The sequence below is a fragment of the Strix uralensis genome, chromosome 4 (assembly GCF_047716275.1).
Source record: "Strix uralensis isolate ZFMK-TIS-50842 chromosome 4, bStrUra1, whole genome shotgun sequence".
Lineage (NCBI taxonomy): Eukaryota > Metazoa > Chordata > Aves > Strigiformes > Strigidae > Strix > Strix uralensis.
In genome coordinates, this window is record NC_133975.1 from 48,785,711 (window position 1) to 48,907,606 (window position 121,896).

General features: G+C 38.9%; 3 protein-coding genes across 8 annotated transcripts; all 3 read right to left on the reverse strand.

The window, feature by feature from the left end:
- Positions 1–16,829: 16,829 nt before the first annotated feature.
- Positions 16,830–31,753, reverse strand: RBM46 (RNA binding motif protein 46). Its single transcript, XM_074865087.1, has 4 exons — positions 31,603–31,753; positions 24,826–25,293; positions 22,653–23,435; positions 16,830–16,876 (listed from the first exon to the last, which is right to left on the reverse strand). The coding sequence occupies exons 1-4, from the start codon at positions 31,751–31,753 to the stop codon at positions 16,830–16,832; spliced, it is 1,449 nt and encodes a 482-aa protein (XP_074721188.1).
- Positions 31,754–47,416: 15,663 nt separating this feature from the next.
- On the reverse strand, positions 47,417–52,261 carry LRAT (lecithin retinol acyltransferase). The gene is made up of 2 exons (XM_074866619.1): positions 51,667–52,261; positions 47,417–51,139 (listed from the first exon to the last, which is right to left on the reverse strand). The coding sequence occupies exons 1-2, from the start codon at positions 52,210–52,212 to the stop codon at positions 50,987–50,989; spliced, it is 699 nt and encodes a 232-aa protein (XP_074722720.1). The 5' UTR covers positions 52,213–52,261; the 3' UTR covers positions 47,417–50,986.
- Positions 52,262–56,350: 4,089 nt separating this feature from the next.
- Positions 56,351–121,499, reverse strand: LOC141942737 (uncharacterized). 6 transcript variants are annotated; one of them, XR_012628734.1, is made up of 20 exons: positions 120,958–121,493; positions 120,562–120,662; positions 120,129–120,198; positions 119,110–119,240; positions 117,350–117,438; positions 114,815–114,914; positions 113,448–113,491; positions 112,188–112,265; positions 102,371–102,567; positions 100,040–100,104; positions 97,030–97,136; positions 93,765–93,876; positions 88,077–88,179; positions 76,223–76,262; positions 75,112–75,163; positions 71,333–71,444; positions 66,177–66,260; positions 64,536–64,659; positions 59,423–59,527; positions 56,351–58,301 (listed from the first exon to the last, which is right to left on the reverse strand). XR_012628734.1 is itself a non-coding variant. In XM_074866621.1 (20 exons), the coding sequence occupies exons 1-20, from the start codon at positions 121,445–121,447 to the stop codon at positions 58,227–58,229; spliced, it is 2,262 nt and encodes a 753-aa protein (XP_074722722.1). In that variant the 5' UTR covers positions 121,448–121,491; the 3' UTR covers positions 56,351–58,226. The 6 variants fall into 6 exon arrangements, 4 of the variants coding, with proteins under 4 accessions (XP_074722722.1, XP_074722721.1, XP_074722723.1 ...); XM_074866621.1 differs by having other exon boundaries at positions 59,423–59,513; positions 88,077–88,176; positions 120,958–121,491; XM_074866620.1 differs by having other exon boundaries at positions 59,423–59,513; positions 120,958–121,491.
- Positions 121,500–121,896: the final 397 nt, after the last annotated feature.

Below are 121,896 nucleotides of genomic sequence, written 5' to 3' on the forward strand. Positions count from 1 at the left end.
AGGTGTGCTCAGATGGGGGGCGGGGGGATGCCTGATAGTTTCCCATCCTTTTGATTCATGGCTTGATGTGAGAGAGGGGTGTAAGGGTGTCCTTCAATCTCAGGCCTTTCTGCTCTTACAGATGTTGTATTTCCTGAACTAGTTACCCCTCTGGAAGTGCTGGTGACACTGGTCATGGCCAGCCATTACCATCTCCCACCCGGGCAACTAGTGGATTTTGTTTGGCTTACCCCATGTGCTTTCTAGTTTCATGGCTTCATTCGAGATGGATGGGACCTCTGGAGGTCTCTAGTCCAACCCTTGCTCCAGCAAGATGCAACATCTAAGTCAAATGTTGCATCTGGGGGATCTTGTCTAGGGGAGTTTTGAGTATCTGTGAGGACAGAGATTTGACATCCTCTCCAGGCATCCTTTTGCAGTGCTTAACCACCTTTGGGGGCAGGGGGAGAAAAAAAAATTGGTTGGAATTTCCCTTGCTCCAACCTATGACCATTGCTTCTTGTGCTTTCACTGTGCACCTCCGAGAAGGATCTGTCTGTCTTCTGTCCAGCCCTCCCCGCCCTAGCAACAGTGGCAGCCAGCCATCAGATCCTCTCTCAGCTTGCACTTCTGCAGCCTGAGCATGCTCGGCTCCCTCTGCAGCTCCTCATGCATCGTGTGCTCCAGCTCTCAACCATCACAGTAGCTCTCCACTGAGCAACCTCTCTTCTGTGCTGGGGAAAACATAGCCAGACACTGTTCCAGGTGTGCCTTTCAGTGATGGGTAGCGGAGGAAAAACACCTCCCTTGACCTGTTGGCTAATTCTTACCTAAGCCCATACGTAGCTAGCCTTCCTCACCACAAGGATGTACCGCTGACCTGTCTGCCTGCCTGTGCTCTTCCGCAGAGCTGGTCCCCAGCAAATCCTGTATTGAAAGCACAGCCAGCATGCTGCAGCTACCCAGCAGGGCAGAGTTTGCCTTCCAGTTTGCCACATAATCCTTCTCCCCACATGCTGAATTCCATTTTGCATGAACCACATTTCCAGTCACGTACTACATCACTGTGTAGATAAGATTAGTGCCTACCTCTTGCTAAGGATGACACTTGACAGTAAAGAAATACTCCAGAGTGATACTGGGTGATTTAGGATGACTGAGCTCTTCCATCCTCTTGCTGGCATGCTATGTGTGAATAATATGCATTTGACATAGTATTTTTGTATACACTGGTTTGATAACATTCCCTCAGTAGATCAAAAAGCTATGACTTAATCCTTTTCCTAATGTAGCGAACGTTTGACATGTTATTGCTGAAGCTGAGTACTATTTATAGGTTGTTTTACTATTTAGTTCTGAACTCATGGTGAATAACGATAACAAAAAATGATACTGTACAAACCATCAAGTATTTTTCAATACTCTCTGGTAGGTCTCTCCTAATGCTTTACTTTGATTATTTTTTTTCATGAAAAAAGGAGTGGGGGAAAGTTTGAAATTGTTCCTTTCCCTTTTGGGGGGGTGGGGGGGGAAACACCAAAGAACATATTTCTGATCCAATGTATCTAAAAAATAATGCATAATAAAATTTCAACATTGAAGTATCAGCTCACTGAAGTCAATGGGACTGTTGCCAGCAATTTTCTTGCTGAGCTTCCTTTAGACCTTTTTTCCTCTGAGGGAAGAAGGTTGAATCAGTCAGAAATGTGAGCATGTTGCCTGTGGGGAATTCAGTTTATTATAATTCAGTGAAATTCTTCCCTGAGCCAGAACAAGCCTCTGTCTGTCTTGCCTCCTCTTTTCAATGCTATTTTTAGCCTATTTTAATTGCATAAATAAATTGAAGTCGTGTAGGTGTGATACCAGGGAATGCCTCCACACTGGCGGTATTACTTAAGACTATAAGATGTTTCAACCATTAAACATGGTTGTTGCCGCTGGGATGCAGCCATCAGGCTGGAAGAACCTTTTCTAATTTCCTTAACAAGTTAGTGGAGGGCAGGAGGTAGAGAAATACCACAGGATGGACTGTGCCCCAGAATGCAATGTTACCCTGTTTCGTTGTCGCTTGTATCTCTGAGTAAACTCCTCTGTGCTACGGTGGCAGCTGTCCTCTTCCGCAGCTGGAGAAGTGGGCAAAGGAAAAGAAGTAGGGATAGGCTTTACATCTCAGGGTGCAACAGCTTGGCTAGGTCTCCAGTAACCCATTTATGGCAGGCTGAACATGTAGGAGGGGAGTTACTAAGAGCACAGAGCTAGGACTCACCAAGATTACTTGCCTCAAAAGGCTGAAATTGGAGTACCAATATGCTAAAAACCTATCGGTCAAAACTTCTGGGCTTGTGTAAGCATTCAGGCTGAAATCTGAGAAGCAAGAGATGGTGCCACTGCTGTAGGGCTGCCCCTTGGGAGCTGCTTCCTTCACCCTGCCCGGCACAAGCCGGCACTCTGAGCTCAAGTGTGCCCTGCGGCACTCACGCCTGCCTTGCTTTTCACATCACAGGCTACTGCAGGATTATAGTTCATCTGTCTGGGCCGATTAAGTCAGATAATTAAAATGGCTTTTTTTTCCTCTGTCAGATTAATCTCTTAGCCATAGTGTTAGAATTATGACTTCTTTTATTCATCTTTTGAAAACTCATTTTCTGTGCCTGTGTGTTGAGACCCCAGTTCAAAATAACAGTAGTGTAACAAAAAAAAAGCCAAGCTGTTCCTGCGGGAGAGGAGCCAGGGGAGTTATTCAAAACATAGTAAGAACTGATAGGATCTGGCTGCCTTAGTGACTTGAAAGGCAGTCTTAATTTCTTTTAAAACTGTCAGATAGACAAATCCCTACATTTTGAGTCTGCTGAAATTCATTGTATGGCTAGAAGGGGAGGTTTTGCATATTTACAGCCCTTTGTTTGCCCTTGGCTGCCTCAGGGACCTGGCAATGGCAGCACCCAGTCCCTGGTCAGGAGGGCAGCACCCTTCTCTGTGCCCTGGTTTTCACCTGTGTAGGTTAGGATTGGCACTGTCCTGTCCCTCAGCTTTCTGCACTGTCTTCAACAGCAGCAAAAAAAGATAAACTCTTCAGGCCAAGCCTTGCTTCTTTCCCCTTTGCCTCTTCTCTAGCCTGCCTGGGTATTTCAGGAATTAAAATATAAGCATATGTCTGAGGTTTATTAGCTGTGCACACCTTTCAACACCAGCTGTTATTTCAAACGTTTGATACTGAGTTTTGGCTGTGGAGGTGTTATACTGAATGTAGGCTCTGGTCCATCACAGCTGAACAAAGCCAAGGCAGACTCGAGACTGATCTTGTCACCCTTCTGTTACACACATTCACTTGTAAAAACTGATAAATTAGTTGCAGTACTGAGCCTTCATTCAGTGAAATTCTGAAAAGTTGTTATCGCAGTGTCTTTGATTATGATAGCATGAATAAGTGCTTTGGGGGCAAAAAAAAAAGGAATATTAAGTAAGAAGTTCATATTCACAAAAGAATCTGTTTCTTGAAAGCCTCTAAAATTCTTCACTTATTATCAGGTATTGAGAAGTTGGAGATAAAAGTAACCAACATTAAAAACATTAGAATATCTTTCATAAAGCTGTAAGTTAATTTAATAATCAGAGCCTTCATTGCCTCGGTAATTTAAATTACCATTATTTGTCTTGTCATCATAGGCTGATGTGAATAATGGCTCTTACACACTGCTCTCGGCCTGGTACCTTGCATGTACAAGGATTCATTGTGATACCACGATTCATCTTTCACGTAACTGGAGCTATTACTGAGCTTAGCTGCCTTCAAAGCCTAACTTGAGCTACTGACTTTATTCTCCTTAATTCCATCAGGATCTAGTCCAATAGCGCAGTCATATCAGAAATTCAATTTAATGATAACATTTTGAAAGCAGTGTTGGTTGAGAAGATGGGTTTTTCCCTTGTCAGGCTTGTGCTCACATTCTTCCCAGCTGACGTGTAACGTGCCTTTCCAGAGCAGGTCAGCATGTGGTGTGAAACTTCTAGTACCAAAAAAAAACCAGGAGTAGAAATTTCTAGAAGTACCTAACACAGAAATCACAAGCAAGCGTGCGCTTCCCCCCACCATGCTGTAGTGTAATTGCAACAAGACTTTAAGATTTGATTCAGATAGGATTTGATTAAGAACTGGCTTTAACATTTTGATGGGATGTTTAAGGAATCAGTATCTTCATTTTACTCTCCAAAATTTTGATGTGTATCTACTGGAAAATAAACTTGTCAGTGCTTTTAAAAAAAAGTCTACTTCACCAATAACATTAACATTCTGTGAATTAAACAGTTGTAGATTTATCTCTTGATCCCTTATTAAATTAGTGCTTAGCCAAATATACGCATTTAGCTTTCATGATCTTTCCTCACACATTTGTCCCTCCAGAACTGCAGTCCCTTTGATGTTTTTCTGAGCTCAATGTGAATGTCTTTGTTCTGGATTATTTTTCCCCAGAGGTAATAGTTTTCATATTTTCAAGTCAAAAAATCATGTTACTGTCTGTACTGGAACTGTACATTTTTTTTCTCATTGATGACTGGAACACTTCCAGGTTGAGGATGCTTCGTAACTCTAATAATGCATTTATTTTCTCATATAAGTTAGGACTTTAGATGTGTGTTGGCAAATACATGCACCAAATATTCATTTCTGGTTTGTGTTGGTGCTTGCTTTAAATATTACTTGTTTACAGCCCTTTTGGTTCTCCACTCCTAACTTACTTAGCAGAACAATTACAGAGGCTGATCTACCTTGAGGGCTGGTAAGGGCTTTGCAGGCCCCCTGTTATCTCCTTCAGCAGGGGATCTGGGATAATCCCAGATCCTCAGCACCCTGCCTTTCCTGCAGTCAGATGTTTGAAACATCTCTCTTCCCTTCTTTGAACTCGGTGCATCAGGGACTGTGTCTAACCAGGTCCGGGTAGCCTAACCTAATGCCTCTGGGTGTCACGGAACATCAGACAAGTCCAAAAAGATTAGACGCTAAAGATGAGTGAAAACGTTGAGACAAATAAATGCATGTCTTAATGCATACTGACTTGTTAATTTGTACATTAAAAATAAAAATCCAACTCTGACTAATTGGACATCATGCAGGAATGTACATGAAATAATGTGGAGATAGTGCTGCTCTTGTCCAGGCTAAGCAAGAGACTGGCAGAGGCATTTAGGATGTGGTGGGGACAGCTCAGGCAGCTGAAACACTGCAGGATGGAAGGGAAATCTGCAGGGAAGGAAGAGAAATCACCGTTAAGCTTTCCCTCTTCCATAAACAAGAAAGATCATGCCCTGCTGTCATAACCCTGTGTCTACTTTTGAAAAACTTCAACTGAATGCCACTTAGACACTGATTATACAGGAACAAAGTTTACAATCGCAAAACTAAATAGCCATTTCTTTCTGTTATAAAATCTGTTAGGATGAACGGTCCTTCATAAAAATAATTCTCTGGAGAAAGGATTCCCAAGGTGCTGCAAGGAGCTTTTTAATAAGAGCAGCTAACACAGATGTTGTGGAAATCTGGGTGCATCCTGGGTTAGGGAATGCAGCCTGGGAGCATTAGCATTGACCTGGGCTTGCATAGTCTGCATCTTTCTGCATCCCTAGTTTAAAATCTCATTTCAGAAAGCTGTTCTTCACTTTGGGGATTTTTACCCCATATACCTGTATCACCTGGAGACCAACTTAACTATGAACTTTTTGTATACTTCCTCTGTACTTCGTTTCTAACTTCCTCTTGCAATCCCCTAGTTTCAGTAGAGATTTTGGCTGCCATGGCCTGAGTTTGTTTTATACATCCTCCACTCCCTGTGTCTCCCAGAACTGACCAGATAATGAACACTGCAAGTTCATCAGGTGCTTAGTGAACTGTGTTGGCACACTTGAAATGATTCCTCAAAGATACTGTACTACCACAGTACCTGTTTATTAGACATATTAACATAAAATATATGCAATGATCATGTGGAAACATTTTTTCACTGAGTAGGTATCTTCTTTCCAAAGAATTAGATATGGAGGGTGCATCAAACCCTCCTTTTGTAAAACAACATCTGTAAAAGATTACTTATCATGAAAAGAACTGAGATTATATTTGATACTTAGCAGAAGTCTGTAATGTAAGCTTCCAACAGCACTCTGTTGCAGGCTCTGTTAAGGATATGAGAAAACATAACCAGTGACAGACGCAGCTGAGCTGGCAGGAGCCTGTGTGCTAGTGATGCTGAATCCATACTCATTGTGATATTCTGGTACCTTATCTCAAAAGCACCCTTGAAGATGGACATAGTCTATTTGGAAATAGTCTGGAAACACACAAGAAGAGAATATTTTGATACCAAACAGTCAGCATTGTTTTAAGTAAAATAATCAGAATAGATATGCTTGAGGAGTGTGCTGGGTTCTGGATTTCTTTTTAAAGAAAAATCAATGTGAGCTGACAAGGAAAATGCAGCAAATAGTTTTCACTTAAATATGGTAGTAGACTGAAGCCTACTGTGGAAGAATAACCAATGACCGAGGCCAGGTTGGATGGGGCTTTGAGCAACCTGATCTAGTTGAAGGTGTCCCTGCTCATTGCAGGGGGGCTGGACTAGATGACCTTTAAAGGTCCCTTCCAACCCAAACTATTCTACGATTCTATGACATAGAAAACTATTTGAGGGGGTAAAATGCCAAGCAAGGTCCACAAAATGATGAAGTAGCAATGAAGCAAAGAGAACCTAAAGAGAGTTGATGAGAAAGCAGTACAGTTTGAGATACAGCTTGCTGAACCGTCTTGGAAATTAGACCAAAAAGAGCAAACATACAGTGAAAATGTTGATCGTAGTTCACTTTCAGGAGCTGTAATACATCTGAGTCTTATCTACACTGACTAAGATTGTTTGAGGTACAATACTCTCATTTATAGTCAAACATCTGCTTATTCTAGCATTACAAATTCTAATAATCTAACAAGTTTTTAAAAAGTTATGAAACAGTTATTCATGTAATGCAATTAAAAATGTCTACTGGTACTTAGATCTTTATCCCTACTTTTCCCATCATCTCTGCAACTTCCTCCCATGCAACAGTAATTAAATTGCTTCTTTTTTTAAAATGAACTGTTAAACTGCCAAGAATATGAGTATATTTAAAGTGAAATTTTAAAAATGTTTCCTAAAAATCCTTCATAAACTGTTTCATAAACTTTCAAACAAGATAGAGACATGGATCTTCCTTGAGTTATGTTGGCTCTCCTCTTCAGGCTGGTAGTACGTTCTTCCCTGGTTAGATGCCTCTGTTATCTCTGCTGGCTCCTGTTTTGACAAACAGTACACTAGGATGTGAGCACATAAAATAGGAATCTCTCTACCCTGGCTGGCAAAAAGGAAAAAAAAAAAAAAAAAGAGGCTTTTAAATTACTGCTGGCTAGCTTGTAATAATAAGGCTGTTGAAACCCTGGGGGAGTGTTTGATCAGGTTGTCCTCTGCACTGAAGGCTATCACTATCCAGAATTTTCTAGTATCTTGAAAGTTCAACATGTATTCACTTCTTCCTGAAGGAGAAAATCTGCAGTACTAGCATAGAGCAAGGAAGGGATGTGAAAGGCTTAGCACCAAAGTAAGAACCCTCAAAATATGCAAAAATTTTTTTTTTTCAGTTTTCTTCCTGTAATACAGTATTCTCCCTATCCCAGTGAGTTGCTGAAAATTTAAGGAAGAATAGCTTAGAAAAAGTCAAGTCATACCTATAAAGGAGAGCAGCTTCCTTCCATTATGAAATACTGATATATCATGCAATTTAAATGGATTTAACAAGCACAAATCCAGTATGAAATCAAAAAATGGCTTTTCTGTAAAATTTTATCAGGGTTTGAAATATGGGGGAGGAAAACTGGAAGCTGAGCTTCCAAAAGACCGTAGCATTAATCCATTAGCTAGCTTTGTACAGAAGCATTTGAGAGTTCACTAAACGCCTGCCCTAACTGGTGCAAGTATGCACTATACACCCCTTACCCCTAGCATTAGAAGAGCCTAAATAAGCATTAGTAGAATTGTTTACAAAAATGACAAGATCTGCTGCTCTTAAAGAATTCCTGTTCTACTTTAGGATGAAAATATTTCACGTTGTTAGATTTTTAAATACATTTGTTTAGATGATCTCTGACTTTGACAGATAGACATACTGTCCTTCTGTGAATACTCGCATCCACATTTGCCCCCGAAACTCTCCAGTGAGAACACCTAGCTCCAGCTTCTGTCAAGAACCGGAGACCTGCGGTTCACCAGCAGCTCAGCTCCAGGGGCCCTGTGAATTGGAGGCCCTGTCCTTCCTCCAGGTCTGATAAACCAAAACCAGGGGAGTGAGCTCTGCCAACACACAGCTCTCACCACTTCAGCTGTGGAACAGGACCAGCTTGTGAGCTCTTTGGTGCAGGTTCACCAGAGCTAAACAGAGTTGAAGTCCACATGCTTCACAGGTCGCTGGAGTCCTCCTGTAGTGTTATTCAGTAGTTACTGAAATATTAGACAAGCTTCATATGAGGTTGTGAAAGAGAAGTAGGAAAATATAGCTGATAGCTATTAAAAAACAAGCTGTTACCAGTATGTAGAGATGGTAGGTAGCTTTGAAAACTTGAGCTCAAAGCGAGATACCAAGAGCTTAGGAAATACCCTCTCTGTGTGGGAGAAATCAAGTATTTTTGCAGTAAAGTACCACGTCTGTTTAAAGTCAGGAAACCCTGATCCAATTTATGTTGCAAGATTTGGCATCTTGTGGACTTTGATGCCTTTCTGGAAGATGTGCTTTCATCAGCCGTTACTGGGCTTGCTCCAGGGGCGTGTAATGAAATTCAGTGATGTGTTTGGACTGCTAGACAAACTGGGTGATATGACTGTTTCTTCTAGTCTTAATCTTCCAATTTCATAGCTTAAATCCTTGACTAGGATGAATGGATGAAATAAATATGATTTCATGGTAGCTGAAAACCATACGCTTTTTTTTAAGGAAAAATATGTAGTGAAAGTTTCATCAAAACATATGCCTTACTGCTAAAGAAAGTCCAGGTAGCTTTCTCTCATGAAGTGGTTTTGGGGAGGCGGTCGGGAGTTGCCTTTTTTACATTTTTGTCTAGTTTAAAAAAACCCAAACAAAACAAAAACAAACCTTTAATCAGTGTTCCCATGATCAAAGCTGTCACCATAAGATTTCAAGTGTAAAAGCTGCTCACTACCCCTCCTTAGAAAGCTAGTGCTACAAATGAGCTGTCATCCATTTTCTGACATACCTCTATCTGGGTATAAAAATAATATATTGAAACCCAAACATCTCCCTGGATTCTATGAAGAATTTGAGCTTTAGTTGTAGTGGTCTACAAAAGAGAACTAAAATTGGGCACTTAGACCTTGTTGTTGTCTTTAAAATCTGTGTCACCCTGTAAGCACCTTGAGGTTTTGAGGGATTTTTTGCATGCACCCAAGCTGTCCTTTGCTATTTAAGTTTCTGAGGCATCTCCTCCTCAGCCAGAACTTAATTCCTGAAAGATTGTGACAGCTTCCTGCCCTGAGCCCAGACAGACCTTCCCAATAGATGTTATTCTGCCTCATCTTCCTGAGACTGTTTAACTATGCCAAAGGTGAATATGTTAAAGTACATACCTACAAACACCACAATGATCCTTGTCACTTTTTTTTTTTTTAAAGAGGGGGGAGGAGTAGGGGAGGACCAAAGGTCTCCTACCTCATCAGTCTGAATCCAACCTACTACTTTCTCTTCTCTAGGAGTGTGTTGCAAATACTAAGTTCTGCCTGTGAAAAGCTACTGGGAAACGGGAAGAACCACTCTTCCCCTCCCTTGCTGTTGAATCTGTAGAGCAGAGCAAGGGAGACATCAGGATTTGGGACATAAGGGCCCTGTTGCTGCAAGGACCAGCGGAGGCACTCAGCAGAGGTAGGGAAGGTCCCACATGCTGCTTCAGGAACGCTTACCCATCTCGGGATAGCCTAGGATCCAGGAGTTATGTCCTCTCCTCAAACACGACAGACAGAGATCAGTTTTGGCAGAAAGGAATACAGGGCTGAGATGGAAGCACACATCCAGGGAAACACAAGAACCTCCAGGGCCATTCTCTTTTAAATCATACTTTTTTTTTTCTTCTTCATTAGAGTAACAACATCAGTATTGCAGCCCAGAGGTAGGCTCCTAAATCATAAAGGGGTAAGATTTAAGATGCCCCTTCTGTATTTCCTGTTGATTTGATAAGCTTCCTTTGCTCAGAGAGCTATTTTATCACTTGAAATGTTATGACTTCTCCTAAACAACTGTGTAACTCTGTGAATACTGTTCTTGACATTCTTGTCTTTTGCTCTTTGCTTATGCATACATATTTCTAGCTTTGACAAAGATGATTTGACTCAATATTTGGTTTTCATCCACTAGTGAATACCTCCCTCTGCAGGAAACTGTACGTCAATAGCAACCATAGCCTCTGGCAGTGTAGAAAAAAATGTCTGAGGCCTGAAGTGGTAATTCATATAGTCAAATTTACTGAAATGGGTGGTACTTTCTTGGTAAAATGCCCTAGTGGTATGTTCATGTTTTACATGAAGTTTTCTATCAAGGTATTTCATAATGACTTGTTTTTCTTTTTCCCCAGTGGATTTTGACAGCATAAATAATCTGCTGTTATCCATGCAGAATATTCTAACACTGGTGCTTACAAATATTACCCTCCTTGGACTGTCAGAGGAGAGAGGGTCATCTTTCATGTCAGTCATACTCTGCCATAGCTTTCTAAAGGAACTTGACTTCCTACCTAAACTGAACTGTAGCAAACAGACCAGCCTCCCTGAGCTACAATCTGCCTCTGTAGATGCTTCTGGTTCCTGCGCTGCTTAATTTCAATTTCTGATTGTGTCAATTATTTTGACCGTCCAACTCCTGTACCCCACTGCTTTCCTCTCCCCATCTAAAAATCACAATATTGCGCCTTCTTTCTAAAGCACCACAGGTTTCAAAATGCAGAGTACGATCACTACTGTTTAATTGACAAGCCAGTACTGCACTCCTTGGTTATTACCCTGGATTATTCAACTCTTTCAAGTCTAAAACTTTTGTTTATTGACTTAGTTAAAAGCCTTCCTCCTGCATTCTCACAATGTAATATTGTGGAACAATCTTGGTTTTGCAGGCTTCTTTTTGAAGATACTGAAGTGTCCTTATACTTCCTGAAATTTCACCCACCTTCAAGCAGTATGTAAGGTTTTCTTTCAATTCCCATGAGCAGGTATTTGCATTTCAAGAGTCCTAAAAATTCCACCTGGTTTGACAGTGGTTGCATCACTTAGTTGTTGTATAGCTGTTATTTACATTTTTGGAGACAGAAAAGCTCCTTTTCATGAAAAGGACCAGCCCTACAGAAATGAAGCCCTTCTGCAGTAAGGCCAAAGCCATGTCAATGGGATGGAAGACCATTTAAACAAAAATTAAGCTATTTTTGAGGTATACTTAGGTAACTTCCATCACTTAATGCTTCTCCATAGTAGTTTTGCAGTGTCTGTACCTTTGGAAAAGGCCTGCCCTCATCCCAGTCGTTATTTTATTACTGATGCAGCCTGCAATGCAGTAAGGAGGGCAAGCCTTTTTACTCCTTCCAACTCTTGAAGCTGAGTAGTTCAGCCACAGACAATGTGAAACAACTATTTCAAGTTATGGCAGATCACAGCAGCTTTGTTAGCATAGTGAAAAGCTATGAGGGGTCAAGGACGGAGCTCTGAATGACTGTTTTCAACCTTTTCTTGGATGTTTTGGGGGCCTATTAGGGCTCTTTCTAGCTGCAGGGAAGTTATATTTAAGACTGCTGGATCACCACCTGTTTTCCTGTCTCTGGTTGTCCATTAAGTTGAACACTAAATACTGTGAAGAGATGCTAAACTGGTCATTCTTTGTTATGCACAGCAACTGTGCTAAGAAATTCACTGAAAGAGAAGACAGCTGACTTCCTGGGCATTGCTTTTACCTCAAGAGTGTGTGTTAACCTAGTAACTCCCAGCTGACTTGCTTTTTAATACTGTTTCCTATTCACAAAAAATTCCCATTAATTTAGTAACTCCTCTCTTATTATAGAGGACCCTAGCTCTTGGTGACAAGCAGCCTTAGTTCTCCCCACATCATCTACTGTTTTTTTTTTCCCCATGAAAAAACAGGAATTGGAAGATAGAGGCTGCTGCCCACAACATGCTTGCTCCAGAACATTGGCTTTACCATCTGTCACCAACCACAAGGTAGTAATATTAAAAAAAAAAAAAGGCAAGCAAGCAGTTACCTTTTTCATCTAAGAACAAAGATCACATTTTCTTATTTAGGGCAAGTTTTTAATGCAGTGACCTCTACTTTGGAGAGGGACTTCTAGTTTCTACACCAATTATAGAAGAGGATGGTATATGAATTCACTTTTACCAGTTACACAACAGTCCTGTAAAAAAATATGCAACACCATGTTCTCTTTTTGTCACAACATTTTTAGAAGAAATACACGGGGTTTTTTTTCCAAAGGTTAATAAGCTCCAGTGAGACTTTTAAAAATATGAAAAATATGCTTGCAATTTTGTACACTGATTAGAGATTTTTAATGATGTGTTCTAAATAAACTTCAAAAACCCTGAATTACAGCTACTGCTGCTTCAGCTGCTTATTCCTTCCACCTTTGTTCTTATCTGCAAAACAAAGACCAAACTCTGTCTGAGGGTTGTATTTGACTTACATCTACCCAGTATTCATTACACTCAAACATTTCATCAAGGTTTTGTACACTCACACTTGTTGGGAGTACTGAAAATAATTGCCAAGGTACATGCTAATGTTAATAATGGGAGTTGCTACTTTGTAGCAAAAATGCTTTTTGCACAAGACTGCTTCAAATATGGGAGCACAGTTAGAAATCTGAACAAGAAGGATGTTACATGCCTGAAAAATACAATCCCACGGCTTTCTACAGTACTGGTCAGTACCCCCTTGTTCACTGGGTAAATCAGTTCTCCTACAGGTATTCATTTTAACGCTATGCACTCTTTCTGCAGCTCATCAGAGTTTCTTTAAGTATCTAACAATACCAGTTCTACCTACGTTTGGTTGGCCTGGAATTCCATTAGAAGTATTACAGAATATTTTTTTATCGAACCTTTCTTGCACATGCAAGAAGTCCACCATATTTTCAAGGTGTCATTAAAGATGTCTACATAAAAAAAAAACTTGTAATAAAAAAGCAAGTCTTAAGACACCTGGAAAATAAAAATAAAGCTCATTTCAGCAGTCTGTCAACTAGAATTCTCCGGCTGCCAAGTACAAATACTTCTAAATTAGTTCCCCCATATCTTATCAGTATTATACTGTATTATTCTGTCTCAAACACTGATTTTTGTCTTGACCTCAGGGACCACTTTGTTAAACATGAAGTAAAGCAAGCCCCCTCTTCTTTCTTCCCAACAGAGTTTCTTAGGAAATCATAACAGCTTAATAACTTTCAAATGTGATTGAAGCTACTAAGCAAACTTACTTTTTAAAGATGACTTTTTTCTTTTTTCAAGGTTTCACTAAGCCACTTAACTATCCTTCCTCTTGTTCAGCAAAGCACCTGCACTGGAGCCTCTGGCCAAAGCCTGCTACTAGAGAAAGCTAAGTGAATCCTGCAAAGTAAGTTTGTGAAGGTATCATGTGTAAAATAATTGTTTCTTTTTTTTTTTAAACACACACCAAATACTAACAGCATAAATTTAATGTAAATGTTAATTTAAGTATAGAAGTCAAACACATGATTTCAACATCAAAAATTACAACACTCAGAACTACTATGTAGCTAATATCAAATGGAAATAAAATCAAACTGTTGTAACTACACCTAAACTAACACCAAAAAAGACAATTTAATATAGTGATGAAACACATTGAACTAAAAGATGTAATGGACCACAATAGTTGACTGCTTTTAAGAAAAATTATTCAACTTTAAATCTTCCATTGCATCATTTTCTGTCTACATAATACTCCTTTTTGACAAACATTTTTTAGACAAAACAGCTTACAACCAATACTTGCATAGATGAGGCCCTCAGACTCTTTAACATATGCCACTTGGCCCATTCCTTGACCAGGAACTGAAACTATTTACCAAATTCAAAAAGAAGGATGACCTACTGTATTTGTTTCAGATTTTAAAAACAAAAAAAGCCTTTTTTTTCATTCAATAAATAAAGCACTTTACTGAGAAATGCTAAATACAATAAAAATAACAATGGCTTACTCAAAATGAATTACATACACCCGATTTAAAAAATTTAAAACTATTTTCAGTTTAATGCTAAATGATGTATTTTAATAAGAACATGGCCTGATTAGAAAGTGAACAAGCTGCTGTTCAACATGGCTACCATGGGCAAGCAGAAGTGCTGGTTACAAGGGATAGCCTGGATAGGAGTAAGGCCTCTGCACACAGAAGCACGTGTGTCCCCCCAGCAGAGAGGTGCTAACAGGAAATGCAACTTAGCAAGCTGTAGGTAAAGAACATGTAGTTTGTATGTGTCAAGATTTCTTTTCCCATTTTTGTCTCAAAGAATTATCTGAGGTATTGAACCTCAATGTTATGACTACAGCTGTATCTTGTGTAGCCTGATGGTATGTTGACATAAAACCTTGCAAAATACCACTCCTGCAGTGATGTAGTGCTATACCAGAAGCAAAGATTTTACTGGACATGTTCTTCCTATAAATTTTTGTATCAAGTTCCAGAAACAAATCTGAGTGTGGTATTTAAGTTTCATATTATGTATGTTTATGTATGAAAAGGCAAGGTTGCCAGGGTAGTATGTTTTCTTTTTTTTTTTTTTTTAATGTTTGCTTAAGATGTATAGCTTCTGTTGTAAGTAATAAAAATTCTGCTTGAAACTCAAAATGCAAGAGTAGGAAGTGTAGCAAATTTATTTCAACACTAAAAATAAGTTACTGTTGTACAAACTATTACAGGTAACAAAACTTTTAAACAAATTATCTTTTCAAAACAAATCTAATCAAGCTAATCAAAACGATTTAACGTTCAATTTCACTAATCTTTAAAATTTAATGTTTAATACACACAACATGCTTTGAAGAATTATCAATAAACACATAATGTGAATTTCCAGTAGTTATGTATCCATGTGGTGTTCTTTTTTTCTTTTGTGACAAAATCCAAAGCATTAAATTCCAATGTTTTCTTCTTCAGGGTAATTCAAGCCAAATAGGGCATATAGCTGGCTGCAGAAAAAGAGGGGGAATGGGAGAGGAAAGATACTTTTGATTTCAGCAAGCATACTGCATTATCTATTCCAAGATGGACTTAACTATTAAGGAACTTAAGATAATGTTGTAGTGAAAGCAGTCTTATGCCAATGCTGCATTCTTCCCTTTCCTCTGCACCCCTAATACTAACTCAAATCATTAAGAAATTTAGTCAACAGTTCAAGCAATATCAGAAAGGACCTAGTAAAAAAAAAAAATACAAATAACTTAATCTCAGGGTTTTTTTCCTAAAAGCCTTATGCTTTTAAAAAACATTCTTCAGTACTGAACCTAAGTATTTTCTCAGCTTCTATCTACTTTTAACCAAACTTTACACTAATGACCCTTTGCTTCACCTCCACTGAACACAAAATATTAAAGGCAACAACTTGAATGTGCATATTAGACCACTGTTCCGAGTTACATAAAACAACTTAATACATCATACGTATCATAGCAGCAGTCTTTCATATTGCATATTTAACACTTTAGATCCAAATGCACTATTAACTAAGTACCAAGTTCTGCCACACACACTGCATAAACAAAACCCAACTTTATTGTTGGAAGTTCATTGTCATTCATCAATGGACTAGAAAATGGCACTGAACTCAGTCCTGTTTTGAAGTGACTGACTCTACTGAAGTTATTTCATGGATAAAGATAGTCCAACATTTCTTTTTCTCCACGTTCTCCTACACAGGTCCAGATTTACAAATTTATATACCCTGTCTGTAAGCAGCAGCAACTGAAAAATAACTGAATCTTCAGGACAAACCCTGGGTGACTCAGATTAGAAGTTTCCAGCAGTAAAGTTAACACTGAGCATGTATTTAATGCTATTTTCAAACTGTCTTATAAACTTTTAAGAACCAATCTCACAACACTCAGAGAAGATGATAATCTCTATTTTAAAAAAATTAAAGAGGCCTCAGAAGTGACAGACATTCACACAGAAATTCATCAACAATAGCATATTTGAAAAAAAAGGTAGCATAAAATTGTAGTTAAAAGTAACACTTTTTGCAAATTGGAGGAGACATCAGTCTCTCTTTTTTACATAAAACCAACTACCCAAAGAAATATTCCAGGTCACTAGTGTAGTAACTACTCCATTTCTCAACATAAATTTAAACCCAAGCTGGAAATGCAAGTAATTCAGAAATGACTGAATGACTGAAATATGCCTCGGTCATTTTAGGAGTAAAAACCATAACCTTCCTTTGTGCTGCACAATCCACATGAACATCAGCCTGAGTGATCCATCAGCAGGTCTACAGCAGTATAGCTATGGTGGTCTTTGGGAAAGAAAAAAAAAAAACCCACACACACAAAAAACCCACCAAAACACAAAAATACCAAAAAAACAACCAAAACCAGACAGAGTATTTTTACAACCCTTCTCATAGGTGTGTATGTGGGGAAATAACCTTGAGACCAACTTCTCTAATGAACAGCCCAAACAGTGCAGCTAAGACAATGCCTTTGAGGGGGTAAAAACCTGCACCAAACACAATCCCAGGAGGTTTACTCACCCTATCCCACTATGGTGCATTCAGGGACAGCAAAGTTATATATGCTTGCTTGGGGGCTGTGATAAAAACCATCATCTGATAAACATTTAAGACTTCTAAATTCATACTATTAAAGGAACATCTTATACTACATTCTGAGTCTTTCTAAAAATCACTTAAAAAGACAAAACACACCAATCACCAGTTATCATCTGTATTTGCTAAACAAAGCCAGCAATTTCTGTATTTTTTTAAACATCTTACATTTTGTACCAGGCTGTTGCTTGTTCCAACAGCAATACAGTTAATTTTGATAAAGCAAACCAAGGCAGTGTTGAAGTGAAGAAAAACCCTACAATAAAACAGTAAAATAAAAGCATTTTGCTTGAACTTCAAGTTTAATGTCCAAAATCTAAGACAGCAGTCTACTGATAAATTTCTTCCAAGATGCTGAGTACAGACTCTTGAACTAGTTTATAGAAGTTTTATCCTTGACTTGTAAATTGCTACTGTATGCAGTATTTAAGAAGCTTAAATGAGTGAATTCATAATAGTAAGAGATAATGCTTGCTCCATCTGCTTCAGTACTGTTTACTATATACATCCTATGTGGTGAACTGGAATTAAACTGTAACTTAGATGCTACAGTTAGTTATTAAAATGTTTTTCCTTGATTCAGAGATTTATCAGCCTACTTTCTTTTAAATACTTTCTGTTAAATACTTTTAAATACTCTCTTCTACCTAAAAATTAATTTCTTAAATTGTGTCTTAGTGAGATGCCACATGGAATAGCATGTGTGAGTGAACAAAGAATACCCTATTGTGGTATACATGTTTAAAACCGGGCAGATCCCCAAAACTGAGGAAACTTTACCGAAACTTCTTCCTTTCCTCCCCATCACCCTTAAGTCACGCTCAGTAGGGAGAGAACTCCCCAGGACTCAGCCTTTGCTACAGAGGGTGTTATCTTAAGGACTAGAAAGAGGTTCTGACATCTTCTGGTATTTCCTTAAACCAGTGGAATTCCACCAGCAGTAACTGAAAACAAAACAAACAAAACAAAAAAAGCCCAAACCCAAACATTCTCAGAAGAATGTTCTGCTTTTCCAAGCTTCAGATGTTTACTCTTACTAAAGAAAGGGAGGTAGAAGTTCTCCAATTCAGCACACATCTATGCAACTTCGAGTTCTCTTCTGCCTGCACTCTGAAGTCATCTGAATGAGCCAGCTTGATTCCATAAGCTATAAAGCTACGTTACTGATGCAAAGGACCTGAATTATAAATAATGCCTCCTATTTTGGGATTGACTCTGCACTAACACTGCCTCTGGACCAGAGGTGGAATATAGAGTCTGTGCTAATTAGCCCAGCTATACAGTCCAAATTGGAGCTGCATCACATCTAGTCAGCCTCCAGGACAGGCAAGAGTAGGAAGTCTTACATGTTCTTCTAACCGGATACCACATTTAACAGCCGAGCGCCATTTTGCAAACAACACTAAGGTGTTGTGTAACTTCTAAAGACACAGACTTATTTGTGTTGACATGAGATTCAAACTAAATGAAGAAGGTATTATTTTCTTCTATGGGGCATTCAGGTTTTTCCTAGTCTGGATCCCACCCCCACAACCATTCCTCTTCTGGAACATCAACGTGTAGCTCTGCTCCCCTTCTCACAAATGGGCATCTAGACATGCAATTTCCATATATTTAAACAAATCTGACTTTTTTTCACTCCCTTGATATGTTTTAAGATTACTAGATAAATCATGAACCTATCTTATCTTTTAGTAAATCATAGCTTTCTGTATTTTCTCCATGCATCATTTTCAAAATATTCAGGTGACACCAAGTGGTTAATTGTTGTACTGCTGTCCAGGACTACTATATGCAGTAATAACCAAGTATTCTGTTATGTGAAAGTAAACACATATCACCAAAAAAAAGCCAGAGTGCTTTGAGATTATTAATCATAACAGTGCAATTTTAAAATTCTGTCAAAGCAGCCCCTTCTCAGTCACTTACCTTAGTCTGCTATCTGCTTTAAAAAGAAAAATACCTATACACATCATCAAAAATTAAGTGGACCAAAAAATTAAGTTACTTACCAGAAGGAATTATTCCCTGTGTCATCTTTGTACATTCATGCTTATAGTAAGTTGCTTCCAAGAAGAAACACAGACTTTTCTCAAAATCACTGCTGCTTATTAAAAAACCAAAACAAACCAGCAAAAAAACCCACAAACCACACAACACCTGCATCCATGCAGCATCATTCAACATGCGAAACCATACAACAGACACTTCAGTGAGGAGGGATTCTCCGTCACATCTAGCAACTCTTCTTCAGTTGCAGACATTTCTTTCAACATTGTGTTGGAATAAAAACAACTTCTGTAGATTAGATAGGGAAAAGAAATACTGTTTCTAGGCTCCTTACAACTATGTTTCACTATCATGACAATGCCAACATCAAAAAGAGGGTGTTTATCAACATGGAAGGTATATCTTTCAAAAGTCAGCCATGCATGTTTGCTTTGAAATAGGGTTCTGCACACTCTGTGTGAGGCCAAATCCTCAGAAACAAGAAACCAAAGAGGCCATCAAAAGAAAAAAGTTTTATAGTTCAAAGATAATGAGACAGCATTACTAGCACTAGGCCATTAGGTAGACAGCTTTTAAAAACAAACCTGGGATTTGGGAATTCTAAGTAAGAATTCACATGAATTGTAATCATATGGTACACTGAAGTGCTAGAAAGGTTTAAAATAGTTAATTTAAATTCACCGTAAAATGTTTTCCCTATAGCACTTGTAACTATAATTGAAGAGATAAAAATCTCAACACATACTTCCTTAATTTTTCTACAACTTATCTGCATTCTGGATTTGACCACAGCTGTGAATAATCATTCTCAGTCTAATTTTTTTTTTTAATTGTTCTGGTGATTCTTTCCCAAAAACGTATAGGAAAGAAAATATTTTTAGATAATGCTATCTTTAAGCCACAAAAGGGGTAGGTATGCATGGTCAAGTATAGAACCTGAAGCTGTCTTCATTCTTCTTTAAAGAAGGAGAGTCTCACACCATTATTTCAAGTTTAGCATCCTTTTTATCTTTTGTGTTCAGGATTACACAGGTTATAAAGGTACGGCCCTAATTTTCGTAACTAGAAAAAAATGGGAACAGACACTCAACCAGTAAAATGCCACCCACAGTGTGTACAAAACCAGGCACAGATACTTTATTATTAAAAATAAGTAATTCTCATCACTTTGACCATCTGAAAGTATCACCTTCTGCAGGCGACCTACTAATGCAAAACCAAACATCACTGCTGAAGCGGAGACAATGTATAAGGCTTTGCATTTTGGAGATTCTCCTTCCTGTAAGACCTTTTGGGCACGCAAAATCAAAACAAAGTAGAAGCAAGATTCTAAGCAAGAAGAAAATCTTGTTTACATTTCAGTCATGCATTGCCAAAAAAAGGCATCATAGTTAAGCCTGAAATAAGTCTGCTACAAACTCATCCAAAAGAAAAATCTCACCAGAGACCTTCAGAGCAAGCGCTAAATAGCAGTATGAGGAAGAGAAGGATGGCAACGCTATTTTAACAGTTTTCTATCAGCAGCAACTTTTACAATCCACCAAAACTAGAATAGGTGAGAGAAAAAAAACAAGGAAGGAAAAAAAAAAGGGGGGGCGGGGGGGGAGACGGCAATAGAGGGGAACAGAAAAGTCTTTCTTAAAGCATTTCTCAGGAACAGAAAGTCTCATCACTAACACAGGACTCCACTTAACCTTTCAGTTACTATTTCAGTTTCCATATCTCTGAAAATTTAGTTTCACTGGGCCAAAATTTTATGAAGTAAAAGCATTTTAAGAAACACTTCTTTATCTGTTCTGATTTCTCCTCCTTACATTCCTAAAGCAGAATCAAGCTTTAAATCATGTGGATACAGTCCTGGGCCCTGTATGCATGCACAGCTAATCAGAAAAGGATTATTTACTGTAGTGTATGATCTCATTGTGCTTCTATCCAGAGCTGACTATACAGGATCATCAAGTCTGATGCCTCAGACACTGTCCGCCCCACATGCAGTAGCCACTATCCACAGAGAATGCCACTTCTTTCAAACCTGGAAATCCATGGCTTAAGAAGGCTGATATTCTAAATTAGAATGTGAAAAAACACAGCAGTCTTAATACATGGAAACAAGAGTAATTGAAGCACAACGTGCTTGAACTTCCTAGGTATTATAAGAAACTTGGAAAGAACTTGCCTGCCACCACTCCAGAACCCAAAACACTCCCTCCCAAACAACTTTGGCATTGCTCCAGTTCTGAATAAAACAAAAAACCCCAGAAACCAAACGACAAGAAAACTCACAACCCAAAAAACCCCCAGCTTTCTACACACAATTAGACAAGAAATTAGTTTGTATTATCTGAACAAGCCTATCATCTCCAATGTAATTCTTCACAGACAGAATTCTACACCAAAAGAAGAAAAAAAGAAAATAACCAAACCTCTGTCTCTAGGACTCATTAGAAACATTTGTTTGTAATGACAGAAAAATATTTATGTTGTCCTACAAAAGACTACTAAGAATTCATTTAATGATACAGCATCTACTGATCTAGTCTTGCTGAAAGAAACCATGCAACAAATACACAAGAACATTACTCTAGCAGATCAGAGAAATTATGGGATGGTTCGTAATACTTGCAAAATTATAAAAATCAGTCCTTTCTGATCTTCAAATATACCAGGATGTAAAGGCCAGAAAAAGAAAAAGAACTAAGCAGAAGAGAAACTGTTCAAAAGAACAAGTGGAATAAATTATACGAAGCTCTCCCAGGAGGTATGAGGAGTTTTCAAACCATTATGGTACGGCTCTGTAACAGCCTTCAAATCCAAGTCCCAAAGAGTCAAAATTCTTATTTCTTTGAGGATGAAGTTTGATCAGATGATGACTATAATTACTAATGAAAAATTGGCACTAGAAATCAGTTGTGTGCTGAATGCTGTGTGCTGAATGTTCTGAAAAACGCTGGGCCGGGAACTAGATGGCTGAAGTGTTACGTTTTTTATTATTTATGTATTTCACGTTATAGAGCAACAGGGATAACACTGTCAGAACTGCAGTGATCTGTACTCTTACTTATGAAAAGAATAGATTTTACTGTAGCTTTTTATAATATAAAAACCTTCATTTTCTAGTAGTTGCATTCTAATTTTAAGAAATTGAATATATAAAAATGAAGATCTAAACTTAGAAAGTAATTATGAATAACTGTATCTTTTCTCCCATTTTCTGGTTAAAAAAAATGACAGCACTCTTTACCCAAAGATAGTACATGTAGAGCCATGTAATGATACTCTGCTATAGCCTTAAGAACATCTATAAAGTGAATTAAAAAAATCTTCCCAAACCTATTTATTTATCTGAATATGGATCCACCACTTCTGTTTTCCCCATTGATAATAAATCAAGAACATAGACAGCCTTTCAAATAAATTTTCAGCACTATAATCAACACACAGATGACTTTATACCTAAGTCAATTAAACATGTCATCTAGTTCTTCCTTATAAATCATTATGGTAGATAAACGTAAGCAAAAATAACCCTAGCACTGCACTGTAGAGATGCTTACACAGTGTTTCTTCAGTGCTCTCACCTGATGGTTCAGACTCAGCTGACTATACAAGAAACAATTCTTCTGTAGACTAACTTACACTTTATACAAAGGTATCACACACATGCCGAGAAATATACACAAAGAACAATTTTAAAGTAACTTTTCTAGCTTCAGTTCTTCAGAACTAATTGAAAGCGTTTATACTTACCTAGATGTAGAAGCGTGAACTGTGCTGCCAGTTCCTTTGCACCTTCTACTGTTGTGCAGAGTTTGTCTGGCATGAAATAACTCTGGGAACCATCTGCAATACTAGGAATAAGCACCTTGAACACCAGGAGTATTTTCCCATTCCGATTTGTGGTTGAATACAAGTAGTATTCTGGTGGTGTCCAGTTATTTTTATTGCAGAAATAATCCAGATGCATCACTGCAGAACTGAAGTGACTGGATTTTAAAGAATACACGCTAGTTGGAGTAAGCTTTATGCCTGGGAAAAAAGGGTACGTGCATCTTTCAACTTCAGAGAGGCCTGGACTATGCTGACCACTAAGACAAACTGAAAGACGTGCTGGTTTCCCTAAGGATTTTTGATGGCCATCTACTTTGTTAGAAAACCCTAAGAGATTTTCAGAACCAGGATTTAGCTGCCCATTAAAATGTTGCTTCCAAGCACTTTCTTTGTTAACTGGCTTTGCCAGTGTTACCTCAATACTAGCTCCATCGATGCACTTTCCATTCATTACAGACATAGCAGCAACGGCATCTTCACGATGGAAAAAATGAACAAAAGCATAGTCTCTCAGCTTCTTTACACGTTCAACTACTCCCGGCTTGAACTTGTTGAATTCAGCTTTAATTGTGTCCTCTGTAGTAGATATCATTAAATTTCTTACATATAATACTTTAACTCTCTGCATTGTTTCTTCATCAACTTCTTTCTCAGGGTCTGCCCAGTCTACCTGAATGGTATGACCCCAGAGCTGGAACGTTCCTACAGCAAAGAAGCATTACATCAATAAGAAATATGCAATGGAACACAAAATCATTCTTATCAACTACCTCTATAAAAAGCAAACATGATGCATGTCACATGAAACTGGGTTTTGTTGCCTGCATCTACTTAAGCAAAATATGCGAAATATTGCTACTTGAAATTATTAAAGAAAATAAGACTCCAAAAAAATTCAAAGATTCAAAATCTCTACCCTTTGGGTTCACCCTAAGCTGTCAAAACACAGACTTTGTGATTTTGTGACATGCATATACATGCATATATAAAGCAACCATAAGCAACATATTATTTTACTACTTAGTAAACACAGTCTTTTTAATAATATTACCACTTTAAAAAGTAAGGTCAACAACTGGAAAAAGTCATCTAAATATATACGCACTAGCGCAAGCCTTACTCTATGTTGCAGCAGACACCAAAACCATAAACTGAAAAAAAAATCCCACCTTGTTACTCATTTCAAGCCAACATTTTGCATATCACACAACTAGTTTATTTTATATTCAGTGATCTGGCCGTATTTCTCCCTTTACTTTACAAAGCCTGTGTAAGTCTTACGTAACACTCCTTCCTAACACTCTTATCAGCAGTTAATGCAAGACTTGCCTACATCTTAGCCTTAATAAATACAGGGAGTTTTGTCATTCATTTCAGCAACACCAATGCTATATTATCCATTTTAATGACTTTGCTTCTCCAACTATGTTGTTTTATTTCTTCCCTATTTAACTTCTCTTCTAGAATTCCCTTTTTTAACTGTACCTTTACCTATTCCCTCCTCTTTGTCTATTTTATCCCTTTTACTTTCCCACCCTCAAAATGTATAAAATGAGGTGCAAAGAAAAAGTCATCTTCTACTTGTTAAACTCGTAAAATTATTTTCTAGTAAAAGATTAAAGACCTACTTTCAAACATTTTTAAAATATGAAACATCAATAACATCATTCATGACACTCAAAAGAAATAAGGGACACATTCCAAGCATGATATTTTTTAAGTTCAGCTTTAAGAGAATTCATGTGCAGGGACTAGTGCATGCTAATGAAAACTGGATGTGTGCCCAAGCAAACAGATATCCTGGTGTAAATTACAGTAACTTGTGTTTATAAAAAGAGATGTGTGCTCTTTCATTCTCAGAACTGCTTGAATTTCAGCTTCTTTAAAAAAAACCAAACAAAAACCAACAAAAAAAACCCCAAACACAAAAACCCTGATTCATGAACCAAAAAAGTTTACCTGAAAGGCATTACTGCAGTTTTGTAACTCTCAAAATACCTTAAGGAAAATAGTGATGATCCACCACACCACGCCCCCACATAAGAGAGAGACACTCCCCCAAAAACTCAAATTTATTTACGAACAGGTTTACCTGGGATTAGCCTTCTTCTAGCCATTGCAGCTGCTCTGTGAGATTCATATTCCACAAAAGCAAAGCCACGATTTTTAGTTTTGTCAGTGGCATTTGGATAAACAATGACATCTACCACTCCTTCTGTAACTTTTTTCATTTCATTCAGTATTTCTTCTTTCTTCTTTTCTTTTGGAATTGCTCCAATAAATAGCCTGCAGTTATCCAAGCTTACGCAGACACCAATAAATTTCCCTGGACGGATTTCGTAATTATTAAGAATCTTGATGGCTAGCTGGGCTTCCTCTTTAGCAGTGTACATCACAAAAGCATAGCCTCGATTCTCACCACTGAATTCCATCATCAGCCTGAACTCATAGATCTTCCCAGCTCTCTCAAAAACAGGAACTAATTCATCTTCATACATATCACGAGGAATCTTACCCACAAAAACTTCACATCCACGAGGTGGTGGAGGACCTTCCCAACCTTAAAATAAATTATCCAACAACAATCTTAGTACAAATGCCAGATAGGTACTCCCCCACTCCACCCCCCAATTTGGAGGTGGGAGTTACTTATTTTAGTCTTAAAACTAGCATATTATTATCTGTTATTTAATTCTAATTTTTGTTATGTTTAGATAAAAAAATGCCATGAGCCCACAATTTGTATTTCTTTTAATTCCATCTTCTGTTTTTTTCAGGGGAATCTGTATGACAACCCACTGAACCTAACATTATTTAAAGCACTGACAGGTTTGCTGTAAGAGTCTACACTTCGATCACTTTTCACCCCTTAAAATTATATGACAGTTATTAATACAACTGATAGGTGATAACTGAGAAAGAACTTAAGTGGTATTTTCTATTGTAACATTTTAAAGTTGCAAATGTTTCTCTGCACTTCTTGACCATATTTTAAGAAATTTTGGTCAGGGTGCCTGTGCAGATTTATTTTCTTCCTGGACATCATTCAAAAGGTCCAAACATTTTGCTTCCACGTTCTTCATTCATCTACTAAAACAGGACTCCCTAAGGAAGGTAGGATATGGAGCCATCCTTTCTTCAATAGCCAAAAAGACTGAACACTTTTCCTCTAAAAACAGACCACAGTTTTCACAGGCTGGAGCTGGATGGTAGGAAAAAAGAAATTAAAAAAAAAAAAAATCCACAGAACAAGTAAGTCCCTAGTTCCCATCTGAAAGTTACAGGAAGATCCATGCTTCTGTCCTTAAGCCAAGGACATTCACACACTCTTTTGTATCTCTGCCACATACGCTGAAAGGTATGTTCAACAGATAATGTAAAAATGCATACGTATATTTAAAAATGTGGAGCTATGATCTGCAAATATGGCACTGCATTTTTCCAAAATATGCATTATTTTTAAAAAAAGTTTGGTTGGTTTTTGGGTTTTTTTAAACAAATTAGACAAATCAGGCAGAAGTTTCAAAGGCAGACAAACAGTTACATCATAACTAACAGCTTTTTCTAAAGTTTTGACAAGAAAGGTTCTCTGCAGGAGAGAGAGCAAGGAACACAAAGCTGGTAGAAAAAAACCACAAAATTTGGTAAGTACTAGTATGACAAAGCATAAGGAGGCAAGGTGAAAAAAAATTACTATTGACAAGTTAAAAAAAGAACATAATTAAATATTTTACTTGGCTTGAAGTTCAGAATAAATTATATCTAGGTGATTTTGTAATTAACTTCAAACTTTTTCCTTCATGGAAGTATCATCAAAGGGCACGTAATTTACTTGTGAGAAAAATTTAACGGAATTGGGAAATTTTTGCCTTCTCAGAGAACAAATTTTCATCTATAAGCTGTACGCTAAGAACTACATGGTACGCAGGGAAGCTACATGCATTTGGAGCCACACTGCCATGGCTTATCTAGGAAAAAGTCCAGCTCTGTTTCATAAAGCATTCAACATCTTTATAAACATTTGTAACTACTTCAGCTGAGGTTTGACAGGACATGGCAAGTAACACAGTTTGCAAGCTAGTACTGCCATCACTCACATCATGCCAGTAGGTTGCCCACACAAAAAAACATAAACCAACAGTACACCATTTAGGGGCTCCAAAGACAAAAGCAACTGCACACCTTAATTAGGACAAAATGGGGAAGAAGCTATGCTTGGCAGTGTAGGGAAGTCATGAAATTAAGTAACAATGCTCATTTATTAACTAGGCAAACTTTTACCATCATCCTCAGTCTAGTAAATGATTCAACAGTGACTCTCACTAAGTAAATGCCATCTACCATTCAAAAAGCTCCCCCTTCTAATTTTAAAGCTGCCTACTAAATTAGCATTACAGCACATCACTGCCAGCTGGGATTAAGTTATGACTCCTGACTTCAAACAAACCTGGTCTGTGTCACATTTGCCAATGAGCAACATGTATTTAACAGAGCAAACATGGAACAGTTAACCAAAAGCAGCATTCGTCAAGTAGTTACCAACTGACCAGAGAGTTTCCTTGACTGGGTACTTGAGTCATCATCTACAGTCCATAGAGAAGTGGTCTGTACGGTGGGTGGGGAACTGGCTGACAGGCCACACCCAGAGGGTGGTGGTAAATAGCTCCTTTTCAAACTGGCAACCTGTCACAAGAGGGGTCCCCCAGGGATCGATGTCGGGCTCAACGCTGTTTAATATCTTCAGAAGTGATCTGGATGATGGGATCCAGTGTGTCCTGATGCAGTTTCTTGACAATACCAAACTGAGTGGGGAAGTGGACACTTGGGAAGGGAGAGCCATCCTGCAGGAAAAACAGGATAGGCTGGAAGAGTGGGCTAGCAAGAACGCTATGAAGTTCAGCAAGGACAAGCGTAAGGTCTTGCACCTGGGAAAACATAATCCAGGAGTGCAGCACAGGCTGGGATCTCCCTGACTGGGGACCAGCATTGTGGAAAGGGTCCTGGGGATCCTAGTGGACATCAAGCTCGACACGAGTGACCAGTGAGCTGCAGCAGCAAAGAAAGCCAATGGGATGCTGGGTTGCATCAACAAGGGCATCACCAGCAGAGATAAAGAAGTCATCATCCCACTCTACTCAGCGCTTGTCAGGCCACACCTGGAATATTGTGTTCACTTTTGGTCCCCACTATACAAAAAAGACGTGGACAGGCTGGAGAGGGTCCAGAGGAGGGCTACAAAGGTGATCAAAGGACTGGGAAGCCTGACATGCGAGGAAAGGCTGAGAGAATTGGGTTTGTTCAGCCTTGAGAAAAGAAGGCTTAGGGGAGACCTTATCACCATGTTCCTGTATTTAAAGGGTGGCTACAAAGAAGATGAAGCTCCCTTTTTACAAGGAGTCACGTGGAAAAGATGAGGGGTAATGGGTACAAGTTACCTGGGGAGATTATGACTGGACATAAGAGGAAAATTTTTCACAACAAGAACAATCAGCCATTGGAATAATCTCCCCAGGGAAGTGGTGGATTCCCCACATCGGACACTTCTAAGATTCGGCTGGACAGGGTGCTGGGCCGTCTTGTCTAGACCGTGCGTTTGCCAAGAAAGGTTGGACCACATGATCCTTGAGGTCCTTTCCAACCTGATGTTCTATGATAGATTCTATGATCACTGGAGGACAGATTAAAGGATTATTTTTTTGCAGCAGCAGCTCAAGTAATCAAACTTCAATTAACATTACAGTTATAATCCTCCCACTGTTAGCGAGATCTATGCCATCTCAGACTTTCTTCCATGTAATTCTAATGACTTACATACCTAATGACATCATTATGTTTGCAGCAATCTAAGCAGAGGACCCAAAGCAACGAAAATTCATTTTCTTAACCTTTTTGTTTTTTTACACTACACTCTTCAGATACATTTTCCACAAGTGGCATAAACTGAAAAAGAACTGTGATGCTGCCAATTGAAGTGGAAAAAAAAAATATAATTTTTTAGGGCAATTTTGAAGACAGATCAGCTGCTTGCTCTGGATAGCATGCCAGTCAGAAAAACAAGATAGTAACAGGAAAACAGAACTGACAGTGAGACTGTCTCCTTTGGCAGCAACACAAGCTTATAGAAACCACATCTTAAGCAAAATTCACACTGAAACTCTTGATTTACAAACAGTCATTGTAATTTCTTACAAGCCATCTCAAACATGCAAGTCTCATCTGGCCTAGAAAACCATTTATAGTATAATACATGAAGATTTAAAGGAGAGGTGTACATATATAACTATGTCAATGAACAGATTTATGAAATCTATGGAATTTTATGGGATTTATGAAATACCTTGCCAAACATATTTAGTTTCAGAGAAATTATCAAATTAATAAAAGTAACTTCACCAAACAAATAGACTTAATACTGCCTCATGTTCTAATTAAAAATCATAATTATAATGTAAAAAAAAATAAATAAATAATTTAAGAACAGGCTGAGCCCTCAGGAAGTAGTTAGTGATACCCTGCAGTTCTTTTTCCAGCGCCACTTTCCAAATAATTTCACGGGGCTTCCCTATTTTATATAGGGTAGTAAAAGTATGTATGTAATTTTAGACAGTAAAAACTTCCTAAGAAAAATAACTTTGATGCAGCTGTATCTTAAACTACATATACCAATGAACAATACAGTTCCTGCTCACAAGCATGGTTAAAAAGATATGGGATCACAGGCCACAAGTGAGAATGAACTGAAACAGCAGCACCAAGAACTCTCCTTCTTTCTGCTTGTGTAAGTGCATAATCAGACTCAAAAAGAAGAGTTACTGTACTCCATGTGATACAACTAGGACTAATGGCAAAACTCTTCTACACTGCTGATGTCAACAACACTAGAAAAATTATTCAAAATAAAAGAAATGCTTCCTAAAGATTTAAGGCATTTGATGCATTTCATCAGAATAACAAGAAATGTTAAGATAGAGGTAACTGACACAGCATTATTGCAGACAATTAAAAGTATTAGGTATTTCCGCAAGAAAATTCTAAAAAAAACTCCTTCAGACTAGAAATAAAGCCCAAATTCAGCAGGAAAGATGCTAACCATATTAACAAGCTAAGTGTAGGAGTAGATAATCCTACCTGTCAGAGTTCTCAAAATCAAACCCAGATACTTTTCTGAAAATGTGTCTTAGTCAAAAAAAGCCATCAGGCTTAACACAGTAACAACCGAGCAGAAAGTAAACATATAAGATACACAGAAGTTCAAACTAAATGATCTAGAAGCCACTTATTTTCTTAACATACTGAGAAAAACAAAATGACATTTTGGTAGGGAAAAACCCCCCAGCATAAAATTTAACTCTTGAATGGGGGAATAATTACAAGGTAATTAGGAAAAAAATACACATCTACTGAAGATACTCCTCCTCTGTTCAAGTGTCTTCACTCAGAACAATATAAAATTCAATCATTTGGGTTTTATCTATTTATTTCACAAACTTCTGGCCTCTGCAGCACAAGATAAACCCACTAGTTTCCAGCATTTGTATAAGCATGGATTAAAGTTGAACAATCTTGCAACATCAGTCCTACTTAAAACTGAGAGTAATTTAAATTTATTTTGGAAAGCAAACTTAAAGTGCTGAACAAATGCTGATCCTTGTACTACCTGTGAGCATTACTCGTTTTCTATCAACTACATCTGCAGCAGTTTCAGCAGAAGTATTTTAGCAGGGGATAGGGCTATTTCAAGAGATTTATTACTGCTAAGTTACTTAATCACAGTATCAGACATGTTTTTGAAATAGCATTTAATACACAAGAAAAAATCAAGTCTTACAATGCAGTAACATCCTGAAAAATATTTACTAAATCAAATAGTCACTGTTTCCAAATGGCAATGTACATATTCCATATGCTGCAGGAGTTAATTCTACTTTTTTTTTTTTGTCATTGACTTTAGTGGAAATATAATCGGGCATATAGAAAAACATTTCAGTGACAAAGTTTATTTTCACTGCAGCAATAACTTTCTAGTTCAAGTGTGCAAGTCTCCCATTTGCACCGTGACTATAAACCCCAAACCACCATAAATTAACCAAGATGATGACTGTAGTTTTTATAGCATCAATACAGTCTCTGTTATTCTCTGGGATTTTTATTAACAGTTATTTTCTGTTTGCACATGGATACATACTCAACAATTTCAGTTTTCCAGTGTATTAAGTGAAAGAACAGTAACACATGAATAACACACTCTTGACTGTTGTACTTCACTGTTAAAAACACATCCAGTGAATGCTAAAAGCTCCAGAAGCTCAGCATTTATCATTTTTTCTTCTCTGAATGAAGGTTGGGGGGCAGGGGGATATGTTAGATATGAAGAACAGATTAGCCAACTCTGAAAACAAAATGGGTTAGATTACTTTTACTGGTGCTATCTCAGAGACCAGAGGTTTGTAAAAAAATGGTTAGGCCAATGCAAGTGGTAAGACAAGAAATAAAGTGGGTTATGCCTGCTATTACCAACCTGGTTTTCCCTTTTCAAGCGTGTTCTCAGTCATACAGTACATACTCAGTATTTTCAGCTCCGCATTTGTTTTGCTGTCAACTTTTGCTGCTTTTAAAGCTGTGACTTCTTAAATCTACCAAGAGCAAATGTTCAATGTAGTCTAGCACAAGAGATCTTAAACTGCTGGAAACCGCAAAGCATATTAGGACCCTATATGTGTTGTGTTTCTTACACGCTTTCCCTAAGCATCTACTACTGGTCACTGTCAAGATACTGGACACAAGACTACACAAATTTTCAGTTTGATTCAATAGAGCTCTCCTTACATAAAATAAACTCCAACTTCATAATCTCAAAAGAAATGCTTACCTGGTGGAGGACCACCAAATTTTCTTTGCCCATTTTCTTGAACCATGCTGTATCCAGTCTTCTCCATCAGAGCCAGTAGAGCAGCCTCACTCTGAGCGCCACTTCGCATTTTGCCACATCCACTTGCTGCAGCTTTATCTTCCTCATGCATATCTGCAATACTTTCAACAAAACATTGCAGATATTTCAATTCAGATAGTTCTAAGCTGTTATATGTATACAGAAGCTACCAAAGCACAGAAAAACAACTTATGCTACATTTGCCTATTTACTGTGACTTTGTTTAGCGTAAGGCTTCAATCCTACATCCAACTATTACTATCTGTATATCTGCTTTCAAAACATTGTTCTGTAGCTGTGATAATCTTGAACTTTAACCAGCAGCTATATATTCTATATTCAAACTTTCATAAGTGGTACCACAACTATTTTCTAAGTATGCTGCCCTCCAAGTAGAATAATGAATTCTTTCATAAACCGAGTTATCAGTTGTGTAGAGACCTGTATGTTACCTGAAGTGACAAGTTCCACTTTCTTACAACATTTTATAGAAATATCATTTTAAAACTGTATTTTAGTACAAAAATACTTAAGAAATACACTAATTTCACACCTAATTAATACAAATAATTCAAATAATTAATGAACAAAATTAACTTAATTAAAACCAATATATAATAAAACTACGCAGGTCTGGCAAAACTAAGGGGTTGAAATAATCCCACCTCTGGGGTCCTTATTTTCCTGACCTTCACAAGTTCCAAAACTGAAAAAGTTTCTCAGTATGGCTGTTGCTACTCTATTCACTACTTCCCTGGCATGCCAAGATCTCGTACAACAGCTTTAGGTTTCTGTCATCCAGGTGATGGGAAACAACCACACCAAAGAACCCATCTGGTAATTACCAACTTTACTAGTCAAGCCCCTAAAAAAATAATTAGCTTTCAAGTTAGATTTCTTTTTTCCACTGCCTCTTTTTCTTTCCCCTATTTATGTCTTCTTTTATCAAGATTTTCTGCCTTAAGGTCTGCAACACTTAGACAAGCAATCCTCTTCTTCAATCCTTTGTCCAAATGGTACATCCAAGTGCTGTAACACTCATTCTCCAGAAGAAACGGTGCCAAAAAAATACCACCAGAAAAATAAGCTGCAACTCCTGTTTGTTCTTTAATGTCCCTTATATTTTTCAGCTTGGTCTGTCTTCAGGATCACGCTCCAATAAATAATGTCCTGAGACATCAGCAGTTTCTTTTTTTCAAGAAAAACAGTTAAAACCAGCTTAAATTTCACACAAATGTTTCTTGTCAACCCACTATTATTTGCTGAACAAAGTCTTCATAGTTAAGGCCTCAATTAATAAAGTATCTGGAAAGCAGAAAATAAAGGAAACTAAATCAAGGACAGTAAAGAGTGCATGAGCATTCACATGATCTGTCTCTTCATTAGACCTCCACTACTCAAGGTCCCAAGAAACCAATTATCTCAAGTGCTGCAGAAAATTCAAACCTGTTGCACTGAACCGAACACTGCCAAAAGGGACGGAAGAATTCAAAACCAGTTACAATTCCACCCTTCTTCTACAGTCTGAAGCTGAAGCCACCTTCTCCTCTTCAGCTTGTCACTTCTGGTGCTTCTGTACTAACTAAACTATCGCTTTGAGCTTGATTATCCAAATGAGCACCATTTTTTACACATTATTTTACCTGACAGCTAACTCCTTACCATTAGCAGAAACAAGAATTAGTAAAAATAAAGCCATACATACTAGTTAACGTACCAAATGTTGTCCCACCCTTCTCTATATATAAAGGTTTTCAGATGATCGCCGGTCACACTAAAGTTTTTGCCTCCATGCTCAAAACATTAACCATTCCCATGGTTGCTAGTCCTTTTATTCCTCACTTACACATGCCACTGAACACCACACCAGTATCACAAATTAAAAGTGACTTTGCATAAATTGAAGTTTTTCAAAAGATTATACACTGTATTTATGGGGTGATTAAGCCTCTTACAGTACCACATTTAGGCATGTTACGCAATATTACTATCCAGAGGTGGACTTATCCCCTCCCCTACCAGCTTAATCATTTCAAATGTGCTTTGAATCAAGTAAACAGACTCTACACATCCCTTAATTAGATTTGTGATAGAATACAGTTTTTTCCATTCTAGAAAAAGACATTTGGTGGGGATACATATATATTTTGTCTCTTCTACCAAGCTGGCACTCATTTTGGGGCAGGAATCCATGAAAGCAACTGCTCTGGTCGTTAAAAAAGCCAAACCTCAGACAATTCCTGGCTTCATCAAAATGAGATTCCAGAAAGTAAACAGGGTAAAGCACAAAAAAATCCCCGACAGGCAACAGCAGAAACAGCATGACTCTTATCTGCTACAAATGATGTCCCATCTCCTTTCAGCAAGGTTTCACAGCCTACAAACTGCACGAAGATTACGTTATCAGGAATTCTCTCCGCAATTACAGGCATAAGAAGGTATGGAAACAGGCCACAACAAAGTTGGGGCAAGGGAGAGATAAATTAACTTTCCCTTTGTCTCAGTGAGTTCAAACATCCAGCCAAGACAAATGTTACCTGTAAGAGCAGCAAGGGGACACCAGACTAAAATTGTGGGAGTTGATGAGGGTGTCCACAGCGCTCCCAGAGGTGAAAAAACACTGAGGAGTTAGGATAAGAGACCAGTAGAGGAAGCAAGCGAACCAGGGACAAGCCCCAGGGGAAAAAACGCCACCTGAGGAGGCCAGCCGGCATGTAGGACAGGAAGAGAAAAAAGAGAGGAACAGCAGTCGTGGAAATACCCTGCGCTCTTCTCGCCGACTTGCACGCTGAGGGTGGCTGCCGCGGCCCCGTCTCCTCACAGCCCCTTCTCCTCGCAGTCCCGTCTCCACACGCCCTCGTCCCCGACACCGCCTCCGACCTTCCCCACAGCACAGCAAGGACCCGAAGCCACCTCTATCCCCAGAGAGGCGAAGCCGCGGCACAGTCCCCTGCTCTCCCGTTAAGCGCCCTACGCCAACAGCGGCAGTGAAGGCCAACGTACCAACTCCGCCGACACCTCCACCACCCGCCACACTCGCCTCACCCCACCCCGCAGCCACCGCTTTCCCTCGCTCTGCCCCACCTAGCCAATCACCAGGCGGCTAGGGCGGGCACGGGTATAGTTGACAGGCGATACCAGCCAGTCATAGCAAGGCAAAGGGCGGCACGCGAGCTCTTTTAAAACGGGCGACGGTTGGGCGAAAGGATACCGTTAGGGCGCGTGCAGCAACTGCGCTGTGGATGTGCCGCGTGAGCGCCTTGAGGGCGGGGGGGAAGCGCCGCCAGCTCAGAGCTTCCCCCCTGAGGGCGGGTCTGCTGGCTGCCCGCCGCCGCGCCCCCCCCCCTCCTTTCCAGAAGGAGGGCCCCTTGTTCTGCTCACCGTTAGCTTTTCAGAATTTGACTGGTGGTTTTTCTATCTTTTGGCTTCTTACAAGGTGTATTTGGGCCTTTAGGATATGCTCTAGTGTGCACTTGTGCTTTAGAGAGCATTTGGTGTTGCGTTGGTCCGTGTTGATCAGTAATACCTAAGTGGAATAGGTCTGTTTTCAATACCTATTGTTTTGTTAATATCTTAATCTCTTAAAAATGAACCATGTTAGCTGAACAACAGCTACAGGCACTTTGCAAGGCAGTTGGGCTGGAGGCCTTGCAGTTTTAGCACTGCTCCTGAACTACCAGAACTCCTTAGGGGTCACAGCCGTGCGGCTGCAGCACAGGACATTGGCAGGCACACATCAAATAGACCAGGGCCAATGAAGAGCAGGGCATTAGTTTGTAAGTTCTTCGTTGTTCTGAAAGTGTTGTGGCCCATTCTCCCCATCTAGCAAATGAAAGTCCCTCAAAGCCAAAATACTTTCACCAAAGACTTCTTCCCTTTTCCTAAGATTTAAACGCTCAATTGTACTTACTAATAAGGCAGAGAATCACAGAAATTTTAACTTTGGGACATGCAAATTCATCTTTATTATGAGTATGTTTCAGAGCTTTTAGCCATCTAGTTTTAAATGTGTATTGCCATAAAATTGTCACATTATATTAGACATTTACCTATTCAAATTTGCTTATTTTTCAATGAGAAGGCTTATTATCCTTTCATTAATAATGGCATGATAGACTAATCATGTATTTTACAAATTACATGCCTCCATTTAAAAGTTCTGAATGGCCAAGGTACCAGAAATACTGTCTTCAAGATTAAATTTCACCACGTTTTCATTTCAGGTGTCCACTTGTTTTTGACCACATGTAAATCAGCCACAAAGCCTCTTAATAGGAATGAATTTGGGGTATATCAAGTTAAATAAAGTTTGGGGCATTTTGACTACGGCTAGGTATCTGTGTTACCTTGGAAACTGCTCACTCCCTGGCAGCAAACTCCATGTGTCTCAGCTGTTACTGCTGGTGGGAGGCACTGAAAGAATGTGGACAATCTCTTCTAAGTGAAAAAAACCCCAGCAAACCAACACAACTCAGCAGTTTCTTTGTATTTCGTGCGAGTGACATCTTACTGACTGGGTTACCCTGTACAGCCATTTCTGGAGTACAAATGACTGTTTGCTGCTCTAGGATAGTGGGGCTGAACAGCCACCAGCTGGAAATGTTAACCTGTTCCAGCACTTAACAGCTGAAGGTCTCAAGGAAAACACAAATTTGCCATCAGGTTTTTCACTTTATGACATGACATGAATAAAAGAGAAAATCAAAATAACCAAAAAGTATTCAATGTCCACATTATTATCTCTTATTCAACACCAAAGTCACACATAGGAACTAAAACCTCATTTTTCTCACTGACCCCCTGCCTCTCCAAAAGAAATTAATGATCCTTTTCCCCCTTTGTTCCCCACATGCTAATTGGGTATCAGAGTTCTCACTAGCCCCTTGCCCACAGCCGCTAGCTGCTTTTTCCTCTCTGACAGTCTAATTGTTCAGTATTACTACATTTTACTAAGAACAACTGTTTCTAACCTGTATTTGTCTTGGATTTTGCTGTGACTCGTGATAAAGTCTGAGCTGAATATTTTGATTTTTTCTGATAAGGCAAGATTTACAGGGGAATACAATATTTTTATTAAATCAAGCAGTATATCTGATAACTTCAGGTCTTCAAAAAAGAGTTTGCACCTGAAAGCTTCTCAGAGTTAAATCAAAACTAGTTACCTCAGTGCTCTCTGAAACATTGCTTTTCTTGTATTACAACAAACAGAATCCTCACTGAGCAAACCCTTCAGTCAATCTCCCGTTTTAAAAAGTTAGGTTTAGCTACTTTTAACCTTTAACACAATGCATAATTCCATCAAGTCAGAACAGTTGTAGGGGGTAAGCTGCCTCTCTCCTCCTCGAAGTAGGCACTGCCTTCAGTGAATTCCACCTTGTTTTAATTTCTTCCCCTTTCTCTCACATAGTACTTGATTGTATTGTGCATTCAAAAGACATATCTCACTCATCTATCAGTAGCCATTGTTTGGGTAAGTGTGGTAGAAGGAGAAGGACGATGAACATTTTAATTCCCATTTCTAGGAGTGACAACTGTTTGCAACGAAGGGACAGTTTCTCACTGTTGTGATTTCTTTTTCTCTCCCCATACATATATAAACACCACTCATCCAAACTGATGCCATATTTTAATACACTTATTTTTAATGAAGATTTACTAAAGGATGGGAAAGAAGACCAGGCCCAGAACAATGTTATTTACCAGAGTATTTAATTTTTTACTGCTTTATTGAATCAGTACCATAGTATATAGCTGTTTGACTTCTAAACCTGATGTTTAAAAATTTATTTCAGGATTATTTTACAAGAGGTACAGCATAATTTACAAAAAGCATTTGGCACAAATTCTGCTTAGAAAATTACTTTAAATTGCAAATAATATGCTATCTGCCCTAAAGCTTTATACAGTTCCTATTAACACTGAGTTAGTTTCCTCACGAATGTCTTTTTGAAACTGTCACAAATCTGACAGATGAGGAACGAGGGCAGAGTCCTGCCAAGATTATGCCATTTATTCCTTTGGCTAAATTTGAAAATGTGAAAGAGGTCTTTTTTTCCACGTTTTATTTTATAGCACTGCACCAGGCAGTTGCTTTTCTTTTCCTTCTAACTTATTTTAGGTAGCTGTAACACAGAAGCCCTTAATGTTTTTTAACTTCTGTTTCATTGGAATGCTAGCAAGCCCCAGCATATATAATCCTGTAGTGGGCTATTACTGCAGTTGTAATACACTTTAATAGAAGCATAAGCTTTTTTGGTCAGTGTAAATTTTACTATAGCCTGGAGCAGGAAAAGAGGGTATGTAGTATTTCTGCACTCTTGACAGGTTGATATGTAGGTAGTGGAAAGACTTTAAAAGGAAGCAGACGTCCTTTGAAGTTTAGACAAAAGTCTCTGTAGAAAACCTAGACATAATATGATTGTAAATCTAATTATAGTAAGCTGTCTAGAAAGACTTCATTTCAGTCAATCAGTCCATTTTATTTTGGGGTTCATTTTATCAAGTAGCTGCAATGCCTGTTCAGTAGGATCCTCCAAACAAGGCATTCTAGTGCCTAAAATGCCTTTTTTCTTGAAAGGTGCTGTTTGTTCCCATTCAGCTTTCTGCCTTAAAAAAGTTGGACTATTACTTAAATCTAAAATTACAATATCTGATACTGCAGGAATAAGCATTTGGGAAAACAGAATATTAATTGTAGAGAAAACATACGCAATTGCTTTCTTTTTTTTTTTGTAAACCACTTTGAGACACACATGCCACAAGATTTTAACATGTAGATATGCAATGAATATGAAAAAATGGATCCTGAAGCATGTTCTGTCTTCACTTAGATGAATAAGAATATCAGCAATTTCACTGATGTAAACTGAATTAAATCAACTTTAAGCCAATATTGCTGAGTGCAGAGTGATGTAAAATGTGCATAATGGATTGTATCTCTTTGCTTGTTTTTCCCCTCATTACCTCCAGAACTATTGCTTTCTGCTCCCGCTTTATCTCTAAAAACCTGGTCCCTGTGGGACAAAGCCATACCTTTAATGACTACACGAAACCACAGTTTTCGGCAATACAGCCAACCTCCAGAGGGAAGAAGCAGATGGGAATTGCTGAAAAAAGTAATGCCACAAACAGTTGGTGGGAGAAGAGATGAATGTCAGGAAAACAAAAGGGAAGAAAGGATGGGAAGGAGGGAAGGGCCAAGGGAGATGGAGGGTCCCGTCCTGCAGTACTGCTCCGTTGTTACAGAATGCTTTCCCGTCTGCTTTTTAGGCAGACGTTTCAAATGAATTCTGAAATGGCAGAATATCCTCCGCACATCTGTACAATAGCAATTAAAGAGGTTTGACATTTTTAGTGCTTCTGAACGTGGCTAGTGCCCCAACAACGCTGAAACCAAAGTTTTCTTTCCACAAGGATGTGAAACACAGACCTACAGAGCGGGTTTCCTTCTGTCACACCACCGGTGTCTCAGTACTCACCAGAGGGCTCAGAAAGATGGGAGACAGTCCCCTCTCAGTCACTGCTCAGATTTTTATTTCTCTGCAAATATTGTCGGAAAATACTTGAATTTATGGTAGCTTCTGTGAAAGTGCTAGAGCATTTTTCAGTATTGGAACCAAACAGGCATCAGACATCAAACTGTAAAGTCTTTGGTCATACCTGAACTGACCTAGACATTAACTGGAAACTTACCAGGGAGGCTGAAGATTTTTATATCACGTTACCTTTTGAATATTTAATCATTCTGGAAATAAATTACATTGAGTGCAACAGTGTAGAACAAGATTTAATTTTTGTTTTTTCTAGATTTAAATATTTAAAATACCTTAACTGTAGTTTGAAAAGTGGTAAGAGTCCACTCTTTCTTTAGGCTGTTCATGCTTGGCTTTGAATTCCAGCTTATTCTGAGACTCCTAAAAGGCATTGATTTATCAAGCTCACATCCTTTTAATTTATAATCCAGCTGCTGTGAGCTGCTAACTAGCTTTTAAGTCAGGAAACTCTGGACTATCAATGCCAATTATAGTTAAACAACTTACGATACTTCTGTGTAGTTTTCTTTATAGTTTTCCTGAGGCTTTAAGGATGTAGTGCTATGCTTGGAGACACAATTAAGAAAGTCTGAAGCAATATAACCTCTGGGTTTTATGTGGGTTTTTTTCATTTATATATATACACATTTACATATATTTGTATATTATACACACATAGAATCTTATGATGTATCTTTGGGTTTTTTTATGGTATTCATTAAGTACAGCTAACAGAATGATTTTTAAATGCCTTTCTGTATCTAGCTATTGTCTTTCCTACAAAGCCTAGTCACACAACCAAAACTGTGATGAAAAAACTGTGGGCAACTATAAACAAAATCAGTGTTACGCAGTTTAACTGTTCCTGATTTCTGGTTAAATGTTACAATAGTGAAACAAGAATTCAAAATCCTCGTTTCTAAACCTACTGAGCAGTTACGTCAACTTAGTAAATATCTGATTTACCCTCTTTAAATGCGAGTTTCATAGTCAACTCCCCCATTTGCTGGAGACGCTGCATTTTCCTGAATGTAAGAGAGCCACTAGGTGGGAGTATGTTATCTTAAAAGAAAGTTTGTCAACCCCAGCTGGTTTTATTTTGAAGTAGGTCTGCAGTTCCCTTTTCCCAGCATCCGGGAGATGCTGCAACACTGTCCGCACCATGTCGAGTGATCGATTTGGGGTTTTTCGATGCTCATGTCCACGCTGGGGCAAGCAAAGTCAAAGGCTTACTTAGAAGTGGCACCCTTCAAAAAGTGCATCTCTTACCTAAACAAGGAGCACAAGAACTCTGCATAAGTTAGTTACATAGAAAGCCCCAAGGACCCAGGCTAAAATAGATTCAGAGGATTACCTTGCTAACATAAAAGCTAATTTTTTTTTTTTAAAACAAAAAAAGCCTTTAAAATATATCTTTAAAAGCCAGGCATTTGCCAGCAAGAGAACTGACGGATTATACAGAAAGGGCCTGTTGAGGAATTAGGCTGTGGGGGGGGGGAAAGTTGGTTATAGCAATATTCAACACAAAAGTGATAAAGACGTTTTCAAAGTAAGCTGGTTCTTTTTTACAGGCAATAGAGCCTCATATTAGTCCTAACCTGAGGGGTCAATAAAAGGCATTTTAGGACAGATGAGTAAAAGTAACAAACTGACAAGGCTGGGTGTATTCAAGTCTAAAGAAACTCCAGGATGATATTGTTGGACTGAGAGGTGTAATGTGTAATAAATTTCTGAGGGCAGCATGGTACTAGAAGGATGGTGCCAAATAAGCCGCTTTCCAAAGAATTTCAGGACAAATTTGTGGAAACTGCAAAAACTCTGACTTCCACATCAGGAATATCTGAGTTGTAAGACTCTAAGTGGAAAAAATGAACACAAAATGATTATTCATTGTTCCTCATCGTACCAGAAGGGGAGGGACAGCTAATGTAATCATCAGGCAGACAATTTAAAATAAAGTGCTTTTTCATATGTCATAATTAGTCTTGCCATCGAACCTTTTGGAGGCCAGACAGATAAGCTAAAAAAAAAGGAGTAAGACAAGTTGACATAGGGTAAGGGTATTAAATGTGATTAAATGAATGCAAGCTTTAAAGCTAGAAGTTTGTGAATTGTTGCTTATGACAATTTTTCAGAATGTAAGAAGACTCTGTCTGTACCCGTACCCTGTCCCCAAGTGTTCACTATTGCTCAGTGGTGGAGAATGATACAGGGCTAAACTGACCTTCAGATATTGCCAAGTTCATTCCTGTGGTCCTGTGATGCTGAAAAATTTGGACCTCATCTGCAAGCTCAAGTCTCTCAAAGGTAGTTAAGTTGTTAATGGTGTCTGGTTGTCTTGCTGCAGCTCTGGATTGAGAGTCCAGTTTTCCTAAAGATTAATGGGAGTAGTTGTGTTCAGAGAAAAAGGAGCCAGCTGAAAAGTGCATTGCCTAGACCAGCAAAAAAACTAGGCAGAAGTGCTGGTGGCAGTGCAGAAGCAACCATCTGTAGGCAGCTGTCTGAATAGATTTGAAAAACTACAAAAAAATAAAAAAGCTGCACCATTTATGACCTGTAAGATTCTTCAGATCATAAGTCAGTGTAAAGTTCATAGTCATTGGGGGCTCATTTTTGAACATTGTTATTAAATTTCCACAGGTACAAGATTTTGAGGAGGTCAGGGAATGAGTGGGAATACTTCATATTAATCTTGCTCTCTGTGAGGACAGTGACAAAGCTCCTGTTGATTTTAGCTGGAAGAAACATAACCCAGTGATGTGGTTGTAATAAAGAAGCCTGGAGTACTATGTACTCAGTGGTAGATCTGGTGCATTACTGAGAACCTGTCCTAATGGGGTAATTTTTAAATAGCAGTGCTAGTAAAGTGATTTTTTTTTTTTTTTCAGTAACTTCTCTTACTTTTTTTTTTATAAGGATCAAATGTTTTTTGTATAAACAGATGTCTTTCTCACATCCCATGTTCCCTTCCTGCTCAATTATATGGTGAGCTCACAATTTATGTCACAAATCCAGTGTCTTTCCCATAAGAACTGACTTGTTGCAAGCACAGATTTGTACTTAACTGGAGGATTGAGTACTGTCTGTAAGGGAGCTTTTAACACAAACATTCCCCCAAACTGAAGAATGCAAACTAGAAAGTTACTGAGGGAAAGTAATTTCTATAACTGGTTTGGGTGGATATTTTCAGTTTGCTTGTAAAAAGACTCTTTGCAAGTCATAAAAACCTCATTATAATTTTGAAACACATTTCATGACTATGCATCAGGTCTACTGCCTGGGCAATTCTCAGTGCTTTAACAGTATTAGAGTTACTGGAATTGCTCAGAGTCATCAGAAATAGAAACGCTCCATTCCTCACTGGAATTTCAGTTCATTGGCCAAGCAGAATTACTGCTTTCTCCAGGCAAGTTTTTGAAAAAACATTATTCCTAGTCTACACCCTGTCTGTCAATACATGATCAAATTGACATTCTAAAATAGTTACCTGTACAACGGTGTGGTTCTTTCTTACATACAGTGTGACCAAACCTAGTTGCTGTCAGAAATTGGGAGTAATAACTAAAGGAAAATGAAAAGCTCTCTTTACCATGCAATTGTCAGTGCTAAATGGTTGATGTACTGAATGAAGAGATGTTAGTTTTGCCTCTATTTGTCAAGGCCATGTCCTATTTTACTACACATTCGGATTTCCAGAGGAGCTGAGTTCTGCGCACATCCTGAGTTTGATGAAGGACTGAGGAATGGGACATGGCAACATGCCTGTGGATATCACAGGCTACATCTTCACCTATACTTTAGGCATTGCAGTCTTACACACTTGCCAATCTGAGATGATTCTCAGCCCTGAGTGAGGCCTTCAGGGTCCTCTTCTAAAGCTTGGGAAGAGTTAGATACTTTGGGAAGGATTCAGGAACCAGCAGAGCTGGAACCTGTGTAAAGTAACCCATAAATAAAACAAGGCTTGGGATGGAATTTAAACAGTCTGGGGCATGTCTGCATGACTTGGAGCCCTTACTTCAGGTGAGCTGGTATGACTGCAAAGCAGGACAGGATCACGAGGTGCTATCTGTTCAGGCTCCAAAAGTGACAGAGCTGTGACAGCATGATGCTGAACCAGTCTCCTTCCCCTAGGGCTAAATGCAGTTCTGTATTTTCCACAGGTATGCTGTTTCTGGTTCTGGAGGCAACCAAGTCGTTGTTGGCTCCAGGCTACTTACACAGTGCACTACTACATCGTTTAGACAGACTCTGAATGAATGTGGTTGAAACCAGGTGCCTCCCTCCTCCTGAGCATTCACTCAGAGCTATGTACAATCTTGTTTAAAGGACTTTTACCATCATTCACAGAATCATCTAGGTTGGAAAAGACCTTGTAGATCATCCAGTCCAACCATTAACCTAACACTGACAGTTCTCAACCACACCATATCCCTAAGCGCTATGTCAACCCGACTCTTAAACACCTCCAGGGATGGGGACTCCACCACCTCCCTGGGCAGCCCATTCCAACGCCTAATGACCTGTTCTGTAAAGAAATGCTTCCTAATATCCAGTCTAAACCTTCCTGAGTGCAACTTGAGGCCACTACCTCTTGTCCTATCGCTTGTTACTTGGTTAAAGAGACTCATCCCCAGTTCTCTGCAACCTCCTTTCAGGTAGTTGTAGAGGGCGATGAGGTCTCCCCTCTGCCTCCTCTTCTCCAGACTAAACAACCCCAGTTCCCTCAGCCGCTCCTCGTACAATATGTGCTCCAGACCCTTCACCAGCTTTGTTGCCCTTCTCTGGACACACTTGAGTAATTCAATGTCCTTTTTGTAGTGAGGGGCCCAAAACTGAACACAGTCATCGAGGTGCGGCCTCACCAGTGCCGAGTACAGGGGTAAGATCATTTCCCTGCTATTTCTGATACAAGCCAGGATGCCATTGGCCTTCTTGGCCACGTGGGCACACTGCTGGCTCATGTTCAGCCGGCTCTCAACCAGCACCCCCAGGTCCCTCTCTGACTGGCAGCTCTCCAGCCACTCCTCCCCAAGCCTGTAGCGCTGCTGGGGGTTGTTGTGGCCCAAGTGCAGCACCCGGCATTTGGCCTTATTGAAGCTCATACAGTTGGCCTTAGCCCATCGCTCCAGCCTGTCCAGATCTCTCTGCAGAGCCTCCCTACCCTCAAGCAGATCAACACTCCCACCCAACTTGGTGTCATCTGCAAATTCACTGAGGGTGCACTCGATCCCCTCATCTAGATCATCAATAAAGATGTTAAACAGGAGTGGCCCCAAAACCGAGCCCTGGGGGACACCACTCATGACTGGCCGCCAACTGGATTTAACTCCATTCACCACAACTCTTTGGGACCGGCCATCCAGCCAGTTTTTTACCCAGCAAAGCGTGTGCCCATCCAAGCCACGAGCAGCCAGTTTCGCCAAGAGAATGCTGTGGGAAACAGTGTCAAAAGCCTTACGAAAGTCAAGGTAAACAACATCCACAGCCTTTCCTTCAGCCAATAAGCAGGTCGCCCTGTCGTAGAAGGAGATCAGGTTTGTCAAGCAGGACCTGCCTTTCATAAACCCATGCTAACTGGGCCAGATCATCTGGTTGTCCCACATGTGTTGTATGATGGTACTCAGGATGAGCTGCTCCATCAGCTTCCTGGGCACCGAAGTCAAGCTGACAGGCCTGAAATTCCCTGGATCATCCTTCCAACCCTTCTTATATATGGGCGTCACGTTGACCAATTTCCAATCTGTCAGGACCTCCCTGGTCAGCCAGGTCTGCAAACAGAAATAGCATAAGTTACTCTGTTTAGTATCTAACTCTAATCTTTCTGCCAGGGGCAGGAGACCTCTCATTATCTTCACACCCACATTTCTTCACTTTTGATTAGAATTAATTACTACCTGTTTACCTACTCTGTGGCAGTAGCAGACCCTCCCCTCCCTGTGTTTCTGTGCAGTACTAAATGGAAACATGCAGGTGCAAAATTGCAAGGAACACAGGTGCAAATCTGAGTCAGGTCTAAGACTACGCAGAAGCAGAAAATGAGGTGGCTTGGCAAGTTTAGCAGACCTTCATTTGCATGTATTCTTAATTATGTAAAATAGTATACCTCCTTAGCCTCACGAAAACTCTGGTTTCACAGGCAGGAAAGTTTCCTTCTTGGTAAGGAACCATGTGTTTTATTTATTTGGGATGTCCAATGCAAGGAACCCACAACTTTATGCAAATATTAACCAAGTCTTGCAGCTGGCCAGAAAACAGATGACTATTGTCCCAGTTATAGAAACGGGAATTAAAAAAGAGAAACTGTAAGCAATAGTTAGAGAGGTACAGTGGGTACCTGCTTTAACTAAAAGTGCTTGCTTTAGCTAAAACCGTATCGCAGCAAAGCAGCAAACCTTTGATCTAGCCTGATAGTCTCTCCCTTTTACCTAAAAGTTTTCTGAATGGCTGCAGTTCATGTTGTGTCAAAGTCAGGTATGTCCCAATCTTAGCATTTCTAGCTCCTGGCTGCATCTAGGGATCTGGTTCCCACTCAGAACCTCACTGCGACCCACAGACCATGAGAAGCGACACCCCCCTTGAAGGGGGCAAATACGCAAAGCCCAAACAGAGCCTGTTCCAACACAGAGTGGCCAGAGAGCCATTTTCTCCTCCTAACTCAAAGCCACAGGTGTTGCCTGACTTGATAAAAAAAAAATTCAGTAATCACTGTCCTACTCATGAGATAGAATTAGAAAAGGTGAAGGGTAGCCAGCTCATAACCTTATCCAAAGTCTGGTGAGTCTTCTGCAGGATGGACTGAGAAGGTCCTAGGAACAGGTCTCCCAAATCCCCAGAAATGCTGTAGCCATCATGTTTTTGTACTCTTTGTAAAATGGTATTGCTGTTTCCATTCCAAGTGCTGCTCAGTCAGAAAGGGACTCAAGGTTTTGGGTAACAAATAGGGATGTCTACCTTAAAATTCTGGCCAGGTTAATCAGCTAAACAAGGTCACAATATTGGTTTGCGCATTTGTACACAGTCATCCATGTTCACATGGTGCCAGTTGCAGCTTCTGGTAACTAGTGCTCTCTTGGGAGCGTGCCCTGGGACAAGGCAGGCTGGGGAGCGTGAGGGATAGCCACTAGAGGTGAGGCTATGCTGTAGCGGTGAGGGATTTTAGCTATACGGACACGAGTCACAGCCTACCACCACATAGCCCATTTTATTTACTAGGATAGATTACAGCCTGTGGCATTAATGGCATACCTCTCAATTTAAGGGACAGCAAGTTACTCCATTTAATCTTGGCCCTAACATGCAACCCCATCTCAAGACCCTTAAAATCCAGCTGGGGACTGGAGAGCAGACACATCCCTGTGCCCAGTGTGCCCAACCAAGCAGCATCTGAGTCTTCACAGGCACACACACCTCTGCGTTCACGGGCTGGTCCTTCAGCACACTTAATATGCGCTGCCCTTGCAAGTCAAATAAACCTACATTATCTGCCTCCTGCACTTTCACTGCCTCATTCAGACCAAGCACCTAAAGTGTAGGTGTCGTGATGTAGTTGTAGGGAACTATGCAGCTGATTTGCTCCAAATCGCAGTATCACAGAGCACCCACCAACTGTTTTCCAATTCACAGATCTGGGATAGAGAAGAGGCAATTACTAGAACAAGGTCACAGGGTTAAAGTTCCCTAATAAACGGGGAAGACACTAAAAAGCTAGAGAACATTTTAGAGAAAGTTTTCTACCCTATGAGACACAGAAACAGTAAACATAAATCATGAGTTTTGTCACAGGCAGAACTGCGGTACTGCAATCAATGTAATTCTGATTTAAGTCTCCTAAAGATCACCCCTCTTTCCCTCCTTTCCCAGTTTCTGAGCACTCAGGACCATATCCTGAATGCTCCCTTGACTTCAGAAGTGAAGCTAAGCCACAAAACACAGCACAGCATCGATTTTTAAGAAATTATGCCAAAAATAGCCCTCAGATACTCTTAGTGATCTGTTCCTACAGCAGAGGAGTTTATTTTACCAGCACAGAGTTCTGAAAGATTTCTGTAAGGCTTACAAGGAGAGTGCAATGCACTGCAGCAAAGACCCTCAAAACTACTAAGCTTTTGTATGTTTACTTCCCATCATTAAGCCCATTTGTAACAGTTAAGTGCTGAGAGGAATCAGGTCCTAAGCTCTTACAAAGCATAAGAAGCAAACAGCTCCTAGAGTCACCTGAGAACTTTTCAATTATTTTTTTATTTCAGTGGATAAAGGAGATGCTAACTAGTGACTGTCTAACACAGTTCTGTATCATTCAGTGGTGTGTGACACTATTTAATGTGAGAACATGCAATAAATAATATAACACCATATCATTTCTAGAGATCACAGTTCTAATGTTTCTTGTTGCTGCAACTTGCTTTCTAAAACCTGTCTGGACGATGTCAAGTCACACACAAGTTTAATTCACTCTTCCCCACCCCCTCAGACTTTAACAAGTATAGCTATGATTTTGTTTTCATTAAAAGCCTGTATGGTATTTATATGTAGCATTCTCCTTCAGTACTGGAAGACCCAAAGGTGAAATCAAGCAGCAGATGACTGTTCACCACAAAATGAGTAATCATTTATGTTCCAAGCTAAAATAAATACAAACAGAAAGCTCACTGTTCTAATGTCTTCATTTAGCAAGTTGGGTTTTTTTTTCCTTTTAAAACACAGGTTTTGTAAAAACATTTCAAGCCTTGTGAACGCTCATTTTAGTTTTCTTTGGAAAGCCTGAAGTGAAACATCTATCCTTTTAACTTGATGTCTTCACTACTTGCCTTTCCCAGTGGCACAGGGGTGATGGTTATACTCCTCCATTACATATTCTGGTTTAACCACACGTCTTTTCAAAACAGCCCCACCACTAAAATGAGCTGCAGCTCTGGATTTACACTCCCCATCACCATCACTTACAGTTACCGATGAACAATTTCACTTCTAAGCACATACATTTCCGAACAGCTGAACTGCTCCAGTTTTCTGTGTTTTTCTTATTATAACTAGCTCCTTCAATTCAATGGCATCACAGTTGAGCTGAAGTCTGAAATGCAATGCTCCACCTAAGGCAAGTGCTTATTTTTACTCAAGTAATTACATAAAAAAGGTGGACACTGACATTTACCAAAATATTTCAGAGCACAACCACCACCCGCTGAGCTGAGCATGAGAATTCATGCCTGCTAGTCTTGTTTTTCCCCTCAGAGTATGACTGATCTGACTCATGCTTGACTTCAACAAAATTTGCAGATCTCTGCTGGAATTATAGTTGGTAGGAAAAACTCCTAAACATGCAGCTGAGTTTCTGTTCCTATGCCCACATTATTACTTGTCTTTCATGAAAGGATACAGCAAGGCATCCTAGACCGTTTCACAGTATTTCATAAGCTTAAAACTTTACACGTTGAAGGAAAATTCTATACTAATGCAGATGGAAGTCCGCAAGGAACTGCTTTCATTTCTTTCATAGACACCTATGAAAATCCCAGTTTAGTCCCCCGGTCTAATCTGGATGCTTCTTGCTCAACAGCATTAGCAAAGCAGGAGCACTGGTCCTTTGATATTGAAGCTAGAGCAGGAACACTTCTCTGCCTTCCAACAATCTCACTTACGATTTGGTTACTGGTCATGACCCCGCTGTTTATTGTATAAGTGAATCATAAGAATTACTGGAATTTTTATAAATCCCCAGTAAATAAAGGGGAAAAGAAAAGCCCACCTGTAATCAGACACCATGTAACTGCATGTTAATGGCCTGTTCAGTGCCCTACTGGGATATGTTAGAGAAATGCTATAGCATTATACTCAATTTCAAGAGGCCAGTAGATGTTTTTAAATGAATAAATTCTATTTATATAATTACAGTAATGACTACAGTTCATACCATACACACAGCAAGTAAAAAAACCCACACTGGAATTTATGTAAATATTAATAATGCATACACTATGAAAAAGAAATTCATGTTAATTAAAAACCACCTTAATTTTAAAAGTTTACCAGAAACAGTTACACTGAACCTTGCAATCTTTGAAAGCAGAACAGAAGTTGTTTACAAGGATCCAACAGTAATTGATATCCAGCTGCTTGGAGCTGCGCTGCAGACTGAACATGTACTGAAAGCTGGGCTGAAGTCCCCTCTCAGTTGATGGCAGCATCAGTCATGCTGCTGTTTCCTACGAGCCTGGAATTTCACCCCAGTCTTTACATTCTTCATCGGTTATAGTGGAGCAGCCAGAAGAAGAAAGATGATTAGAGAGCAGCCAAGTAGAATCATAGTACAAGAATCCAATCTTGGAGCAGCTGTAGGGTCGAGGGGAAGGAGAAGGGGGTTTATAGCATAGTTAAAATGAGTCTCTCTAAAAATGGGGAAAGTGGCCACTTCAGTAGCAGAGCAGATGACAGGATACTGAACACCACTGATAAAAAGTAGTAGATCTGAGGTTCAGTCTTTGGTGAAGACCCCATCGTATTCACCTTTGACTAGAAAGGAAAGCAAGCATAGCGTGTGAACCTGTAAGTGCATGTATCACATGCAAGGCATTCCAGGAGCTGAACAATTTCTCTGAATACATCAAAACATTGCTAAGAAAAAAAATGGCAAAGGTTTTTAGTACTCAAACAATTGGCTAGGTGATTTCAAATCCAACTTTACACATTCTTGATAAACAGAAAGACCTAAACATTGAAGACGAAACATTTTTAGCACCAACTGCTGGCTTGCAAGTGAATAATTATTCACAAGAGGTGAGTATAAAAAGTCTTTCACTGAGAGGCATCTTGTTTTAAGGCAATATCCAAAATGACAGTATAGCCACCACAGAAACTGGTCCAGTGATCCCTGATGCTGTATAGCACCCACACAGGTCCTGTCACTGAGGGAAGGTAGGAGCTAAATTGGTGTCTGTCCTCCTCCTCCTCCCTGTGTGCTCTGGAACGGTGGAAATTTCTGACGTTTGTATGTCACTAGTTGTCATAAAGCAGGCTAGTTTCTTCCTGTGTCCCCTGAAACCCTCTGTAGCCATTTATATTAGCCATACTAACCACTATCAGTAGCAAGGAAAACGCTGAGGAATTGCTGTCTTTCCTTACCACTAACCCAACTAAAAAGTTGTTCAATACAGTAGCAAGTGTTTATGCAATTAATACAAGTGAGAGATTTGTGAACATTTCCCAGAAGGGAAATGACTGTAGCCAATCCTGCCAGATGTGCTCCTGCAGTACACAGCACTCAGCCTGGGGTTGGTTTTTATTCTTTGCTATCAGAAAGAGTCAATTTACTTACTTGTATCTCCACTAAAGAGTAATTTAGGAATGGAAACAATAACTTCTGAATATAGACTATATTTATCAAAGGCAGAGGTAAGTAGTTTGTTCTCATATCCATCACTTCGTGGAACTCTGTCATCCATTTTTATTAGTAGTTACAGCAGCTGGGTATGCAGCTAAGAAATTGAAGAACATGAAGGATATTACCGGAATCACTTACAGTTAAGGGCAAGGAGCAGAACTGCATCACAACCCTACTTTTTCATGATTTAAAGGTGTGTTAAGATGTACCAACTGAGATTTTCAGGAAATCTATTATTTGGCTTACACAGTAAGCTATGCCTTGTGCACTGTGTTCTAGACAGAGTTGTATTTAAAAATGGCACACAAGGTTAAGAAACTTTACATGATGCCAAGGAGTAATCTGTGCTTTCATAAATACAGTAGTATACAACGTATATACAGATGCTGGCCACGAGCCTCTGGGAAGGCTGTTAGCCAGCCATCCACAGAAAGAAGGGAATAAAGATAGTGGGGAGCGTGGTGGAGGGTGCCAAACCTAGGCAGACTATTGATGCTAATCCCACAAGCACTGAAGCAAGAACACTCCTCTGGTCCCGAATAATCATCTTCAGAGTCTCACAGAACTGGAAAAGAAAAAAAAAAAAAAAAGGAAAAGATGCGGGTTAAAGAGGAAAGCTCTAACGGGTCAGCTGGGAATGTCCACGCTCTCTCTCGGTTACAGGGCAACGGGGGCCACCCCAGCCCTCACGCCAAGCCCAGCGCAGGTGACAAGTCTGGCCCGTAGCCCCAAGTGCCGCCTGCGGCTCCGGCGGGAGCGAGCGGCCCCGGAGCGTTTTCAAGGCCTATTCCCTGCCCCAGGAATTGAGCTGCACCTTCCTCGCCCCTCGAAGCCAAGCCGCGGGCCAGGCCGCCCGCCTCTCCGAGCCCGCTGCGGGCCGCAGGGCCGCCCGCTCCGGCCGGGGGCGGCGGCACCGGGCGGCACCTCCCGGGGGCCTGCGGCGGCGGCTGACCTAGTTTCGGGGAGCGGAGCGCCCGGCGGGGCCGGGGCCGCGGCCGCCGCCAGGAAGGGCAGCACCGCCCCCGGAGCCAGCCACCGCCTCTCCCGGCGGAGCGGCGGCCCGCGGGGCTCCCCGGCCGCGCCCGGCCGTACCTTGTCGGTCTGGAAGCTGACCGGGGCTCCGTATCGGCAGTAGGTGACGAAGTGCTCGCAGTTGTTCCAGAGCAGGCTGTAGGCCGTGGCGCCCACCAGCTTCTCCGCCCGGCGGGCCGCCTCCTCGCTGCCCAGCACCTGGTCCTCGAAGAGCCGGTCCATGTGGTTGACCAGGATGCTGCCGCCGTAGGCGAAGTCCTCCACCGTGTCCACGCGGATGCTGGCCGTCCTGGCGATGACGCCCAGGATGAGCCGCTTGTTGGTCACCACCCGCTGGATCTGCCGGCGGTCGCCGGTGAGGGCGGGCAGGATGTCGGGCATCAGGTGGGCGACGCGGTTCTCGCCCAGGTAGATCCCGAAGTGGATGAAGAGGGTGCGGGGCACCTCCAGCAGGTCACCCCGCTGGAAGCAGCTGGTGTCGTGGTAGTCGGGGGCCGGCGGCGGCGGCTGTTCCCCGCCGGAGCCGGCGGGCAGCGGCCGGACGTGGACGAGGAGCAGCAGCTTCTCCAGCAGCAGCGAGGCCGCCTGCGGCACCGAGTTCTTCATAGTCGGCGGGGGGAGCCCTCGCTGCCGCCGAGCAGCGCCCGCCGCCCGGCCCCGCTTTTCAAGGCTACCGGGCGGGGCGGGGCGGGGCGGGCACCCGGTCCAGCCCACCGGGTGAGAGGCGTGCGGGGAGCGCCCGCCCCGACCAGCGGCCGGGCTTTATTGGGGGGCGCGGGGAGCCGACACGGCGGCCCCCGGCCCGGCCCCAGCGCCCGCGGGCCGGCCCCTGGGGCCGGGTGCCCCCCGCGGCTCTCCCCCGCCTCCGCCCAGGTGGAAGGGCGAGGAAAATCGCGCTCCGTTCGCCCCGGGGAGCGCAGCCGGGGGCGCCCCGGGCCGCAGCCGCTCCGTTCGCCTTCCCCCGCTCATGGGCGCTGAGGGGCTCCGGGCGCCCCCCCCCGGCCGCCGCCCCGCGGTGAGGGGGGCGAGGGGCGCCCGGCCCGGGGGTGCCGGGGTGCTCGCTCGGTGGCGGGAGCCCGAGGGGAGCGGAGCGGTGGCGCCTGAGAGCGCCTTTCTTCCGCGGGGGAAAACAGGTCTGCGAGGGAGAGAACCTAAACTAACGCGTCCGCAAGGTCCGCCGGCTAAGAAAGAGTGGGAAAAGGCGGCGAGCCGTTCCCGTGCGTTTTCTCTCATGCTAATCCATTATGTAAATGACTAAATCCTGGCAACAGCGCCCACAAAAGAGCAGCCCTGTCAGGTCAACAAAGCCGCCCCGTCTGAGGCTAGTAATTTTCAGCAGCCGAGCAAATGCCCGCCCCCTCAGGAACTGCGGGATGATGGATGGGACAGACATTCATCTTACCTGGAAGATGACAGGGCCCGGAGAGTGGCAGGGCAGGGGGCTGCAGCCTTTCCCCGAGTCCCCGCCGCCTCGCCCCGACTTTTGTTCGCGCCGCTGCCGCTCCGGCTGCGGGGGGGAGGTGGGAAGCTTTCGCCTCTGTGAGAAACTCGGAGTGGGCCGGGGCGGGGGGGAGCAATGCTGGAGAAGCATTAGTTTGTTAGAGCATCTTCCCCCGAACCCAGGCTCTAAAGCTGCCAACGTGCCTGATCCATCCTCCTGCAGGGTGTGGACACTCAGGGAAACGTCGCAACATAAACGATGCCAAGTACAAAAAAAGGGAAGCAAGCAGAGGAGCGCTAGCATGTAACAGCTTGGCGCCCTGCCGCAGGCAAACGCTGTTGAAACAGCAAGTTATTTTTCCCTCCTCAGTCACTTTAAACCTGAGAGCCTGTGGATCAAGAATGAAATCCCTAGTAGACCACCCTCAAGCTGTAGAACCCCTCTGGTCACACCAGCAAAAGAGAGAAAAGGTTCATCATCCCTTTTCTTTCCATCAAGGAACAACAGCTCTGGTATGAATAGAAAGGCAAAGGGGATGTGAAGGACGCAGCAGGTGAGAGCCTCCTACCACCATGGATACTAAGTTCAGGCAGGATTTTGTTCACAGGAAACATCGATGAGGCTTATCAATGACCCAAAGCAAATTTTCCACTCCTCAGTGAAGAAAATATTTCAGGAGAGCAGTTTACGTCACTGCTTGCCAACAAAAAATGATGGCTGGTACTGCCCTCCTGCCGCTTCCTGCTCAGAGCGGAGAGCAGCTTCCTGGGGAACTGAAGATTATCCTCACCTCGCTTGGTTGCTGATTCCAGGCCAGAGCCCCAGCTCTTCCTACCAGAGTGTTCAGGCATTTGGGATTTTTCTCTGGAGAGTCTCAGCCAAATTTTTATGCAACAGAGGCTTAGCCCTGTCAAGCCCCCTACTTCAAATTGTGTCACTTACAAAAGAGAAAATACCTTATAGATGTGGCTTATGATGCTAGTAGGAACCTCATGGATTAGGCAGCAGCTGCACAATTATGTAATTTTCAAATCCAGGTGTTTAAATACATTTAGAAAGTTTGAAGCTTTTGCTACTAGTAAGTAAAAATGGGGGGAGGAGGGGCAGCTTTTCTCATTTTTAAGTAGTGTATTTTTAAGGAACAGTGGAAAAAGAACATATTAAAGCCTCTCATCGTGATAAAGGGTCTCACCCATTTGGTGATGGTCACAATGGCTGGTCCAGAGCTGGAGCATCGTGCCACAGCCAGATGACTTGACTCCACAGAAAGTCCTGGCACAGAAAGGTTCCCATCTCCCTCCTGCAAGGGTAGAGGATAAGCACCAGTCCTGCCCTGTGCTGCCATCTTAAGCCCCCCCCCCCTTCCCCAGAGCTGTCAAGGGGGTGTCTGGATGGTCTTTGTTGAAATAGGTGTTAGATGCTTCAGTCCTACAGTTCAGATCCCTGCCCAAAGGAAGGGAGAGGAATTCAACTGAACTCCCTGGCAGAAACAGACATTTCCCAATGGGATCTTTTACTTGGAGGCATCCTTTGTTTGCTTCCTTAATGCCAGTTAGCTTTAATCCCCAAATCGCCAGGGTCCATTTCAAGTAAATCCGGACAGGAAACCAGGATGAAACCTAAGACGATGACTCAAAGTCTTACTGCATGGGAGAGTTTCAAAGAAATAAGGTGAGAGGTGTGACATTGCTGCAGTGTAATTTCCTCATTCCCGAGGCACTAACGAGCCTCCCCTCACCCTGCCCCCCAAAACCACTCACTCTCAGGACCCCAACCCCAACACAACAAGCACAAAAGACATGACACAGCAGAGGTCTGTGAAACGGCTTCGCTCCTCCAGCCAGCACAGGTACCAAGCTCCAGCAAGTGACTCCACCCTGGCAATGATTCGCCACTACCTTGCAACTGTTGTGAGCAGCGCTGTGTGCAAAGTGCTTCATACCAAAGTCGTTTCTGAATGGAACCATTCAGATTCTTGAATGGCAAGCTGCAAGCTAACATTTTCTGCTTTCAGACCTTAAAGGCTGCACTCCTGTTAGTTTCAAACTGCCGTGATGCAAAACCAAACTTAAAAGGTACACTTACAATTATTTTTCCTCTGCTCTCAATGGGAAAAAAACCACCCTGTATTTTTAGTGGAAAAATGGCTTCATTGGAGATGGCGAAACTGAAAATATACTTTGTGCCTCAGTCTGGCACATCCTTTATCTTGGGTCACTTTTGTAGAACAACTTTTGTACCTTTAGTACACAAATTGCAGTGGGAAAATCACTTTGAAATATTAAACCAGCAAACACTGACAAAGTACCTGGACCATTAGCTGCTATAATTTCGTGACAAAACCCATGATTTATTTACCATGAGTTAGGTGAGATGCAGTAAGAAATCTGTAAGAGGTAAGAGAATGCAGCCTTTGTTTTATAGTGGAGATGAGCCACAGCACAAAAACTTCTCAGGTAAGAGGTGTGAACCAGTTTCCATTACATTGAAACTCGTGTATTAGATGGAACCTTATTTTATATGCTAAGATTTACTATTTCCATCCTGCTCTCACAGCTAACGCAGCAGGGAAAAAGCAGGAAAGGAAGAGTAAGTTCTTGCCTGTATAAGGAACAGCCCTGGTTTAACAAGCAGGCAAGATGCATTTAACTGACTGAAGTTAAACATACTGACTGCACACATGCTCATATTCAAGTACAATTTACATTTTATCAAACCTTTCTCAATTACCGTTGATGAAGAAACAAATGCAGCTTTAACAAGCTTTCGGGTCAGCTGGGACTGCAAGAACAAGTACAGGTTCATGAATTCGAAACATGTTAAGGAGGTCAAGGAGAATAAAATATTTGGATAGGGATTTTTGGAGGCTATAATACATAAGAAAAGTATCTGAAAAGCTTGATTTGAGCTGGTGCACTGAAAGAAATAACAGACAGAGAACATGTTTGTGAAAGATGGTTTCACAGCATCCAAAAGCGCAATTCCAGAGATAAAAAAATAACGCCTTTGTATTCCCATATCCAATCCATTTGAACAGTGTACCACTCTTTTCAGCAAATTACAGCTTCCATTGTAGAGCTGTAAATGGCCAGCTCTCTAGAAAACTGTATCATTTACTTTTTCAGTTTTTGTATTTAACAAAGACTAGGGACAGAACAGACAAAATCTGAAGGAAGAAGGGAACCAGCAAGACAATGCATGAAATTGCAGGCAAGTGAAACAACCCTAAAACAAAGAACCTTTGAACTAAGTATCACTCTCTTCCAGTAGAAAAAAATAACATAAACGACTAAAACAAATGTATACTTTATAAATGTCCACTTTTATTCAAAAATTATTGCATATGCATTTACAGTTACTTAAGCAGCATACTGAGTGAACTGCAAGTATTTACTGTAGCCTTTTTATCCTTTTTAGGTTTGCTACTGGGGTCTATCACTTTTGCTTTATTTCCTTTCAATACCTTTGTCTGTTTTGCTAAACTAATAGGCTTCCCAATTATTAACAGGAGTTTTCTAACAAACAATGACTGTAAACATAGTAAAACCAGCATGACATTTTCCCTTTGAAGTTATTAAGTTGGGTATTTTTCTGCAATGAAGTAATGACTCATTTTTTACAACTAGACTAATCACGCTGTATACACAGATAGTACTTATGACTCGCTAAGAGAATAGTATGTTTAGATGGATAAAGCATTCACTTATGATACCTTCAATTCAAATGAACAATACCACAGAAAAGGTGGGAACAATTCGTTGTATAGTCCTTATTAGCAAGCAAGAGACTAGGAAATTAATAACAGTGGTAGCACAGATTGAGATTTAGGAACAACTAACATAGTTTTGGTGGCAATTAAAAAATACGTATTTTCATTTTATCTGGTATTAGTAATGTCTCATTTTGGCAGCACTAAACAATTAATACAGTCTCCCCAAGATAAAAGAAAAGATTAATTTCTGAATATAAAATGCCTGAACATGCAGAATAGTATTTCTATGGCTTCTGCAAAGGAAATACAGTTACTGTGCCAGACTTTCCACCTTGATACTGTCCCAGGAAGTATGATACGATTTTAAGTCTCTGCTTAATCAGGTGAAGAAGTTTAGGAGCATCATAATTTGAACATGCTAGTCATATTGTGCAGGAAGGGAGATGGGGAGGTGATAAATGGGAGTCAGAAGACAGATGGAGCACACTGCATGCAACATGGTATTCCTTCACAGCAGGAGACAGACCCTTCTGTGAAAAGTTTGTGGACCTTTCTGTGGGACGGGCAATGCAAACAACAGTCAAATGAACTTAATCCAGGCTGCACAAAATGAGGACTTAACAGCCCTGAAACAAAACCAGGTATCCCTCCACCACCTGGCCCTGCTTCCTTCCTGCCAGGATTGCGCCATCACAAGAAAGCGCGAGCAGGCAGACTAGCTCACAGCAATCTCCTTTCCTCATCTTCAAATTTATTCCCATGTCAAGATCTGCGATTTACTATTAGTCAGTACTTTGAACTGATGGATTAATTAGTAAGAGATGTTGGAAACTGTAATAATAAAGTCTGTCATTAACTGGACAAAGTGCTGGAGGTTTGGTGGACCACCACCAAAGGTCAGCATTTACGACCAGTCACTCTATAACGGTAACAATTATTACTTTTCTTTATTACCCAGTGGGGGAAGGTGTTCCCCAGTACCAGACAGCGCTGACTTCATAGCAGTGCACAACAGGTTACCCAGCCTCAGTCTATGCACAGGACAAACACAGCTCACAGAAGCTCAACTGTATCGGTCCATTTAATTTTCAGATAAAGACTGAGAGAAGGAAAAGAGAGATGGACTGAGCAGGAGGTGACTTCCATCTTGGAACAAAGATTATCTTGTTTCATAATTAAATGTTATGTTGCAATTTGATTAATTCTATTTTACAGGAAATAAATTAATTCTTCATCCAATGTATTATCTAAACAGGAAATGTTATCAGTCACAGACAAAGCTATTAGTCTGGTATTACTCAAAACATTTGCTAATCTGTGCCATATAGCTAAATCTCTGAGAGATAACTGTCACTAATTTCTAGTCTTTGACTTTAAAAAAAAAAAAATATCACTCAAGAAGCCAGTTCTTGTTTATAGCATGTTTTTATACCACTCAGTGTTAAAAGCATATATATTAGACACCTGTTACTCTATCAGCGATTTTAAATCAGGAACATTTTTTATCTGGAAATCCAGCAGCATCTGTCCAAGTGCTTTGCCCTGTAAGAAAAAAAAATCCAAACCAACATTTTATTTTACTATCTGAATATACCACCTTTGTAAATTAAGTTCTTAAAAATGGTTTAATAGGATATTTTTCCTATAATCAGTGTAAGAATTCAGTATGTTTTGTGAATTTTTTAAGTAAGTATATGTAGACATAAATACTCAACAAATTTTGGGTGAATTTTATCAAGCCTTGGATTGCAGGTTATCCCAAGATGTATTTACCTTTTCCATTTATTTGATTTACTCACTCCTGAATCAATATAATTAAGTAAAACTACACAGTTGAGTTTTCAAGCTAAACCTGAACAGATTGAATAGGTTCTTCAATTTGGTACCTAGTGCTAAAATAAATTTATTTTTGGTTCAATTCTGCTGATTAATACATAGCATCATCTTATTTTGTCAACAGTCTTCTTGACTATGCTGAGATTATTTGTACACTTAAGCATTTCTCAGCCTATGGTGACAGAACTGTGCTTTTCTGTAGCCATAGGATTGCCACATTAAGGAATCTCATCTCCAGGTTTAGATGTTTCAAACATTTAATACTCAAACTGTACACCTGCAAAAAAATGTTACTTTCAGATTCACATAATGTCATCAACACGAAAGATCTCCTATCCATCTATTTTTCAGATTTGCATTAATCATCAGTATTTTAACTACCAGAGTCACAGGCTAAGCTAGAGGAGTTGTCATACAGTTAGTGGTTCCTGTACATACTAGGAAACACTTAATCGGAATTGTCTAGTAAAACTGCATTCTCCAAAACAATGACAGCCTTTTTTAAAGGCAATTTTGCTGGTGCATCTAAAAACACAGGTAGCACATCGCAAAGAGCATAACTGATTTGCAGACTCTCTTAATAGTTCCTTGTACACATCTTTTTCACCAAATATTCTAAATCAACTTTCTATGTTGATTTAATCAACCCTATGTTGTTTTCAAACCTTAGAACAATTAAGTAGCTAATGTATATTAACAGGAAATTAAAAGGAACTAAGAAGTTAAAACCAAACGCTTACAGTTCCAGCCCAAAAGTTGGTTATAGAGACTGTGTAATACATAGTTATAAGAGATAACTACATTAAAATCAATGCTTTGATACATGCCTGTGGGTCACTTCTTAGGGATGCTATGCCACCACCACCAAGGGAATTCTTCAGAACAAAATTTAATCCATGGATTCCTGGCAACTCATATCTGTAAAATAAAATCTACACATTGTGTCTCAGGAGATTTTGTAAGAAACACTTGTACAGAACATCAAGCAAAAGACAGCATGCAAAAATTTCATGCTTCTGATGCCATCCCACTGCTAAGTCAAGCCTAAAAGTTAACTGGAGATTAACGCATGGCCTTTCCTGACTTCTTGTTCCTTCCCCTTACTCCAAATCAACAGCCCTTAGTAGTTTTAAAGTAGGACCATGAAGTAATCATTCTCCTCTTACTCAACTTCAAAAGTCATTCATTTCTAATGAGGTTGTTTTCTACTTTTTTTTTTTTTTTCCTAAGAGTTAAAGCCCCTATAGAAAGCTCCGTAGGCAAGAGGTTCAAGATCCAATATGAACTCAGAGAACCCAGTGGGCAGAAGGAAGCATTTTTATTATTTCCTAGTTCTGATACTGAAAAATATAATCACTTAATTCCTGGAACTCACTTTTGCTAACAAAGGCTGCCAGCTAATTGGGAAGTCATCCTCTTTATTACTGAGAAATAACTGAGCCACTAGGTCAAACTCTTATGTACAATTTTATAACAAATGAAAAGTAAAGCTACATTTCAATGCTTTCTTGGAGTCATGTACTTTGTTCAGGTAAAATTTTATTTTAGTGTGACAGACCTATGTTTCTGTTCCATTGCACTATAAGCATTTTTCCATCCTTGCTTTTGACTGGTGCAGTTCCAATTTGGAAACTTTTGTAGAAGTTTGGCAAATGGCTCTGTGGTTTCCTAACAAAGTTGTTTCAAATTCCATAAATAGGTCTACCGTATATTTCCATTTGCCTCTCCTTGCACAGTTTTTCAGTGTTTTGTCATCTTCCTTGTATTCTTCTTGTTTTTCTTTGTTTTTGCCTTCCTCCAATATTTTCTTTGTCTAAGGACTCAATAGCTTTCCTTTTTTCCATAGGAAAAGAACTTAATCAGAACATCAGCAAGACATGAGGAATAATGGAAGAAGATGATACCCAGTTCTTGCTCTGTTTCCAGATGTTTGACTACTGCAATTTAAATCACGCTTCCTCCAACACCACCTATTTTTCTGCAGTCACCTATCTGATCTTCATCTGTTTGGGACAGATTCTTCAAATCTGTCCTCTGAAATAGCTGGAACTTCTTGTAGTGCTCTTGTACTGCTGATTTTGTCACTCTGAGGTTTATCTTTTTCAGCTCCTTTTTAGTATCGTGAAAGTTACAGCTGTTGCTGATATTCACAGCTCTGTATGCCCTTGTAGCTTGGGCATACGACCCAAACCTTTCATGGAAAGAGATGATTCTGCTGAGTGGCCTGGCAAACATTTCAGTTCTCGTTATACTCTTGCAAGCACCAGTCATGGAGTGTCTGCACCTGTTTCCCAGGCAAGGAGTTTTCACTGTTCCTTCTATTCTTTCATTACCACACTCTATTTTAGTATTAACAGTTGTTAAGAAGAAAACTGGTGTTAGCATTCTGTTGACCTCCCTCGAAAACTAGCTGCTTGGCAATGTTATCACGCTTCAAGGCAAATTCATTGGGAAGGCAGGAAAGTTCAGTTGATCCAACAGTGCTCTACTAGACAACAGGAATATGAAGAATAAAGCAATTTCCACAGTAACTCATCTACATAATTTACTAAATTTAATATCATAATCAACTACATAGTAGGATCAGAGGACCCCACAAAATTTTCAACTAAAAAACTCAATAAAAATTACCAGTAACCACATACCATGAAAGCTAGAGGTCACCCAAAATACTGCACTGTAAGTTTTATTCTGAAAAACTGGCAAAGACTTCAGGCAGCAAGCAATTTCACAATTGGCAGATCTCTCCACAAGAACTAGACTAATGGAATATGTATTCCAGAAGCTAATACCTCAGCTCTCAAAAGAAGTTTCATGAAAATCAATCATTTAAACAAATCAGGAGAGAAATTGAAGACCATACTAAAGCAGAAGCAAATGACAAAAAGGGTGGAAGAATTTAATTTCACTTTCTGCAGTAATTCTGGCACAGAGAGCATGTAATATAAGCAACAGATCTTAATTTGGAACATTGCTGAATGGCACATTCACTTCAAGTACTTTGAAGAAATATTTACAGTGAGATACTCTAACTAAAAGAAGGATTAAAAAATAATATATAAAGGTCAGCATTTTCAATATTTTAAGGCCTGTCAGAAGCATCTGAGCATCCAGAGTATTTCCACACAAAAAATACACTCCCACAATTAAAAGAAAAACCACTATAACTATCATAATAGTTTTATATTTTATAATGTTAAGCAGTAACAATACATTAACCAAAATGTTGGCATGCACTTACCCAGCATAATTAAACAATTGTGTTTAATTAACTGAGATCTAAAGGAAGAAAATATCTAATTGTACAATTCAATCTAAAGCTTTAAGAGCTGCTTTTAAAAAGCACAGAAAACAAACAAACCCTTCAAAGAATATTAAGTCTGTGATAGAAACAAGTAAAACAAGGAAAATTCACTGTTCTAGCTGAACTCATATGCTTATGCACAATGGGGTGCCTGCTTAACTGCTTCCTTTAAAGTGCTATCCGTACATATTCAAAGTAGTCAGGTTTCCCTGTGAATTTCCCGCTAAAATGCATGGAAATAATAATGGTACAAAAATATTTAAGGCATTTAAATCAAGGAAAAATATAGGATTCCTCCTATCAGAGGAAAGCAGGAACTGAATCAATAGTCTTGAAGAGGTGTTTGCACATGAGATACATTATAGAGAAGTATTTTTTCTTCCCCTATAATAAATATATGTACAAAGAAAGCAATCTAGAAGCATCAGTATCCATGTTGCTTGTTCTTCAGCTCTTAGTAAAAATATCCCATAAGAAGAAATCAATTGTCACTGTTTTATTTCTGAACATTGGAATGCTCTCAGAACATAAAGATAACCGTATTTCAGAAGATGAAACAAGCAAATTCTCACAGGATAATTTTACTATCCTTCTTAAATGACTGATCTAATACCACTAACTGAAAAGTTTCTTATTCTGTATTTTAAGATTATCAGATGTGTTAAGAATGTACTCTGCATAAGGGGGGAAGCAATCACGTAAGCTTGGCGGTTTGGGGCATGGGGGGTGAGTTTGAAAGACCATCTTTTGTTATTATGTTACCTGAAAATCTGGAAGTTTTCAAGTTTTCAGTGTTCTCTATCAGGATAATCCCAAATTTTCTGTGTTTAGTACACCTGTTTATTAGCTTTAATGAAAATGGAAGGCAACCAGCTGACAATCTCTGTTCTGTAGTGAGGCAGAGCTATATGGTTGGTATGATTTTTGTAGCAAATCTAATACAGATTTTTTTAATCACTCATAATTTAAATAGAGAAAATTAAGGAAAATGAAAGAGTAAGCTAGCTGTTTTTATGACAGTTAAAACTAAAAAATAAACAAGTAATTTAAAAAGAAACTATACAATCTGAAGCACATGAGCATAATCCTTATAATCCTAAATACTTCCACAAAAGGATTTATTCTTTTTACCCAGTAGTTTTTCAATTCACTCACAGAGCTCCATTATCACATCATTAAAGGAAGCCAAGCCCAGGAACAGATAATCTAATTAATCAAAATAAATTGGCTTCATCCAGACACAGCAAATTTCAACTTTTATTTTTGAACATAAACAGCATTAAAGAACAACAATCAATCAGTTTCCAGAAGTATCATTAAGAGGCATGACATTTTTGATTTCTTCCCTTCTCTGCTGTTTCAGAGGAAATTCAATTACATTTCTTGGTATGACAATTTATTAGATACATGTATTTGTTAGCACTTATGAAACAGTGGGTGAGATCTGCACTGAGCTGCTTAGGAAGACAAAGAACAGCACTTGCAACTCAAAGATCAGGGGTTAAAATAACTCCAAGCTCTCTGAGTTCTGAGCTGCACCTTTCTGACTCAAGCTCTTTGAATAAGCAAAAAGACACTTAACAGTTTATCCATTACTCATGGAAATACATAATGATTTTGACAGAATCTCCATATTTGCAGAATAATTGACTTTGTAACAAAGCAGGTTTTAGAAGACTGAATGGTATGTTGCAATATTAAGCTTTTGTTTGTTTTTAAAGAGAGAAAAAGGTTTAAAATCTGTTGACTGTTTTATTGGACATCCTTAAGAGAACAAGCCATTTTACCTCATGCTACAACAGTATGTGTCTCATTTGCCAGTCCCCAGGAAACACCCTAAGCATCAGCTGAAGATACCATGAAAACAAAAAATGTTACGTATGCTGTCTGCTGGCAGAGCATGTTCTTTTGCAGATGAATACCAGGCAGAAGTGTCCTGTTTAGGATGTATTCTCTTCCATATTTTAAAAAGGGAAATTAGCTGTGTTTTTTTCTTTAAATTCTGGCTTGGAATAGTGGCAAAAAGTGGGTGAGAGTGGGGTACTCAAAAGAAATACTTTCTCTAAAGTGAATGAACTTCCTGAAGATTAAAATGTTTTGCAGAGATAGGGATAGATTTGTGATGCACAATCAGGTAAGTCTGGGCTCCAGTCTATCTATATTGGCTGTGTGAATGTCTTTCAGGTGGCATTTTAAGGATTTCAAACTCCCAGTTCTGTAGTGGCTCTGAGGCCTGGGAAGCTTCAGTTACGAAGGCTCCTGCAGTCTCCAAATGGTTCAAAAACAATGGAAAGATACATTTCTCAAAGGACATTAGAAGTTACTTCTATTTCTACAGACATTCTGTACTGGAGCAAAACAAAGAAACAGCCCCAACACTAATATGCTAATTCTGGGAATTTAAATGCCTTCACTAAATGGATTCACTGCCTTTGTCCAGCTTCAGGAGAAGCCCAAGTTCATGTTTTTTTTCAATGACTATTGCTCATGTTGTTATTTAAAAAGATAGATATATAAAAAAATACTGAAGACAATACACACAGGTTTGCAATATTTATGTTAACATACTTTAAGATAACTTCTGATACCATCATGTGTATCCACTGTACAACTGGACCAAGCAGCAAGCTACTCACCTTCTTACTAGTTCTTCTTCAGGTTTTTCTTGCTCTAAAAGGTGTTGGAAGTACTTCTCCAGGGCTTGAGCAGTTAAAGTCTTCTTTAGGTATGGATAGTAGAGGGGATGCCGTGCTATCACACCTGTTAGGTGTAATGGGTGTTAGTTGGAATAGAAGCTGTTAAAACCAATTTGTATTTATCCTTTCAAAACTGATTTGAGATCCTCCTCTTAACTGAAACTGTACATATGGATCCTCTTTAATGAGCTCTTGAATAAAAAACAATAGTAGAACAGCTTTCCCTCTGTCAGTAGGGAGGTAGTAAGGAGCATGACATGAAAGAACGCTCCCAGACTAAGCGATTATTGGACTTTTTCTGGCTGCAAACAGTCCCCGAAAGACACCTAAAGAACAACAACATCACAACAAGCAACCCACAGGAAGTTCTCTTCCCCCTAAATGGTTTGCAAGGCTTAGACAAGTAATTGCAATTAACGATAACAAGGCATGCTCAGTGACCAAAGGTTTGGTCCTTGCCCTACTCCTTGCATGAGATCCTGACGTGTGAGAAATCACAATTACATTTTTATTGCTGTAAATACGCTTTCATAAACTTCAGATAACTTTATGCTGAAGCTGAGGTTCCACAGCAGGATCAAGAGAGCAGATTTGTGTCACAGGGATCTTTTTATCTGTGGACTTCAAAGCTAAATTAATCTTAGAGGTCAAGTTTGTTGCTGTTATTGTTGTTCCTTAATAAAGCAGTAGTGCCTTTGTATCTAAGGAAGTCCATTAGCTATGCATCATCATGATTTGGCAATGCTGCATTGCAAGAGTGGTCAACCATAGGGAAAGAAAAAAAAAAAAGAAAAAAATCAACATTCCTTCATTCTTCAACCCAAAAACCAGTTTCACAAATAAGAACAAGAAAACTATATTCCTAAATATAAATGAACAAAATTAACCAGTTTTAGCATGACAGCTAATAGCAAATCAAATCCCAAACGCACCTTTAATTCATACTGAGCTTTGAACACCACACGCTCTCATCTTCCAACAAGTAAGAGAGCCAATTGTTGCATGCAGAAGTAAGGAATAGAAGGAATTATTAAACAATGCAAGAAGCAGCACAATCAATGTAAAGAGACTGCACACTGAAATACACCATTTGGATTAACAATACAATAAAAATGTTCTATTACATGCAAGAACACTTTGGTATTTCTTAACACTGTCAACGTTTTAGCCATATACATGTTACAAAATTCATGTATAGAAATATTATGATCAGACAACTAAGAGATTATATTACATAACACATACACATGAAGGAGCAGCAACTAATGTGTAAAGGAAAGCTTAAAAAAGCATTTCTTAACTTTGGGAAGCTTGACTTTGCAACCCTTTTTTTGTAGTATGACATGCAAGTGTTTTTTCTTAGTACCTCAGATTTCAACAGCTGCTAAACAGAAAAGTACAGATGTTTCACTAGTAAAGATCCTTGGTTTATGTGCATTATTTTTTGTTTCAGCATAGAGACAATTAAAAAAAAAATCAAGTGATATGAGAGATTTCAAAAAAATTAAGAAGAGCACTTGATACGTAAGTCTTTATATAAAAATCTTACATCACTTCAGAAAGCAAGAAAAAGAACAATACCTATGTTTGCAGAGTTGCCTTTGTCTCCACTTCTAGTATAGGCAAGATCTTCTAAGCGGTAAGTATGTGGACCACTTGGCAGATCTATACAATATAAAAATGAATACATTTTAATGATAACTACAAATAATAGTACATTTTGAAGAAGTAAATGTCATTTTAAGTGCATACTTTCTGAATTGTTTGTAGTACTCCTGAAAAATATTTCCAAAGCTTTCTTCCCACAGGAACACCTAGAGAACAAGAGATGAGGCTGGGGGCCAAATTACAAAACTGATCCTTCCTGCTCTGTCTCCCAAATCCCTTTTACAGCCAAATGCTGTGCCAGGCATCCCCTCTTCCACCACCCTTGAATATGAAAATTCATCTTGGTCTTCACAACGTGGTATCTCTGAAGGAGGCATAGCAGCTACTTGTCATTTCTTGACTAGCTGACAGTTTTTGTCCCCTTAACCCACAGATCTCTCTGCTTCCAGTGCAGGTGAAAAATACATGTAGTTGCTACTGTCCTGAGAATTCTCTAATGTCTGTTTATTCTGATAATGTCTGTATAAAACAGTCACAGTTTAAAATTCCTTTTCAAGACAACACATGTGTCTTGCTTTCATACACACTGTTACAACAGGTACTTGCTCAGCTGCATAGAAGAAACCCCAGATTTCTTTTTCAAATTACTAATTTTGTAAATATCTTAGTATTATATAAGAAAAGGTCATAAATAGTCATAAAACCACACTCTATAGGAAGCCAATCTTAATTTTTTAACTTGTCAATGTCTGAGTATTAGACTTGCAAGCAACATAAAGGTTGTTGCGCTTCACTGAACAAAGTTCATATTAAGTATTATTTTTATCCATTTACATATCAAAAAAAGCAAACCCACTTCTGCCCAAGTCCAGAAATGCAATCTTCTGGGATCCACACAGTTTGTACGTGAGGTCTGATGGTTGTTACATAGCACAGACCTCTTGCAATAGTTGATTACTAAGGGTAGTATGCCGTCACCACCTAGTTTCTGTTCCCCAAAGCGAGAGATGAAGCGCTCACTTTGCCTCTGAGTTTCAGTTATTCGCTGACAGCAGCGTAATACTGAACTTGAAGCATACGTTATATCCCAGTTTTTCAGCAGTGAGAATCTAGTGATTTCCAGCCAGTTCTACTTCTGACCCAGCTTCCCCTAGGGCTACACCAGCTCTCCCGGCATCCCTGGCTTTTCAGTCCCAGCATCTCTAACAGACTCACCCACGCTCCTGACTGACAGTAGACTTCTCACCCCTCAGTTGCCCTCTCCTCTGTCCCCTTCTGTCGTTTTCTCATTCTTCTGTGCACAACAGGCAGCTCTTCCCCCCTCTCTGCTCCCTGGACACCAGCAGGGGGAACAGTCAGAGCAGGGAAGCCAGGCAGACTGCCTTCTGTCACAGCTCCTGGTGCAGCAGCTGCTGGTGGCAGCCACAGCAAACAACCCACAAATGTCCAAAGTTTTGGGTTTGTTTTTGTTTTGTTTTTTTTTTTTAAAAACACACCAAACAATTCAGTCCTGGGCACATGCTTTTCACAGAAAATTGTAGTCTACTGTGTTAAAAACTGTGAAATTTAAAGGAACTGAAGAGAAGGTCTTGTAAATCAATTATGTTGGACAAAATTCACATTGCGAGATAATGCAAGTTGAAAATGCATCAGTCTATCTTTTCTGTATTGTTATTGCTTCTGCTGAGGATATCAAACTATTGTGCGGGTTTTGCTTTTAATTTTAGGGAGTAAGAGACCCAATACTAAAAATGTTATGCTCTAAACGCTGGCCAAAGGCAGACTGTATTAAGAACTGTAACTATACCAATTCAAATTCACAGTCAAGATAAATGAATGTTTAAATTATGCTTAAAAACCAAAATCAACACTATGGTAAGTTCAAGTATGATTTAAATTAAAGTGCACCTACTGCTAAGGCACAGGTAGACACGTACTCTGTGAACTGTGTCAGGTGATCAGGTAAAGCCAGCCCCAGCCAAATCACCATTACCTTCAACTCCTCCCTGCCCACAGAGAATTGCTGACTCCTCAGACATGAGCCAGGCTGACCTAAAGAGCTTTAGCAAAGCTGGGTAAGGAAGAGACTATGTCCAAATCCTACTGGCTGCAGTTTTCACTGTCGCTATCAGAAAGGGAGGCTGCACGTCTATGGCAGCGGCAGCTGGACAGATCCCAGAAGTTCACTGGGGTATGGGGTGGGAGATACTGCAGACAACAAATATGCCTCACTACAACATGACACATAATTTGTATAGTGTATCTTAGTTCACGATACTTATTTGGTTGAAACAGGTAACGTTTACAAGAGTAGCTTTGCTGGCACATCTGAGTGGCAATAACAGGGAAAACAGTTACCAACAACGGGGGGGGGGCTCACTGCAGCAACCTCTTCTACTGGCACAGCTGGATCAGAAAGGGAACACCTACCCACACCCCAAACAACATATCAGCGTTAAACTACTTTAAGTAAGACCTAAAGTTTTATAACATATATTGGGTCGCTGTCAAAGAGCTGAAAGAGTGGTTATGGTTTAGTCTGGCACACTGTTTCTTCACTGTTAAGTACATCATGGTAGTACGAAATTTGGAATGGTCAAAGTATACAATGAAAGAGTTGACACAGGAGGTTTGTTTTGAGCTTAATGCTCACAGCATTTTCCATGTTTACTTCCATGAAAATGCAAGCTGAAATGTGGCATGAAACTTGGCAGAAAATATTAAAGGGTGTATTTATTTAATTGGGAAATATTTTTGATTAAACATCTCCACTGAGAGAGGACCTGAAAAAGTCCAAGCTAAAGCTTGTTGTTCATTTTGGACAAGACTACCACACTTCATACACCACAGAAATAACATTATTTTTAATAATTTAATTCAATACACAATTCAACAAAAACCGTATTGCTTCTTCAAAGGCTGAAGTATGACAACGTTTAAATTGTATAAGCTGCAGAAGTCTTTTCTCCAGCAGACATCTCACACAGTCTCCCTTTAAACAAAACCAGTTCAAGACAGTGTTCTGGTGTTCTCATTTATTATTACCCTAATTGATTTATCTTTCATGATCTGTTTATCAGGAAATTGTTTTATTTAATAAACATCTTAAATCTACAAAAGAATTCCCTCCAAAGCTAGGGCAAATGGTAATTCCCCCTCCCAGAACCACATCTAGCAGCATTTTTGAAATCCATTTTCACATATTTCTCTTATCTAGTCAAAGACAACTAACAGTCCCTCACACTTGAGATAACCATGAAACTAAGAAAAATACTTCCCTCCTTACTAAATGCTGACAAAAAATGTTTAACAGAAGTTACTCCTTTTACAGTCTAATCCATTTGACTATTTCTCATCCATGCTGTCCATGCGTTAAGCCACAGAAGTAGGTAAGTATTTAGTCACATACAGAAAACATTTCTATTTACAACTAAGAGCAAAAGTTTAGAGATCTTTCTCCGGGGAAACAACCAGAAGAGCTCTGCTGTCCCTCAAAAGTGGGGTTTTGCCAGAATAAAGCCTGAAGAATTCAGTACTTAAATGCTGATGTCAGGCATCTCAAAGTTTTCTCAAATGATAAGAAGGCAACAGGGAGTCTAATAGCTTTTTCTTTCTCCAGTATTTAGCATTGTAATCATCTTGGGAAAAAAAAAAATGCCAGGACCTTTGCTAACCCTTTTGTTAAACGGAACAATTACTTTCTATTCCTTAACTCGCCCAGTTTGATGGTGCAAATCACCCACTGCCCTCCTGGGAACTCCCAGTATCAGAGACATTCTGGTGTAACATTAGATTTGCAACAGACATAAGAGCTGAAACCTCAGAGTTTAACTTGTTTCTGCGTGACACATACAATCACTGTGTTGAAGAGGTGTTTGAATAGATGGGGAAAATGAACTCACACATGGCAATCAGGCATCCACTATCAGTGAATTTCAAATGACAATGAACATATAGTCATGTGTGTATTTCTCTACATGATACAGAACATTCCCTACTAACATAATTAGTTGTTACACTATTTCAATACCAGTTTTGAGAAATACTACTCACCTATGTCTGGAATTCAGAATAAATCTTAACATAATGGTGCCTTCAGAGCATTAATATTTTGAGTATACACAAACTTAAGCACCTGAATTACTCTTTCAGCATTAGTATGTTTTTAGAAATATTTCTAACACATAATCTTTAGGTACAGTCACCTGCTTTAGATTTGAAAATATCTATCCACAGCTTTAAATTAATTCTCTCATTTTTCTGGTGAGCAGGAATAGGGTAATGAAGATTCTGTTTGGACTAAAAGGGAATTACAAAGTGTGGTGTATGTTAAGAAATACTGTATATAGTTCTGCCATTAGAAAGAATATAAAAGCTTTCAAGTGTCTAGCACTTCCAATAATCTGTAACCTAGTACCTAGCTTGTATGAACAACTCTGATTGAACACTTTCTTTCAATAGCAGACATCCTGACCTGCTCCATTCAGCTCACCGGTTTGCCCTTCTCCAGTTTCTTTTTTTATTTCTGCAGAGATTTTGGTTAGACAAGTCTAACAGCAATGCAGGAATTACCATGCTGGATCATTAGCCTAGTGGGTTTTCTTTAAAAGTCACCAGTTCCAGGTTGATCCCATTCTTGTTCATTTTGTGAACGCTGCTGTACAGAATAGGGCCAAATTTTAAATTATCTAAATGCTAAGCATTCTCTAAGTCTAACCTTCATTCTGAACACAACTATTTTGATGTAAAGTAAAACCAGCTATTTCCAGGATTAATGAAGTAAGACTGCAATATACTTTGAAACCATGTTTCAATTTCAAGCCAGCATTCAATTGTCTTAAGTTGTGTTTAAGGCTTAAGCTTTTTGAATATCAATTTACTTACACATTTGTGTAATCTCAAAATCTCAAAAAAAATCTCAAACACATTTTATACTGTGTGATGCTAACCTCCTTGATGCTAACCTCCTTCCTTCCAAGAAAGTAGCTTAAGTGTTTTGCAACAGACTTAAAAATAAAAATATATAGTGCAAAGAGGTAAAATATATTTCACAGACAAAATCTAGCACATGATTTTTCCACGACAAAAGATAGCAAGTGATACATTCACAAATAAAAAGATGAACATACCTTTCAATTCACTGCTAATCTTAGGTGGATCAGATGAAACCACCTCATCTGATGTAAATGTAAGATCTTCCTCAAATGTCTCAACATGCTGCCCATTTAAAAATAGGTTGATCTGGAAAAAAAAAAAAACATTTTCAAACTGTCAAATTAGAAATCCAGTGAAATGTGAATAAATAAAGCATATTTTTAATTAAGTATTGATCTGGCACATTTTCAGTAACAGCTTTACAGATAAGGTTCTGTCACTCCCTTTTAAAAAGTCACAATAACAATACTGATCCATTATAAACCTAGAAGAAGTCTTTGTGTAGGTAAAAAAAGGATTAAAATCAAAGAAATGTTCTATCCAGTTGGGTATGTTATAAAGGAAGACAAATGTTGGGGAATGGCTTAAGGAACAGGGACATGGCTCCTTAGACGACTTGACCACTGGCGTTTAGCATGACTAGGCCGCACTCAGCTTAAGTTAGGCCTCACTTGACATAAGTTAGAACATAAGAAAGTAGGACAAGGACGGAGAAACCTTGACGAAGTGGTAAACAACTTTTAAGGCAAGGAGCCAGAGAAAAGAGGATGTTGCACAGGATGTGAAAACCGCAAAGAGGTAGAGATATTATAATGCTGCTTCTTAGATATCACCAATTAGATGATGATACATATACATATTAATGTGGAGGGAGATAAAAGGGATCGTGTATCCAAATAAAGTTGGAGCTTGCTTATTATTCATATTGAATTCGTGCCTTGCTTCCTTCACTCGTCGCAGACAAATATCTTTCTTTCCATCTCCCTCTATATACAGCAGCACTACATGAAATTTTGTGTCACAACTCCTGGCAGTTGGATCCCAAAACTTGAAAGCTCCCAGCTCATCCATGATATAACCCCCTTTTCTTCTTAATGTCATTGTCCAGATTAATGACAAACTTCTCTTTGGATCCTATATTAATCTTCAAATAAATTTTGTGAAAGCAACTAACTAATAAAAAACAAATACTGGGTATTTTAGGTTTATGTTGATATGAAAATATGAAATAAAAAAATGCCATGCTGTTCATCTTGCATGAGTTCTCCCTACCCACCCCCCACCAAAGAAATCTGAAAAAATACATAGTGATGTATACTATCTCATTAGCTGATTGGGCTATTCACTTAAGATGTAAGCAAAGGCTTCTCTGGTTAAATCATATAGCACAATCATGTAGAAAAATTAACTGCATCCATTTCATCAGTACTGGAGGACTCCCAGTACTAAAGACTCAGACATACAATCCGGTTACTCTGCCACAACAAAACAAGATACACCAATTTAGCTGCAGCAGTTATCAGTGCTCAGCTGTCAGTAAATGCAAGATAATTCTACTCAGCCCTCTTTCTTAAGTTTGTTCTTAGAGAATAGCCAATAGTGACAAAGGCCTACAATGCTTACACAAGAGGAAGATTAAAAAAAATAAAAATATTTCAGAAAGCTGTTCTTGCCTTCAGTAGGTTTGCTGGAATTTTTTTCCCCAGGGAAAAGTTTTATGTTACTTTTTAAACATGAAAAAGTACACATGGAAAATAACTACTGTTTGCAACTGTAAAACCACTGGTGATTTATGATAAAATCAGGACAATTGCACAAGAGCAGCGAAAACAACAAACGAGATATTGAATCCAAACTGACACCTAGAAAGGTGTTACCAAACAGAAAACAAAAGAACCCACTGTGGCAATGTTAACATATCTGAAAATCTCCTTAGGGCGTTTTTTTGGTTTTAGGTCAAATGCTGAACTAGAGCAACTAGACTCTTTGTAACTGAACTTCCAATCTAGAAAAGCAGTTAATTCATACCTTCCTTACTCTGTAATCTCTAGCTAGACCACCGTTAATACATGGCTGAAACGGTGAATAAAGAACTTGAATCAGTTACACCACACTTTTACGTAACCTTTAATATTACTTCAGTACAACAATGATAGGTCACGTGGCATTTTGTTAATAGCATCTCACTGCATTCGTCAGATCAGTAACACACAACAAGGATTCTGATTTTCTGTATGGAAAAGAGTGGATGAGACACTGCCTTCTTTCCCTGCTAAATTAGATTACTATTTAATCTCAACAGCATTTTACCAAGTCTGGAACATAGTATTAATTAGTAAGTTTACATTTAATTTGATGAACAAAACAGTGGCAGGCTAAACTTCCATAAAGATAATCATTTTCTATTAAACTTGGCAAAGACAAGCCATTTGTGTAAACCAAAATGTGACAATAAAAATAAGCATTTGAACTTTAAATGACAAGAATGGTGAGGGTTTTTTAATGCTTTTCCACTATGCATGGTATATAAACTTAGTTTTAATAATTAAATGGCACCTCCTCTGTAAAATTAATCTTAAATTATTTCCCACTAATGTGGAGTACTACTCAAAGAAAAATGTAACATCTGGGCTTATTTATGCTAAGCACTGTATGCATGTTAAAAAATGAAAATGAAAGCCTTTTTCTGAAATGCTTTGAACACTTAAATTGCTTGCTGATAATTGTTTTATAAAATTATCTTTTTAATCAGTTGGGTTTTTTGTTTGCATCTCCCCCCACCTTTTCACTTGCTGCCTGTACTCCTAAGGCTTCCCTTCACCACCCGAAGCAGAAGCCTGTCACAATACTTATGGTCTAACACAGACCAATGTTCTGGCCTTTAGCCACTTTCTTGACAGTGAATGAGTGAGAAAGCTCTTACTGAGTGAGAAGCATCATTATTAGACGCCTTGGCATGAGATGTATGCAACAGCTACAAGTCAGTTAAAGGCCTTGGAAAAAGAAGGGCTTATATACAGTTTTGTCTGCAGTCTCCAAAGGATAAATTAAGTATCTGATGGCATTCAGAAAAGCAGAGACCAACATTTATAAATCCAAACATTTTATGTTTTCAGTAAAACCAGTTTCTTCAAGTTAATCTTGAAGACTTCAATCTAGACAGAGGTACACATGTAACGGAAAAGAAGCAGGGCTCTAGCTCAACATTTAATCTTACACTGCAGTTTCTCACCTTGGACTGCCTAGTCATCTGAACCATAATTCCTCAGACTGAAAGAAACTATTGTTATAAACTGAATAGGGCCACATAAATAGATCTCATTTACAGGCTCCTCCATGATACTCATCACAATAGTTACACAGGCTTTCATAATTTTACAGTTTTTGTGACACAGGCAGGAGCAGAAATTACTGCTCCTATTTTTATAAACAGGGTATTTGGAAGGAAAAGGCTCAACTCTCTGTTAAGGTAAAACCTGGGTGAATCAGGATAAATTCACTGATTTTAATACTTAACTCCAGTAGCATATACAAAATGTAGGTGCCCCAAAAAGTCAGAAGATGTGTCCAGGCTCACAAGATTGATGTTCAACACTGAACACCCAATTGCCTTCTCTTTAAAAGAGGGACCATTAACTTTCAAAAAATATGTTATTTTCACAAGCACTCTGCAAATGCAGTAACAACAATTCAAACCTATAATTCTAGGAATGTAGAACTGAAAAAAGAAGTTCAGTTTTGATGCAAGATATTTCAAAATTCACAATAATTAAAATGCAAGGGTGGCAAGCTCCACTGTTGTACAACATTCTGTGTGAATAACATTAGTCCCTGGGAAAGTATTTTTTTTAACCAAAGTTACCAGAATACTTTGCAGTTTTAGGACTCAAAGTCACTGGAAAATGCCAGAGTCAGCAGAATTTTCCAAATTACTTCAAAGAGAACAGAGCACGCTTTAAGCAGTAAGCCTTACCTGAACATTGCTTTTGGGATAATAGAAGAAAAATGGCTTCAGAACTGGAGACCTAGACACACCAAACAACAAGCATAAATGCATTTAAACAGAAACTAATGAAAAAGTCAGATCATACATCTTTAGACTATTCATACAAACATCTGGGAAATTAAAAGGTATTTAGCCATGATTAGCCATGGTTTTCCAAACAATTTTGGAAAGCCTGAGAAGTGTAGAAAGTCTTTAAATTTCATTATTAAGAAAGTAAGATTTCGTTAAGAAAAAAAAAAAAAGAAAGAAAATTGATGGTGAGGGGAGAAGCTAAAATACTGAAAATATTTCTTTGACAAAAGACGCACTTTATGACATTGAAGTCTACTGCACTGTCATTAGCCCCACACTGATACCTAGGCTAGCTATGCAGAGCTACTGGAAATGTATCTGCGGTTTCTTCCCCCATCTCCATGCAGAAGACAGACATATCAAAGTATTTTCTTAGGGACAGGAAAGTTTTAGATGCTGTCATGAATAGGTATGGAAAGGTGAGCATATAATCACTAGCAGATTTTAGCCATATCTAGAAAAATACTGAATCAAACTAGGATTTTATTTTTTTTTTCCTAATATGCTCAACATTACTCTGTTCAGCTTGGCCATGTAATGGGTTCACGCTAACATTCTGTAGGATGTTCTGGGACATCTGACCTCACATTTCTAGGTGAAGTGGGTTGGTACAGACATAAATTTGCTGTGCCCATAATCAAACTAACAGGTACAAGAGAAATCTGGTCCAGAAATCTGCATGTATTAGCAGATGCTTGAGCTACTGCCCTGCCATAAAGCCATATTTAAAGTTCTTCCTACAATTCATTAATGAAAGACATTGTTATTAGCTGATCAGAGACTTACATAACTCTTATTCAATAATTCAGTAAAGAATTATACTATTTGCATACATATCTTGTAGCACTCGCTATTATCTTGTTACCAGTTATTAAGCATAGTGTACAACAGAAAGACTTCAGTTGCTTCGTGGTTGCTGTTTCAAGGTGGAGAAGCTTGTGATGGTGAGCAGTCGGAACACTACCATCACACATTATAACAAGTTAATGATCAGGAGTTAACTTACACTCTGGGGCGCCCTCCAACAATTCCAGTGAGGCCGGGTGCTGGAAATGGAAATTAAATTCACAAAAGAACTGTTAAAGTCATCTTCAAAACACTAGAGCTCATAGCTTACTGTAGCTTGAATCACTCTTATAATGCACATTTAATACTGAGAAATATCTAGCAAATTACCTATGTTCTCACAAATTAATAAAGCTGAACATTTTATACAACAGTTAAAAAGGCAAAACATGTAAAAGGTACTGTGACTTTTAACAAAAAAATAAATTTGTTTCAAAATGTGCAAAGTATAAACTAAATCTTTAGGTTCTTCTTCCAAGTATTTTATATACCAATGCCAATCAGGCAATACATCTGCTAAAAGAAGAACTTAGCTTTGGGGTTTTTGTTGCTAGTGTTTTATTTACTTTTAAAGAAAGAAGAGAAACAATTCTGACCTGAACCATGATACAGTTTAATACTTGTTTAATATAATTTTGTTTATTAGATTAACTGTTTCAGATTAACTTGCATCTTTCTCTTTAGCATTTTCACTAGCTAAATTTTCTTTTTTTTAGGGTGCTGGGTACCACAGATCCCTTTCTCTCTCTTTGATACATAGGTAATTTAGGGGCTTAAGTCACTAGCGTGATCCCAGATTTGCAGTATGTCAGCACCGTGGTTAGACTCTTGTTTATTCTCAATATCAGGTTGCCATTAAACCCATCTACCCAGCTCAGTATTTCTGAAAGAAACAGTTCTGCGCTCCTCATCCTGAGCACAGATTCTCTCTTACCCTTCTTTTCTGGTATGGATAGCACACATACATGACACATCAGAGCTCCATATAGTATTGCAGGGTAAAGAAATTGTAAAGTGAATACATTAAATCAGTCTAGGAATTAACAAATGTGTTAAGCAGTCCCTTAAAAACAAATGCTGTGGAAAGCTGTCCACATGGTGTATTTACCCAAATTAATCCTGGCTAAAGCAGGCTTCATGCTGCCTCCAGGTGCAAATTCTCTCTGTTTGTGCTCCAAACAGGCTAAAATCCATGTAACCATGCTGTTGTGGTACTAAGCTCACACTGGAAACTCCTACTTCTCACCAGGCTGTTTTAGGTTGGGTTCAGTGCCTTGGTAATGTGGACACATACCAGTGGCAGCATAGATGGTACAACATAGCCTAGATTACAGAGTCTTGCCATATTCATATTCATTGGAAGTGATTTCCCTGAAATCGTGATTAACAAGGTGTTTTAATTAAGTTTTTGCAGAGGGATGATGTTATGTAGTCCTTATCTTGATCATACCTCTCTGTAATTGGAGACACATTTGGAATCAAGAAAACTAAAATTCAGTGCACATTTGAATGACTGATTCAGAGATGGTAATTACAGTACATGAACCTAAAGTTATGGAAGAGGCCTTTTGCCTAAGGCTAGTCCATAATCACTCTGCCAGCTTGGCCAGTGTGCTAGTACAGTACTTGCACCTTATAACTAATTCACAAGATAATCAGACTTCACTGACTGTATTTCTAGCCAGAGGCTGAAAAAACGAACAAACCAAGAAACCTCAAAACACAGCAACCTTTAGAAGGTGCTACAGCTGAGAACAATTGGAAGGGATTTGGGGTGTTACTATCAACTTCCCTTCTTTCCCCAAAAAAGCCTATGATGTTTTTTCAGTACAGGAGAAAAAAGAATGCCTTCAACAAAAAGCAGCCATGAAAAACCACCTCCCTACCCGGTAAACTCTGCTACAAAAAAATGTGATAGTGGATAGAATGTGAAATAATCCCTTACATTAGTGTTACAAAATTTTAAATGATCCAGTGAAGTTTCAGCCCTATACATATTACCCATGCACTCATTCAAGCAGAAAACTGCCATTCAACATTAAAATCAACTGCAGTTATTTTACTGAATTATGTGCCTAGTTTATTTATTTAGGTTGTTGTGTGAGGAGGCTGGATATGGTAAGGTCATGTTGAAAATATAGGTTCATAAAGTTAGTTAATTTAAATTATCTGTGGATTGTCAGATGGCTCACTTCCTGCTAGGCAGCTGAACTGCTCATTAAGGATACCAGATTTTGCTCCAACATCAGTTTCAACTTCTTGAAAGCTCTCAAGAAAGCTTTTCACTTGCCTGCTCTCACACAATGGAACTTGCAGTTCTCTAAACACTGACAAGAAAACAATCCATCTAAGAGCAACTACTGCTCACACCTCAAGGCTACAATAACCTTCTACTGTTGTGTGCTATTACTAGTGTTGCAAAGTTCTCCAGCACAAGCTACCGTAACAGCAGATCTGCCCCTGGAGATACTACAGCTACCCCTGCACATAAATGCAATTGCAGAGCAAAGCTACACCAATATGCCAGTTACAACATTATTAATTTCTATCTTATGTTAAACAATGGATTGGACAATCGTAAGTAAGATGGGAGCGCTTCCAAGTACAATTTACTTTTATCTATATGCAATTCCTATTTAGAGTTCCGGCAGAGAAGATGAAGCAAATCTTAAATTGATAATGGCTTATAATCAGTTATTTGTGTAAACAGCACTAGAGCACAACACCTCACCTCAACCCAGGGGTCAGATTCCCATTACATTTCTCCAGTAAAATTGAAAGAAGGCAATGGAAGGTGAAGCACAACCAGGTAACAATGGGCTTGTCAGTTTGGCTAGACCTACTTCTGCTAAGTTTATTGTGATCTCCTTAGATCAACTGTTCTCCCAAGACACCTTCTTTAAAAAGATCACTCATGCTGCATTTTATGCTTACTTTACACTGCTCGCTTAAATATCTGTGCAGATGCTCTCCCTCCCTCCTTTCTGGAAGAGGATTTATCTTTATCTATAATGACATGAATAATTTGTTATACTTGTATGCAATATCAAGTCTATAGGATTATCAGCTGAATTGAAGCTGTTGATCTCCTTTCCCAGAAACTTTACATGACTTTTTGCTATCAGAGCTCCATTCATTAGTTCCTCAAGGCAGATAAGTATCCCTAAGCACAGTGTCATCTTATCTGCCACCAGTCAGCCTCTTGAACAAGTTGCTTCACTTCAAGTTGACGAACAACTCAACACCACTATCTGCCAGCTTCTGTGCCTCAGAATGGCACAAAATTGATGCACTGCAAAATGAACTGAATGCCTTTAAGTTGGAGACCTTCCTTTCAATCTATTTATACTCTATTCATACCGTAGGTACAGTATTGGTCTGGCATGATCATCACACTGAATATCATGATATTTATTTTGCTTCAAGTATGTATGATCCAAAAGCCCGCCATTTCCAAGAACATTTTTCCTCGCAGTGCCTAAGGACCTAGCCTGATAACTACAAATTCTCCAGGTGGCTGGGCATTTAAAAGCACAGTGAGTCAGTACTGGGTATTACACCACTTGAATTCCACTGATTTCATTAGCTCCCAAATATATGGCATGATTGGAGAAATGTCAGGCACTAAGTCCACTAAATTTACTTCTTTCTAGGTGACTAAGCACTGGTATAGGACCCTTCCTTTGGATTCTGTGCTTAAAGGTTTGAATCTACACTGAATCTACAAAGTAAAGACTCTATTATTATTTAACAGGTGCTTCTCTGGTTAATCTGCACAATTCTTCACACAGTCTTAAGCTGTCTTTTCATTTTACGACTCTTCCCTCTAACCTAACTTACTATCTCATTCATTTTCAGCCCAATTACCTTAGGAAAAACAAGCCACCATCCTCCGTGTGTACATGTTCCTGTATTTGTCAGGGTTTTTTCCTTTGTGTTCATGATTCTTCCACCACACCTGGAAGACCCCAAACTTTGGGTCCAATGGCAAATTTCACCCAAATCTGAAGGATGGAGAGGAATCTCAAGAATATCAAAGCACACAACACCCCACAACCACTACCACCCTGTGATTTGGCAGCAGTGTAGCGACAGATGTGCATGTAGATAATACAAGCTGAAGTCCACGGAAGGTATACTCGATACAGCAGTTCCACTGTTTCTGATTCTCCACATATGTTTTCTCCCTCCAGCTGCCTCCCCATCTATTCCCGCCCCCCCCCCCCCCCCCATCCTACAAAATTCATCCAAGGATGGACTTGCAAATACCAATACTTTTAAAGCTTATATATGATATGCTGGAAAAGACTGAAAATTTCTGATAAATTTCAGGAGCAGTGGTAGCAGGCAAACAAAGAGTACTGGGAAAACGAATGTTCTCAGTCAGGGCTGTCACAGCTCCCCCCTCCTCATCCTTTGTCACTCATTCTTCTCTCCTCCCCTGCACCAGCTCTGGTGTTCACACAAGCAGTTCAGGGAGTGGATCCACTGAAAACCAGTCCTGACAAAAAGAATGCTTAAAATCAGCCCAAACAAGCACCTATTTCAATATGTAGAACCACCATGTTCTAATACATTATTATCAATGCCATATATATGACACCCTGTAAAGTGCCCCATGGCAGAAAAAGCTCTAGTTGGAACCTGCAATTAACCTGTGAGATGCAAACTCCCAGCAAAACAAGCTTCATTCCTTCCAGCTCTCTTAAGTTCCCATTGGATTTTCTGATGGTGGGAGAGTCTCATGTTTTGCCTCCTTAATAGTTCCTCTATCCTATTCAAATCCTACTTTAACGGCCACACCAATTTTGGCTTATTACTTCCTATTCTTTAATCTACTTCTGTCAAAAAATAGTGATTATTTCTGTACACATCTGTGTATTATTCAACAGAATAAAACATGCAGTATATGAAAGAAAGATAACAGACTGCATGAAACATTTTGTAAGATGTTTTGGAGTAAAAAGGCAAGAAAAGGCTCTGACTACTGAAAATCTAAAAAGCTTTAAGTACTTCAAAGAAAGAAGTTTCACCTGTTGAATTTAAAGTTTCACTGAGTTCCAAAATACAATGATGTCTCTTGCTCACCAACTTACAGTTTTTGACCATAAATGGTTTGTCCCTTGTATTTCTGGTGATTGAATTAGCTCAACCAAAAGGTTATTAATCTATTGACTGCATATTCTAAGGAATTATATATATATATTCATATATTTAAAAAAGACAAAGGAGCCTACCTCTAGAGCATTATTTTTTTAAGTGATCAAACCAGAAATCTAAGGTAAGAACTCAACAGTTCTTACAACTCGAGTACTTGAGTAAAAGTACAAAATACATACAATCTTTGCCTACAGGGGTCAATTATACGATTTTAATTATTCTATGTCCTCTGAATACAGCAGATAAACTATCTTCTGCAATATTATTCTTAAAAAATGGGGACTGCAGTAAACTGTCAAAAGAAGGACATTTCTGGAAGTATCTTCCAACACACTTAGGAGATCAGTCATAATATTTACATATACTCAAGCACTTTAAAATCTCAAGTTGTATTAACCAGCTGTCATCTTAGTGTCAAACTCCGGTCATTTTAATGTGAAATAAGGGTCAGCACATGATTTCAGCTATTAGTAAAACATTTCTTAGCTACTGAACCCCTATTAAACTATAAATGTCAGTTTCCCACAGAAAGGCTCTTCGTGAGCCTCTTCCACACTGCATTTTATTCAGAATAAAATATCTGACTTAAAGAAGACAAAATAAATATACTGCACCAACACAAATTATTTAAATGCTAACCATATGGCTGACCAGACTACATATAATGAAGACATTTTCACTGAGTACATACCCAGTCTGTGATTGCTAGCTTTTATGAAGTGAGGGTAAATTTCTATAGACTGGGCAATGCAGAACTGCAGCAGAATTCCACATAACTCTCACAGGCTACTACAGATTTAAAAATCTGAGTCTGTGTGTCTAGGATTCTTCACTACCAAGTATAGGAAAGCTCACTTTATAGAACAGAAAAATAGTTCCAAAGACCCTGCTATTAAGACTGAACATTACAGACACATTTAAAGTTTTTATTTTTTTCAGAAGACCATACATGCATAAAACCAAAAAAAACTTGCTAGTTACTATTAAAAACCCTGGCTATCATCAACTTTCAAATATTGAGAAATAAACAGGAAGTATACTTTTACCAATTGAAAGTTTAACAAACTCAGGTGGTAATTGCAAAAAAAACATAAAACGATTGGATTAGGTGTGTCTTTTTTTTTTTTTAAATAGCTTGATCCCTTTAAGCCCATCAGAAGAGCATAATCCAAATGAAAACTGATTAAGCGTTCGAACATACAAACTAAATACCATGCTCAACAGAAGTTTACAGTAAAAGCCTTCTATTCCAAACAGAAAATAAACAACAAATCACTCTCTAATGTATGGAATGTCTATATACAGTAACTTCAAATTCTTCTCTGGGCTCGCTCAAGAACCTCATCTGTAATTTTAATAATACTTCAGAAAATTTCTGTGCAAGTATGCTCATGTGCCTCACTGGTCTTCAACAAAACCAATGGGAATTAAAAAAGCATTAGAAACAAAGTTAGGGAATAGATATGAAAAATCTGTCTTTCACTCTTGATTATGGGAGCTTTTTAAAAGATGCCACCTTCTCTCTTGCAGGTCTAACTCCCTTGTCTGTATTGCAGAGCACAAACACACATATGCTTCAGCCCATTCCAACATATAGGTAGCATTACTTTTTCTTTCTGACACAGAGGATTAGACTTCCTAAGAAATAGGGATTTTCAAATCAGAACAATGTCTTGAGATGGTTGTCTTTCTACTGATTTTCAGAAGTAAAGATCTACCATAAATGGGGTGGTAGTGTGGAATCAGCACTCTCAAATTGATCAGAAATTATACAGTGCTCTCCTTTCATGAAGTCTAATTTTTGTTATCCTTTACATATACAAATACACAAAAAATGTATCACATCCAAAAATGTTTTGAAATAATCAAAGCTGTAAAACGAGTCAAAAGTTAAGAAATACTGACATTAAGACTTTAAATTCACTAGAAAAGCTAAAAAGCACATCTCTGACACTCAAGACATAACATCCTAAGTTTAAGGATTAGGAAGATGACTCCTCAATAAAATTTTTGTTACATGCTTTTTAATCACAGGAAGAAAAATAACTTCTTTTTGTCTTACTGTTGTTCCCCGCAAAGTCTGAAAAACTGTAACTGCAAACTCTCTCAAAAAGTTTATCAGGCAAATAGCTCAAAAAATTTTGATTCAAGTGATTCAAATTCAGCCTAAGTGAAAGCTAAGAAAACTAGGCTTTTAGCACTGGCTATTAAAGAAATGAATACCTTTTACCTACAATTAGTAATTCTCATATTATGATACTATTACCAAAATAAAACTGCCTACCAAATGTAGCTCAGGGCTTTACAAGTAGTGACTAGCTGGCTGAAACAACCTGACAAAACACCAACAGTGACAGTACTCCTGGATTTCATCTCAAAAGATGTAGCTGATAAACAAAGGGAAATCTAAAAGCCTAGGTACAGTGCTGCCTCCCTCCCAGATATACGAGTACTGGAAAAATCCCATGGACCAGAGCAGAACCTCTCAGGACTCTCCACCCTTATTCTGAACTGTCAGACCTCCTTTCTCTATCCCTCTTCTCCTCTACTCCCCATTCCTAAATTTTAGCTAGCCTGATCCCCTTAAATATTGGTGGAGTTCCTCTCTAGCATTTCTTAGAAGCAAAGGAGAACCAAGGACTCTGATTCAAATTTTTTCATGGTTAATGCTTCCTTCCACTATCTCAGGAAACCATCTGTAAAGCAGACAGAATACTTTCCAATGTTACTAGACATTAGAAAGCTTAGTTGATGGAGTTTACACAGATTGCTAAAGATTCTTGGCTGAAAGGTGCTATATATGAAAATCGTTATCTGTACAACTGTCCACACATCACTTAGAGTAACAAACACCAAACCGCTACTGAGGTGAAAGAACAACACAGTTAAAAAGAGTACTTCACAATCACTAGATACAGTCCAAGCAGAAGAGCAAAATTTTTCCTTTTTTCTTTTTTCCTTTTTGTCTGGTACAGACGGAATAAGTGTTCTTTGTTTCTTAAAGGTCAGTCTCAAAATGTCCAAAAAATAATGTAATGAAGTGTTTCAGTTCAGGTGATGTCACCCTGCAAGTCAACAACTCCTCCTTTCTCCTTGCTGCTGGTTATGAAGGATTTATAATTTGTTTCTGCTTTTCCTCAGTTTTTCATTAAAAGAATATACAAATACACAAAACAAGACAGGATTATTTGCAATCACTCTCACAGTCACTACCTCTCCTGGAAGAGAACTAACGCAGGAGAGCTGGGGGGGACATGACCCAAGCTGGCAGTCCTTGAAATGCAGGATTTTGTTGCTTAAAGGGTGCCTGTGTTTTAATCAGCAACAGCCAAAACCTCACTTGGTGTGCATCCCCACAACTGCCAGCATTTTGGCAGAATAAAGCCACACGAGGTTACATCACACAGACGCATGTGGGATGTGCAAAACCACATCTAATAGGCATGCTCCATTCACGTAAGAGACAGCAGCCACAGCTATTTTCGCTCAACGCCCAGTAACAAGAAGTGGTGCAGCACTGTACAAAAAGGGACCTGAGGTGCTCATTGCCCAAGACCACTCAACTCAGGGTATGGGTAGTTTCGAGTTTTGGGTTCTTCTCTGCCTGTGGACACTCCAGCTCTCCCGTAAGAGTGACCAAAATCCCATAGGGCATGCTCTGCTTCTCACTGAAGCTGCTACACTTTGGAGAATAGTAATCATCTCCAAAAATGGCCCAGTGAAAAAGAGAGGGAAGAAAAAGCCAAGGGAGAAGGGAGCAGAAATTGAACATCAGGTGCTGTTATTACAGGAGTCATCTTGGTTCTGGCTTCTGTTCCCAAGATCGCTTATACATCTATCTGGCAAGAGTTTTAATTTAAGTCTTGTCTATGGAGCTGTTTCTTTTAAGACAATAAAGCAGTAGGCATTCTTTGCTGTGCTCTTAACAGCAAGTTCTGGCACAGCCTACATCACTGTCATAAACTAAGCATCGTTAAGCTGATTCAGTTATTAGTTCACTGCTAATTATTGTTTGGCAGTATTGCACACTTTTTTTTTTTTTACTAAGTCTCACTGAAGAAAATAAGAAATTATTCATAAAGACTGCCTTAAAAGTATTTCACATCAACAAGCAGCCTACTAAGCGTTTAGATCCCGTATCTGACCCTTCTCTGCATACACAAAGTTCATCTGTGCAGGTAACATGGAAATCTACCACACAACAGCAACTGAAAGAAGTGACTGTATGAAGCAGTCTCAATATATCTTCAAATTAAAAAAATTAGTATTTATGGGGTTGTTCAAGCACTTGGAAGCATGTCAGTAAACAGCTCTGATACCCTCTGACACTAGTAATTTACATCACTGAGGCCAAAAATCTTGTTGCAGTCCTGTACCTGGCAAGCAAAAGTGCTATTTATCACCGGATGCGTCAGATGATTCCAGAAATATGCTCTTTCCCATTGCTGCTCATTAGCAGCAGTTCTGTGAATTGAAACAGATTTTTTTTGGGGGGGTGTGGGGGGTGCGGGGGAATAAGTGCCACAGGACGTTCCAAAAAGTTTAAGCTGTTTGTTCCTTTAGGAAACAAAACCAGCACCCCCACCATCATTCACACAGACTGCCTGATTCTACATACGAATGCATCTGTTTCATCACAGAGAGCCCTGATAATATGAACATTAGAGATTATTAATGTGGATTTGATATGATATGATTTGATATGTTCACATATGCTGGTAACTCAATTTCAATACTGGACATACTCCACCCAACCCAGATAGTGCAGACTCAACTTTTTTCATTCTGTGAAGAACAGTGGTGAAAGGAAAGAACTGAAACCTTAATTAACCTAGCACTTTCAGACTTCTAACAAGGTTTATATACACAGCAGTTGCTTTATGAAAGAGGCACAGATTAAGAATTTGGAGAGACAAGTATATGTTCATTAGCTTCAGATCTTACAAATATGTAATTGCTTTAAAATACACCCAGCTCTCCTTTTATTCAAAAAGATATTTTCTAGAGGATTATTTATTTTATATATGCATAGACAATAAATAGAGATCTTTAACGTATGTTACACAGCGTACTTGAAAAATGAAAAAGGAGAAACTACTTCAATTATGAATCCTTAACTAATTATAGAAATTGTAGTTTGGTCCAACTGTGAAAATACCACCTTTCATTCATTAAACAGTCTTTAGAAGCAACTTACATCTATGCTAAATGCTGACTACTAACCACCCTTCAGAATTGCAAAATCTTTAAAAATTATCTCAATGAATATTCCCGATTAGTTCTACATGATCCTATTCTAACTTGTAGAAAAATAAGAAAAGATGACCATGCACTGACCTTGCCTCTATAAACACCACTTCAAAAAAAACCCAAACCCACCCTGCATTAACTATATTTCTGCTACCACTGTTAAGACTACAACACAGAATGTGCAGACTTCCATAAAGTTTTGAATCCACTGAAAATAAAATGTTTATTAGTTCCTAACTGCAAGGCAACCCTACCCACCCCTCCATTAATCAGGATTCTAGATTTGCTGTGGAAGTTGAGAGATTCTGTTTAAACTCATGTAATTTAGTTTTGAAGATCCAGGTAAATCCTTGATACATTCTTTCATAAGATACATAGAAGCCATTACAAAATATCTGAGCTCTAGCCCTCAAAATAAGCTGTCCAAATTTTAAATGGATAATGAAAGTGCGATGATTATCCATAATGTAAGCAGCAACTCAACAGATGAATGTGCTATTTATAATTGAGATGAATTCAGTGGTCACACTTAAGTGACTTGGCAGGAGAACAGAAGGAAAGAAAAAAGAAAAAAAGACGACTTTGCTCAAAATAATCAAACAGTAAGTCCTCCTAGAAACTGAAGAGAATCCTGTGACACAATGAACATATGTGCAGGTGTTTTTTTGATCAAGCATTTCGTAAACAATAGAAGCATAGATTGTTTCACACTAGGTGACCCTTATGCAAATACTTAAATATCCACTCAAATATAAGAAGCGTAATTAAATCCCAGCGTTTTGACTTTACCTCACAAGTTAATTTAAAAATAAATCTTGCAATAGTCACAGTACACCAGAAATTCATACAAAATCAAATGTTAAAGACAGATCAATTTGAGGTTAGACTTAATAGTGCAGGATCAGAATTTGAATTGGGTAGTTAACATACACTGTGAATAAAGAATCAGATGCAGATTGTTAGCATTCTCACTGCAGTATCGTATTAAAAAGCTGTGAATTATATAGGAAAGCTGTAATTACCTGCACAAGCAGCTACACATTAAACAGGTTATAAGTACAGTAGTACCTATAAAAATCCTTTGTAGTAACATCAGATAACTAAGTACTGAAAAGACCCTTGAAAATGCTCATACTGCACAGCTCTTCATAAACTGCAATGTTATACGCAGACACTCTGATAAATTTTTGCCAGCTGAATAAAATTCTTAATGTTTATTGCCAGTGAGTAATAGCATTACTGAGTTTTAATAACACCGTAAAACAGAGTAAGACACTATTGCGCACTGGTGTAACCATGGGTAGGAAAACAAAGACAAATGAGGAAAAGGTAAAAAGGCAGGAAGGGACAGTAGCAGCAACAGAAGGATAGACAGTCTCAAAGGAACTTTAAAAAGGTGGACTTCCAGAACTTTCCTTCTATCATTTTGCTAACGTCTGCAGGTTCCATTTCTTCACCAAACATAAATACCTTTACAAAAAATTACAATGTAACTATGCACAGTGCAGTGAAACTGAAGACTAAGGTTTTGGGTGCTAGTCATGCTCAGGGGAAAACAAAAAAAAGTAACTTTAAGATTGTTATAAGATGATGTAAATATTTACCCATGCCAGTTCCAGCAGGTGCAATCTCTCTGGAAAAGATTTCTACAGCTTCTTTTTGCTTATGGTATACAGCAAGCCAAATAACAGCTTCGCGAGGACCCTGCTTCAAAAAAAGTAGAAATTAGATTAGCTTAGATGCAGAGTATCATCTAAATTTACTGAATTGAAAAATAACTGTAGTCAAATCTAATGGAAGTGTTTAGTGATCACTGCTACAAACTACAATTTTAATTCAGTGACTTTTTAATCCGGCACCACTATAATTTTCTGTTAACATTTCATTATCTTTTTTATTTTGCCACCACAAAAATCAACTATTAGATATTTCAGACTGCTAGAAGACTGTGCTTCTTCTCCAGCATTCTCAAAGGATCAAGTACTGTAACCACTACTACTTTATGAGAAACTAAACACTTGGCTTCACTCTCAGTGGAACTGGCAAACAAAACTTTCCTCTTAAGCGCACTGAAAATACTTTTGGGTCAAGTTAGCCAGGTTTACTTCTCTTGGCATCAAGAAGTAAGCAGATCTGCTCACAGAAAATAATTCAGACCTAATCCTTGGGAGTAAAATAGGAGAACGAACTCGTAAAAGTCACCACATTTCCAGAGAAGAGAGAAGACACTCCTCTAAAGGTAAACCCAACCAGTACTCTGCTGCCTACTCTATACCCAACTAACATACCTGGCCTTGCATATAAGCACACTATTTCAATTATAATCTCTTTTCTGCCACTGAAATATCTACCACTGGAATCAATACACTGACAAAAGCCTTAGAGTGAACATTAGGTCTCACTGAGGGCAAAGATTGTATTTACTCAAGAATTTGCATCCACCAGCAAGAACTACCTCTGGTCTACCTTTGAATCTCTAAAAATGTAAAACCTGTTCAAAATACAAGTCTGTCCCTAAGTGTCTCTTACTTGTCCCAAAGCACAACTATTTCCATCATACATATGAGCTGGAACTGCACAAGGTCTCAAAAACTACTGGTCAGGAGCTTCTCAGACAGCCACTACCCCAAGTATGGAGTTCTGCAGCAAGGTATTCCTTCTCTGTGGAAGTCAGCTCTTCGGAAGTCAGCTTTTTTTGTTAGTGAGCATGAATATACATGACTAAATAACCCATTTTTAGTTTATTCCATCTTCTTTCTTTACATATAATAATTTCTGAAGCATTTAATAGCTTCCCAACTGTGTATAAAATCATGAAGAATATTTTAAAATAACATTTTTCCTCCTGGGTAACACTTAGATTTTAGCAAAAAGTCTATTTCTTTACAAATACAGAAACCAGTGACATTTCTGAAAGCATCAGAGATTAAATACTCAGCAGACAAGAAAGATAAAGATGCTGCTAGAATTCAACAGCCCCAACTTCAAAATACAGCAGTAGAGGTGTGGAGCAGAGAGGACATGTTTTTGTGGTCAGGTGAAAAGAATGGAGCCATGACTCCTTAAAGGAGCCCTTCCTCTGGGCTAAAGAACAGCATCATCCTACACAGCACCAAATTTTTTATGATTTAACACTGAAGAGACAGAGGAACCTTTCTTCATGCCAACTGCATCCTTCCTCTAATACATAGAAAAGTTGCATACAACAACATATAAGACCTTGAAGTTGTTGTTATATGCAGGCAGTTGTTGGATGAACTGAATTAAAGTTGTGATCAAACAAAAACATGTCTCATCCTTCCTGCTGTATGTTTTGATGTTTATTCACTACCCAAAGTTGAATGGGTGTCCCTGATTTCAAGAACTAGAAATCATGTCAACAACAATTCTAAAATTACTTGAAGCAATTGTCAATTTACACATCTGGCAGTAAAAAATGCTAGACTATTATGCCTGACAAAATATAAATTTACTCATGAGAATTCTAGTAAATTTAAGATTATCATAAAAGAGTCTGTCTTCCCCTCTCTCAAGTTTTAAGACCTGACTAAACATTTTAAACTAAAAAAAAAGAAAATTTTTTTTCCTCTTCAAAATAACCTGAGAAACTATATGCTGGATCTGAACTAAACTGCCCATCTTTTAACACATCTCTTAACTCCAGTGCTGCTTAACTGCCCACATTTCTGTAAAGCTGCATTCTTTAAAAACATTACACCAGCAAATTGAATATTAGCTTCTGAAATATTGAGATCTTGTATATTAGTATCATTTTCCTGTAGGTACACAGTACATTTTCCCAAAAGCAATATTGTTGAACATGTCAACATTTGAAAAATCTCAAGTGAATTTCAGGGATTTAAGTAACTTCAGCAATGTAGGAACATGGATGTACTTCCTAGTGGCAGCTGCTGAAACAGTGTTTATCATAAATGTTGTAATATGCTGCACGAAGCGTTCTGGCTACTGTAAGACTATCCCAAAGAGACTGTTATGTTAACAGACTACAAATCCTCTATTGCAACCCAAATACATGACAAAACCCCAACACAAACAAGCTCACTTATGCCAGCTTATACAAGGGAGGAAAACTTTATAGCTGGTGATCAGCTGAAACCCAATAATGAAGGGCCTTCTTGTTTTAGTATGTTTAAACCTAAGTCCATGAAGTTGAAAGATGATTTTTCTCTACTTTCTATTCTAGTGGCATATCTACACAGAGGTATCATAATGATAAATACAATTTCTTTCATCTTTCTGAAGTACCCCCATGTAGACATACACACAGGGAGATACACACAGTTCATTTCTCCTCTTCCAAGCTCCCAGCCTGGAAAATACCTGCCACGATACTATCATGTAGTAAATCCTGCAAACATGATTCACATTTTTATTAGTTTATCTCGATACTCATGTATAAAAGTTTAGCAGAGACACGATAGGAGAGGTTATATTATTCCAGCAGATTGTGTATCCCTGAAAGGGTAGAAGTTTCCTTCTGTGAATACCGAAACAGATGTCCTGATTAAGATAATATAAATAAGAAACGAATCAGTTTTCCAATTTAAAGTTTCACTACCTTGTTGTAAAAAATTGTTGCTATACAGAAAATATGAAGCCATGCTACAAACTCAACACATTTTTTTTAACAGTGTTCCCAAAGCTACCATAAGATCCATCAAATTACTACAAATAATAATTAATAGGAAATATTCTTGCAGAAAACATACTTATGCACTCACATCTGTTTCCTGGTTCTAAACTGTACCATGTCTTCAACACTTCATTTAAGTTCTAGATTTACTTCCTTGCCCACAGATGCAAGATACAATGGTCAATGAAAATAATAAGCTGAATCCTGTTCTGAGTGGGTGAATCCAGCATTAAACCTGGATATACAGACTATTTTAAAGTCATTTATCTTACAGTATCATAATTAAAGAAAAAAAATAGCATAACAAAGTTATACTTCATCAAGTCTTAACAATGTGTTGTAAACTGGTTAACAAAGGGTTAGTAGAAAACTAACAGACACAGCACATACAGCTTTTATATAGCAAACTCTAGTACCTGATGTACTATTAATAGATACCTTTCACATAAAACACACCCAGCATTTCTAAACCATGAACTCACTGACACTGTGACACTGTCATAACCCCTTCTCCCTCCCCAACAGAAAACCACATAGCAGGAGGTATTAAACACCACCAGGGTTACTCAGTGCTGATTCAGGTCCCTTTCTTGCTCATGCTGGGTTGCTGCTGACAAAGCAAGCTATCAGAGTGGCAGAAAACCACCAACAGGCAGGAAAAACTGAGAGAGGAAAGGAGGCAAGCATTTCTTGATTTCTCAAGGATACTTTGTGTTGTCAGGATCAGGCCATACTCCACACAGCAGCTCAGACTACAGTATACAAGCCTAGAGAAGCCTGGGATATACACTGATTTCACAGTGGCAAAGGCAAACCTTTGCACCTAGTTTGACAGACCTGTGTGAGAATTAGTCCAGACACACCAGACATCTACACTGAGCTCCAAATATTGTTCAACTTTTCCTATCTTGGTATTCATACACGTATTTGCTTCTCCTCTTTAAATTTACATGGTAGAATCTTCACAGCAGGAACTGTTTTCCTTGTGTGTTAATATACTGACTAACATAACATAGCTCTGGTTTTGAGCACTGTTATTTGCAACCCAAATAATGATGTCTAATTCTGTATGGAAAGATGTGGTAGGAAAGAGTGTTAAAGACACTACATTAGTCCTACATGAATTTCCTTAGAAGTCTATGACTTGTATTTTAAATGGAAAAGTAAACCCCACTCCCCAACCCTGGTTCTCAAGCTACTGCTTTCCAGATGAAAACTCCTCTGGTTAGTTTCTTCTGAACTGTAGGAGCAACCAGGTGAAGGGGGAAGGCGATGGAGCCATTTCCTGTATTTCAGCCTTAGCTCTCACATCCTTTTTCAGGCATTTATGGGAAGCACATACAATGGAGATAACGCTCTATTTACTTTTCATATAATACCTAGGAGTTGAGGCTGGAAATACAGAAAATACTACAAATACTCAATTTAATTTGGAAAATTTATTTAACGTACCATGAGCAAGGCAAACTGAACAGTAAGGAAGGAGAAACTGCTCTTTTTCAAATCATTATTCACTCTACACAACAAGACAAAACTTTCTATGTAACAATTTAATTAAAGAATGTATTACAATGCATAATCGTAAGGAGCTGGTATGAACAGAACACAGACAAGTCCAACATCTGGAACATCTGTTCCTATGTTTCAGAATTTTGATTCTGCAATCTCAGTAACACAGTTAACATTGCAAGGTTTATAGTCCTAAAAGGAAAAAGACCACATTATAAAGCTCCTTCCTCAGGAAGCAAATCTTGCTGCTGTGCAGAATGAAATTGAAGCTCAAGCACCAAAATGAACAGCTCCAGATATAACTTGCCCAATTTCTAAAAGCAGTTGATTTCTATAGTAAGAACTTTGCTGCCTTTCTCCACATCACACTCTTGTTTCCTATATATACAAATTGTCAGCTATTTTAAGTGTTGGCACTCCTAAAATTGAACTCAGTTCTGAGTTTTGCCACATGTACCTTAAGAGTTTTGCAAGACTGCCACTGACAAAGAAGAATTAAATGCTACTGGTTTTGGAACAAACTAAACTGTCTAAATATTTAAAGTGCATGTAAGTGAGGACAAGATTTACAGTCTTTCCTTTAAAAAGGACTTTCATATTCTAGATTAGGAAAACAGACCATGGGTATCACAGCTGTAGTGGCTATGGCCATCATTCATATTCTTACATGTGAATTTATTAAGTCACAAAGTACAAAGCAGAATTATATAGTTGAAAATTCTTTCACAAACAGCACTCACAGACAGTTTTAAAGTTGCACAGGCAACAATAATTTTGCCATTTCCTGACTCTGCAATCTTTATAATATGGTCTTTTAGAGTTACATCTAATGCAATTTAAGTCTGTGTCACAAGAACATATAAAGAAATATCTTCTTATAAAAGAACAACATTACAACAGACTACATTTTTCTAAGACTTCATATCAGTGCTTCTGGAAGACCCAGTACTGCAGAGACCTTGTCAGTGTTAATTTTGTACACTAAGTAGTGACGCTGAATTCTTTGCAAGATGATAGGGTGAAATTCCCAAGATGATAGTGACTTCCTTTAAAGTTGTGGAAAAGATAACAATATGGAGAGATTACAAGAGGTCAGTAAAAGTTTAAGAACACTCCACTGAATACTTACACCATCTATACTCCTTCTAGCATGAGGTCCATATGTATCTTCAGACCCTAAAACCTGTATGTTAACTGCACTGTAATCTTCATACCCAAGCTGACTGAAAATAAGACGAGTCCTGCAACAAATGATTTTTTTTTTTATTAGTAAACTGCCTCAAAATGATTATCTGAAGTATCCCTGTGTGGTCCACAGGAGTTAGCTCTGTCATGTAAACTGAACTATGAATACTTTACACTAAACAAATATATCTGAATACTACAAATCAAGCGATTACTGACAAGGAAGATATGCCTCTGAATTTATCCCTAAGTTTCAAACTGAGCCTTTTGTTTATTCAAATTATTTGGAAAATGACAGTCAAAGACAAATAAACGGATTTCAGCTCTTACTTTTATCTTTAAAACAAAGACAGCTTGAAATGTATTTACAGTATATGCAATCTTCCTGGTTTTCATACTGGTAATTAAGTTCTTAACTCTGCTTCTGCTGTAAGACATTACATGAAACTACCTCACTACATCACCGGCACCAATGTAGAAAAATCGAACTGAAGAAGGAACTTTTATTCAAACCTTAAAGGTATTTATTTAGGATTAATGAACATACAACTCAAATGCCAAAAAGTTTTTAAAGAGAACGTTTCTTCATTGCTTGTGCCTTTCCAGTCTGGCACTGAAATCCCTCAAACTTCACATTGTGTCAAGAGTGCCAAGTTTGTCACATCACAATTAATAATAGGGATGAACATTACCTTCTTTTTATATACCACAAAAACATACACTGCTTAAAGAGAGCCAGAAATTAATAGTTTTTTCCCAAATATTAAGTTTAGATTAAATAGACTGTTCACAGCAACTCTTCGAATCAAGCACTAAAAATGAAAATTACCACTATAGTTTAAAAAAAAAAAAATCAAGTCCAAAATAAAAAAATAAAAAAACTGCCACACAGTAAAAAAAGTTAGAAAAAAGTTTTAAAAGAATCCAACCATTAGAAATAGTCCAACTTATTAACATGTTGCAGATTGGAAAAATAAGTTAAATTCTGAAGCACTAAACTGGTTTCCCATCTTGCTCTGGCACCCTTCTAGCTGTATAAAAGATTTTATCACTGGAACTATGTTGGGACGAAAAAAATATTTTGCATCAGTGGAACATTTTGAAGACACCGTTAACTTATCGTTGTAAATATTAGCATGTATTAGCATGTACCACAAATGAGGCTATCTTTATTTTGATGACCACAGAATTCTAGACAGATACTTGATTTAAGGTACCTGAATTTGCAAGCCATGTCTATAAGAAGTTATTTTAAGTTATTTATCTACAAACATTACAGTTAGAGATACCAGAGTTCCAAATACATTCTGTGGGTAATTTTTAGCCCTTTCATGTGTCTTGGTAATGCAGCAGAGAACCATCAAAAATAAAAGGACACCAAAGACTCAAAAGAGACTTCTTCACACACATACTGCCAAATCTCTCCTGCTTTCAAAAATGAATAAACAAAGGAAGAAGAAGCATGCAAGGAAAGTGAAAGAAGTCATATTACAAGCTGCCAAAGCTGCTTAATGTCTTAGACTGCCTGACTGGTATAATTGATGCACCTTAAATTTGTGCACCTTATTCTGTACTTGTTGCCATTAGACTACTGGGTAGAATTTAACCTAGAATGGACTGGAATCTGGCTAGCTGGAAGATCATGTCCTTATGACATTCTCTTACAACAAGAACTGGTGCAAAGACTGAAGTCAGAGCTTCCTAAAGAGATGTAGCTACTGGTAAAGTACTCTGACAGTAATCAGAACAGCTTAATTCTTGTTCCATATCTGGGTTGACATAGCAAATCTTTCAAACATGCTGAGTAAGTGATTCCACACGTTAAGCTGTTTAAAGCTGTGTTTGAGATAGACACTGTATTCATGGGCAATACTGTATATTGTGATTTTTTTAATGCAAAGAACAAGCCACAGCTGCTCCAAGCATGCCTCATGGACTAGAGGCCACTTAGACAAAGGCTGGTTAACTTGCTTGATATCTCCCATCAGCCCTCATCTGAGAATTACTCAGCACAGCAGAGTAAGCAGGCTGAATTAATTTTCTATTGGTCATAGAGGCAGCAGCACCACAAGGTGTTTCAATCAGACAAAAGATTCACTTAGTCTGGTCTGAAATAATATCCAAGGGCAAACACAAAAGGGAAAATAGACCATTCTATTTTTTTCTCCAAAATAGTCCCCTAGCTTCCAGAAAGATTGCTTCTCAGAGACTTCTGGGTCCCCAAGTCTTTGTATCTAACAGCTCTTGAAGGGGTTTTTTTTCCTTCACAGATTTTCTCAGTAGCTCTTGGACATGTACACTTTTAGCATTCGCACCACTCTGAAGAAAGGGATTCCACAGCTTAATTACACGTCCCGTATCAGCCTGCTCTCATTTGCTGTGTCTCTTGAGGGAAGTCACACAGCTTTTCCTTCATCACAGTGCTGTACATGGGGACGTGAGCAATAAATCACTCTAAGTCCACAGTGAACCTTGCATTTCTGACAGGTGTCTATGCTAGTGTACTTGCTGCATGTGTCTATAATAGGATTGGGGGCCAGGGGAGGGGGGGAATTATATATAAAACATGGCACAAAGAGATGTATCTCATAACTAGAAAGACTGGGGCTACTGAAGTAAATTCTCTGAGACTTCTGTGAGGATATGGAATTATATTTAAGAGGAATCCCTTCTTGCCCAAATATACTGGCATGACAGTGTGACTGAAGGTTGATCACTCTGTCTTACAAGTTTAAAATCGTTCTAGCAAACAAAATCCTTAGTCACATTTTACAAGGTACTAAGATAATTTTGATTGAAACACAAACTTGGTAAACTGCCTACATTTCATAGCACTAAAAATTTTGTCAAAAAGTTCTGTAAGTCAGGGAGAACTAGTTTCACATGGGTTTCTCTCTGGCACCTAATAAATTTTAGTCTGAATTGCAGATTTTTCCCTCATTAATTTGGGTTTCTCTCCAGTATCCAGCCATCTATTTTCAACAATATTTGAGACCTTTTTCACTCTGTCAAATGTAGCTGTAGTCATATGTTGAAAACAGGTTTCCTAAACAGGATACTTAAGTCTTGAAAATGTCCTCCCAATTGGAAGATTATAATCTTCTAGGGTTCTTACAAGGTTAATATGGTTGCCATCATATGTCACAGTTCTATTTTCACCATCTCTGAAAAGAAAAAGCCAAAACCCCTTACAAGACTCACATACTAACCTTTGCAGTATACTTTCTGCAGTGCGTTTTCCTTTTTGCACTGCCTTTGGACCTCCCACTGGACAGACAGCAGTAGCTCTGAAGCCATCAAGGTAAGTGGCATTTACCTAACGATAAAAGCATTACAAAATTACATGGGATTCAGTAATGATATGCTATAAATGCTCTCTCACAATCATTATCTATATATTAAGCAGAAGCAGAATAGCAAGAAACCATCATGATGACAAAAATTTACTCCATTATTTAAAATTCAAAATTCTATTAGAGGAAGATTCAAATCTGCAGAACTGTGAAACTCTGAATCACTTCCCACTCTCATCCTTAGATTCTCCTGAACTTAACCGTTTTGGTACGTAGGACACATTACGATGTTGAAAAGCTGAATAATCTATCACAGTGAAATAGGTCAGACATAAGTTTCCTAGAAGAATTAAAGTGAATGTTGAAACATATCACATACACACATGCAAAAGAACACGCTATACATTGCAAACTTTTAGCTAATAAGCATTTTACTAGACTTCCAGTGTTATAGCTGTTTAACAAAGCTCTAATACAGTGAAAGTGCATGGCCATAAATGGTAGAAAAGCTTTAATAGATATATCTAAACTAGGCATGATGAGCATTTTCAACATCTGTTACTTAACAGAAAAACAAAACCAAAAATTGAATAACCTAGTAAGACATACAGACAGCATAACTCTCTACAACCAAAAATGTTTTTCCTACAGTAAATTTTCAACCATTTTACCCAGTCTATTTTTAAATGTCTCAAAAAACAATGTTTCAGCTATTTCTTTTGAGAAGCTATTTCACAGGTAATGTATTTCTCAATATTTTCCCTGAAACTTACCTTATATCTCACTTTCTCTTATCATTGTTTTACTAACTACACTTCACCTTTAATGCAGCAATTAAATAATCTTCCTCTACACTTACTGTAAAGTTACTGAAAGATGTAACAGACCCTTGAAATATTTCTAGCTTGTTATAATGCCCATTCAGTCACTTCCTAACCAAGCTGAACATACTAAGTTAATTTCCTAAAAACTACTTCTAAAACAGGTGTGCAAAACCTAAGTCAATTTGTCACTGACAGCCATTTCAAAAACTACTTCACAGGAAGTCTAACTTACATATTTTAGAGTATCACTACACTGCTTAATATACAAAAGATATATTAAAAGATATTCCTAAACATTTCAAATGCTACTTAAGACATAATGATTAAGAAATAAATTATAACTTTTTTTTTATTTTACTGCTACATAAAAAACAAACTGTCATTCAGTTTTGTTAATTCCATTTCATGGTTCATGAACTGAAAAACTCAAATCTCAGTAACTGCCTTTAGATATACTATGAAAATGTAAAGTCAAGAACAAAAACTGCAGGAAGACAAGGCTGCTGAACAGAACAGTTGTTAAAAGTTGCTGAGAAGCAGCAAAACATACACTGCTTAAAACCGCACAGTTGGATCAAGGAAGAAAAAGTGCTTCCTGCTTTGTACGTTCTGTGCCCTCTGCATTTGCCCATATCAAATCCCACTATTTACTACAGGAATAGTAAGAACATTAGCATAGCTATCGTGATTGATGGATTTTGATGTTTTGTACAAAAGTATACTCTTCATTCTGTCCTTTTTAGGAATTACTTCTAAATTGACTTCTCTGTCAGTTACACAATGACACTGTAAGCCTGATTTTTGAAACATTTTAGAAATGTGCTTATAATTTATGTTTTAAGACTTTTTTGTTGTTGTTTCAAACACAACAAAAACCTATTTTCAGATTAAAAAGACACAGTTATTCCCAGATGCAGATAACGCAGACACAGATCACTCAGAGAAAGGAAATTTGTTGTTCCAGCATTACATAACTAGAACTCTTGAACTAATAATTACTGACAAGACAATAGTGTACTGAAATTGTAGGCTATCAAAAAAATTCAAAATAAGCAATGATTCATTATATTAGGTGAAAGTTTAGAGAAATTCGTGTTCACATTACACTGACAGATACGAAAAACTAACTAAAGGCATGGGAAGAGTGACCTGTGATACACTACTGGATTCTAAAAATGCTTTGTCGGTATGCTTCAGTTATGAAGCCTTTAGAGAGCTCTTCTATTCTCACTTTACAAGTCACCAAAACCAAACCCGCTTTGGTGATATTATTATTTATCTTTGAAATACTGTATCTTTTAAAAACTGAAACTTTATCTTATATAAAACTGGTTTTAGAAAGTGTCAGAAATATTTTAAAAATGCAGTAAAAAGTTTCAAAGAAAAATTATGCTCAGACATACATTATATTATTTAAACAGAAATATTAGCACAATTCTCTGCTTAGGTTAACTCAATGGGTGTGCTAAGCAGTTAATTTCTGATCTCAATCTTGATTCTGTAAAAGTCAGTTTTGGCACCAGTTTAAACAAGAAAAGGATCCAGCCCTACTGATACTTCACCGGAACTGTATTACCTTAGCATTCATTCAGGGAATGGAGACCACTAGAAGACCACAGTAACAAACATAAAACTTCACAGAATGTGCAGGTACCTCTCAACAGAGTATTTCAGGAGACTTAGTCTCATTCTTAGTGGCTCTCTTGACAGATGTAGTTACTCATTACTTACCTTTTGAGAACCACTTGGCAAATAGATTTAATGAGGAAATAGAACAAAATTAACATGCCAGTATAAAAATCAACAAGTATAAAGGTGTTAGTGAGCTAAGATGTTTTAAAAATTATTATTACTATAAAAGAGCCATCCCAGCCTTCTCTGAAGGCTTGTGGATAAGCCTGTTAAACAAATTAACATGTTTTTATGTATCAAATAAGGTTTGCCTTTTTTTCTTTTTCCCCCTCTTCCTTTTACTCTTGGAGCTGGGAAGATGAGGATTAGAAAGCAGTAACAGTTTTTGGCAGAAAATATTTAGTGTTTTCTCCAAAATATAAAATTTTGTAAATAAAAAATACCTTACACTCCACAGAAAGAGATAATACCTTATAAAACGTTGAAGGAGGCGATCCTTTTGCTCCATGAACTTTCACTGCCCCACCATCAAAACCTACAGTGGTTAAGAATCAGTATTTAAGCTTCTTCAATATAACTTCAAAGACATTCTTTTGTGATACATATTAATCAAATGCACTTAATTAAAAGGCAAATCATTGATAGCTATACTGCCGCAGAAGAGAGAACCTTTCACAAAACAGTCCTCCCTGCTTTAGAAACACAAATAGCAAACTAGTGACTAAATTTATGACTTCGGTGAGCCTTTTAACAGAATGTTTTAGATGTTTATTCCTGTACTTAAAAAATACTTAACACAGAAGGCAGCCTTAGGACTTCAGACTGAACAGTTACTTTCCACTTAACAGCCAGTTGCTGCACACACACACAGAGCATACAATTTACTGTATTTGGCTGGGGTGGACTGCAGTTCTTCACTTAGTAAAGAAACAAAACAAGATGAGAAACCAGTGAGAACTCATTTGCTGATACCTTAGTAAGTGAAGGGATAACTTAACTTAGCCTTCTTATCAAAACAGAAACAGAACAGTCTGAATGTATGTTCCTGGGCAACTACCATGATCACAGATTAGGAATATTAATGCCACAAAAAACCTAGAAAAAATTGTCATGGCATCAGGTTCAGCCTTGAACTGGAGAAAAATCAGTAGGTGCAACCCCTTGAAAATTAGCAGTGCAGGATCAGCACCTCACGTCAGACACAATTATGCTGTAGTTCACCCATACCTGACCTGTGCTTGCCAATATTTAGGAAGCGGTTCAAAGCTTTACACAAATACTCTGAAGAGATCAAATCAGAACATATCTGAAAAAGTGAACGTGACTAGCAGAAATTTTACACGTCACTCAAATATCATCACCCTCTCTGCCAGATTGACATAAGGTTAATTTAACTCTCTCAATACAGAATGATATCCCTATAGTCAGGGCGAAGATCTGAAAGTTTCATGTTCCAGGTGAAGAAGTAATACAAAGAAAAAACCCCACAAAACAAAATGCATAGCATCCATTGACAAAAAGAAAACAGAAGCACCTCTCAGTTCAAACACTGCAAGTAATCCAGCAGGACAATAAAATTGGCAATGTAAGCAGCAAAAATAGATAGCTTGCCTGTTTTTACTGGTGTACGTGTCAAAGCACTTCAAACTAAAAATATTTAAGAAATCTGCCCGTTTTCCATCTGTTATATTTCTAAGAGGGCTAACTGAAAGTTCATGTGAAAGTTCATTTTAAGTTCAAACATGTCATATCGGGTCATTTGCAAGCTAAAAGTTCATAGGAAGGTTAGGGGGTTTTTTTTAAAAAAAAAAAAAAAGACTCGTGGCTAAGAGCAGCAAGCTGGCCCTATCAGACCGCTATTTGGTTATGTTGCATGAGCACAAGGTTCACTGTACAATTTTATGGTATTTTTATTATTGAAGCAAAATATTATTGACACTACAGTGTTCTGAGTTTTATCACAGTCAATTTTTTCATGAGATTTTGATTGTTCTAAGTTTTATAAAGATATTCAGCATACTGTCACAGATAAGTTCCATCAGAATGAAAAATTATACATAATACAGATGCAGTAAAAACCAAACTTCAAATGACTGTAGCTGAACATTTTTTTGAAGCTGTCTTATCCAACCTACGTATCTTCAAATCTGTTAAGCCTGGGTTTTTTTTGTTTTGCTTTTACAGCTAAACCCAGAACACACGTTATATCCACCTCTAGTCTACTGGCTATTGAGAGTTTTGAGGTCAGCAAGTGGACTTTTTTTGAACAGAAATTCTCTGGTGGAAATCCTGTACCTAAGCACACTTCTACCACTTACGATGATCCACCTAAATGTCTAAGAACAACACCATTACCAAGTAGTGCCTTGAAAGACACAGCTTTCCATTGTTACTAACGTTTCAAATGCCATATGAGAAAACATGTACAAAACATACATGTTTTTGAGCAAAGAAACTGAGATGCAGTTTAGAAAAAAAACCTGAAATCATAGTGGAGCTATGTTGCTCACACAGAATACATAGTTTAAGGACTTGGTAGATGTAAGGCACGCATTTAAAAAAAAAAAAGGCAAAAGGAGTAGTGATCAAAGATTTACATTAGTCAGCCAGCAAGATAAATAAGAACATGGTTAAAATTTCTAAAGGAATTTCTAGCAGAAGTTCTTGAAAAAAATCAGTTTAATACAATATCACACTATGGAACACGAAATATGCAGAGAAAACATGGAAATTAAAGTAACTGCTTTGGTTTGGTAACTCAGATCACTGACACAGATCTCGTAACATGTAAGAGGACTAACCTGGAATTTCAGTGATGGAAACTTTGGAAAAGTCACATGTGACATCTGGTAAAAGATAGTGCTGAGGATTGCCCAATTCATACACCAGCTGTTCAGCTACAGTGCCAAAAGAGATTAGTCCCCCTGTGTCTGGTGGTTTGGAAAGAATAAAGTCTCCTTCAGAGGAACATTCTACAATGGGAAAGCCTATGTTGTGCCTAGAATATGAAAAACATTGAAAAAACCCTATAAATACAAAGGGAAAGTGAAAAGAAAAATGAGTAACAACATACTAGAATTTTATGGTAATGACTAATTAAATAAAACTGATCAAGAATTATAATATATCTAGTTGTTTCTGCAGAAACGTATACAAGAAAAAGCACTGAACAAACTGCTCAACCAAAATATTAAGAAGATGCATTTTATTGCCTGGCAAAGGAGTGCAGATAAAGCAAGAGATACCAACAGTAAACAGATAGAAGTGGAAAAAGGAATGGAGAAAGACACTAACAGAAACAGTTAAGGTGAGAAGAAGCCAAAAAGAATTAGAGGACTATGATTAAAGAGGTAAATTCAGGAGAAAAACCATGATTGCTAATTCTAGCCTCGTTTGGCTACAGCAGCACACACAGCATGAAGGTGAAGACATATAAATACATCCTGCACTCTGGATTTGTAAAAAGGCAAAGCAGGAAGACCTGACTGTGCTGGAAGCCTCAGAGATGAAGGGAAGTAGGAAACAGGAATAAACACACCCATTAAGGACGATATCACATGTTAATAATAAATTATACACGAAAAGTTATAATCAGAAAACAGAAAAATGTATGAAAGTTAAGATTTTCATCCCAGAACAATAATAGAAGACAGAATGAACAGAAAACTATGAGGCATAGCAAAAAGAAAAGCAGTAAAACAGAACATTATAGACATATTAGTAAATGAAAATATTCCTCCTCTTCACATTCTCACAAGAGTAATATACAGAAAGTGATCAAATAATTCATAGTAACAGGCACATGCCAGCCATTACAGTAGCAGGGCAGAATTTTCAGGGTTATGTAGACGAGATCTAGATATCGGCTTTCCTGGCTAAAAGGTTTTTATTTTATTTACAGAGAATTTGAGAAAAAGTAAGGACTTAAAAATATTTTTTAAAAAAAAAAGTACCTGAAAATTAAAATAGAGCCTTAATATTCTTCTAAAAAGGCTACCTGGCTCACTCTCCTCTCAGAGGAAGTTGCAAATCTGGGCAAGTAAAGTGTCCCAGAGACACAAAAAGAACACAAAAAGGAGTTAAGGAGATACAGCCCCTTGCAAAAACAGAACTGTTCTAAAAAGGTCGCAATAATGAAAGGTGGTGAACATCACCATTTTCATTAAAGTCAATGACCTTCAGGTCCTTCATACATACTTAAAATCAGTCCATCTCTGAAATTATTTTTGGTGCTAGTGGTAACAATGTGTTGAACATACAACCAAATTGGTTATCAGCAAAGGTTGGATGAACATAGTTTTGTGTAACAAATCCACAAAGTTTTGAAGGAAGTAAGCAAAGAAACCAGTGAACTCTTAAGTGACATTTGTAAAAGTTCATGGGAGTTGAAGAGATTCCTTAATTGAGAAGCTTCACACATAAACGCATTATTTAAAAAAAGGATTAAGAGACGAGCTGTGTTACCAGAGATCAGCAACTTTAATACTAATAGTGTGCAAAACTTAGAAAGTATGGTAGCTGGAGGACACCTAGAAAAGCCCACATTGAATCAGTAAAGACTGGACTTCATTAAAACACTAAAGAGATAAAGGAAACAAATAAACCCCGCCCTGGCGAATACAAAGAATTGCATGGAATCAACATTTTTTTATACAAATTATTCTAGGGGTTTGGTTTTTTTGAGGGCAAGAGGCAGGAGAAAAGATGGTGACATAGAAAAAAAACCCAACACCCAAAAAACCTCTCAATTCTTGGTCTTGAATATTAATGTAGGTAAAAGACTGACATATGTATCCCAGTTTTACAGGTAAGGAGACACATACAGGAAGCATCATGATTTGCACAGTGTTACACAGCAGGATCCATGACTGAATAAGACTAGAACTAAAGAGCTTTTACCCTCTTGGTGCCATGCTTGTGTGCTTTGGCCCTACCATCTATCTGTCTTGTCTTAAGGCAATGCACCACGTGCCTTGCTAGCAGACTCAACGCAGCTTGTTCAAGTCACCTACCCAAAAGTGAAATCACTTTCATCAAGACAGATTACCCTGTGCAGTCTATCCCACTGCAGTGGCAACTGGTGTCCTTGCTGCAGCCCACTTGCAACTCTTGCAACACATGCCTGCACCTACTCCCCAGTGATCTCTGTTCTGAAGGAAGAAAAGGTAAACTGTAGACACTCAACTTTCTACTCTGAACCAATGAGTCTACTAGCATCAATTAAACTGCAGTTTGTCCAAGATCCACTCTCAAAAGATTCTAACCTTTAAAAAACAAAAATAAACAACAATATAGTGAGGCAAAAAGAGAAATTTCACCCCCTAAAATGGTTAAAATCTGGCAAACACTTCAGTCATTAAAAGCAGACCAATCATGGAAGACAGCAGATAAACAGTATCAGTATAAAAAACTATTATTCGGGTCCCTTAGTATGCAAGAGGAAGGACAGACTCTGATTTTCCCATTATCTTCAGGCCACCAAAGTCAGAGGATCTTTATGGTGGAATTTTTTATGCTGCCAGAGTAGCGGAAGGAGACCGTACAGGTATCAGTGTACTTTCTGGAACAACTTCTAAATAGCCTCAAAGGTTGAGACATATTTGCTATACAAAAAGGACACTCAGCTCTCACCACTTGCAGCAAAGTATTGACCCAAAGCTTGTAAGAAAATTGTCCAAAAGAGAGAAGACATTCTAACACCAAGAAAAAAAAAATCCCAAACAAAAACAAACACCATACCCACCCCTCCCCCTCAAAAAAACAAACAAAGGGGAAAACCAAAAGTCTTCCTAGGAAAGGCATACTGACACAGGACACTAGCATGTCCCAGCATGATAAGAATTTTTAGCTATATTTAAACCATTCTGAAATCCAAGACTCTGAAGGTCAATTAAAAGAACGTTACAATCAGTGACTTACTCTTTGGTCATCTCTTTGTTACTGTTTCAACAGTTCGTGAAGGTATCAAGACTTTCTGCCTTCATCTGAGATAAGCGTGAGAGATCTCTCCTCCTCAAGGTATAACACCACGCAATAAACTTTCCTGAATGCTCAGTTAGTTGCAGATGTGTGTTCTCCCAGGTCACGTCAGCTCTGAAAGCTTCCCTCACTTTTTAACAATTCAAAACAGAGACGCAATGAATTGAGCAAGAAGCCCCTGAATTCCATCTGTATTGTAACTGGATGACTGCGAAAATACATATATCCTATACTACCTCATAACAGATGCCAATAATAACCTATATTAACGTATGCATGCTTAAGAGAAAAATGTATTTTGTATATTGCTAAAAGACATTACTTAAAATTAGTTTTCAGCTTGGAAACAAACTGGGCTAAGTCACTCCTATGGCATGACTCACTCAAGTGACAGCTACTTCAACCTGGCATTAGAGCTCCCTCTAACAGCACAATAAGCAGAGCGGACCCTAACGGAGGCACTTCGTCGTCTAAGAATCCCCTTATCTAACATCCAGTTACATACCAAAAATAAAGTAAAAAAAAAATTGTAAGGAGGTTAGACACAGCTACCAGGATGGGTTATTCTAGCACATATCACAGGTACCATGATCACACCACCACTGTGATCAGCACTTCCACTTCAAGAAGCAACTCTTTGCCCGATTCGCTAGTAGGTTTTGCTGAATGACTACACACCATATGACATTCGCTCTGTAACATGCCAACTTTATGCTGGCCGTAACCCACAGCCAAGCTGTAGTTCTGTACAGTGTAGCAGAAGAGTTAAACCACGGAACTATGAAGTTGAACTTCAGCAGCAACTGCAGTCATGGCATCCAAAGTAGCACAGTGGCCAAGTGGCACCCTTCAATAATGAAGAACTGCATTAGTTTAGTGAGAAAATCCCCTAGTAGCACGGGGCAATATCAAACAATGCAAACAATTCTGAAAGGAAACTACTAAAATGAATTCTTATTAAATTACATGATCATGTAATTAATAAAATACAATACTAGAGGAAAAAATCTGAAAGCACTTTTAAAACATTTTGAGCTGTTCTTTTAACACAGAGTTAAAATACAAAAGTAATATACATCAGCTTGTGAAAGGAGATGATAACTACCATTTTTTTTTATTTGAAATGCCTGGTTTGGGTTGCATATTTGGTATTTACAATTAAATAAATTATATGCATTAGTAAACCAGAGCACTGAATAAATCCAAGCTAACATTAAACCTCAGCAACCCCCTCCAAGTTAGGGCTAGGCGAGGAGTTAACAGTTACTGCAGGTCCTCACTGACTACCACACAGGGGTAATGAAGTTCCAAAACTGTTTTTGCTGCTGAAGGCACCTTTTCAACCACCTATAGCTGCTGTCCTACTCTTAATCAGGGCTCTGAAATTGAGTCTCCTGTCAGTTCTCTGCCTGTCAACAACTTTATTTTAAATTTTTCCATGTAAAATGCTGGTTTTTTCTTCAGTTTTAGCTCTTAGAATTGTTACAGTTTATGGGCATGTCACAGGTCAAAACTAGAACTGTCTAAGCAGAGATTTTTCTGTCTACTCTGGGACAGTGCACTACTCAACCTCTATACTATGAAGCTATGAAGATAGCTTTCCTTCTTGTTTTGCCATATATCTTACACCATTTGCATTACAAAAAAAGTAAAGTCCATGATTAGTACTGGGTCCTGTTTAACACTGCCTAAGATAAAAACGGGTATTTCTTCCCTCATAAAGTGCCAACCCCTCAAGTATCTCATTCTGGCCACTACTGGTAGACTGAGGAGATTACTGGCAATAAAACATGGGACACTTAGTGTAGTACGTTTACTTGCAGGGGACGATGTTGCAAGAAAGAAAACAAAAAGAAAAAAAAAAAGCCACAGCAATTCAGGTGACATGGAAGTGAACCAGGGCTCAAGTAGGCTGTGGTATGAATTTTTAGCTTTACAGCTAATGCGGTTTCCTGGGATGTGACTCAATGAATGTCACACTGAGGAGAGTGCTCAGCCAGGCTTCACAACTCCCTAGGCATGTATTTTAACCGCAACACTATTAGGCAAAAAGTAGAAACTGCTAGCACTTCTAGCAGTGGTTTTAAAACCAATTCAAAACTGCTAATGTGTGTCAGGCAAGATCAGCACAAACTTATGGGTAAGGTATATGCATCTCTTTACATGTAGGTACCAACACGTTCTCTAACTTCTGCTGCAATTCCCATTTAGGCAGAATTTATTGATTGTATCATTTATCTCCTCTGACTAGGGCATTTCAGAGTATGTCTCATATGCAAACTCTTAATGCCTAGACAATTTCAGGCCAATCAGACAGGCTGCCTGATGTTTTCAGCTGCCTGGAATAGATGGTGCTACAGAGAAAAAGGCATTCCACATTGCTGATTGGGACTTGCATGCTGGATTCTGTTCAAGTCCCAATTTAAGCAATCTGGATCCAGCCCTTAAGAGACTACAACTATTGACTTACCCTTTTGGTCATCCCAGGCCAGAGGATTATGCGGTCTCAACCATTGTACACTCTTGGCTTAGGGCAAAATGTCAGTGTTTATCATCTCCTCAAAATGATTACTCTACTGATCAGCATTAGTTTATTCTCTCCTGCATTTCAAAACAAAACAAAACAATGTACTAATCACCCACTGGCACTAAATAATAGTAAGAGACAGCAGTGTCTGGGGTTAAATGAAAATTAAATACAGAGCTGTGCATTATCCATATAGTTTTGTCATCACGGTTCATTCTGACACACTGCATGAATTCCCTATTGAGTGTTGTGCACTAGATATTAAATAGGGAGCAGTGATGTATTACCACTTCTTCTGACCGTCTGCTGACATGTATTACTACAGAAATAACAGAAAAGGAGTAAATGCCTTTTCTGATAACATTTACTTAAAATCAGTCACTTAAGAATACTCATTAGTCTTCTATAAACTGTGAACTAATGGTTCCTTGCATTTTCTCTGCTAAACATCAGAGAATCCACACAAGGGCTGAATCAAGAAGCCTTCCTCTCACTGGAAAAGGAAATAACGTCTATCCCCTCTACCTGTCTGCCTGTTTTCATGAAAATTGGACAAAACTTTACAGCTTCAGGATTCCTACATTTAAATCAAATACATTATGGAGATACACCCAGCACAATTAAAGAAATCCCAGTGACTCAGAAGCTAGACTTAGCTGATATCTGTCTGTCGATCTATCAACTGAAGTAATTAGAGAGTCACAAGTTGGAACATGCACTTTACTTGTTTTACATTAAAAACTTACTTTACCAAGACATCAAAGAAAATGAAAGAATAGCCCAGGTTTTCATAGCTAACCATTCAATTGCAACAATATACCCACACGAACATTCCTGAGACTTAAAGCACCCTTTTGCAATGGAATTGAGTTCCCAGGAGTGGTCTACATCAAAAATTTCAAGAAGATTAAAAAAAACAAAACCACAACACTAAAAAACTATGTTGGATGAATGAAGTGTGTCCAAACCAGTGCCTCAATAATCATAGAGGCATGATAACATATGCAAGGAATGTAAGCTCTGACTTGCCTGGCTTTACTTAGTTTAATTTAAGGTGCTCTTGTTTATATAGTTCATTATTTTTGCTTATGCAGAAACTATAGACAGATAAGGTTTATAAGCCTAAAATTTTATAAATTCCTCCTTTCTGTATTTACAAGTTAGAAAAACTCATACCCACCAGTCTTTCTTAGCAGTACACTTACAGCTTTTTCAGCAGCCAAAGATAGAAGAGCGGCATGGGACTACTGGTCTCGTGGAGAAAATAAAACCTAAAGATAGCCAAAAAATGATGTCTCATCATAACCAAACCTACCCTCTGCAATAAGATGCGAGGAAAAGAGAGAGATTGCCCTCTAGTGTTTAGCCACCAGAGAACAGCATAAACGCTGTGAAAGGTTTTTAAGCTCTAGCGCGTAAAGGTCCAGTAACATTTGCAGATCTGAATGGTAAGTGGTCTTGGCTGCATGAACACACTCATGGTAGTGAGAAATTCGTATGTGCAAGGCACTTTAACGACAAACACAGAGATTTGACTTGGCTTCTTCCCAGCAGATTTACTGACTTTGTTGGACTGGTTTGGATTTAACATCATGTATCACAGACACTATGATTTACTGAGATCTAAATTACACATGCTTACTTTCAGGAGACTTCTAAAAACCTAGCTTTTCCTAAATGAGGGAGAAATCATTAATAGACTACAGTCAAGTAACTTCTGCAAACTCTGTCAGAGCTCTGTTGAGCTACTGGCAATGTAACTAAAGCTGGTGGCAGCAGGTATTGCATGTTTTGGTCATTATTGAGACTATGAATTATCATATTATTGTTGTGTGTTATTATGCATTATCTGCAGGCATTGAAAATAGATCCAGAACGTCTAAATGACAAAAACCCTACGCCATCAAGTTTCTTTAACTTAGAGTTAACAGGTTAGTACTAAGCTATCAAATGGAAAATGTATTTTTCTGCAGCCCAAAAGCTTTCATAGTTATCTCCCCTTCATGCATTTGCACCTGAATAGAGTAAACAACTATTTGAGGCAGGGGGGAATCAGCAAAGCTCTCTAACAAATCTCCTCCCCTCTGTACTTTCCCCCATATCCTAAACAGATGTGCTGGACGACAAGTCCACAAGTCTTCTACTCTGCCTCTCCAAATACAAAATTAAAGCTCACATGTTAATTTGGTTTTGACTAGTTTTAGGAGTTTATCATACAGGCTGACATACATGCTTTTATTTCAAGAATTTAATTGACAAAATGCCTAAGACTTTTTGAATTTGCTAATCAGAACACTAGTTCTAAGGCACCACAATTAATTCTTTAGTAGACTTAACCTGAAGGTAAATAAATTACTGTTATATTAGCACAGATACAATCAGGCATGGTTCAGAAGTATGCATGCGGATCAATGGGGATAAGGTAACAGAGCAGTACTGGGTGCTAACCTTCTGTATTCTTTAGCAGCGATTCAAGTCAGCACCAGTCAGCTTTAAGACACAAAATACTATGATTTTAGGTAGTTACATGATTTTTATATATACGCACACAAGTATGAGCTATGCATGTATAACGTATATACTTGTCTGTAAAATTAGCTATTACCACTCCAGTAGCTCATAGCTTAATACACTCAAACTTTTTTTTTTAACCAGACTGCCATTTCTCACAGAAAAATCATTAAAAATAAAGAATTACCATTTTAATACGAAAACTCACATTCTGTTTTTTTATTTCATTCTTTTATAAAGCGAGGTCTTTTGGAGTCACAGTTACAGGACATTCTAAGAAGTTTCATGACACAGCACAATAAAATTACCAGGAGATACATTAGAATAGGAATAAGATTAGCAGTTATAAATTTCCAAACTGAACAAAGTGTCTCATTACTATAAACCCTTTCATTTGATTTCCCATTGAACAAAACAGTGAAGGGCGAGTGCAGTTTGTTCAGGGCTAGTAGCCTTCTAATAGGTGAAAACAAATGTCTAACCCTGTTTCTTTCAATGCCTTACGTGTCTTCACCTGTAAATGAGCAGTGTTCAGGAACTCAGAAAAGCAGAATACATCTTTCAGGATCATGCTCTGAATCAGAAACAGTCACTACAAAGAGGAGAAAAAAGCTTGGCAGCGCTTAGAAACTAACTCAGGAGAGTGGCTCTTCAGATCGCAGGGCACAGTGTCCTGCTGGCTCATCCACCTGGACTACAGGCTACCTCTGGTGGCCTCCTCCCCAGAGTCAACTTGGGAGCAGGAACATGCCCAGTGAAAGCCACCCTTCCCTCCTGCATCTCTCCCACTGCTCTTCAGACCTCTCCTCCATCACATGAATGAAGCACTGGCTTTTTCATGATGCGGCGTGGGACAAGATTCCTCCCTCTGATCCCAAGGAAAACAGAAATGAACTGCAGCCAGAATCAATCACCCTTTGCAAAACACATTCCCTGGCTACTTTTAAACTACTTTTAAAAACAAGTTGGTCAAAAGCAGGCTACATTAGTCCTTCCTTGTGGTACTTCTCAGCAGGCAGAAGGACCCACCTATGTGAAAGTCTAATTCAGCAAGTCTGAACACAAGATACACACATAACCTTCCAAAAGCACTGACAGCTGAACACATCTGTGGAGATCAGGTCATACAGCAGGAGAGGACTGTGGCATACATTCATCTCTACCAAAGCAAATTATGTAAAAATTTGTGACTGAACAGTAGGCAGCTCTGATCTAACTGAATACTGCTGAAACAGCATCCAAAATGCACTCTGTCTTTTCCATTATAATCAGACATAAAAGCCAGTAACAAATCTTTCCAACAAGCAGATGATAAAAAAGTAAACAAAAAATAATCTAAAAAAAAAATCAAAGGGTTAGATTTTTTTTCATATCACGTGCTTCTAAAGTTAACAAAGCCAGCACCCAGCTGACCAGAAAGGAAAACTACAACAGGGAGAATAGACCTTGTAGAAGAGTAACATTAACACAGAAAATATCAGGATGCTCGTATTGTCTCCCCCAAAAGAATAAAGTATAAGCAGTTTTCACAACACAGATACAGTAGAGAATGTAATCTCTGGTCCACTATGAACAGATATGCTGATGTCACAGTTACCTACCAGTCTGGTACCGTATGCCAATCAGTGAATATTCCACCTGTACACTGAGCACCACATTCAATGAGATGACCTGCAAGGCTGGGAAAACAGCATTTAAATAAATATATATTCTGTAAAATCAAGTTTCACAAATCCAGCTTTAAAATATAATAGTACAGTGGCAATAAAGCTAAATAACAGAACGTGCTATTTTTTCCTCCATAGGCATCTAATACATTTATAAATTACACATTAAACATAACAAGGGATTCTGAAAGATGAATGTAAGAAGAGCTGAAAAGAGTAACTTCTACCTGAATAATCGAAATAATTTCCTGAATGGAATGAACATCTAAAAGATTATCTGATGCCAAAAAAACCAAGTTTCATTGGTCATTTCAAGAAGTCTTGATCTAAATTCAGTATCTTAGGAGTCTGCACTGTGTGTAATTAAATATGCAAAACCTATTTTTAAACCAAGAGATACAAGATCTCACTTCCAATATGAAGGACAGAATGTATTATGATTATGTACTATGATTTTCAAATCTTTGATTGCGATAGTCCACAAACACTCAATAGAAATACAGGTAAAATCCTCATCTATCATCCCCAATTCAGTGGAGCCAGAGTTTCTCTCCACATTTATTCTGAAGAACAGGAGGTCCAAGCATACTACTACTAGCAGTACTCAGGTTACCTAAGTAGCCACTCATTTTTATGGACTTCAACACAGTCAGATGCAGAAAGTTAAATTAGGTGACAGAATTTTATCGTATGCTTTCTGCATCACATTCCTAACCTTAGGACTTACAACCAGGGTTTGCAAATGGGAGTACTGACCCTGAGCTTCTGCAACACCATACAAGGATGTTGACCTCGGACTGAATCTCGTTCTGTGCATTTTTGAGGATAAGACCTGCTACCATCTCAACGATCAACAGTGATGGCCAAACAGAAAAAGCTGGGAATCACTGTTCTGTACTGTAAGATTTCATCTCTTGACACAAAGTGGACAGGAAGAGAAAGTTAAGCTGTTAAATAAAATCATTCACTCCTTTCCTCATTTTGTTATTTTAAGTTGGTTCCAGGATGAAGTTTCTGTACTGAATTCCAAATGAGAGTATTAAGTGAGCCTTAAAAAAGAACCCAAAACCTAACAAAAATATTCAAATAAATTAATTAAACAATATGCAAAATCACTAAGTGCTTAAAAAGTTGTTGTTATCCTGACATTATATATGAAATATAAATTTACCCATTGCTTCTTATATCATTTACCTTCCTGCAGCTAGCAAGTCAAATTCATCCCTATTCCAGCCAAACTAGAAGAAAAATACAAATATGTTACATACATAAAAGTTTCATACAGCACAGAAAATGCACACAGTATGTTCACTACTTTGAGTAACAATGCACTGGATATATTTTTACTTAACTGCAGGAATCTAAAGAACAGTAATTGGCAGGCGCTGTAGGTGAATTTCAGTTGCTATACAGTAAATTAGTAGAAGAGTTCTGATGTATTTCAGTCTTCCTCTTATTAATACATGCAAACAAATATAAATTCTCAAAGTCACACCCTCTTCAAAAAAACTGGAAGTACAGTATTTACATTATTCAACATTTGTATAGCCCAGAGGTTTAAAAGTCTAGCACCTACTTGGTGTCATGTAAACAATCACTGTTCCAACTTTTGAAAATTATCAGTTCCTGGAGTACAACCGGTCATCCTTAAGAACTGGAAGTATATTTTCTGTTTAACTAGAAATTATTTTTCCCAAGTTCAACACAATGCAAGCAATATATGAATTGTTTCTTATTTAGAACTTAGCAGAAATCTCCCTAAAACCATTCAATAAATTACTCTCTGGAGTAAATAATACACACTGAGAACTACTTTGAGAATGTAAACAGCTAGGAATAAAATAACAAATCATAATGGCAATTATAAATGGAAAGTTTAATTCTAGATTAGGTAATGTTTGACATGCATGAAGTCAGAAGAGCACGAACTTTTAAAAGGGATGATTGTAACTCGACACTAACACATACCCTCATTTTTTCTTTAAATACGCAGCAAAAAAAGCTTCCATATTTCACAGTGTGTGGTCACTCAACAAAACATATAACCTATTCAAAATACTTCAGAAAACCACATATCCTGCTTGAATAATTTGTTGAAATTCAAGGAATTTGAAAGAGTCGACTACTTAAAATAAAACTGCTTACCCACTGAAAAAGACCAGTGTTCTAGACCACATCATGTGCCTCTTCCCTGCCAAAACCAAAGTGAGCTCTACTATCGCCACCTTGCGGTAAAGAAAAATATACTTATTTCCTAACTGCGTATCAAATTTTAAAGAGAGGGAAAAAAGTTAAGGGTGAAATACTGGTGAAACAAGACTTCCTTAACTTCACCGAAACACTTTCCAGCTTCATGATAAACAAGTTCATAAATATCCCTGCTATAAGTTTAGGAGAAGAGAAAGCTGGCAACTTTTCATGCATGTAAGGAAAAAAAAAATACAAGGTGTTCATTAATTTTAATATCTATATTTTCATAAGGAACAAAAATTGTCTGACAATGATTGCTGAATATTCATTCACACATGTTCATTATCATATGGAAATTAACTTGTACTTACAGAATGAATGAGTGGTCCTAATACAATCCCACTGTCAACACATCTACCTGTCACAACAATATCGGCTCCAAGGTCAAGAGCTCTGCTTATTGGTCTTGCACTAAAAATGAAAAAACACAACAGTAAGTACTTTTACTTTTTAAAGTATCATGTAAAAAAATCAGTTCCCTGCCACACACCAGATAAAAATCACTTAAAAATCCCACAGGAAATCAATGAGATCAACTTTTGTAGAATCATCATCGTAGAATGGTTTGGGTCAAAAGGGACATTAAAGATCATTTAGTTCCAACTCCCCTGCCATGGACACATCAACCTGGCCTTGAACACTCCCAGGGAGGGGGCATCCACAGCTTCTCCAGACAACCTGTTCCAGTGTGTCACCACCCTCACCATGAAGAACTTCTTCCTCATATCTAATCTACATCTACCCTCTTTTCATTTTAAAGCCATTACCCTTGTCCTATCACTACACATCCTTGTAAATCCAGCTTTTTTACCCTTTAAGTAGTGGAAGGCTGCTATAAGGTCTCCCTGGAGCCTTCTCTTCTCCATGCTGAAGAACCCCAACTCTCTCAGCCTGTCCTCGCAGGGGAGGTGCTCCAGCCCCCTGATCATCTTCGTGGCCTCCTCTGGACCCGCTCAAGCAGGTCCACGTCCTTCTTATGTTGGGGGCCCCAGAGCTGGACACAGCACTGCAGGTGGGGTCTCACAAGAGTGGAGTAGAGGGGGAAAATCACCTCCCTTGACTCGCTTGTCATGCTTCTTCTCATGCAGCCCAGGATGTGGTTGGCTTTCTGGGCTGTGAGCACACATTGATGGCTCATAGTCAGTTTTCCATCCACCAATATCCCTCAGTCCTTCTCCACAGGGCTGCTCTCAATCCACTCATTGCCCAGCCTGTATTTGTGCTTGGGATTGCCCCAACCCATGTGCAGGACCTTGCATTTGGCCTTGCAGAACTTCACAAGGTTTGTACAGGCCCACCTCTCCAGCCTGTCCAGGTCCCTCTGGATGGCATCCCTTCCCTCCAGGGAAGTGAACTATCTACAGAACTTACAGATTTTACCCAATATGCTCTGATGTTGACTTCTTTTACAGGCATATACAAATTCGTCATTTGCTTTACAAATAAGCACCTGCTGCTGATGCTGTCAAACAAAAATGTAACTTACGAAACCACTTATTTAAGAGGCTAGTAATAGCTTTATATTTCAATGCAACTGAGATTAAGGCGCCCATAAAGAAATACCACTTTTATTAGAAAACGAAGAGCAGGAGTCCACTGTTCTAGCATCTGTTAATGAAGCAGGGTCAGAGGTAACAGATTTTTAAAATGGCTCATCCTCACACTAGACTGCTTTTGTCCCCTCTGATTTGATTTTCATTGTTTTTTTAATTCATTAATAAATCATGAATCACCAGAATTGGAATGAACACTTTCTCACAATTACAAATCTTAAACGTTATTTCTTAGATTTCATTTAAAGTTACTCGTGATCTGCAAATGTTGCAAATCAAAGTTTAACAAGCAGAAAATCCAGTAACAACAGAAAACACTGAAGACTAATTTAAAAAGACTCATCTATTAAAAGATTCTATTTTACAGAGAAAAATACATGCTGTGTTAGGTACAGCCATATACTGCTATCTGCCAGGGATGCATTTCTGGAAAGTGCAACGATAATGATAAAAGACAGCGCACAGAATTTTTTCCATACAGATTAATGTAAAAACAGGAGACTCTGCACATAGACTTTAGAAATACACCAAACAGAAACACAGAAGGGATGATATATATGACACGGAAGACGGAAAAGCAAAAAACAGGATCACCAAGAACATGAACTGGAAGAGATGCTGGCTTTTGGGAACACCTGACCATTGTCCCACTTCTCAGTCCTTCCCCTTTGATAGACTTGATTGACATTGATTCATCTGAAGTTGATGGTGACAATGAAAATGTAACTGTTCACAAACAGGTACCTAGAACACCTGCATTTAGATATTTATGGGATGCCTTTAGTATCATAAAGGAGGCAAGGGAGTTCTTTCAAAACAGTGATCTGTGCTGGAAAGTCAGCTTCCAAAATTTCAGAGGTACAAAGCCTGACACACAATTCAACACAGCTTAAAGGAACCTTCTACAGCACTCAGAGCATGTCCCAGTACTTTAATTCCTCAGTTGCATTTCTCCAGTGACAACATCCTAAACAACTGCTCCAGGCAGCAAAAAAATACTCCACATATGAAAACAGATTTTTTACAATTGTAATTAAACTAAAACTATTTTGGCTTCAACTAACACCAGAGGATTCACAGGAGATATAATGCTTCTGAGTCACAACTAGCAAGGTTCTAATTAAAAGTTTATTTAGAAGTTACAAACAAAATTTTGCTTTCTGGTTGCCTGCATAATGCAAAGGTGAACCTCATACACTAGATGGTTCTACTTGCAAAACAAACCAATTTCATGTAGTCAAGGTGTTAAAAATTATTTTTCCATAATAAAAACAACTCGTTAAAATAACTCACCCAAGATACACATTGATGCTATGAACACTCTCTGGAAATTGTTTGCCGCTCTCTAAATCAGTGATACCAGCTCCTCTTAGGTTCTCTTTCTGTTAGAAAACAAAACACCAAACCTATGAGTATTTTATAGTATCAGACAATAGATGCACTTCATAGCAACTCTAAGCAAAGTATAATCATTAAAATTAGCAACAATACAGATCAGTTGAACAGCTAAAAGCCCTAGCCACACTTTTATCCATCGTTTTCCAGCAGACAGAAAAATAAGTCAGTCTTTAAAGAATGCTAATGCATTCACAGATGATGAACTACCATGAATTGGTGTATTCCCTAGGCTTTTAAACTGTCTTTCATCACTGTAGGACTGAATAAATCAACCTCTGCAAACAGAAACATGTCTGTCATAACAGCAATGGTGGTGTGGCCAGAAAACAAGGCTAATTCTGCAGCTCCAGGTGATACCTAGAACACACTGTGTTTCCAGAGAGGTAGGCAGGGGGGTGGGCATTTCTGACAATGCATTAGGCAGCTTGGGAGACCAGTGGATTCAGGGGACAGTGACTGCACAGACTCAATGTCAAATGCTAGTTACAGGGGGGATCTACAGTGTGCAAAAAAAAAACTTCCACTTTGAATTAACTTGGTATTCAATGGTAAGCATTGAAATCCTCCAAACCACAAATAACATTTCCAGTGTAATTTATCATGTTTGGTATCAACAGCAGAAGTTGTCTGTAGACAGTAAAAGCTGTCTCTTTTTTGTTCCTAGAAATGATGTACTGACAATAGCATAGGAAACAATCAATTTCAGATCAGAAACGTCTACGCCAAACTCAAATAAGACCATTTCACTGTCGTACCAGTAATTAAATTCTGGACCACTGATGCTACAGTAATTTCAGTAGGGCAAAAGTTTCTTGAAAGGAAGTCCAAGCACTGCACGTAATTTGCAAGTAGGGAATCTTACTTGACTATCTTCCACATTCAACAGTATGCAAGGAGTAACAGCCTACACAGGTAAATAATTTTCTAAATTAGAGGCAGAGATTTAACCATAGTGCAAGCCTATCCCCTCTTAACCACTATTAATGTATAAACTGTTTTCACAGTATCTTTTCAGGTATGGCCAACGCTTTTTGTGGAACCAGACTTCATACATAAAGCATAGTCCTTTAAGTCAAAAAAACCCATACATTTCATCTTTATTTTTCAAAATGGTTTTTAAATACTAAAAACTTCAATCCTCCCACTTAACATTATCACACAAATGAATTACTTAAAAACAGAAAACCAGCTACCTGTAAACAAAATAACAACAGGAAATGACTATAGACTACTTAAAACAGCTAGAAGGGAAGAATATTTGAACATGTGGTAACTACACCCCATTTAAATTTAAGAGATTTAACATTCAGGATTATTTAGTTTAGACAGAAACAATAAGTAACAGCACATCCTAGCTTCTCCTGAAGAGCAAGCAGACCTTGGATCAGATTCACAGTTTGCTTCAAAAAGATGAACAGCAGATCCAGTCATAAAATTCACCCCCATCATACACAAAACATAAGATGTGCCAAGAATTGTTTTCATGCAAGAAAGAAAGAAAATGAAGGAACAAGTTTTAGATGCTTTTAATAGTAGAAGGCTACTGTATAACGATACCCAAAATAAGTTCCCATAGGACAGTAATACCACCTTCATGCTATACAGACTAAAATAATTTCCACAATCCGACTAAGTCTTAAGACAAAGTAAAATACCTCACTCATTAGGTCATCTCCAGTAACAACAGCTATTTTCAAATCAACATCTGCTTTCTTTGCCACCTCCTGAAGGGCAGCTGCACAAGCAAGTGGATTAATTCCACCAGCATTACTGACAACACGAACACCTAAACAAAAAAGACAAATTAAGCTCAGCAGCATCAACCACTTCTATTTTAAAAACTTAAAGTGTGCTAAAATGCAAGCAAGGTACCATCTTTGCAAGATGTCCAACATCTACTCAAGTACTAAAATCATATTAAAGTATGAACACTATTTAACCTGTAAAAGTACTGGAACAAGCCAATGCAAAATTGTTTACAGAAAAATAACTGTTATAGATATTTCTCATCTTTCCTTTATGCATGAAAGGAGAAAGTGACCAAAAAGACATAAATGATGAGACAGGCAGGCAGTATTAAAACAACTCCTACAGGAACAGTATCTGACACCAGTCATTCAAGAATCCATGCTCTCCTAATAACTGCGTTTCAGCAGAAACATGCTTCTATCTCTATAAACTCCAGACTGTGTTAGGAAGGTGGTGGGTACTTAGAAGTAATTCCCTTTCTCCTCTCACGCTCAGAAAGCTGCATAGCTATACTAACGTAAACAGAAAAACAGTTATCAGAAAATAAGCGATATTCTATAACTATATGGGAATATTGAAAACCTTTTAGATTGCATTGAAAACATCTAGATCTCACGTTTTAACAAAGATCTGTAAAGCAATCTTCCATTCACAAATTAAAGCTACAATAACAAACACATGAAGATACATGTATGTATTTATAAACATAGCAAACATTTCAAATTACGCCAATTTAAACGTCACCATCAGGCCTGCACTTCCCATCTATTATGACAGGATTTTTGCTGATGTTTAAAACATTATTCCTAGAGCACAGCAAAACACTGGGCTAAAAAACAGCTGTTTATAGTAAGAGAAGCCATACAAAAGTCATCTAAACAACTCAACTTCATTAACATACAAACTCATGCAAGGAGTAGCGTACCTTTCCTGTGAATATCTTTTATATAGGGAGCCATGGCAGTGGAGACAAAATCCGGAGCATAACCTAAGGCCTGAAAGAATTAAAAGCTGTAACCATTTGTTAGGTTAAGTCAACCCAGTCTTGGTTAACAGAGAAGAGGGAAGAACGACTAGCTCTCCAAGTGTTTGGATAATGCTACAGAAAAGGACACGAACACTTTTACTAGATGAAACTGAATATACAAAGATAAACTAACACATGCAAGTAGGAAGTCTGCAAAAGCAAACCTGTGCCCATAACCTGACATGTCTCGAACAGACCCCGCGCGTGGTGCGGGCCGGCGGCGGGCTCGGCCGGTCCCGCAGCCCGCCCGCCCGCCGCCGAGCCCAGCCGTGTCCCGCCCGGCCCGGCCCGGCCCGCGGAGGCTGGGCAGCGGCTCCCGGCGGCTACTCACGGGAGAGCGGGCTTTGGCGGCCGTCAGCAGCGACATGGTGATCTCGGAGAGATAGTCGAAGACGAGGAAATCCAGCTTCCCTCCGTACAGCAGCTGCGGCACTGGCGGGGCAGGGAAGAACCCGCCGTTAGCGCCGCGGCACCCCGGGCTAGGCCAGGCCCGGCGGCGAGGCAGGGCTGAGGCGAGCCGGACCGCCCCGCCCCTGGCGACCGCCTTGCGGGCGGCCCGCCCGGGCGTGCGGCGGCAGCCCCGGCCCGGCCGCTTACGCAACGGGGCTGTTTGCGGCGCTACCAGCCGCCGCCCGCCCGGCGGCCTCGCCAGACCCCGGCGCCCCCGCGACAGCCCCCGCCGGCCGGCCGGATTTCTCCCCGCCGCCGGCCCCGCGCCTCCGCCTACCTGCGGCCGCCGTGTCCCCCCAGAAGCCTGAGGCGCAGCCGATGCGGACGGCGGCGCCGGCCGGGGGCTCGCAGCCAGCGCTGCGCCGCCTGCTCCAGCGGGGCGGGCGGGCGGCGACCCCCAGGAGCCGCGGCCCCCGGCGCCCCAGCAGCGCAGCGCAGCTCATGGTGGCGGCGGGCGGGCTCCTCGGCGCCGCCCCTGGCTGAGGCCCGGGCCCGCCCCGCAGCCCGGCCCGGCCCAACCCGCGGCAGCGGCCTAGCGGGTGGTTGGGGGCCTGCGGAGGTGGTTGGGGAAAGGCACGGGAGAAAGTTGATAAACCCCGCGTTTGCTGGGGAAAACAGCGAGACGGGAGCTCCGGGCGGCTCCGCTCGTCGCGGCTCGGCTGGCCCGCTGTGTTCAGCACATAGCGCCAGGGGTGGCTGCGCCCCAGGACGTGCGCACACGGGGCGTCTGGTTTGATTCTGGTTTGATGGTGGCCCACGGCAGACATGGCTCAGTGGCCAGCGGGCTTGGGGCTGCCGCACGCCTGAGGTGCTGCAGGGTTGGCGACCGCCCCCGTGTCACTATTGAAGCACCACGCGGGTGGGGGGATCAACCTTAAACGTGGAGACCCTGTTCAGGGTTGTGGTAATGTCAAAAGCATGTCAGATGGTCTGGTTATGAAATTTTTATGAAACCCTTTCTCTGCCCCTAAATAAAAATGTTTATTAAAAAATAAGGCTTTCTGTGGGAGTTCATGTCTCAGTTTTGACAGGAAGGGTTTCTCAGGTCCCAAACTGAATTTCTAGTCAGTGGACATGAGTAAATGTCACCCAACCAGCAAATTCCCCAGTATGTAAAGAGGAAGGATTTCCCAGTCCTGAAGCCTGAATCGGAGAGCTGTCTTTGAACATCTCCGCAGACAGCTAATCACGTAAGAGGTTCTTCAGAGTGACTCCC

Coding starts and splice junctions, on each gene's coding strand:
- RBM46 (XM_074865087.1), bottom strand. CDS start 31,753: ATGCATGAGGAAGATAAAGCTGCAGCAAGTGGATGTGGCAAAATGCGA. Junction 25,294..31,602: donor ATTTGGTGGTCCTCCACCAG/GTAAGCATTTCT, acceptor ATTTATTTTAAG/GTTGGGAAGGTCCTCCACCA. Junction 23,436..24,825: donor TAGAAGAAGGCTAATCCCAG/GTAAACCTGTTC, acceptor TCTTTGCTGTAG/GAACGTTCCAGCTCTGGGGT.
- LRAT (XM_074866619.1), bottom strand. CDS start 52,212: ATGAAGAACTCGGTGCCGCAGGCGGCCTCGCTGCTGCTGGAGAAGCTG. Junction 51,140..51,666: donor TCAGCTTCCAGACCGACAAG/GTACGGCCGGGC, acceptor TTTCTTTTCCAG/TTCTGTGAGACTCTGAAGAT.
- LOC141942737 (XM_074866620.1), bottom strand. CDS start 121,447: ATGTCTGCCGTGGGCCACCATCAAACCAGAATCAAACCAGACGCCCCG. Junction 102,568..112,187: donor TGGCATACGGTACCAGACTG/GTAGGTAACTGT, acceptor TTCATATTCTAG/GCACAACATAGGCTTTCCCA. Junction 58,302..59,422: donor CCCTAAGAAGTGACCCACAG/GCATGTATCAAA, acceptor TTTTTCTTACAG/GGCAAAGCACTTGGACAGAT.